Genomic DNA, 109840 nt, shown 5'->3' on the forward strand with positions numbered 1-109840 from the left:
AAAAGTTAGATTCTCAAAGATGAGAAGGAAAAATGGGCGGTGAAAAAAAGTGTAAAGGGAATTGCCATGGAATTTAAAAAGCAAAAATAAAATAAAAGTATTAATAATTATTAAAAGGCGAAAGAGGTACAAAAAAAGCCAGGGTACGGGCTGGCATGATCAGAAGGTGTAATACACCTCCTACCTTACTGTTTCCAAAACCATCATCCGAAAGCTGATAATACAGAATCGCAAAACATGTTATAAATTGCACAACAGTATTAAGAAAACAAAACCACAAATGCAAACCCATTCATAATGATGTCTGACTCACCCGCAACATCCATGTGTGAAGCTGCAGCAAGCAAATCAGCATCTGATGGCTCCTCTGTGGATGCTGAGCTGGAAGCAACCGCTGTTAATTTTAGAATAAGTATTAATAATTACAATATGTAAAAGAAACAAAAATACAATTATAAGCAAACAAGATGTAAGTTGTGTGCCTGGAGGTGCTGTTTTGGGAAGGTTTGGTCCCAACTTCTCAGAATCTCTTCTCTTAATGTATTTTTGCAGAACTTCCCTCTTTGTGCCAGGATGGACATCCTTCTTCTGCTTCATCCCAGCAGGCACAGTACATCAATGTGACGTCAGGAAGACGTTGGACTCCAACTAATCCAACGACAGTCAGACAACATCCTGTGCCTGCTGGGATCCACCTGATGAAGCTGAATCGAAAACAAAAAATTATCAACTCAAGCCCATAAACTACACATCCCTAAAGCCAGCAGCTTCTTTTAGATTAACATCTTACCCCTTTCTGTCCTTATCCTTGGCGTCATACAGATCCTTAAATATCAGGGTGGCAAAATTTCCAAACCCGACGAGGAGCTTGTCCTCCTGGCCCGTTGTCCCGGACCCCTCTCGAACTTGCCGCTCTTGTATGGCTGCCATGACATCCGGAAAAAGGCCTGCATACTGCAGCAACGCATCTTTGTTGCCCATTACTGCAGCTGTGGACAAGCCTAACAACATGAAATCTAGCCGGAGAACTTCCATGCTCATGTGTAGGATGTAAGAAGAGAATCCCTGACCGTTTGTATTGTTTTAGACGAATTTCGTTTTCATTTCATCGTTGTTGATTATTAAAACTGACATAATGTGAATAAAGGGACAAACGAACGTCTGAGAAAAACTCATTATACATATTTAAAATGGCAATATACATATACATATACATAGTGTTCAGTGTTTGCTTTAGTTGGGATCTTGACCCTTCAGTTATTATCTTTAGATTTTATGTGGCTGTGGTGACTGAATTATATCATACAGACAGACCACAGCAAAGGCAATCATGTGTGCCATTGATTGTGATTTGAGCTATTTGTAATAGAGTGACCTGAATGCCTGAGTTTAAGTTTCTTTACTGCATACATAAATTAAGTGAAAAAGAAAAGTAAGCAACCCAGAATTTCTGACATAGTATGACATGTTTTTAATAGTTAGTTCTACGTAAAAAAAAAAAAAAAAACTAATCTTTTGTTTGGACACACAGACATTAGGAATCAGCGTGAGCATCACAACAACGGTGACCATCAAAAAAGCATGTTGTAGCCAATAAAAACTCATCCATGGCTCCGATCATGCATCGCGGCATGAATAAATTATGAGCTGAACTGTCTTTTTAACTTTTTATTCTAACTATATTTTATTTTTGCTGTTTTTATGTTCATTTTTTGTATCTAGTTTTGTGATGTTCAGAGTTGGTCTGTTTATCTGAATATGTTGTTTGTCACCGTTGTTGAGATTCATACGTTGATTATTGAATCAAAGCTGTGACAATCAATAATGGAAGTTTTACTTTGAGAAAAGACTGTAAATGAGTTCAGTGATTCATGTCAAACAACGATTACATTAAAACATAATCATCAACACGCAATGATTTTTGCTTTTGGTTTGACAAACAAACTTTAAAAGTAAAAAGTTACAAGCCAAGATCCCAGCTAAAGCAAACACTGAACACTATAATGGTGATACACAAATTGTGATTTTTCTCGTTTGTGATTCTGCTTGTTAACATCAGGTGTCTTCAATAATGCTTAATCATAACTCAATTAACTTCTTAATTATCTCATTAATTTCAACTCTGCTTCAGTGTTACTTTTAACACTGCTTTAGTGTTTATATGAGTCCACACTCAAGAGTGTTAAATTAACACTGGGGATTTTGCTGTGTATATATATATATATATGTCGATGAAAATCATGAATGAAAATATACTCTTTATACCGAAATCTATTTTTTGCGGGTTAAACATCATCATATCTTTATGAAAGACTCCACATTTTTTCTCACGCCTAATTTGAAAAAGAAAGGAAGAAAAACTGTACATTTATTGGGTGTTGATGAGAATCATGAATGAAACTGTATATTTTATAATGAAATATATGCTTAATGTCATCACAACTTTACGAACGACTCAGTTTTACCCTATTTTTTATACAGATAAAAAGTGAGAAAGAGTAAAATATGTTTACTCACCTGATCCGCAAAACTGCAGGGTAGCGATAATGCAGAATCGGTGCAGGAAACTGGCAAAATCGAAGGAGATAAACAGGATTGCGATATCCGTGCCCCTCTACTCTATTAGCCCTCGGTCGGTGAATAAACATAGAAGTCTCAGCGTGGGAGGGGTTTTGACGTAAAATCACTCACCATCTATTCCAGGGATAGACAACTCCGGCCCTGGAGGGCCACTATCCTGCAGAGTTTAGCTCCAACCCTAATTAAACACACCTGAACAAGGCAATCAGTGTTTTCTGGATTGCTAGATAGCAGAAGTGGACACTCCAGGAGTCAGAAAGTAAAAGTCCTGCCATATGTTTATTCCACCCATGAACTCAGCAGCTGATTTCACCAGAGGAGGAACCAAGTCATTCCTTTCAAGTCACCAACAAGTCTCAAGTTAAATCTCAAGTTCTCAAAGAGTTAAAGTTAATGAGCTAATTAAGTGACTTATTAAATTATGATTGTACATTAGTGATGAACACCTGCTGTTATTGAGAATTACAGAGGATCAGGTGTCAATGTTTTATTGGTTAAAATGATTCCACCATCATAGAGATAAGTGTTTGATTTAGTTGTGCTCTTGACACTTGATTTGCTGTGCTAGATCTTTCTCTGTAGCTCTATAAGTGATGTTGTAGAAATGAGAGCTCAGTGGTGTACAATAAACATATGGGCTTATATTCAAAATAATGTATTTTTCATAAGTTTACATTTTGAATATTTGTCCCAGGGAAACAGCAGCACACAAAAAAAGATACTACAACATTTACAGAGAATAAACTTTAAATTTGTTTGTCACATACAAGAATTTAAGCTCCAGTGCTTTTTAGACACACACATATATCAAGAACCAGCATATGAATCTCTGCAATGGTGACAATCAACAAAATGCTTCATGCTGCAATACATGAAAAACTCCCATAATGCACTGCAGTATGAATAATTATTTGTCACCACTGTTGAGGATCATATGATAAATGATCATGACTAAATGCATAATCCTAAATTCGCCCCCCCCCCATTCCTCTTAATGTTGAACTATTATGATGATCATCATAAAATATCAGTGTTTTTTTTTTTTTTTTTAGAAAGATTGGATGACACACAATTTTCTCCAATTAAATTCGGATAAGACAGAGATACTAATTATTGGACCAAAAAACACTACACAGAATCTTGTAGATTACAATCTGCAACTAGACAGATGTACTGTTACTTCCTCTACAGTCAGAAATCTGGGTGTTGTATTAGACAGCAATTTGTCTTTTGTAAATCATATTTCCAATGTTACAAAAACTGCATTCTTCCATCTTAGAAACATTGCCAAGCTACGAAACATGTTATCTGTTTCTGATGCAGAAAAGCTAGTTCATGCATTCATGACCTCTAGACTGGACTATTGTGATGCACTTCTAGGTGGTTGTCCTGCTTCGTCAATAAACAAGCTACAGGTCGTCCAAAATGCAGCAGCTAGAGTCCTTATGAGGTCAAGAAAATATGATCATATTACCCCAATTTTACAGTCTCTGCACTGGCTATCTATTAAGTTCCGTATCAGTTACAAATTATCATTACTTACCTATAAGGCCCTAAATGGTTTAGCTCCTGCGTACCTAACTAGCCTTCTACCACGTTACAACCCATCACGCTCCCTAAGGTCACAAAACGCTGGACTTTTGGTAGTTCCTAGGATAGCAAAGTCCACTAAAGGAGGTAGAGCTTTCTCACATTTGGCTCCCAAACTCTGGAATAGCCTTCCTGATAATGTTCGGGGTTCAGACACACTCTCTCGGTTTAAATCTAGATTAAAAACACATCTCTTTCGCCAAGCATTCGAATAATGTTTCTTTTTAATTGTGAGTGTAGTTGCATCTGTTCAAAGTTGCATTTTTATTCATTAGCTTGGGTTAAACTAATTTTACTTTGTTGGATCAGCAGCTATGCTAATGATGTCTCTATGTGTTTCTATGTTTCGCCGTAACTAGGATTTAAACAAGCTCCAGTCTGGATCCAGAATACCTCAGAAGAGACGATGCTGACCCTCAGGGGACCCCAGATGATGCTACCTTGAATCAACAAACTGAACTAACAATTATTGCTAAATGTGTGACTGAATCATATAATAACTTAATAATATTGATAGTTCATCGTCTAGCTGACTACGTCTTGTATTATTATAAATTTTTTTTCTAAAATCCTGTCAAATGTGCACAAACTACTAGCTACTACTAAATATTGTAGAAACATAATTTTCTGTAAAGTTGCTTTGTAACGATTTATTTTGTAAAAAGCGCTATACAAATAAACTTGAATTGAATTTAACTTGAATAGAAAAAAAACATTTGAATCAAGATCACGCAATCATCAAAAGCATAAGCTACCTGCTAGTTTGTTCTTGCATTGCACAAAAGTTTGCAATGAAACAGTAATACATCTGCTTAGAAGCAAACTTATCAAAACTCAAGAGCCCAAAGGAAGCAAATACTGACCACAATTATGGTGACAAAGATATTTTTTATAGCTGTGTTTCTCTTTTCTTCAGTGATGTTGATTGTTAACAGTAGGTGTTCATCACTAATGGACAATCTTCATTTAATTAGTCACTTAATTATCTCATTAACTTTAACTCTTTGAGGACTTGGGATTTTACTTGAGACTTGTTGATGACTTGGAGGGAAATAGGCTTGTTTGAGATGCGCCTCGCCTCGCATGAAATGTAAGCGAGAGTAGGCGGCTGCAGCAAGAGGAGGAGTGAACAAAGCGCAGGCAAGCCGGACAGATCTCTCTTCTCGTAGTGGATCTGACACCTTTGAGATCAAAGATGGCTATCGCAGGATTAACGCTAGTGCACAGCTGCTAAAAAACTGGATGTAATTCAAGTTCTGTTCTGCTTTTATATGAAAATAAATGAAATGAACAAGACACCCATTTAATTACATACCAAAGACGTGTTCATCAATATTTAGTTCTTTAATACAGACATATGTGTTTTTATTTTTGTATTATTTTTTTTATAAAAATTAAATTGCATAACAAAAAGAGATCGCACTTTCAGATAGTTTGGTAATATTCACATATAACATATACACATAAAACATTATATTAGAGTTTTAAAATCAAACATTTTAAAAGAGAACAATACATCACAGTTGTTTAAACTAATGAGCATTAAGATGTGTCCTCAGCAAGTCGTTTCCCATCGTGCTTTTGATCAGCGCAGTCGGTGGAGAGCAACTGCGCCCGACTGCAGAATCCGACACGTGCGCCTTGCGCTCGCGAGAGATTTTGGGCATACGTCAGCATGACATCAAAGCAAGGCTGACGTCACTCAAGGTGCGTTCCGTTCGACCGTAAGGCCGGTGACACACTGGCTGCGTGGCGTGAGCGCCGCGTGTCTGAAGCGTCCCAGAAGCGTGGCGGATTCTGTGTCTTTACACACCAGAAGCATGCCTGACGCGGCGCTGGCGCACTGCTGCTGTAGAGGGAGACCGTTGACAGACCAGGCTCATGTCTTCATGACAACAATTTTTTTTACACACCTACACCTACGCCTACTGATAAAGGACACCGTCAAAAGTATTGACGGTGAAATAGATTATGTTTGACAGGTGCAATATTTGAAAATCGATAATTATTTATTTATTTTTTTAAATTACATTTATATCTGAATTTATGTCAACCTATAGACTTTCAAATATCAAAATATCAGGAATTCATATGTATTTGTGTACAAAATGACATTTAAACACATTTTCCTATTATATTTTGCCTGGAAAAGCTTCCAACACGCGCGCGTGTCGCGGTAAAAATAGGCGTCGGCTCTATTTCTAGCAAGCAAGCATTTTCCGCAAGGCTCGAGACGCGCATCTCACGCAGGCGGTCTGTAAGCTCTAACCTGTTAACATGGGAGCCGAATTAAAAACCGACACATCCAGTGTGTCGCTGGCCTAAGTGTACTGCGAAGTGGACTTCACAGGGTATTCCGCCATCTTAAGTGAGATTCCAATCCGAAAGGAGCGAACATGTTCAGTTCGAAGGGCACTGAGCACGGCACAGGGAATAAGGGAACATCGATACATCACTTCAGAGGAAGTGGAGCGCGATTATCCCCCAACTGTCATTGTGCGCAGCATGTCATCACCAGTCAGAACGGCGGTCTTCGCTGTCTTCATTCATATTCATTACGGATTGTAAAAAGGTATGATCTGCCATTTTTCTTTATTTTACTTTATTTACCTCAGTGTTTACTATACGGCTGTGCGCAGGAAGAAGGCGCACGAGACCGCTATGCAATTATATGACCATTTATTAAAACACATATAGGCTATACAGTTAACCAAATAAAAGTTATTTTCACATTTGCATGACAGCAGGGCTTAAATTCTGTTAATACTCAAGTAATAGCAGCAATTGTCAATTGAAGTGTATAATAAACATACGTTTTTCATTATATAGTAGCTACTCAATGATTTTTTATTGTATAGTGTACATATTTTAAATGTGATTGATTGTAAATAAAAATTAAAATATGAATGTAGTCATATATTTATATCATAATCTGTGCGACCCCATCGGTGACTTTCTTTGATTACTGTATTGAAGACTGTAGTATGCACTGATTACTGTTACGGTTCTAAATCACCTTAGAGTACTATTTACACAAATAATGTCCAGTAACTAGGAAAGGATTAAAGAAGTCAGAGTCATGTGTCCAATTAACTAAATGTATTAATGAAAAAATGAATTATTTCCTCACAATGTTAACACAATGTAAATGACACAAAAACAGCGTAGGCCTACGTGAAATAACCAAAACAATAAACAATAAAACAATTTTCTTCAAATCAAAAGATACAATAATGTTGATATAAGGCAGTGAAATGTGTTATTGAGAATACTCAGTCCCAACAAGTCCCAGGTTTCCAGAGAATGTCCACTTAAGGAAAGGAAGGCACAGATATCTTCAGACGTCGATCCTCAGACGTGATGTCATCACATTTGGAACTTGAACAGACGGTATGTTAGTAGGGATCTTTGTTTGATACTGATAGGGTTAATATGATGTGGTGATAACAGTGAGGCCTGTAGCTTCGTGTGCTGCGATATTCAGTGTGTGTGTTGGGTTTGTGTGATTACAGTCCGCTGGACAAACGTGTGGTTCTATAATGAAACAAATAAACTCAATTAGTCTCTGTTACATTTTGTACAACAAAGTGCTGTGTCATTATCACTTCACATGATTAAACGCGAGAGACATCGAAAACATATGATAAAAGCATAATATAACAGCTGTTCTTTTATAACTGAAGAAATATCTTATTGATGCATCTAGCAGCATATCAAACGATGATTATTAAACTGAATAATATGATATAAACACTTACGTTCTGCAATGACGCACGCGCTGATATTCACCATATAATTCCAGCAACTTCTGAAGCGATCACACAACATCGGCCGCCCAACACATCTGAAATGCCAAACTGCTCACCAGCTGAGAGCTATCTTATCAATCTATAGCTTGATGGCTTTAATCCAACTTGCCGCATGAATTTACAATACTAACACGGACCGCATTTCTCCTTTTTCTCCATTGCCGTATATCTGATCTCGCGTTATTTTCACCAAACTCACGAGACTTCCGATTAAACTCCGCCCACTCAACAGGTGCAACACTTGAACAGAATACTAAACGACTATAATATTAAAATAAATGTAACTTGACCATGACCTTTTGCACAGCCGCCCCCAAATTTGGTATGCAAATTTGCCATTAGTAGGGTCTATAAGGAACTTTCTGTGTCTGGGGGTAAGGAAGGCAATTCAATCAACTTAGCTACTGGTCTTGTGTATGTTTGATCTTTCACTTTGACCACTGCTGTTCTGACTCTCCCATCTGAACTAGGAATGACAGCAGAGACAGTACCAACTTTCCAGAGCGCTCTTGGGATCTGCTCATCAACAATGAGTACTACAGTACCAACTGCGATATTCTCTTTCTCCCTGTACCATTTCTGCCTTGACTGCAATGTGGGTAGGAAGTCGTGAATAAAATGCTTCCAAAAATGATCACTCAGAACCTGACTATGTCTCCATCTTTTTCTACTGAGTAATTCATGGTCTGAATAGACAACTTGGGGCAAGGAGGAGTCAGGCCGCCCCATCAGCAAAGAATTTGGCGTTACTGGGTCTGGATCTGCTATGTCGCTAGAGACATAACCCAAGGGTCTAGAATTAAGAATGCCCTCCACCTCGATCAAGATGGTTCTCAATACCTCCTCGGTAACTGTCTGAGCACCTAAGGTGATTCTTTAGGCTGTCTTTACAGACCTCACTTCTCTTTCCCATGAGCCGCCGAAATGAGGCGCACTGGGTGGATTAAACTTGAATCTGATTTGTTCCTTTGCTAGATGGTCTCTAATGCTTGTCTGCATATGGGAGAAAGTGTCCTCCAGCTCTTTACATCCACCTCGAAAATTTGTTCCCTGATCAGAGAGAATCTCATAGGGTTTCCCTCTTCTGGCAATGAAACGCCTGAGAGACAGCAGGAATGAATCTCCATCCATGTGATCCAACAGATCAAGATGTACAGCTCGAGTAGTGAGGCACTTGTATATGACACCCCACCTTTTCTCAGTACGGCGGCCAACCTTCACTAACAGTGGTCCAAAACAATCTACTCCGGTGGAGTAAAAAGGGGGTCTACATAACCTCAGACTTGATGTGGGTAAGTCTGACATTCTGGGAATCTTTGGTTTGCCTCTCCATTTATTACAATCAAGACAGTGGTGCTGATGTCTTTTAATTGCCTCTCTTCCTTGCAAAATCCAAAACTTACGCCGCAGCTCAGCATACACCCTGCCAGCTCCCGGGTGGTGCAGTTGATCATCATAATGCTTTATTAGAAGTTTAACTACTGGATGATCTTGTGACAGAACAATAGGGTGTAGAACTGCATCACTCAATCCATGGGTGTCGCTGTTGGACAGTGTTTTCTCTACTTCCTGTTGGCCTTCTGTAGCTAATCATAGCTCCATGTAGCTGTTTTTATTTTATATTTTTTCTCTATAATCTTTCTTACTATCACTGTCTGTTTGTTTGTTTTTTTAATTGTAAAATATAACTTAATTCACACCATATTTCTGATATTACCGATCAATCTTATCAGATTAACTTTGATCGTTCACTCTTCCGTGACTGCAGCACACCTGCAAAGCGTTAGCACTCGTTAGCTTGTCATTAGCGTTTTCTTTTCTCCTCTCTCACGCTGCAGTTTTCCACAAGTTCATCAAACAACCGCAGTAAGAATATTTCATCAAGCACGGTGAGTAATGGCTTCTCCTACAATTGTTATTTGCACCTCTTGCCACATGTACAGTTTATCTATCTCTGTCGCTGATGAGGGATTCACATGTGATAAATGCAGGGAAACAGTTAGGCTGACAGAGAAGATTTCAGAATTAGAGACACGCATCCAAACTTTAATTGAGGACAGTAAGAATGTTAGGGCTCTAGATACGGCTTTGGATGCGTCTAGCTCAGGGGTTCCTGTACATTGTCCGGTTCCAGCAGAGCCCCTGCAGCAGGGCAACTGGGTGACGGTGAGGCAGCGTAGTCGTGGGTCAAAACACCGCTCTTCTGTTCCGATCAAAACATTAAACAGGTTCTCCCCACTCAGTGATGCACCCACTGAGAAACCTGATGAAAGTGCTCTAGTTATTGGCGATTCTATTGTACGGAACGTGAATATAGAGACACCAGCCACCATAGTCAAATGTTTACCGGGAGCCAGAGCGCCTGACATCTTGGCAAATTTAAAAGTGCTGGCTAATGCTAAACGTAAATACAGTAAGATTGTTATTCATGCCGGCGCTAATGATGTTCGACTTCGCCAGTCGGAGATCACTAAAAATAACTTTAAAGAGGTGTGTGAACTTGCAAGCACAATGTCAGACACTGTAATATGCTCTGGTCCCCACCCTGCTTACCGTGGTGATGAGATGCATAGCAGATTGTCATCACTCAATGGCTGGATGTCTAAGTGGTGCCCACAGAATAACATAGGTTATATAGACAATTGGACGAGCTTTTGGGGCAGACCTGACCTGTTTAAAAGAGATGGTCTTCATCCCTCCTGGGGTGGCGCCACTCTTCTGTCTAGAAATATGGCAAATAGTCTTAGTGTTTATACTTGACTAACTGGGGCCCAGGTCAGGAAGCAGACAGACTGGCTAAACCGACCGTCTGCTAGCTGCCTCCCGTCACAGAGGTCAGTTAATTCTCAGCACATAGAGACTCTTTCACCTAGATATCACACTATAGAGACTGTGTCTGTTCCACGAACTAGAAAATACAAAAAATGTCCAAACCAAGTTAAGGTTAACAATTTAATTGAGGTTCAACAAATAAAAAACAAATGCAATATGGATAAACAAATGATAAAGATTGGCTTATTGAATATCAGATCCATTTCTACGAAAACACTTTTTGTAAATAATATGATAACTGATCATAATATAGATGTGCTCTGCTTGACAGAAACCTGGCTAAAACCTGATGATTACATTATTTTAAATGAGTCCACCCCCCAAGATTATTGTTATAAACACGAGCCGCGTCTAAAAGGCAAAGGGGGAGGTGTTGCTTCAATTTATAATAACGTTTTCAGGATTTCTCAGAGGGCAGGCTTCAAGTATAACTCGTTTGAAGTAATGGTGCTTCATATAACATTATCCAGAGAAACCAATGTTAATGATAAATCCCCTGTTATGTTTGTACTGGCTACTGTATACAGGCCACCAGGGCACCATACAGACTTTATTAAAGAGTTTGGTGATTTTACATCCGAGTTAGTTCTGGCTGCAGATAAAGTCTTAATAGTTGGTGATTTTAATATCCATGTCGATAATGAAAAAGATGCATTGGGATCAGCATTTATAGACATTCTGAACTCTATTGGTGTTAGACAACACGTTTCAGGACCTACTCATTGTCGAAATCATACTCTAGATTTAATACTGTCACATGGAATTGATGTTGATAGTGTTGAAATTATTCAGCCAAGTGATGATATCTCAGATCATTATTTAGTTCTGTGTAAACTTCATATAGCCAAAATTGTAAATTCTACTTCTTGTTACAAGTATCGAAGAACCATCACTTCTACCACAAAAGACAGCTTTTTAAGTTATCTTCCTGATGTATCCGAATTCCTTAGCATATCCAAAACCTCAGAACAACTTGATGATGTAACAGAAACTATGGACTCTCTCTTTTCTAGCACTTTAAATACAGTTGCTCCTTTACGCTTAAGAAAGGTTAAGGAAAACAGTTTGACACCATGGTATAATGAGCATACTCGCACCCTAAAGAGAGCAGCCCGAAAAATGGAGCGCAGCTGGAGGAAAACAAAACTAGAGGTATTTCGTATTGCTTGGCGGGAAAGTAGCATATCCTACCGAAAAGCATTAAAAACTGCAAGATCTGATTACTTTTCTTCTCTTTTAGAAGAAAACAAACATAACCCCAGGTATTTATTCAATACAGTGGCTAAATTAACGAAAAATAAAGCCTCAACAAGTGTTGACATTTCCCAACACCACAGCAGTAATGACTTTATGAACTACTTTACTTCTAAAATCGATACTATTAGAGATAAAATTGCAACCATTCAGCCGTCAGCTACAGTTTCGCATCAGACAGTGCACTATAGACCCCCTGAGGAACAGTTCCACTCATTCTCTACTATAGGAGAGGAAGAATTGTATAAACTTGTTAAATCATCTAAACTTACAACATGTATGTTAGACCCTATACCATCTAAGCTCTTAAAAGAGGTGCTTCCAGAAGTCATAGGTCCTCTTCTGACTATTATTAATTCCTCATTGTTATTAGGACATGTCCCCAAAACCTTCAAACTGGCTGTTATTAAGCCTCTCATAAAAAAGCCACAACTTGACCCCAGAGAACTAGTTAATTATAGACCAATCTCGAATCTCCCTTTTCTGTCCAAGATACTAGAAAAGGTGGTATCCTCACAATTATATTCCTTCTTAGAGAAAAATGGTATATGTGAGGATTTCCAGTCAGGATTTAGACCGTATCATAGTACTGAGACTGCTCTCCTTAGAGTTACAAATGATCTGCTCTTATCATCTGATCGTGGGTGTATCTCTCTATTAGTTTTATTGGATCTTAGTGCTGCGTTTGACACAATTGACCACAACATTCTTTTGCATAGACTTGAACACTTTGTTGGCATCAGTGGAAGTGCATTAGCATGGTTTAAATCGTACTTATATGACCGCCATCAGTTCGTAGCAGTGAATGAAGATGTATCATATCGATCACAAGTGCAGTATGGAGTACCTCAAGGCTCAGTTCTAGGGCCGCTACTCTTCACGCTTTATATGTTACCCTTGGGAGATATCATCAGGAAACATGGTGTTAGCTTTCACTGTTATGCTGATGATACGCAGCTCTATATTTCCTCACAGCCCGGTGAAACACACCAATTTGAAAAACTAATGGAATGCATAGTCGATATAAAAAATTGGATGACGAGTAATTTCTTACTGCTAAATTCAGAAAAAACAGAGGTGTTAATCATAGGGCCTAAAAACTCTACTTGTAATAACCTAGAACACTGTCTAAGACTTGATGGTTGCTCTGTCAATTCTTCGTCATCAGTTAGGAACCTAGGTGTGCTACTTGATCGCAATCTTTCCTTAGAAAGCCACGTTTCTAGCATTTGTAAAACTGCATTTTTCCATCTCAAAAATATATCTAAATTACGGCCTATGCTCTCAATGTCAAATGCAGAAATGTTAATCCATGCATTTATGACTTCAAGGTTAGACTACTGTAATGCTTTATTGGGTGGTTGTTCTGCACGCTTGGTAAACAAACTACAGCTAGTCCAAAATGCAGCAGCAAGAGTTCTTACTAGAACCAGGAAGTATGACCATATTAGCCCGGTCCTGTCCACACTGCACTGGCTCCCTATCAAACATCGTATAGATTTTAAAATATTGCTTATTACTTATAAAGCCCTGAATGGTTTAGCACCTCAGTATTTGAATGAGCTCCTTTTACATTATACTCCTCTACGTCCGCTACGTTCTCAAAACTCAGGCAATTTAATAATACCTAGAATATCAAAATCAACTGCGGGCGGCAGATCCTTTTCCTATTTGGCGCCTAAACTCTGGAATAACCTACCTAACATTGTTCGGGAGGCAGACACACTCTTGCAGTTTAAATCTAGATTAAAGACCCATCTCTTTAACCTGGCATACACATAACATACTAATATGCTTTTAATATCCAAATCCGTTAAAGGATTTTTAGGCTGCATTAATTAGGTAAACTGGAACCGGAACACTTCACATAACACCGTACTTTCTACATCATTAGAAGAATGGCATCTACGCTAATATTTGTCTGTTTCTCTCTTGTTCCGAGGTCACCGTGGCCACCAGATCCAGTCTGTGTCCAGATCAGAGGGTCACTGCAGTCACCCGGATCCAGTACGTATCCAGACCAGATGGTGGATCAGCACCTAGAAAGGACCTCTACTGCCCTGAAAGACAGCGGAGACCAGGACAACTAGAGCCCCAGATACAGATCCCCTGTAAAGACCTTGTCTCAGAGGAGCACCAGGACAAGACCACAGGAAACAGATGATTCTTCTGCACAATCTGACTTTGCTGCAGCCTGGAATTGAACTACTGGTTTCGTCTGGTCAGAGGAGAACTGGCCCCCCAACTGAGCCTGGTTTCTCCCAAGGTTTTTTTCTCCATTCTGTCACCGATGGAGTTTCGGTTCCTTGCCGCTGTCGCCTCTGGCTTGCTTAGTTGGGGTCACTTCATCTACAGCGATATCGTTGACTTGATTGCAAATTAAAACAGACACTATTTCAACTGAACAGAGATGACATCAATGAATTCAATGATGAACTGCCTTTAACTATCATTTTGCATTATTGAGACACTGTTTTCCAAATGAATGTTGTTCAGTGCTTTGGCGCAATGTATTTTGTTTAAAGCACTATATAAATAAAGGTGATTGATTGATTGATTGATGGCACCTACGAAGTCGTCCTCCTACTCTAATCAAGTCTTGTTCTTTGTCATATTCAGGAGCAAGCTTAATGAGTCTGCTATGTACAGAAATGTCTTTTCCTCCCTTGAGTAAAGCAAATTCGTCAGGAAAGTCTTGCATCTGACATTGTCTAAGGATAGACAATTCTGCCTTCTGAAACGCATCTGCACTGAGTGAATCAGTGTTATCAGCCGCCCCATGAAGGAATCGTGCTGTAGCCTCTAGTAACTCAGGATAGCTACTAAATTGACTGGGATCAGGTTCAACTTGCAGTTTATGTTCATTCAATGAGCCGCAAAACACAGATTTCTTAAGTTCCTGAACTTCTTCAGGGGCCTGTCCTTCTGGTGCCTTAGGCCAACAACTGCTTGACTGCATTAAGAAGGCTGGTCCTTGTTTCCATCGTGTTTCTTTAGCTAGTTGAACCAGTGATAACCCACGCGTGATATCATCAGCAGGATTGGCTGCTGAATCAACATAGCGCCAAGCTCCAGGGTCAGACAACTCTTGGATTTCGGTGACTCGAACTCCTACAAACACTCGGTATCTGCAAGAATCAGACTGCAGCCAAGAAAGAACTGTAGTGGAGTCAGACCAATAGACGAATTTGGAGATATCTAAGGTCAGCTCTTTCTTCAAGACGTCTCCTAGTTGTGCTCCTGTCAATGCAGCACAAAGCTCTAAACGAGCAATGGAGATTTGTTTCCGTGGAGCGACTCTTGACCTTGCTGCCATGAAGGCAACATGCATATTACCCTGATTGTCTTCAGAGCACAAGTATGCTACAGAGCCGTATGCTTTTTCAGAAGCATCACAAAACACATGAACACTGCGGCTCTTGACAGGATACTGAAGGCTGGAACTGTAGCATCTTGGTAGGTGGATCTGAGACAATTGTGGGAGCTCTCTCTCCCACTGATGCCAAATGTCTAGTAGGCCCGATGGTAAATTAGGATCATCCCATCCTCGTTTTTTATCCCACAACAACTGCACAACAATTTTGGCTCTCGTGGTATACGGAATGAGATATCCAAGGGGATCGTAAAGCTTGGCTAAAGTGCGATAGATGCTCCGCATTGTAATTTCACCTTCATCTTTCTGGTACGATTTGTATACCAATGTGTCTGATCTACATTGCCATATCAATCCAAGAGCATTCTCCTGAGGGTTGGTCATTTCTTGACTTAGCCAAATCTCCCCACTCTTTGACTTTAACTCAGCAGGAAGGTGGTGAATAACTTCAGGGATGTTACTGGCCCATTGCCTCAATTCGAATCCACCGTTCATAAGATGGCACTGCAATCGGTTTACCAGCTCTACAGCTTGAGCTTCAGTAGAGACACTCTTAAGACAATTGTCAACATAGAAGCTACGCTCCACCGTTTGACGTACTTCATCAGTACCTTCGAGATCCACCTTGGCATGGGACTGAAGTGCATAAGTAGCACAACAAGGGCTACACGTAGTGCCAAATGGCAGAACTTGCCACTGATACACGATGGCCGGTTCAGATGTATTCCCATGACGCCACAGAAAGCGAAGGAAGGGTTTATCTTCATCAAGGAGACGGATTTGATGGAACATACCCTTCACATCACTACAGATTGCCACAGAATGTTCTCGAAAGCGGAGGAGAACTCCCAACAAGCTGGCACTTAAGGTAGGACCGGACAAAAGATGTTCATTCAAAGACTGACCCTGGTACTCAAAAGAACAATTGAAAACAATACGGTTCTTTGCATTGTGATGAACCATATGATGTGGTATGTACCATGACTGGGAACTCCGATCACATTCTGCAGCTGTCAACGGTGTGACGTAACCTGCCTGCAGCAGTTTCTGAATTTCTGATTCATAAGAGGCAGCCATACTAGGTTCTCTAGATAACTTTCGCTCTGTGCTGCGTAGCAGGGCCATGACAGCCTCCTTGGGTGCGTTCAGAGGTGGAGGCAACTTTTTCCAGAGTAGAGGCGTGGCGTACCTTTTTACCCCATTCACATCAATCCTGGTGGTTTTCTCCTCTAGGAGGCGAATAGCTTCTGCATCCTGTCGTGATCGACTGACAACTTTCTCCGATTGATAAGGAAGAGTATCCAGTTGCCAAAGCTTTTCGACTTGACGGAATAGCTCAGCTTCAGAAGAAACACAAGAAATGAATAAACATTCTTGAGCCTGCAAGTGAGGTTTAATAAGCCTTGAGGGACCTTGCAATGTCCAGCCGAGCTTTGTATGAACCGCCGCTGGACCTCCAGGAGTACCTAATCTCACTGGCTCAACAGGGGTTATCAAGTGAGGATAATCTGAGCCGATAAGTACCAAGGGCTGCGCTTCATGGATGTCGTGCAAAGGTAAGTCACGGAGATGGTGATATCTTCTTTGCAAGTCAGAGATGGGGTAAGTATGCTGAACCAGGGCTAGCTCTTTTGCGGTGAATGCACCCTTGACTGGGTAAGATCTGTCAGGGTGTGAAACAGGGGCTATGAAGAAAGATACTGATCTTCCATGAATGGTATGGACATCCTGCCTCACTGTACGCAGAGCCAGATCTTCAATTTCACCCTGAAGGTCTAGACGTCGAGCAGCTTCATTCAACAAAATAGTTCTCTCAGATCCGTCATCTAGCACAGCATAGGTTTCTAATGACTTATCCCCATTCCTAATGATTACTCGAATTAACTTCAGTAGCACTTGCCTGCTACTCGTAGGTCGATCCAAGTATAGGGCCTGAGAAGTAGGGCTTACTGAACTTTCCTCCGATGTCCGGTTATTACTTTTACTCATCACATCAGCGTTGGCATTGACTTCATGAAGAACATCAAGATGCCTCCTTTCACACCGTTTGCATTTCGCCTTTAACGTACATTTAGAGGAAGAATGCCCTCGTCCGCAACGCCAACATCTATGTCCTGTTCTGATCCAACTTTCAATTTGCTCTTTAGTTAAGAGTTTGAAATTAGAGCACTGATTCATGTAGTGTTGAATTGTGTTACAGAACGGACAATACTTTTTCAGCTTCTCCTGTGGTCTTTCTGAGTCCATGCATTCAGTCTTTGGTAGCTCTACTGATCCTACTTTCTGCTCTTTACCATGTAGGACAGTAGTTGGCTTTCGGGGAACAAAACCAGTTCGCTTGTCTTTGTGGACACTGTGTTTCGCATGCTCAAAATAGGACCCATACTGTGTTCCTTCTACCTGCACGCGAACCTCATATTCCAGCCATCCTGCGAAATCAATCAGAGTTGGAATAGGTGTCTGAAGGGGGTTAATGAATCTCTTGAAGTTAGCTCTTAGGTCATACGGCAACTTAGCTAAGAGACGAGAAACGTGTGAGCCACATTTCAGTTCAGTCCAACCTGTGCTACCTAACTGATTTAACATTCCAACCAGTGCTCGGACACGAAGGGCAAATGCCTTAAAAGACTTCACATCCCCGCTCCTGATATTGGGCCCATCCATCAGATTAGTAATCCTTTGCAGTGCCAATTGATGTGGCTGCCCATAGTGCCTCTGAATGGAGTAGGACTGTGACTATATGAGTCAGCGACAAGTAAAGCGTCTTCCAGCTTAAGGTGGTCCATAAGTATTTGGAACTTAAACGACTCAGAAGCGTCTTCAGGAAGAACATTGTTTAATGCAAGCTTAAGACGGGAAAACTCTCGGGGATCATCCCGACCGAAATCGGGAATTGTAGGAGTCGACCCTCGATATTGCATTGGGGGTGAATGCACAGGACGAGGAAGCTCAGAATATCCAAGCGATTGGTGAGAATGATCCGATGTACGTAACAGTCTATTATTTCGACTGTACTCTTGCCTCCAATCATTTGGAGAATGATCGAAACGATCTGTGAAGACATCCTTCTGCAGACGCTCTCTGTCATTTAAGCGGCGATGGTAAGGATCCGTTGCTGGATGATGATAAACATCATGAGGAGGTATAGTGGACCGCAACACTGGTGGGTCATCTAGATATTGCTGACGAATATCAGATGAATGAGGTGACCGTAGAGGAACATTAGCATCATAATAGTGATCATACCGTGGCAAGTCATTCTTACTACTATGTGGATCATTATACGAAGGGGTCGACATACCTGAATTAGGCGGACTATCACTAAGCCGACCTGCTCTCTGTAGACTGTCTGTAAGCTCTTCAATGAGCTCTTGCTCACGACTGCGAACTGTAAGGAGGGATTCATCTCTAGGTGGCACCAAAGGAGTATGTTCTGTCTGGCTAGAGTTTCCTTCACCCTTAACTGACTCCTGCATACTAATAGACTTTGGTGTAGATGACACCACTGCTCCTTCATTCAAAAGCTGTTGATCAGATAATGAAACCTGGGAAGCTAACACAGAAGAGTTAACAATCATATCAGATAAGCGTTGCATGTCTTGCCTCATTCGCCTATTTTCCTCTCTCAATTCACGCATACAACTGAGCATATCAGACTGCTCATCTGCAAATGCAAGCTGTTTCTGCGGATAGCTAACATCATAATCACGCAAATGTGTTGGCCGTCTTATTACTCTACGTGGGCGTACAACCTCTGGCTCTATAACTCCCTCACTAGTTCTGGACATCATTGCTAAAGTGGTTATAGAATCCGGCTCGAAGGACCATTACATGTATTGAAGACTGTAGTATGCACTGATTACTGTTACGGTTCTAAATCACCTTAGAGTACTATTTACACAAATAATGTCCAGTAACTAGGAAAGGATTAAAGAAGTCAGAGTCATGTGTCCAATTAACTAAATGTATTAATGAAAAAATGAATTATTTCCTCACAATGTTAACACAATGTAAATGACACAAAAACAGCGTAGGCCTACGTGAAATAACCAAAACAATAAACAATAAAACAATGTTCTTTAAATCAAAAGATACAATAATGTTGATATAAGGCAGTGAAATGTGTTATTGAGAATACTCAGTCCCAACAAGTCCCAGGTTTCCAGAGAATGTCCACTTAAGAACAGACGGTATGTTAGTAGGGATCTTTGTTTGATACTGATAGGGTTAATATGATGTGGTGATAACAGTGAGGCCTGTAGCTTCGTGTGCTGCGATATTCAGTGTGTGTGTTGGGTTTGTGTGATTACAGTCCGCTGGACAAACGTGTGGTTCTATAATGAAACAAATAAACTCAATTAGTCTCTGTTACATTTTGTACAACAAAGTGCTGTGTCATTATCACTTCACATGATTAAACGCGAGAGACATCGAAAACATATGATAAAAGCATAATATAACAGCTGTTCTTTTATAACTGAAGAAATATCTTATTGATGCATCTAGCAGCATATCAAACGATGATTATTAAACTGAATAATATGATATAAACACTTACGTTCTGCAATGACGCACGCGCTGATATTCACCATATAATTCCAGCAACTTCTGAAGCGATCACACAACATCGGCCGCCCAACACATCTGAAATGCCAAACTGCTCACCAGCTGAGAGCTATCTTATCAATCTATAGCTTGATGGCTTTAATCCAACTTGCCGCATGAATTTACAATACTAACACGGACCGCATTTCTCCTTTTTCTCCATTGCCGTATATCTGATCTCGCGTTATTTTCACCAAACTCACGAGACTTCCGATTAAACTCCGCCCACTCAACAGGTGCAACACTTGAACAGAATACTAAACGACTATAATATTAAAATAAATGTAACTTGACCATGACCTTTGGCACAATTACGTTTGCAGGGCGTTCCAAATGAGCGGTTATTGTCAGTGAAGTCCACTTCAACTGATATACCGTGCTCAGGGAGTAGGGAGCAGTGAACACTGCGTAGGGACCCTGTCGAGTGGAACGCACCTTCAGACACATTTCTAACCGCCATGCATCTCGCGCTGATCACCGGTGATCGGTTCTGCGCAGATTTTGCTCATCTCAAACAAGCCTATAAGGGCTTGGGCGCCGCATTGCATTCTGGGACGTGGCAGTCCTGCTGGCAGCCTCCCGAATGTAAACATACAGCAAGTCGAACGAGAAGAAGCAGAGTTGGGAGAAAGAGAAAAGATGGTAAAATCGCAAAAAGGTTGTGGGATTTAAAGGGATACACAAAATAGGGATGTCAGGGACCGGTATGTGCACAAAATTGGCAACATTAATGGTTTGAAATTTCCCAACAAAGAGTGGAGCACAGACGATTACTTGCTCCCGCACTTTTGCATTACAGATACCTCGGCTACATTGTTTGTTTTATGAGCGCCTACACTTCAGAACAGTTCCGAAGCTACAAGTCATTGGAGTCTCATGTGCAGTTCACAAATGGATATGTTCAGGAGTTGCAGATCATAAAACTGGCAAACAGTATACTTTACAGTAATCTGGACAAAAGTAAGCTGCGCTACACCTTGCTGCTAGTTTGGTAAACGTTAGTGCTAACAACCATTCACACATGTAATTACTTTTAACAAAAGTGTAGTTAGAAGCTGTAAACCCTCCCATTTTTATCCAGGATTCTCAAGTATTTGAGCACTTTTCCCGCTGTCTTCCCGTTTGAGTATTTCCTGTAAAATATCCCGTCAAGCCCTTCGATCGGACCTGTCAGTCTCTGTACTGTTGTCCTGTTGCTACCCCTTGCCCTTCCAGCGAAACATGTTTTCAAAGCATCGTTTGCTTATTTGAGAGCAACCTTAAGGCCAATTTATACTTCTGCGTGATGTTGTGCTTTTTAAGATCGCTTGGTTGTTGTGGGAGCACGATTTCACGCCAATCTGTAACTAAAGTCACGTTAGACCTAGCTTCACAAATCGCTTAATGTTAGTTAATGCAGCAGTTTTGTAGTACGACTTTTTGCTGTCAGCAGAGGGATGGCAACAAAAAGATGAATGTTGAAATTTCCCGTATTTTGGATGAGTAACCCCAGAAATTTCCCTTATTTTCAATGTTGACTTAAGCTATATAAATTAATATTGAGATGTTATGGTCTCCGTGGTCGCGCCTCCAAGCAGGAAAGCAGTGTAAAGTTAATCCATTCTCATTTTGTTTTCCGCATGGCGATTATGTGTTGCGCTATTACACCCCAAAATACAGCAATGGTTTACCATGGTTGAAATAGATTTTTAATTAATCAAATTAAGACGCATGGATGAGAGGGAGTATGTCTAAACACTGCACAGTAGCCCGAGTAGCAGTAAAGGAGGCTGTCAATGTGGTGGCCACGCCAAGTAATTACGTCACGACGCCCAAGCCCTATTAACTTGATTCCTCCTCTGGTGAAATCAGCTGCTGAGTTCATCGATGGAATAAACATATGGCAGGACTTTTGCTTTCTGACTCCTAGATAGATAAAGGCAGGTGAGTTTTTATGAGGGCTGAAGCTAAACTCTGCAGGATAGTGGACCTCCAGGACTGGAGTTGCCTATCCCTGCTGTAGATGCTGTTGGGGCTATTCGCAATGTAACCATAAACTGTACTGTGACTTGAACTGTAAAAAAAAATGTTCAATATGCCTCTACGATCTTGTGGCCTCAAGATAGTAACTTGTGGCCTCAAAATAGTGAAGTGTCTGACACATGGACCCTTTGTTATTAAACTGGACTCTGTACTGTAGTGCACTGTACACAGATAAATCTCCAGTGTTAATTTAACACTCTGAGTGTGGACTCATATAAACTCTGAAGAAGTGTTAAAAGTAACACTGAAGCAGAGTTGAAGTTAATGAGATAACAATCGTCACCTGCATGCCAAATAGTTGTTGTGCGATTGGATGCACACTTGGATGCATTTTGTCAGCGTTTGTTGCCCGCGAGGTATCCATGGTAGTCACGTGACTGCAAAGTATTAATTTGCTTATTTACGTTAATCACAACAACAAAGTTGTCAGTCGTCTATCATCTGAGGAGATTTACATTACAGAGATTAACCAAGTGTTGTATTATGTATCATTGTAATTACTTGGTTTTGTTTAACTCAGAAACATATGCTATAAAATATGAAGAATTATAAAGGACTATGGATATGCAGTCTACACAGCAAAATCCCCAGTGTTAATTTAACACTCTTGAGTGTGGACTCATATAAACACTAAAGCAGTGTTAAAAGTAACACTGAAGCAGAGTTGAAGTTAATGAGATAATTAAGAAGTTAATTGAGTTATGATTGACCATTATTGAAGACACCTGATGTTAACAAGCAGAATCACAAACGAGAAAATCACAATTTGTGTGTCACCATTATAGTGGTCAATGTTTGCTTTAGCTGGGATCTTGACCTTTCAGTTATTATATTTAGATTTTATGTGGCTGTGGTGACTGAATTATATCATACAGACAGACCACAGCAAAGGCAATCATGTGTGCCATTGATTGTGATTTGAGTTATTTGTTATAGAGTGACCTGAATGCCGGAGTTTAAGTTTCTTTACTGTATACATAAATTAAGTGAAAAGGGAAAGTAAGCAACCCAGCATTTCTGACATAGTATGACATGTTTTTAATAGTTAGTTCTACGTAAAGAAAGTAATCTTTTGTTTGGACACACAGACATCAGGAATCAGCGTGAGCATCACAACAATGGTGACCATCAAAAAAGCATGTTGTAGCCAATAAAAACTCATCCATGGCTCCCATCATGCATTGCGGCATGAATAAATTATGAGCTGAACTGTCTCTTTAACTTTTTATTCTAACTATGTTTTATTTTTGCTGTTTTTATGTTCATTTTTTTGTATCTAGTTTTGTGATGTCCAGAGTTGGTCTGTTTATCTGAATATGTTGTTTGTCACCGTTGTTCAGATTCATACGTTGATTATTGTTATCTGTGTGTGCCTAAAATTAGAATTCTTTAATAAAAAAAATCAGAATCACTTGCAAGAGATACCTACAAAATGTATAGAAAATACAGAATTTTTCATTGTGGAATCAAAGCTGTGACAATCAATAATGGAAGTTTTACTTTGAGAAGAGACTGTAAATGAGTTCAGTGATTCATGTCAAACAACGATTACATTAAAACATAATCATCAACACGCGATGATTTTTGCTCTTGGTTTCACAAACAAACTTTAAAAGTAAAAAGTTACAAGCCAAGATCCCAACTAAAGCAAACACTGACCACTATAATGGTGACACACAAATTGTGATTTTTTTCTCGTTTGTGATTCTGCTTGTTAACATCAGGTGTCTTCAATAATGCTTAATCATAACTCAATTAACTTCTTAATTATCTCATTAACTTCAACTCTGCTTCAGTGTTACTTTTAACACTGCTTCAGTGTTTATATGAGTCCACACTCAGAGTGTTAAATTAACACTGGGGATTTTGCTGTGTACAATATTTACATTACTGTATTAACAGAATTGAATTGATTGTGATGAACAGTATTAGTAAATAAATAGAAGCAGAACTGCAGCAAACTATATTACACTGAATATAAAAACAGAGAATATTGCAAAGAATGTGAAGTATTACAGTGCACTACAGTACAGGATCCAGTTTAATAACAAAGGGTCCATGTTTCAGTCCCTTCACTATATTTGAGGCCAAGAGATAGTTATGATTTTTTTTTTTTTTTTTTTTTTTTTTTTTTTTTTTTTGAAAAAGTGGGACCAGAGGGACTCCTTAGTTAGCTTCTCAGCTTAAGTGAATTTTTTTAAAAAAAATTTACATTATTTGTTGAACCATGGTATTAATAAAAAATACACAATAGTAAGAGCTGAACAACTTAATTATCCAATTTGGAAAAAGTGCTAATTTGGAATTCCACACATTAAAAAAAAAAGTTGCGTCAACTTAAAAAAAATAAGGCAACTTATTGCAAGCGCTTTTTTGAGTAAACTTAACAAATGGGGACTAAAGTCCACCAAACTTAAAATAATAATTTAATATCACAAGTTAACCTAAAATGTAAAACCTAAAAAATATCAGAACAAAATATTTTTTGTTTACTGAACACAAGGCCTATTATCGATAAGCATACACAATTTTAAAGTGAAAAAAAGAATTTCTTTCTTATTGAGAATTAACAGAGGTTTAAATGTTGATATTTGATTCATTTGAAGTCACCATTGTGGTGGAAAGTGTTTGGTTTAGTTGGGATCTTGGTCCAGTTACTAATTGTGTTAGCTTGTCTCTTTCTCGCTCTTTTCTTCAGTGATTCTGCTCGTCAAAAGCAATAGTTCATCAGTGTCTGAAATTACTCATTAGTTTTGTTCTATCTGTCAGGTGGACTGTATTGCTAAAGATACAGAAAGCGACTTTCTCAAAAACAACAAATATTACCCAGAATACATTGTTTGTTTGATAACTGTTGTAATGGAAAAATAGAATGTTGCAGTCAGAATACGGCCAGTGACAGACAGGCACCCAAACACATGCACGCACGCGCACACACAGGGTAACATCCCTTAACAACCGACCAACTAGAACACAAAAGACAGGAACTAATAGGGCAGATAACTAGTGGCAGACAGGTGAGGAAAATAAGGTGATTAACTAATAATAAGAACAGGAACAGCCAGATATGGACACAGAGGGAGGAACTAAAACCAACAGTCCACAGGGTTGTGACACTAACAGACAAGCCAATGCTATATTGTGCACTTGTGTCACAGAATAACACATGCACTTTCACACACACCCTCACTCTCACACATCCGCGTATCTACCACTCTTCTCATTTCGCTGCACTAGTGTGTCCTGCCTGTTTGCTGTGAGTACTGTGTAGGTGATTATTGATTTATTTTTTTTGATTTATTGATTATTGATATATAACTAAATGGTTTGTTGTTACATTACTTTAAAAAAAATTATAAAATAAAAATATGTTTTAAAATATTACCAAAAAGCCAAGACTGTTAAACTTCTTATGATTGTTCACACTACAAAGTGGATTTTGTAGAAATGAGTTTTTTTGTCATCATAAATAATATACATTTTCTGTTGGTATTGGAATTATCACAGCAATATCAAAAATTATCACAGCAAGTCAATAATTTTTTTGTCTATGGAATATTGTTAACGTATAGCATTTAATACTATGTATGGTTGTGATGAAAAACTATTGTGAAGTAAGAACCATTACCAAAGCTTGTCAGGTTTTTCTTTTCAGCAGTCAGTTGTGTTAAAAGCCAGAAGCTTTTTTGTAAAAATGCTGACATGAACTAGGCTTTCTGTCGCACTGTGCAACTGCCTTTCTTTTAACACAATAGTCCACACTGACTCTGAGCAAATGTTACACTTTCTGCATGTACTTTGTATGTCTGCACTTTTTTTCCAGCACCGCACCCAAGAGCTTCAGTAACTTCACTTCCTTAAAAGCTGAAAGTCATTGATTTTGTTTGTCAATAATTAAAAAACAAAAAAAATCACATGATGAAAAGCAGATGGCAACCAGTTGTCAACCACAAAAAAGACCTATAAAGGAGCATACAGTTATTGTAAGATGTGAGAAAGAGACAGAATTTTAAGTTCTTGTTCTGCAGGTTTGTGATTCTTCATGAAATGTGAAAAATCAATGCTGTTTGGGATGATTGACATTAAACTTCGAGGGGAAGTATTTATGGATGCACTGTTCTTTTAAAAATGTTACATTTGTGTGCATGTGCACACTAATTTTGAAATGATAACTGCTAAAGTGTACTGACTTGAACTGTTTTTTTTTTATTATTATTATGCAAGGCTATGGGGTCTCAATACTTTCCAGCACGATCAGTGCTTTTCCAAAAGAAGTCGAGTGGAGTTACGTACCGTGTGCCTGCTTTGATCTACATACCTCAGTCCAGCTGTTTCTTGGCCTTCTGTGAGGAAAGACTGACTCCGGCAGATGCTCAAGCACATCTGCTGGTCATGCGCAAAGGCACTTTTTATAAAAACTATGTGGAAGTAAGATTGCTTCTAATTTATGTTGACATTATTATAACTAATAAACCTATATAATATTTTTTCTCAATCAAAAAAAAAAAAAAATAATAATTTGTCTTGAATATGTTGTCCGTTTCTTCTCAGTGGAAGGACATGGAGGTGTTGAGTACAGCTCGACTGGAGGGCTACCGCTCAATGAACCCTTGCCCTGTTTATGATGAGTTTACTGGCACAGTCTTCTTGTTTTTCATTGCTGTTCTGGGTCACACCTCAGAGTCTTACCAGTTAATTACTGGAAAGAATGTGACACGTCTTTGCTATGTGTCCAGCAGTGACCAAGGGGACACCTGGAGCTCTGTTACAGACCTTACCAGGATTCTCATAGGGGACACCATTAAAGGTAAAGTATGATAGATCATGTACCATATAACAAGCATCCATTGAAACAATGTTAAATCATTGGCATTGCATCAACATCACTTTTTCACCCATAATTAACATTGACATTTTTTTAATGTAATCAAAAAATTTACCGTTATGGCACTGAAACAACGTTACAATGTGATGTTGGTAAGAAATCATGTTTGCAAGCTCAGAAAATGAAACACAACTACAACTGACTTAAAGCCACACAGCCTGAAATCAACTGCAAATAAAAGACAATACATATCCTAAGATCTCAGCAAAGAAGGATTAAACAGCTCCTCAAATAGCATTAAGAATGCACTGCAACATGGAGCTTTACGTTGATTATCACCATTGTTGAGATTCATATTTTGATTGGCACCATAATATAACTATTTTTTTTTTAAATAGTTTCTGTTGTGACGTTTAATGTTTTTGGATAGAGTTGGAGCAAATTCACTACAATAATTCAGTGCATTATATGCTGGGTCTTATAAACAATAAAAAAAAATCTGTGCTAATTACTCTCTGGGAAATCTGAGTCTTTCACTCTGTTTTTTTTTTTTTATATATATATATCAAACATGTCTTATAAACAGTCACAGAAACATAAATTCTGAAAAGTCATGGGTCAAGAGCCCAGCTTAAAAAAACACTAATCACCACAATGGTTGCTTCAAATGAAAATAAAATATCAACATCTAAACGTCAGTCAATTGTCAAAAATAATTTCTTCAATCTGGATAATAATAAGTGAAGCTGTGCTGCTGTATGTGGAGATGGTTAATCCTCTTCTGCTGAGATCTTGAGAGATTTAATGTCTTTTTTTTTTTAGGCTGTGTGGCTTTAAGTCAGCTGTAGTTGTTTTTGTTTCATTTTCTAAGTACAAGCATGATTTTGAACCATCACATTGTAACACTGATTTAATTGCATTACCATAGTTTTTTATTACATTTCCACCTTTTTTCAGGATTAATCATGGGTGCGAACATGACAGGGTTTTTCTCACATATTGATTTATTTGTGGCAGGGCACCACAAAATCAGAACTGACTGCCACAAATAGATTTTCCAAAAGGCTTTGACTTCATTGAATAAACATGAGCACTGCATGCTTCAAAATCAAAGTCGTCTTTTTATATCTCTGTATTTCAGAAGGAAACCGATTGTGTTTAGATTTCATTTTAATTTCATCTTGCTTGATAAGGTAGTGTTTGTGAGCTCAGTGCTGCTTTTCAGCCGTTACCAGAGAAACTTCTATCTCTCCTGCTCTTAAAGTGCCTCCTGCTGGCAGAAAAGGCATTTGCATATATATATGTATACATGGGGGCGGGGGAGTGCCTTCACAAATAGAGTAAGGCTATGGGAAACACTGTATGATGATGATTCAGTGCAGTTAAAATTGAAGCATTAACTTGTGTTTAAACATTGTTTCAATGGTTATTTACTGTCAGAGATTCCTGTTTGTATATGTGAAGGTTACAGTACGTGTGCATTTTAAAACTAATGTTAAAATAGTCTGTTATATCCCAGATTAAAGGATATAGTCCACCCAAAAATTAACAACATAATTTACTTATCCGTTGTTCCAAACCCATTATGACTTTCTTTCTTCTGTGGAACACAAATTTATAATTCAATAAATATCTGGTTGGGTAAGCTCAACACAACCAATGTACATAGTGGCTTGTTTCATATAGAATTTTAATTTTTGGGTAACACAGATGAAGACTGAAAATGAAATCAAATGATCAAATAAAATTCAGATTGATCTATATAGAAAGTTTATCCTTCTTCCCTAATTAATGTTTTTCAGTTGCTTTGACACAATCTTTTTTGTTTAAAGTGTTACATAAATAACGGTGTCTTGACTTGACCTATCATATCATAAACCATGTGACCACGTGTCACAGATTTTAAAATGATTTCTAAACCACTGTGGGGATTTTTTTGTTCATTGCAGAGTGGGCCACTTTTGCTGTGGGTCCAGGTCACGGAACCCAATTAAAATCTGGAAGGCTAATAATCCCTGCTTATGCCTACCATATTGACTGCAGAAATTGCTTTGGCAGGAAGTGCAAGACTTCATCACACTCATTTTGTTTTTATAGTGACACGCATGGAAAAGCATGGCATTTTGGAGAAGCATTGTCCACTCCAGAGAGTGTGGAGTGTCAAATGGTGTCAGTAGATGAGGAAAATGGAGTCAACTTTTTGTACTGCAATGCACGGAGTGTGTCAGGTTGCCGTGTGCAAGCTGTCAGCTTTGATAATGGGGCTGTTTTTCACAATGGTCAGCTGGTATATAAACTAGTGGAGCCAAAGAATGGGTGCCATGGCAGTGTAATTGGATTTCCAGCACCAATCTATGAGCTTGGGAAATCCCAACACTTTCTGAGACAGTTGAGGTCCATCTACACCCCACTTGGAGTCAGCATATCACCATCAAACTTCCTTCCACCAACATGGGTGGTATATACTCACCCCACATGCTCAAAAGCTCGTCGTGACCTCGGTGTTTACCTCAGTCTTCTGCCTCGAGATCCAGATAGCTGGTCAGGACCTTGGATCATATATGCAGGCCCTAGTGCATATTCAGACTTGGCCTATGTTGATACGTTTACTGATGCCCCAGCAGTCCCTGTCTTTGCCTGCCTTTTTGAGAACGGCAAAAAGACAGCTTATGATGAGATTTCCTTCTGCATCTTCACAATGTATGAGCTAATTGACCACCTTCCCCACATCAACCAAAACAAAAGGGGGCCCAGAAAGATGAAAGGATTATCGGAGTGCTGCTTTGTCTGCTGATTATATGTGTAGCAGGACTGGAGATGTTTCAGAAGAATTGAAAAATTGGCTTCCTTTCAAGTAAATGCTTAATTCACCCCACAATTACAATTAGCCCATAAATTGCTCACCCTCAAGTCATCCTAGGTATATATGACTCTTCTTTCAGACAATTCCAGTCAGAGGTTTTGGCAGGTGTTGCAGTGCATCAGTCCAAAAGAAGTAAAATAAAAGTGCCCATCCATAAAAAAAAGTGTAACACATCACTCCAGGGGGGTGAACAAAGGCCTCCTGTAGTGAATCAATTAGTTTTTTAAAGAAAAATAGCTATATTCATAAAGTAATAATCACTTTAATGTAGCTTTAATATAGCTTGCGCATTTCTAAATTTCTAAAATGTCTAAATCGCTTTATAGCACAATTTTCCGCGGCCTTGACCCCCCGCAGTATGCTATCTGAACCAATCAGAATGCAACCCGCCTAGCGCGAGAACAGAACAGACTGGGCATATGCCTAACTCCAGGTTCACACACTGTCTGTGATGAGCCTTTTTTCCAAGCCCATGTTAATGGATCAGAGCGTTCACACTGCACGTGGTAAAAAGCGAGAAATAAAAACGTGCAAAAAAATAAATATCTAGCACATGAGCATAGAGAGAGTTGTGAGTGCACAGGACGCAGTTTAAGTGAGAAAATGATTATCCACATGTAAAACTATGTGAAGCACATTTGGCTGAGGACAGCTTCCTCAATCTCAATCAGTTTAATGCTGGATTCGCACAAAGATTATTCTGGAAAGATGGAGCAGTTCCCTCTTTGTCTGGAGAAGGCATTGTTCATGGACCACAACCGGTAAGTGTATTTTATTATTTAAATTGGTGCGTTTAACAGTTTATGCAACTTATTACGCAAAGGGAAAAGCTGTTTAGCTTTGTTAACTAAATGGTAGGGCTGTGCAAAAAATCGAATGTGATTTTCATGTGCAAAACATCACTAAAAGCACTCCTGTGATTACAAGTACATCTCCAGCACGTGCGTTCAGGTCAGGGTTGCCAGGTTTTCAAAACAAATCCTGCCCACTTGCTTCTCAAAATGCGTTTGCAGGAGGGCAGTGTGCGCTCAGCTGCTGTCGAATCACAACACAGGAACCGCTGGCCCAATCAGAACTAGTTACGTATTTCTGAAGGAGGGGCTTCATAGAACAAGGAAGACATTAGCCCGTTCTTATGACAGTGAAAACAGCGGTATACAGATAGGTGAATTGTGTGAAAAATACTGTTTTTTTACATACGAAACATGAACAGATTTTTATATTGCACACTGTAACCACAATCAAAGCTTCAAAAAAACATGAAAAAGTGGGACCTTTAAGTACGCACTCTCTCTCCGGGCGAGAGCAGCGTGTATCTGAACAAGCACATCTGGTTTTGTGACAGAACAAAAGAAATCTGCGTGCGAACAAAGAGATTCGCACTCGTGCATTATTTTAATGTGCTTTCACATTACAATAACGCACTCTCACTCCTGCTTCTGCACCGCTGACACATACTGTATACAAACTGCAGACGGAGTGAACCTGTATAATGTATGACAAATCTATTTCAACCCATGACGCACCGATACAATTAATTAGCTCTATGAACAATGCATGGCAAAAAAGAAAAAAAAGGTCCCTGGACATGGGATTTATTTATATTTTTTTGTCAAGTCTATGAATTTTGTTATACCTTTACTATAGTGATTATTTTGATTTATGCCTGTTCTAGAGACGTTACAACTTTTTGACAAAGCTCTAATTGGTTTTATTTTGGAAATATGTTTCAAATTCCTCCTGAACTCATTTATGACTGTAAACCATATCTGTGTGTGTCAAAACCATGATTAAAATCGCGATAGGTTTTGTCTATATCGCACAGCCCTAGTTCATTCAGTAAAGACAGTTAATAATCTAGATTCTGAGTACTAAGTTATAACCTTCCAATAGCGGGGTCAGTTAATTTTTTTACAGTGGGCCGCGCAAACATATGTGTTTGGTTGTGTGGGCTGCTAGCTGAAAAAGGTTGGGAATCACTGGTCTGAAAGAAGAAAATCATATACTTTACTATACATATACCTAGAATGACTTGAGGGTAAGTAATTTATGGGCTAATATTCATTTTTGGGTGAACTAACTCTTAAATGACTGTGAATTTCTTCTGAATCTATTTTTATTTGAATCAGTTTCTATCATAATCCATCTGCATATCTATCTATTGTATCTGTCTTCTGCATTTTTGTTCATTAAATGTAATCTCCATCAAAGTCACAAATATAAACAAATACAATATACTTAATTTTAATATTTCATGTTTTTATTAAAAACATAATATGAAACATTCACAGTGCTTTTGAGAAAGTAAGTGAACTTTACCTTGCTGTTGAATGATCCAAAAACTGTTATTTTGTTTTGTGTGATGGGTTATATATTATCTATCATGTTATTGCTAATTTTAATTATTGTGATATTTTATCCATAAATGTACTTTATCACAATATTTAAAATATTAAATAAACAACATGAAAATTATTCTAGGACTATTCTAGCGCTTGCAACCTCATCAGAGGACGACACGTAATATAACGCGGCCTGAAACATACGTCATCATCTCACACACGAGTGACTGCAGCTCATTACAGGTTTGTGAAGTTTAATAATTGTTGTTTTTGTTGAGGAAAATAAAAGCACTTACAAAAAGGTAAAAGGAGAACACATTAAATTCGCTATACAGGTTATGGTCAAAAGTCTCAGTGAAGATGACTGGCATTCACGTTTAAATGTGTTTACAGTTTTATCTATTCTAAAATGTTTAACTTTTACAGACTTTTAAATTAAATCCCTTACAACAGGGATAGGCAACTCCGGTCCTGGAGGGGAGTTTAGCTCCAACCCTAATTAAACACACCTGAACAAGGCAATCAGTGTTTTCGGGATTACTAGATAGATACAGGCAGGTGAGTTTTTATGAGGGCTGAAGCTAAACTCTGCAGGATAGTGGCCCTCTAGGACCGGAGTTGCCTATCCCTGCCTTACACTGTCAGAAATAGGGATACAGTAGGAGTCCATTTCTGTCCCCCAAGGTACAATCTAAACTAACGTACCCCATAGGGATTATTATTTGACCTCAAGGTACATGTATGCAACTTTTTGAGGGTCAAAAAGATACATATATGTTCCCAAACATTAACAGGTACATATATGTACCGTTTCTTTTAAAGGTTAAGGTACAATTTGTAGAGCCAGCCCTGATTGGCTGCTTGAATCTCAATTTAAAAGAACGTTTCTTCTGTTCCTTTCTTTTGGCGGAGACGAAGTCATAGCGCGGTTACACATGGTTCTTACCAGATTTGGGTAGTCCAGGGGCCAAAGAGTAGAAGTCCTGCCATATTTTTGCTCCACCCATGAACTCAGCAGATGATTTCATCAGAGGAGGAACCAAGTCATCCAAGTCACAAACAAGTCTTGAAACAAATCCCAAGTCCTTAAAGAGTAAAAGTTAAAGAGATAATTAAGTGACTAATTAAATGAAGACGCATTAGTGATGAACACCTGCTGTTTACAAAGTCAATAGAATGTAAAAATGAAATCAATTGAAAGGAAAAAAAAAAACTTTGCCAGCATAATTGTGGTGAATAATTGCTTCAGTTGAGCTCTTGAGCCTTTAAGCAGTTTTTATAAATTTGATTCTCAACAATTGCATTATTGTTTTGCAGCAAACATTTGTGCAATGCTAATACAGCATTTGATCTAGTAGTTAACTTGTGCTTTTGATTATTGTATGATCTTTTTGAATAAGTTTCTTGATTATATGTTTAAAGAGAAGAGTTTGTGGCTTAGTTGTTAGAGAGGTGTATTCACTGCTCTGCGTGTGCACTTTGGATGAGTTAAATGATGAGTATGAATTCTGAGTACAGGTCACCATACTTAACTGTGTCATTTTCACACAAAAAAAGAGAGAAATCTCATTATGCAAATGCCATCATATAACTACAGAGAGAAATCTAGCAGAACAAGTCAAGGTTCAAGAGCACAACTAAACCAAACACTGATCTCCATGATGGTGGCATCATTTTATCCAATAAAACATTAACATCTGATCCTCTGCAATTCTCAATAACAGCAGGTGTTCATCACTAATGCACAATCATCATTTAATTAGTCACATAATTAGCTCATTAACTTTAACTCTTTGAGGACTTGGGATTCAGATTGAGTTTTGACTTGGAAGGAATGATTTGGTTCCTCTGGTGAAACCGGCTGCCAACTACTCTTTGGCCCCTGGACTTCCCACCTCTGTACAAAACTCTATTAAGTCTCTTAAAGGGGGGGGGGTGAAATGCTCGTTTTCACTCAATATCCTGTTAATCTTGAGTACCTATATAGTACTGCATCCTTCATAACTCCAAAAAGTCTTTAGTTTTATTATATTCATAAGAGAAAGATAGTCTGTACCCGATTTTTCCCTGAAAAACGAGCGTCTGGAGGCATGACGTGTGGGCGGAGCTAAAGAATCACAAGCGCCAGTAGGCTTTTGAGTTGAGAGCGTTTGGAAGCTGTGACAGCTGTGAAGGCTGAAACTGAACGAGAGCAGCAGCAGCAACGAATCGCTCCGAGCGGGGCTCGAACCCGGGTCTCCGGCATGGGAGGGGACGCACTAACAAGGAGGCAGAGATATTTTACGAAGTTTTACTCACCGCATGCGGTTCCAACACACGATCGTGACCCTTTTTCATTGGGACTGCATTATCCTTAAGAAATAAACAATGTGCAAATCCGAACTGGGCCTTGTTTGTAAAACAAGCATCTTCGAAATGCAGGGAACAAACACAAACACTTGCACAACTCCGTTGATGCTCTGTAAAAATAAACTCCATCCACTGGTCCCTTAATGCTGTTTCTCTTTTGGTAATCTGTGCAGGGTTGTCTTGCCCTGGCAACTAAAAACACACTTCTTTTGTGACATTTGGCGACGCTCTCGCTCTGATCAGTGAAGTCTGTTGTGCTCTCAGTGCTCTGCTATACGGGAGCGCGCGCTCTTCCGACAGACGTGCCTCAGGACCCATATAAGGAAATTCCACTCCATCTAACGTCACACAGAGCCATACTCGAAAAAAACTTTCCAAAACTTGTGACAAACCGGAAGGAGTATTTTTGGAACAGAAATACGTACAACTCCTTCAAACGTACAACTTAATTTTTGAAACTTTGTCCATGTTTAGCATGGGAATCCAACTCTTTAACAGTGTAAAAAACTCAGTATGCATGAAATAGCATTTCACCCCCCCTTTAAGATACAAATCACAAGGGTACAAATTTGTACCCTATGCCAAGGGTACAGCCCCAGTGACAAGCTATTGTACCCCTAAAGGTACAATTATGTCCTTTATTTTCTGAGAGTGTACCCTCAAGGGTACAGCTTTTGTACCCTTGGCATAGGGTACATAAAACATCAACATCTGATCCTCTATAATTCTTAATAACAGCAGGTGTTAATCATTAATGCACAATCATCATTAATTAGTCACTTAATTATCTCATTAACTTTAACTCTTTGAGAACTTGGGATTTGACTTAAGACTCGTTTGTGACTTGGAAGGAATTAAAAAAGAACAAAAATATGGCGGGACTTTTACTCTATGGACCCTGGACTACCCACCTCTGGTTCTTACAGGGCTTTCAACCAAGGAGTTCCTTGTTTCAAGGCAAGGAGAGATTTCATGTATTTTATTTCAGCTGATTTCATCTAAGTCTGTGTCTGAAGTCAGTTGTAGTAGTTCTTGTGTTTCTCTTTTCTACAGTGGTTCTGTAATAATCAGTTAATACAAAGACTTTCCAAACAGTTTGGGCTTCTATGGTGTCAATTGGTCACACACAGACATCAATAATCAGCATATGAACCTCAACAATGGTGACCATTAAAAAAATGCTGCAGAGCATGCTGGGAGCCATGGATGAGTTCTGTACTACAATAGTACCCAGCATGCATTGCAGCATGTTTTTTTGTCACCATCGTAGAGGTTCATATTCTGATTATTGATGTTTGTGTTTGACCAGTTACTGGCATAGAAGAAAAATGTATGTGTACAAAATGTTTATGAAATTTTTATATTAACTGAATATCACATAACCACTGGCTCTTAGTGTCTTTTTACTACGTCCATTTCTACTAATTACACATCTATTTCATCAGAGATTGGACTCTGTACGGATCAATAATTATCATCACTTATAGAAAGTATAACAACCTACACCTAGGTACAGGTTAACACCTGATGGCATTTCTTCTGGGCTTTTGAGTTACAACAAATGTGTTTCAGAAACACACGGTTATAACAGCCAGAGAAAAGAATAAGACAGAAATCAAGGGTCAAGAGCCCAACTAAAGCAAACACTGATCTCTAACATGGTTACTTCAAATGAAACAATAAATCAACATCTAAACCTTAGTTCATTCTCAATAAGATCTTCTGTAGACGTCTGACAGAAATAAAGTCAGTCTGGTTATTAATAAGTGGAGCTGGTGATGCTGTTTGTGGGTTGTTTAATCAGATCTTGAGAGATTTCATGTATTTTATTTCAGTTGATTTCATCTAAGGCTGTGTCTGAAGTCAGTTGTAGTAGTTCTTGTGTTTCTCTTTTCTTCAGTGATTCTGTTTGTTAGCAGCAGCTGTTCATCACTAATTCACAATTATCACAGTTAATCACTTAATTACTTAACTGCAATGTATATCTTCTTCCAGTGAACTCAACTGAATTAAGTTCAGAGTACTCACAACTGTTAGTTTTTTCAACTTAAATGGTTTAAGGCAATCGGTTTCCTCAAATGGTTTGAGTTAACATAACTTGTCAGGTTTGAGTGAGGCTGTGTCTGAAGTCAGCTGTTGTTACTTTCTCTCTTTTCTTCATTAATTCTGTTTGTTAACAGTAGCTGTTCATCACTAAAGCTCAATTATCACTCAATTAATCACTTAATCACTTAATTGCAATGTATGTCTTCTTCCAGTGAACTCAACTGAATTAAGTTCAGAGTACTCATAACTGTTAGTTTTTTCAACTTAAACGGTTTAAGGCAATCGGTTTCCTCAAACGGTTTAAGTTAACATAACTTAAGGATATCTGTTTACTCAGACCGTTTGAGTTAAGTTAACTTGTCGGGTTTTACAGTGTAATGTAACTTTGATTTATCTTTGTATTTACTGTACTGGCAGGGTAGCATAGTGAGATAGGAATGCTATGTGTTTACTTATGTTTACGTTAGTTCATTGACAGATTGGTGGTACAGCTAATGGTCAGGAGAATCTTTTTTTCAGTAAATGTAGGCCTGTCAGTGATGCGTAATGTTATCTCTGCAGTGTTAGGTACAGCTGCCAGGGCTGAAGCACTGGCATTAGGTCACGGCAGGAATGTTTCTTCTAGCAGTAGTTGAAGAACACCTAATAATTTGTTGTACTGTATGTTTATGTCCAGTGCACTACGAAAGTATTTGATGTTTTAAGAAAACATTCAAGTACATCTATAGTATTGTAACTACATTGCTATTCCTGTTACAGGTGTATTTGTGGAAATTGTGGCCAAATGCCTACAGAGGTTGAGAATATATGCTGCAGGGAGATACCACAAGTACAGTACTCTTCCTAAATTGTTTAAATGTGTTCTCGCTTCAAAATGCATGAAACATTCACCGAGCAGACTATGGTTTAAGGGGAATGGAAGGGGAAGTTGTGTTTTGATTCATATCAATCACAACTTTCTATTGTAAAATAAGCGACTGCAGTGCAAAGCATAAAGTTCACTATGGGTAACTGATCAACTGTAGTGCAATCTTTAATAACCACATAACATACCATTCAGCATGAAATACCAAATAATGAATAGACAAAAAACTGTTTTGACTTATATTTATTGACAGAAATACTGTTTTACTGTATTCCACAGAGGTGTGCAATAAGTTATATATATATATATATATATATATATATAAATGCAGTTACAGCTAAAATAATTGTCAAAAAACTAACAGCAATAAATAAATGAAATTATGACATTAAATAACAAATTTTCACAACAATAAATGGTTGAATTTTCTAAGCCGTTACAGGTTTTTGGCATACAGAAGTTTCGTCAGCTGGTGTTGGGGCATTTTGGGCAGGAGAATCAGGGTTGTGCTGACTTCCTGTGTATGCAACAAATAAGGGCAGAGTTCCCTAATGCTCAGGGACCATATGTAGGGTTCAGACCTGCCTTTGATTAAACCTACACAGCAAAATCCCCAGTGTTAATTTAACACTCCCCAGTGTTAATTTAACACTCTTGAGTGTGGACTCATATAAACACTGAAGCAGTGTTAAAAGTAACACTGAAGCAGAGTTGAAGTTAATGAGATAATTAAGAAGTTAATTGAGTTATGATTAAGCATTATTGAAGACACCTGATGTTAACAAGCAGAATCACAAACGAGAAAAATCACAATTTGTGTATCACCATTATAGTGTTCAGTGTTTGCTTTAGCTGGGATCTTAGCTTGTAACTTTTTACTTTTAAAGTTTGTTTGTCAAACCAAGAGCAAAAATCATTGCATGTTGATGATTATGTTTTAATGTAATCGTTGTTTGACATGAATCACTCAACTCCTTTACAGTCTTTTCTCAAAGTAAAACTTCCATTATTGATTGTCACAGCTTTGATTCCACAATTAAAAAAATCTGTGTTTTCTATACATTTTGTAGGTATCCCTTGCAAGTGATTCAGATTTTTTTTTTATTAAAGAATTCTAATTTTAGGCACACACAGATAACAATAATCAACGTATGAATCTCAACAATGGTGACAAACAACATATTCAGATAAACAGACCAACTCTGAACATCACAAAACTAGATACAAAAAATGAACATAAAAACAGCAAAAATAAAATAAAGTTAGAATAAAAAGTTAAAAAGACAGTTCAGCTCATAATTTATTCATGCCGCAATGCATGATGGGAGCCATGGATGAGTTTTTATTGGCTACAACATGCTTTTTTGATGGTCACCGTTGTTGTGATGCTCACGCTGATTCCTGATGTCTGTGTGTCCAAACAAAAGATTAGTTTTTTACGTAGAACTAACTATTAAAAACATGTCATACTATGTCAGAAATTCTGGGTTGCTTACTTTTCTTTTACACTTAATTTATGTATGCAGTAAAGAAACTTAAACTCAGGCATTCAGGTCACTCTATAACAAATAGCTCAAATCACAATCAATAGCACACATGATTGCCTTTGCTGTGGTCTGTCCGTATGACATAATTCAGTCACCACAGCCACATAAAATCTAAATATAATAACTGAAGGGTCAAGATCCCAACTAAAGCAAACATTGAACACTATAATGGTGATACACAAATTGTGATTTTCTCGTTTGGTGATTCTGCTTGTTAACATCAGGTGTCTTCAATAATGGTCAATCATAACTCAATTAACTTCTTAATTATCTCATTAACTTCAACTCTGCTTCAGTGTTACTTTTAACACTGCTTTAGTGTTTATATGAGTCCACACTCAATAGTGTTAAATTAACACTGGGGATTTTGCTGTGTAGACACATAGCTGTCTATCACTTCCTGTTTGTCTGGTTTGTCAAACTGGGACGTGAGATCCTCAGGTATGGAGATCTTCAGGATATCGTCTATATTAGGGATTAGGTCCACAAAAACGTTAAAAAGATAAATTCCAACAGGTTTCAATATTTGTGGTTATTTTCAGTTTACTCTGAAGTTGTGTTGCTCATTTAGTGTTGTGGCTAAATGGTTTTGGATATAAAATGGTCTATAAGGTGTCTTGTTTGTAAATAAATAAATAAATAAAGTATACAATTTATGTTCAGCTTCTAATATTGTGTCGTTACACTCATTGAAGGTTGGTTCTACTTTCACTGGCTTTGGAGAGCATTGTCCTTTCCTGTATTTTGGGAAAACCACCTTAAATAGTGGCTCTCCAGCTGCTGTCATGGCTTGGGAATGCCCAGCATTCTCATTAAAATGTAAGGCTGCCAGGTAGAGTCTATAGAGAAGAAATAATGGTTAAACATTACTTAGGTCACACTTGCGTGTTTTAAAATGTGAATACACTTTATACTGAGTTACCTGCATAACATTCCAAGGAAAGAAAATATAACATTATTTGGCGCAAAGCGCAGAATTCCGCTACGGAATGCCTCCAGTGATGAGGTCTGATGGTGAGGGCATCATCTTTCAGAATTCTCTTGTTTCTGAGGATCTTCTCTAATCGAGAGAAGGCAGTTGTTCCTGGTGGGAAAGTGGAAATTATTAAAATTTATATTTAAGAACAATTAAGAAAAAAAACTTGCATGATTAAATTTAAGTAAAAGAAATAATATATGTCTGTTGTATGCACATATAAACATGAGCTATATTGACACTGCTAATAGGGTAAACACACTTGCTCTCAACCACTTGCTCTTGTCTGTTGTAGTGCACTGTGGGAAAACAGGATCATCATGTGTGTGCATGTCTTGGATATGATTAAGAACTGGCATCCACTTTGCCACTCGCTCTGGCCCTGATGAAGAAGAAGCTGCTGTCCAATATATGTGTTTTTTATACTGCGATACCACTTCTGCAGTTTTTCACTTTCAGTTCTGAGCAATCCCCAGCAGTTTATTTGATACTCCTAATAATATAAACAAACCAACTTTAATTCGACCATGCAGAAAGATACAGTTTGTTTATTGAACTAAGAATAAAATAAAGTAAATTTCTGGTCAAAAGGTATGATTTTGTATCATAATGTTTTATAATAACATTTTAAAGTTTTAAACTGTTAAAAAAATTACCAGTCTGTGAGACTATGACAGTCATTAGGCACATAAACAACTACACAGTAAAAAAATCCCTGTGCCTTTTTTTCTGTACATTTAATTTGTTACATTGCATATGCATTACTTCTTGCATAAGTCTGAAATGTTAGAGACACCTGAACTAGTTGCAGATCAATAATAGTGCTGGTCTTTAGGTCATTCAGCCAAGTTTAGAGATAAATCAATTGTGATTACTACAAAAAAAAAAAAAAAAAAAAAAATTCAAACAAAATGAAAACAAATTCAGAAACATTCACAATAAAAGCTTCCAACAATTACCACCCCCAAAAAAGATAAAATTTATCAACCAAGGAACAGACACACACACAGGCTTCAACAAAACATAAACCAAAACAAAGCAACAGTGTCTCCGGATGACATGCTGGGAAGCTGAGAGCTCATTCAGTCTATATGGGAAACAGTGGGTTTGATGGCAGACAAACACGCATCCGTAATGTGAACACCCACACCAGTCGTGCTGACTCGGTCTCAAACCTCAACTGCAAATGGGCCACCCTAGCCAAATCCTAGCCACAGAGTTTTATTCAAAATGCATTCTGGGAAACAACTAAATGTAACACAGGAAGCAAGGGGTGGGACTCGTGATGCCATGGTACCTCACACACGAATGTATACCTTTGCTCACTGCCCAATGATAGGACAAGCAATGAACAATCAGCCAACCAAATGCAAGCAGGAAGGGCTTCACTCGTCCCGCTACACTAAGATTATAAAGTGAAAGTGAAGTGACATTCAGCCAAGTATGGTGACCCATACTCAGAATTTGTGCTCTGCATTTAACCCATCCAAAATGCACACACACAGAGCAGTGAACACACACACACACACACACACACACAGAGCAGTGGGCAGCCATTTATGCTGCGGCACCCGGGGGTTCGATGCCTTGCTCATGGGCACCTAAGTCATGCTATTGAAGGTGGAGAGAGAGCTGATCATGCAATATCCCCACCCACAATTCCTGCCGGCCCGAGACTAGAACTCACAACCCTTCGATTGGGAGTCCAACCCTCTAACCATTAGGCCACGACTTGCCTAAAGTATTTATGTATAAGTAGTATTTTGTATTTCAAGTACATGTATTAGAAATACTGCTCATCCCTGCCTAGGAGAGGGGGTCATTCTGACTTTGCTACGACAATCTGGTGCTTCTGAATCAGCTGCTGGAAGTATGTTCTGTTTAATTATTTGCTGTTGACTGTTCAAATGCGGAGTCTTGTGCATCGTGTGTGTGTGAGAGAGAGAGAAAGAGAGAGAGATGGTCACACAATAACTAAGGACATTATTAACAGTCTTTACATTTTTATTTTGAAAGATCACAATTATGGAAAGATGCGTTGCATGTCTGACGAGTGCTTGCGGTGATCGACCAATCACAATGCACTTGGTCAGTTGGCCAATCAGAGGACCTACAATAATGTACAATATTATAAAAATAATGTGTTTTTTGAACATTAGTCTTAGTGTTTATACTTGACTAACTGGGGCCCAGGTCAGGAAGCAGACAAACTGGCTAAACCGACCGTCTGCTAGCTGCCTCCCGTCACAGAGGTCAGTTAATTCTCAGCACATAGAGACTCTTTCACCTAGATATCACACTATAGAGACTGTGTCTGTTCCCCGAACTAGAAAATACAAAAAACGTCCAAACCAAGTTAAGGTTAACAATTTAATTGAGGTTCAACAAATAAAAAACAAATGCAATATGGATAAACAAATGATAAAAATTGGCTTATTGAATATCAGATCCATTTCTACGAAAACACTTTTTGTAAATAATATGATAACTGATCATAATATAGATGTGCTCTGCTTGACAGAAACCTGGCTAAAACCTGATGATTACATTATTTTAAATGAGTCCACCCCCCAAGATTATTGTTATAAACACGAGCCGCATCTAAAAGGCAAAGGGGGAGGAGTTGCTTCAATTTATAATAACGTTTTCAGGATTTCTCAGAGGGCAGGCTTCAAGTATAACTCGTTTGAAGTAATGGTGCTTCATATAACATTATCCAGAGAAACCAATGTTAATGATAAATCCCCTGTTATGTTTGTACTGGCTACTGTATACAGGCCACCAGGGCACCATACAGACTTTATTAAAGAGTTTGGTGATTTTACATCCGAGTTAGTTCTGGCTGCAGATAAAGTCTTAATAGTTGGTGATTTTAATATCCATGTCGATAATGAAAAAGATGCATTGGGATCAGCATTTATAGACATTCTGAACTCTATTGGTGTTAGACAACATGTTTCAGGACCTACTCATTGTCGAAATCATACTCTAGATTTAATACTGTCACATGGAATTGATGTTGATAGTGTTGAAATTATTCAGCCAAGTGATGATATCTCAGGTCATTATTTAGTTCTGTGTAAACTTCATATAGCCAAAATTGTAAATTCTACTTCTTGTTACAAGTATCGAAGAACCATCACTTCTACCACAAAAGACAGCTTTTTAAGTTATCTTCCTGATGTATCCGAATTCCTTAGCATATCCAAAACCTCAGAACAACTTGATGATGTAACAGAAACTAAGGACTCTCTCTTTTCTAGCACTTTAAATACAGTTGCTCCTTTACGCTTAAGGAAGGTTAAGGAAAACAGTTTGACACCATGGTATAATGAGCATACTCGCACCCTAAAGAGAGCAGCCCGAAAAATGGAGTGCAGCTGGAGGAAAACAAAACTAGAGGTATTTCGTATTGCTTCGCGGGAAAGTAGCATATCCTACATAAAAGCATTAAAAACTGCTAGATCTGATTACTTTTCTTCTCTTTTAGAAGAAAACAAACATAACCCCAGGTATTTATTCAATACAGTGGCTAAATTAACGAAAAATAAAGCCTCAACAAGTGTTGACATTTCCCAACACCACAGCAGTAATGACTTTATGAACTACTTTACTTCTAAAATCTATACTATTAGAGATAAAATTGCAACCATTCAGCCGTCAGCTACAGTTTAGCATCAGACAGTGCACTATAGACCCCCTGAGGAACAGTTCCACTCATTCTCTACTATAGGAGAGGAAGAATTGTATAAACTTGTTAAATCATCTAAACTTACAACATGTATGTTAGACCCTATACCATCTAAGCTCTTAAAAGAGGTGCTTCCAGAAGTCATAGGTCCTCTTCTGACTATTATTAATTCCTCATTGTCATTAGGATATGTCCCCAAAACCTTCAAGCTGGCTGTTATTAAGCCTCTCATAAAAAAGCCACAACTTGACCCCAGAGAACTAGTTAATTATAGACCAATCTCGAATCTCCCTTTTCTGTCCAAGATACTAGAAAAGGTGGTATCCTCACAATTATATTCCTTCTTAGAGAAAAATGGTTTATGTGAGGATTTCCAGTCAGGATTTAGACCGTATCATAGTACTGAAACTGCTCTCCTTAGAGTTACAAATGATCTGCTCTTATCATCTGATCGTGGGTGTATCTCTCTATTAGTTTTATTGGATCTTAGTGCTGCGTTTGACACAATTGACCACAACATTCTTTTGCATAGACTTGAACACTTTGTTGGCATCAGTGGAAGTGCATTAGCATGGTTTAAATCGTACTTATATGACCGCCATCAGTTCGTAGCAGTGAATGAAGATGTATCATATCGATCACAAGTGCAGTATGGAGTACCTCAAGGCTCAGTTCTAGGGCCGCTACTCTTCACTCTTTATATGTTACCCTTGGGAGATATCATCAGGAAACATGGTGTTAGCTTTCACTGTTATGCTGATGATACTCAGCTCTATATTTCCTCGCAGCCCGGTGAAACACACCAATTTGAAAAACTAATGGAATGCATAGTCGATATAAAAAATTGGATGACGAGTAATTTCTTACTGCTAAATTCAGAAAAAACAGAGGTGTTAATCATAGGGCCTAAAAACTCTACTTGTAATAACCTAGAACACTGTCTAAGACTTGATGGTTGCTCTGTCAATTCTTCGTCATCAGTTAGGAACCTAGGTGTGCTACTTGATCGCAATCTTTCCTTAGAAAGCCACGTTTCTAGCATTTGTAAAACTGCATTTTTCCATCTCAAAAATATATCTAAATTACGGCCTATGCTCTCAATGTCAAATGCAGAAATGTTAATCCATGCATTTATGACTTCAAGGTTAGACTATTGTAATGCTTTATTGGGTGGTTGTTCTGCACGCTTGGTAAACAAACTACAGCTAGTCCAAAATGCAGCAGCAAGAGTTCTTACTAGAACCAGGAAGTATGACCATATTAGCCCGGTCCTGTCCACACTGCACTGGCTCCCTATCAAACATCGTATAGATTTTAAAATATTGCTTATTACTTATAAAGCCCTGAATGGTTTAGCACCTCAGTATTTGAATGAGCTCCTTTTACATTATACTCCTCTACGTCCGCTACGTTCTCAAAACTCAGGCAATTTGATAATACCTAGAATATCAAAATCAACTGCGGGCGGCAGATCCTTTTCCTATTTGGCGCCTAAACTCTGGAATAACCTACCTAACATTGTTCGGGAGGCAGACACACTCTTGCAGTTTAAATCTAGATTAAAGACCCATCTCTTTAACCTGGCATACACATAACATACTAATATGCTTTTAATATCCAAATCCGTTAAAGGATTTTTAGGCTGCATTAATTAGGTAAACTGGAACCGGAACACTTCACATAACACCGTACTTTCTACATCATTAGAAGAATGGCATCTACGCTAATATTTGTCTGTTTCTCTCTTGTTCCGAGGTCACCAGATCCAGTCTGTGTCCAGATCAGAGGGTCACTGCAGTCACCCGGATCCAGTACGTATCCAGACCAGATGGTGGATCAGCACCTAGAAAGGACCTCTACTGCCCTGAAAGACAGAGGAGACCAGGACAACTAGAGCCCAGATACAGATCCCCTGTAAAGACCTTGTCTCAGAGGACCACCAGGACAAGACCACAGGAAACAGATGATTCTTCTGCACAATCTGACTTTGCTGCAGCCTGGAATTGAACTACTGGTTTCGTCTGGTCAGAGGAGAACTGACCCCAACTGAGCCTGGTTTCTCCCAAGGTTTTTTTCTCCATTCTGTCACCGATGGAGTTTCGGTTCCTTGCCGCTGTCGCCTCTGGCTTGCTTAGTTGGGGACACTTCATCTACAGCGATATCATTGACTTGATTGCAAATTAAAACAGACACTATTTCAACTGAACAGAGATGACATAACTGAATTCAATGATGAACTGCCTTTAACTATCATAACTATCATTTTGCATTATTGAGACACTGTTTTCCAAATGAATGTTGTTCAGTGCTTTGGCGCAATGTATTTTGTTTAAAGCACTATATAAATAAAGGTGATTGATTGATTGATAAAACATGAAAACATATTATGTAAATTTAAATAAATAAAATAAATAAATTTATGCATTTAGCAGACACTTTTATCCAAAGTGACTTACAGTGCATTCAGGCTAACAATTTTTACCTATCATGTGTTCCCGGGGAATCGAACCCCCAACCTTGCGCTAGCTTGCTAATGCAATGCTCTACCACTTGAGCTACAGAAACACTATTAATATAACACTATACTATGTAACTCCAAACACACAAAATAATGATCTTTAAAAAGCATCACATGACCCCTCATCAGCAGTGGTGGAGGACAGAGTGAAGAGGAGAGTGATGCCAGCTGTTCGCAGCTATCTGAGGTGTCAAGTTTTGACTTGAGTCATTTCCTTAGTTCACAGTTATCAGTGCTGTGAAGAATTACTGTTTAAAGCTGTAATCAATTAATATAGAGAAATAATTTTGTATCACAGGTCAATGTTTTTGCACCATGCATTTATAAAAGGCAACACACCAACCACCTTCCCAAAATGTATACTGAGAATCATTTATAAATATGTGGTAAACAAAAGAGAAGCTTGAAGGTCTGTGGCTTGAAATAGTAATTTGTTACAGTTTTGTTCTATAAAATAAAATTTAATACTGCTATTTTTACACATGGAGATATTTTTAATGTAGAAATAGTAGTATTTCTAATCAAATAATGTCAATAGTTTCCTTGCTGGTAAAAATAAATAAATAAATAATAATAATAATAACACTGACTGGGTGATTTGATCACTTGCACAGGCATGCGTCAAGCGAATTACAGAATGTCTGATGAAGGGTTCAAAAGGACTGACTTTGGCTGGGGTGCTTTTATAGTTTTATGTAACTTGCATATCATATGCATCTTGTCAGCTGGCCATGTCTTGTACTGCTACCAAAAAGTTTAACATGATTTCTGTTCAAAACTTTAAGCATGAAAACACTGAGTAGAATAGATAGACAGGTAATTAAATAAAAAATAATAAAATAGACATTGAAAATATACATGCACTGGTATACCGACCATAAATCAAACCAAAATAATATAATTGGGCATTGGGGTTAAAATGAATGCATCTCCGAGGAGAACTTTCTAAGAAAAGTTTAGATCAGTGGTAACCAACCTTTTTAAGCCCAAGATCCCTGACCTCTTTCTTTATAAAAGACAATATCTATCTATTGAATAATTCATAAAAAAGGAAGCCCAGATTGTAGTTCGAATTTGAGGGCTTTTAATTAGTATTTTAAAGGGGTCATATGACGTTGCTAAAAAAAACATTATGTTGTGTATTTGGTGTAATGAAATCTGTTTATGTGGTTTAAGGTTAAAAAAACACAATTTTCCACATACTGTACATTATTCTTGCTCCTCTGTGCCCCACCTTTCTGAAAGGCATTGATTTTTAAAAAATTAATCATTCTGAAAAGTGAGGCATGCTCTGATTGGTCAGCTATCCAGTGCGTTGTGATTGGCCGAATACCTCAAGTGTGTAAAACCCACTTTAAACAAGGCAGTTGTTGCATCCAGTGGGGACATAGTTACTGATTATAATGACTTGTCTTTTTACGTGTTGTGTTGCATAAATCCTCAGTGGACCACAATCAAGTAATCAGTCCCATAGTATAAATATCGCTGACTTACCTCTACCCATTGACGGTTAATCAGCATCCCTCCTCAACCCCATCTCCTCACTTCGAGTTCACTTTATAATTAGATGGAGAAGGGGGGGGTACTGTAGTTTTGGGCAATTCCCGAGCTTGGAGCCCTTCCTCGGACAGCACGCCAAATACGCATACCATACCTCAGCTAATTGTATGTAAGCGTGAACTCGTGAAATGACGGCAGCAACAATACTACAGCGAGAATCAAAGTTACACCTTTTTTGTGTGAACATTTAGGAAGTGTTATGCAAATCTACCCACATCATGATGTAAAGATGTGGGGGGGGGGGGGCATTTTAGGAGTCTTAATTTTATAAAGAATATCTCTTTGGGTTTGAGACTTTTAATTATTGTATAATTCAAGATTATCTGCATAAAACAAAAACAGCAGATGGGCTGCATGAGACACAGATTCACTCCATGACAGCCACTTCATCAGCTTCCTATCACACCCGTACTGGCTGGCCACCGGAGGAAACAATGGGCTCACTGCTCCCTGGGACCTTAGAGAAGATGGTTTGGTGGCCAATGAGAGGAACAGGAAGAGCCGCAAAAACAGACCTAAAGCCAGAGCGAAGATAGTGTCCCAAGTTCAAGCAAGTGACACAAACCAGAAATGACAGATGAGTGGTGAGGAAGCAGAAGCTAGCAGTGCTTCCTCTTATTCAGACTCAAACTGTGCCAAAACTATCTTTTAATCATGGGGATAAGGTGAACTGGGTTTGACCAGCTGTGATGAAGGCAAAGCCAAGTCTGCTGGTAGCAGACCAAAGTTTAAGCCCATCTGTGTATACAATGAATGGACTATAATGTTTGGGAATCTAATCGATCTGTATAAAGTGTTATTAAAGATATGTAAACTTCATGCAGAATCTACATCTTAAATTATGCCTCGCTCATCTTTTGATCTGATTTTGGCATTTTTAGTTTGACTAGATAGTTGCATGTCAATAAGCTTTTCTGACCAGATTTAGTTTGAGGTGAACTGAAGAGTTGGTTAAAACATGTTAGATTTTGCATGACCATTGCTGCATATAAAAATCATCAAACGTAAAACATACCGAAAGCATGATGAAACCGCACACTCCTTTTAAACTGGGCGGACCATATTTGTATCACAAGCTCAGAGCAGTTGCATTTACTCGTGGCTCAGCCAGGCATCAAGATGAGTAGCTATTATCATTCAGGAACAATTAGCAGTGTGTCTGAAATCCTAGTATTCCTAAAATTATTTTCACTTTGAATTTGTCATGTATGCCAGATTCTTTACTGTCCCATAAGACCATGGGAGAGAGTTTATAAATGGCTGTAAAAGCGACAGAATTGATGCTTTAGGGCCTCAATGTGGAATATCCAGATGGTCCAGACATGGGTAAAGCATAAATATTGTGGAAAGGCAATGGTACAAATTCATAAGGGCCAATGCAAAGTAGAAACGAGCTATAGAGTCTGGACCATTATGAATTTTTGGAGCAAGCTATCAGTTTTCCTTATGTGTAAAATTTGTTCTGTTCTAATTTTCATAGAAAGTTACCGTAAGGTCCTTCTGCTGATGAGTCCATGGCACTCCAAATAACTGTTTGCAGAAAAATCATGAAATTTGGCACACTTGTTGTAGATTATAAATACACCTTTTATATTATACAGGTGCTGTTTATATAATTAGAATATCATCAAAGAGTTTATTTATTTCAATAATTCCATTAAAAAAGTAAAACTTGTATATTAATTCATTACACACAGACTGATATATTTCAAATTTTCTTTTTTTCTTTTAATTTTGATGATTATAACTGACTTATAACACTTCGTCTGTGTGTAGTGGTTCTTGAAGCACTGGCTCCAGCTGCAGTCCACTCTTTGTGAATCTCCCCCACATTTTTGAATGGGTTTTGTTTCACAATCCTCTCCAGGGTGCAGTTATCCCTATTGCTTGTACAATTTTTTTCCTACCACATCTTTTCCTTTCCTTCGCCTCTCTATTAATGTGCTTGGACACAGAGCTCTGTGAACAGCCAGCCTCTTTTGCAATGATCTTTTGTGTCTTGTCCTCCTTGTGCAAGGTGTCAAAGGTCATCTTTTGGACAACTGTAAGTTCAGCAGTCTTCCCCATGATTGTGTAGCCTACAGAACAAGACTGAGAGACCATTTAAAGGCTTTTCAGGTGTTTTGAGTTAATTAGCTGATTAGAGTGTGGCACCAGGTGTCTTCAATATTGAACCTTTTCACAATATTCTAATTTTCTGAGATACTGAATTTGTGATTTTCCTTAGTTGTCAGTTATAATCATACAAATTAAAAGCTATAAACTTTTGAAATATATCAGTGAAAGTGATGTGACATTCAGCCAAGTATGGTTACCTACACTCAGAATTCGTGCTCTGCATTTAACCCATCCAAAGTGTTGTAACACAGCAGTGAACACACACACACTGTGAGCATACACCCCGGAGCAGTGGGCATCATTTAAGCCATGGCGGGATTCAGTGACTTGCTCAAGGGCACGTCAGTCATGGTATTACCGGCCCGAGACTTGAACCCACATCCCCATCTGTGTGTATTTAATGAATATAATATATAAGATTCACTTTTTGAATGGAATTAGTGAAATAAATCAACTTTTTGATGATATTCTAATTATATGACCAGGTCCTGTAAATATACCCAATTATATATATAGTCTCCATCTCAAATGCTTTAGACCCACCAATCACTCAAATGTGCATGTACTAGACTTTAATTTAGATAAGAATTTTATGGGGGAAATAAAAAACAATACTAATAAATAATAATAATTACTGACAGTTCATCTGATCTTTGCCAAATTTCGCTTAACTCATCTATGACTATGCTAGCAAAAAGCTGTGTAAATTAATGTTGATGCACAAAACTGTTCTCTTTTGGTCTGTCCATAGATAGGACAATGATTAGGGGAGGCCTATATGACCAAAATACAAAGAGAATAATTCAGAGCTTTAAAGAGCTTAAAACAAAGAGCTTGTTTTCAACCTGCAATACTCCCAGAAAATTATCTTCAAAGTACAGCCTAAACATTTGAACTTTTTAGCCACAAAACTTTGGAAAAGCACCATGAAAACTAGTAGTCTAAATCAGTCTTTAATATAACTTACAGTCTCACTTGCCTCTAGTAAAACAAAAAACAACAATTGGATAGAAGTAAAATGTTGACCTGGCTCCAGTTTGAACTCAGAAAGAGTCGTGGAGTGAAACTGAAAACACTAAGGCAAGGAGAAGCAAATGTTGCCAACGTTTGAATTCACACAGCATACTTTGATTCTGGTTGGATATACATTGTGCAGCATCTGTTGGGACATGCTGTATACTGTTGGACAGGTACAACAACACTGAAAGAAAATTCCAAAGATGACAAAAAAAAAAAAAGCTGGATGTTACAAGTTTATGAATTAGCTTAATTCCAGTTGAGGAGATTTAAGCTCTTCAGATCTTGGCCAGGCAATTCTCTAGATTGTGAATATCAGCATCTCCGTCTTCTCCTTTGCTTCCAAGAGCGCTGCACTCGATGAACTCCACCCGATTGGGCAGCTGGGTGAACTCGAAATCTTTGCCTTTCTTCCCCAGGTACACCGAGCCCCCAACAGCCCCGTCCTGAGAGGAGAGGGCCGCAGAACGTGTCACTCTCAGAGTATTCCTGTGGAGAAGACACAAACCTACTGTCAGTCCATTACAAGAAACAGCAACACACATGACATCTTACTAAAGGTTTCACAGAAAGGCATCTTGTGCATGTGAAGCATCTGCACATTTACAAAGCCAACGCCAAAGTGAGGTCTCTCTCCTCCAGAAAACACTTCAAACATCTGGATTCTAGTCCTGCCATTATTTACAAGATGTAGCCACTTCAACATGTTGCACATCTGCACAATCCCCACCTTGATTTACAATAACAATGTCACAGTTATCATAGATATAAGAGTGTTAATAGCTGGTCATGAAGCCTCAGGAGGCTGAGAGACAGGAACTAAACCGTGTATTTCAGGAAGAGGGTGTACAGAGGTGCTGCAATCATGTAGAGTATCACACACAAAGAACGTGACTCCAAAAGTAACATGATGTCATATAAATGAGCACAATATTGGCACTTTAACTAGATTACTGAAACAGAAATAAGTGAATACTCACAACTCCTTCTCCAGCTGCTGCTGAATTAATTTGGCTGATTTAGCCATAGAGATATCTACAATACAAAACACACATGTATTACAGATACATGAAATCCCTCTATTACCATATTTTTGGAAAGCAAAATACATCTGCAAATATGTATTAAATTTTTTTTTTATAAAGCAATCATCAGTGGTGTCCGACATTGATTCACTACGCAAACATATTAAAGCAAGTCAATGTGTATTAAATGAATATTATCAAAGCTGATGATATTCTGTCGACTACATAATAAAAGCACCTTGTAAAATATATTTTAAAATAGGTTTTAAATGTTTAGTTGTGAATGTTATGTTCATCAATAACCTTGTTTGTTGCAGGCTACCACAAGTGTGGGGGCATTTTTCGCCACTATGTTGTCTGTGAGGATGGAGTAGAGAAACTCAGCCACATCTCTGACGTCCTTCTGGAAGACGCTGCTGTCCACCACAAACACGATGGCTCTGCAACACCAAAATCCTTGAAAAGACATACTCAACCAAGTGCTTCCTGAAGCAGTCCAGGAAACTGTCTTTTTTTTTTTATCCAGCAGCTAGAAATTTTGATCAATTACTGAACATCTATTTGCACAGGTGTGAATGCTGACTAAATGAAGATCATTTCAGAGCAGAGCAAGAAGACAGTCATGCAGCTCCATGTGAAACAATGACAGGTTTCGGATCAAGCAGAGGTTTATGGGGCATTTTCAGGAACACTGAATTGAGACGAGTGAAATTAATCTGATTTGGTTTCTATATGCACCCCATAGTCCAATCAAATTACAAAACACAGCTGCACTTGCCATGGAAGTCTAACAATTTGCAGTTATATTAATATATGATAAAATCCGGGTTCCTCCAGGCTTCACACAAGTACATTTAAGACTAATTTATTCATTTAAGAATAAGTTCAGAAAATGTAAAGAACAAATTGAACACTGTTCATCAAAACTGATTTGATCTAGTTCTCCAGTGCAAATGTCTTAAATCACATTTACTTGAAGCAAAATTACAAAACCCTGAAATAAGTATAAAACAAGAAAAAGAAGTTAGCCAATGGATTAAATATGAACTTTTTATTCATATTATGATGAAAAAGTGTAATGTTTTCATACCCTATTCATATTTCATATCTTCATTTTGCATCTCAATTCAAGTAAAGTAACTTGATTTAAGCATGTTTAGATCTTTGCACTGGAAGAAAAGGTAAAAATTATTTTTTAAGACCTACAGAAAGTGGGTTATCAGTACATTACAAACCTGCTGTAATGTGCAGTATTCAGTTAAAAACTGGTTTAAAAAAAGGACTTTTCCTGGAACCTAATTGGATTGCTTTATTTTTATTTTTCCTATGACTAAATCATTTATAATAAACACTGTAACATTCCATTACAAATTCTGATCTCATGGTGAATTGAAAGCACTTAAACTGTGGGAAAGGTTTATTGTAATGCTATTAATTATGTTGTGCATTGAATTGACTGCTTGCATGAACTGTGAGCTCTGATGCTGCTTCAAACCTTTTGAAAAATCTTAGTTGACAAAATGAGTTAGCCACTAATGTGCAGCAGTGGCTGGAGAAACATGACCAAAAGCTCATCGCTAATCGATTGCTGTCTGCTTTAGAAGTCCAAAGGAAAACATCTGCCTGTTCTTATATTACAATAAGATCATGTGAATGTTCCTGGAGCGAGCAGGACCAGAGGATCCCACTGTTTCCATGCAACTAATACTAGTATCGTCATTCAGTGTGAACAGGCCTTCATGCAGAAAAGCTCATATTCATCTTCATAACTCACTGAGCCACGGCCTTGTACTTCTCCACAATCTGAACTCTTAAACTTTCATGACCAGGAACATCGATAAGAGTCCAGCTGCTGCCCTGCAATATTAAAAACAGTCTCCCATTAAACTCTCAGTGTGTTACTCTGCATGTTTAAAACCAGCTTCTGTGCCTCATCACATAATGGATTCATAAGAAGTGATATTAAATGACTTACTCTTTCATTTTTGCTCTTGTATGTGCTGCTGTTCTCGGTGATGGACGTCTGTGTTCTTACAAACTTCCCGAGTAATAACTGGAAAAACACTGCACATCATTGCCAGTCTAATGACTGTATTGTGGAAGAGCAGGAATGTTTACGCTGTATGATCTTTTTATGAAAGTGGAGTAACTCACCCGAGTGAACAGAAGAGTTTTCCCAGAGTCACAGAGTCCCAGCAGCAGCACAGCGTTCCTGGCTTTACTGGAGCCCCAGAAATTCCCAAAGAACACTGACATGCCAGAAAAAGAACGAGTGAAATGTCAGAAAAAAGAAAGAAAAAAAGGTCAACGTGCAATGTCAGACAATCTTGACATAACGGTGATCACCTACAATGCTCAGTGCAGCAACTTTTTTTAAGATGCAATAGGAGTAGAATTAAAAGTAATACTTTAACGTCTTAAGTGCCACCAGTGGGCCTATTTGTGCTCTTTTTTTCATTAGTAATACTCATAACTTGCATATCATTTGAAAACTTAAAAGCTCGAAATTCATCCCGTGAAAGCCATGAAATCCGACATTGCTTTACCATGGAAATGGTACGGTCATATATTTCGGCAGTCTCCTTCCCCTCACTGGGTGGAGTCAGGTGTCATATTGCAAAATGTATTATGGTCTTTTAGAATCAAAACATTTCATAATCTTGACAAAATACATATCGTCTCAAGATTCCGTATTTTGATGTCACCTGGTGGCTGCTTGTAGTATAACACCCTAAATAAAATCTCCCAGGAAACGCAATTTTTTTTAAAGATCAACTTCAAATTTGGATTATAACTTATTTAGAAATAAGGCTTTCATTTTATAGCACAACTTAAGGGGATAAACAACACTTCTCATGGTTAATCTCGACAACTGGTAAACTACTTTTTTTTCACCCAATCACAGCATTGAGCATTTACTCTGAAGTCTTACAGAAAACACGCCCTCAGTTTACAACTGAGGGATAAATCAAGTAAATGACAGTTTCTGATGTAAAACTACTACTATCATTATAAATGCACCATCTGAATCATTTGTTTTTTATTTATTTACTTATTTATTTTTTAAAGCAGATCATTACCCATTTTAAAGCGGAGAAATGTTACAAAATGTTAGAAAAAAAAAAAAAACATGGCAAGGGAAATTTAATGTAACTTATGCATTTAGCAGTTGCTTTTATTCAAATCGAATTCCAGTTAATTTAGGCTAACATTTTTAACCTAACAATTCATAAAAATAAAAAAAATTGTTGACAAGATTTAAAATGTGTATTAGACAAATCATATTGATATGTCAGGGTTGACAGGGTGGCAATTACAGTACTATTAAAAGTACAAGACTCCTTGTTCACACAAAAATGTCATTCTTTTAATATTTTTGTAAAACATCTGTGTTTAAGATATGTGCACAGTCTCGATGCTGCAAACATAAACAACAATAATAATAATAATACTCTTGCAAACTTCTAATAATGTCTGGTATTATTAATGTCTGCTCTGGATTGAAGCTGCTGCTTCTTCTTCTTCTTACCGATAGTGAGAATCACGAGCGCTAGAGCCACTAATATCCCGATGATGAGAACGCCTTCTTCACTCTGAATATCCCTCATGAAACTCTCCATGAACTGCTCCTCGGAGAAATCCTCTACATCCACGTGAATCTTCTCCTCCTCCATGTTTGCCCACACACGGAAACGAGCGGAACACAGCGGAAGTGAATGACACGTGTACTGCTTCCGCCATCCGCGAGAACTCCACGTACTACCGCGGTGACGGCTGACCTCATGAATATTAATAAGTACACGTTGCTGTTACTGGCCAATCATGAGGTACGGAGATATTGTTAATATTAATGAGCGTATCTTTTCATAGCAGGATTCACCTGAACACAGGGGCGAAAAAAAGTATATAAAAGTTACAAATTAGAATTAAAATGGACGTAACATAATTTATCATATTTTACATAGTGTATCTCCCAATTTAATGTCTGTTAAACTCAGGTCTGTTAGACGCCGCCGTCACATGACAGGTGTTACTTTTCTCAGGGTTTACCAGATTGAACCAATCGCAGTTGACTATAATTATCGATTGATTCGACAAATCCTTTAATAATTTAATGAGATTGCCAGAGCATATGTGTTAGACTTTAATGTTCACAGTTTAATCGTTCAGGTGTCTTTATTTATGCAAGGTCGTCAGGTTTGACTCGGCTCTATGCCTGCTGACGGAGCGCGCCGCGCGTGTCCGGCTCCCCGGGTAGGAAACAGCGACGGTTGCTGACGGAGCGCGCCGCGCGTGTCCGGTTCTCCGAGAGGAAACGGCGTCGGTTGCCGTCGTGTGAGCCGAAGATGGCGGTGTCCAACGCGGCATCGGTGTGTCGTTACTGGACGCGGTTTGACTTGCAGCAGCTGCAGGTCAGTGACTCTCTGGTCACATTCGAGTGTGTCTGTTGCACAGTGGCTGTGCTCTTATCGGTCCGCTTCGGTGATCGATTACCGCTGCGATGTAAACATTGCACGAAGCAGTCATGGACAGCGCAGAACAGACGTCAACTTTAATTTAATGCAAGACACGGATGTGCTTGTTAACATTATAGCTTGTTTTTATATAATCTTGACTAAAGATCCTGACTTCGCTGTGTCAAATCACAGAAATGTTTATGCTAGTGTTAGCTAGTTATTATGAGCTAAAACTAGCCCGTCTAGTTAGCCTCAGTGTTTCAAGGAGCGGTATTTATTATTTGTTCACAGTCACGAGATGACAACATTGCTTTCACTGAGTTAAGTTTGCAACGACTTAAGAAATGTTTTGTGTTCTTACTGACACTATCATTTGTATATATCCTTTTATAATTTTCTTTTGTTGTTGTTTATTATGCCACGTAAAAATCACTTGGGTAAACCTCAAGTTTTAAATGTTCTATATAACTAAAGGAAATAAAGAACGTAAGAAAGTTGTCAATAAAACATTTAAACAAACTCGTCACAACTTTTCATTGTCTACCTGGTTGTTGGAAAAAAAATGCAACTTTAGTTCAACCTGTGAATAGATTAAGCAAAGAGTATTAAAGATTTAAGATCTGAGTTTAGACTGACTTGTGTGATAAGTGTTTATACCTCTGATCTGTGATAGAGTTATAGAGGCCCGTGGTTTATACATCTGTGAATAGAGACAGTCAGACTGACACCTGAGAGAGCACAAACAGAAGTTATTTAACAAACACACACTATCCTCCGATCTGCTGCGAGATGAATTGTTTTGCAGTTTGAACAGGAGAATAAAACAAGTGGGAGCTTTAATATAGCCACATGATTATAATAAACCCCTGATTATTTTAACCTAACTTAAAAATAGATGGACTTTGCAACTCTGCAATTGCAATTTTTATGTTTATTTCTTTCTATAAGAGGCAAGAAACACCATGTCTCCTCCAAAAATTGGATTAAAGAATAAACCACAGTACAAAGACAAATTTTACGAAATATTACATAAAATTGTATGCATCGATTATCAGCACAAAGACCCCAGGAAAAGTCAGTTTTATAATGCCATGAAAAGTCTTCAATGCTATAAGAAGGGTAGTGATTGTTCTTACTTTAAGAGGTTTTAAATTTGAGTATGAGAAAGCTTATAATTTGTTTTAATAGCATAATTACATTGTCAGTGTAAAAACTATAAAACAGCATTGTGTTTGTTGTTGTTTTGTACATCTTCTGAATTTAAGCTGAATCATGTGCCAGCTGGAAGTGTGACCTGAGCATGAGCTGATGTGCTGTGTGTGTGTGTGTGTGTGTGTGTGTGTGTGTGTGTGTGTTTCAGAGGGAGCTGGACAGCACCGCCACACTGCTGGCCAGCCGACAGGACGACAGCGAGCAGTCACGGAAGAAACTCATCGACCAGAGCCGGGACTTCAAGAAGAACACGCCTGAGGTGTGTGTGTGTGTGTGTGTGAAGTACACCTGAAGCTTTTGGAGTGTCAGGTCATGGTTCTTCCTGTCTGACGAACAGTGTTTGTGCTCTCCGTGTGACTGATGTAGGATCTGAGGAAGCTCGTGGCTCCGCTGCTGAAGAGTTTTCAGGCCGAGGTGAGTTTTCTCCTGAGCCATGAAAGAAGTGAACCAGCAGATGATTGACTTATTTGAGTACCGCAGAAGAAGACACAGTCATCATGAGTAGATCTGTTTGAGGGACAGTCAGGTGCTGTTAGTGTGTGTTGGTGTGGATGATATTTGCTCCTCTTTGTCTCTTCTAGATCGATGCGTTGAGTAAGAGGAGTAAAGAGTCCGAGACGGCCTTTCTGAACGTCTATAAACGACTGATTGATGTGCCAGGTGAGTCTGTGTCACCGTCCTATCACCTCTACACCGAGTTCTGCTTCATGTTTGTGACCGCACCACCAGGTCAAGGAAAACAAGAGGAAAATCGCACAAAAAAAACACTAATTAGGCCTAACTGTTGTAGACTGACCTGATCTCATGAAAGTGCGTAGTAGAGCACGGTTTTCTGTTTTTGGCATAATTTTTATAGCAGAAATGGACTTTGGCGTGCAGAAAATATTTTTTAATGAGATCTGGCTACTAAAGGAGAAACCAGAGAGAAAGGTAGATCTATAATTAATGGCATGGCTGGTTCAGTGGACAGAAATGCGGGACACGTATAATAACGGATTACATGTGTGGGGCAAATCTCAGCCTCCCGGTTTTCATCTAAAATATCTTAAATTGTGTTCTGAAGAGGAACAGAGCATTTATGGGTTTGAAACGACATGGGAAAGTGATTAATGGAGTAACCCTTTAACAACCGTATTCCTAAAATTCAATGATTTAATTCTCAATTTGAAAGTTTAATCTCGCATCATAATGAGTTTAACCTCAAGATGGTTTTCATTGTGTGTTATTTGTTGGCTCTAATCCTCTTCTGAAGTGGGCACCACTGACTTCCACAGTGTTTAGTTTTTCCCACTATGGCGTCAGTGGTCCCTATCAACTTTTCAGATACCAACATTTTACAAAATATCTTCTTTTGTGTTCAACAGAAGAAAGAAACTTGTACAGGTTTAGGATAAATAAATGATGACAGAAAATTCATTCTGGAAGTGAACTAATCCTTCAAGTTTGAACCGTACTTGTGATATGGCTTTATGTGATTATTAATCTTCAAAAAGATCTGATTTCATTAAATAAATATGAGCAATGTACATTCAAAGTAAAAATGCAGCAGTGTTGTGCGTTCTGGCTCACAATCAGTGAATACTGCACACGTATGATCCACTGATGAATTATGATGTTTAGTGTTTATATTTAATCTGTTGTAGATGGTGGCAAGATTCATATTTGATCTCCCTTGTTTGTTTAAATGAGCTGCTGGAAGTAGTATATAGCATGGACATTTCAAAATAAGAGTCCCAATGTGTTTTAGGTTAAAACAAAACTCTGTCTGTGTCTGTGTCTGTGTCTGTGTGTGTGTGTGTGTGTGTGTGTGTGTGTGCGTGTGCGTGTGTGTGCAGATCCGGTGCCGGCGTTGGAGTTGTCGCAGCAGCTGCATCTGAAGGTCCAGAGGATGCATGATATAGATACAGAGAACCAGAAGCTGCGCGAGACGCTTGAGGAATACAACAAAGAGTTTGCTGAGGTCAAGAACCAAGGTAAGACACACACACACACACTCGTAACACTGGAAACATCCTGTCATCTTTTCTCCAGACGCAGCAGATGTGAAGTTAGGCTGAGACCGCTCATGAAAATATTGGTATTGTACTCGATCTGGAAAAAAGTGCATTGCATTACTGAATATGCGACACTGTGCAAATCTGGGGCTTCAGTATCATTCTGTCGAGCAGCTGTCAGTACACAAGAATCAGCTCCAGTACTGCAATGCACACAGTTTTCTGTTTGAGCTGGTTATGTAGTCACATAAACAACACATCATAGCAGCGCAAACCCGGCTGTTTAAACACTAGGGTCTATATGTGTGTGTGTGTGTGTGTGTGTGTGTGTTCACTGAACCGTGTCTTGTGTCTGTAGAGGTGACCATTAAAACACTGAAGGAGAAGATCAGAGAGTATGAGCAGAGCATGAGGAACCAGGCAGAGAATCTGGCCCTGGAGAAACACCAACAGATTCATAAAGACTATGCTGAGAAAGAGAGGTCAGTACCCATCATCTCTCATCTGTAGAAAAACAGCAGGTCTTGTGGTATTGTAAAGTGTCCTAATATCGTGTTGGAGTCCCCTACAACAAGTTTAAATGCATCTGAGGTCAGAAAACATGGTCATTTTCTCAGAATATACATTTAATATTAGAGTCATTGATTTCAGAGCAAACCCCGCCCTTCCTCAAGCTTGCTCTGCTCTGATTGGTCAGCTGGACAAGCCTTGGTGGATACGTTAGCCGAGTGCTATCAAGACTAACTGATGACAAAATACAGTTTGTCTACAGTAATGTTTGAAGAATGGCAGACAAAAGACGCTGTGTCTTAACTTTTAAATCAGAACATAAATAACTCTTCTCTTCTCTCTCACATTAACCCTTTAACTGCCGCTGGAGCACTGTGTGCTACACTGTATTCTTTAATTATTAAACAAAGTCATTAGAACAACATCAGTCTTCATTAATCAACACATTCTGAGGAAATAGCGTATTATCAGAAGTATATGCACGGTTTTGATTAACAACAAGCAGATTGTTTTCACTGAAGGAGAACTACGTTATAATCTGCAAATGAGGTATAAAAAACAACAACAACCTATGACCTGTTCTTTTATAAAATCCACAGTTTAGTCACTTTCACTGCCATTAAAGCTTTAGACCTGACATTGACTTGCATTAAAAGATGAACTAGTTCTGTTCTGCCAATTCAGATTTTTCAGTTTTAGCAGGTTGTTGTAATAATTCATTTGTAATGCTGAATGTCTTTAAATATTACATTTCCAACCCTGATCAAACTCACGGAGCAGTTGTTTAATAGTATTTCACAGTCCTCAGAGATGGACCGGTCTAAAGCAGTTATCAGTCTCGGTCAGTAAAGTGTCTCATCTGCTCTAACAGGAAGTTGCAGGAGTCACATGAGTCTTTGGTTGGTAAACTACAGGAAGCTGAACTGAGATCCCAGACCCTGCAGACAGGTACTAGCTGCTCTCACGTCTGTTTTCATTCATATGTTATATATGTTATATTATAATACTGATCATTATATGTTGTTGTGTGTGTTTGCAGCACTAGAGCGAACTCAGACAGAGCTTTTTGACCTGAAAGCCAAGTATGATGAAGAGTCGACTGCAAAGTATGAGGATCATCGTTCACGTTCATTTATCAGTCAAACTCTTTCATCTTCAACTAGCTTCTGATTATCCACTTATATCGTACACTGCCCTTCAGAGATTTACTTCATGTTTTATTAATACTTTTATTTAGCAAGAACACTTTAAAGTGATTTAAAAGGTTATGGTGAAGGCATTTACCTTGTTTCAAATACATACTTTCCTTTCTATTCATCCAATAATAAAGAACAAAGCATTCAGTTTCACAAAGATAGTCAGCAGTGCAACTGTTTTCAACCTCGATAAGAAATATTTATGGAGCGCCAAATCAGCATATCAGAAAAAAATTGGGAAAGCATGGATGAAATAATGAACGCAGTTGAAGTTAACCATGTAGATAACTTTTGTTCTCCCAGTCAAAGTGCTTGGGTTGTTAATGCTGTTCACCAATGGTTAAATAGTGCACAATATAGTTAAGATGAATGTGACGTGCAGATCTGCAGCTGATTGGCCACTTCTAAATAACTTCTAATAATGAAGGAGAAGAACAGAGTCCAGATCACATCCAGTACAAAGAGACTTTCACAGATGAATGCGTCAAATTATTTCCTTCCAAAAGAGTTGCATCGAGGTCATGGTGGTCATGTGTTAACAGATGTGCTAAGAGTGTGTGCTACATTAGTACAGTGTGAACGCATGCTCACATGATGAGTGTTAAAAGAGAGATAATGCTGACTTTATTCTGTTCTCAGGGCCGATGAGATTGACATGGTGATGACTGATCTGGAGCGAGCCAATCAGGTACAGATTCAATCCCTGTCATGATTCTGCATCTTTATTCTGAAAATAATACAGGATTTGTTCGAATGTTCAAAAGATTGTTGAAGGCGTTAGTTAGTTGTCATCATGAACCAAAGATGAACCAGAGTTGTGTGTGTTTTGAACGCTGTGAGGCTGAGTGAATGCTGTTGGAGGATGTTGTAGTTGGTCTCTGATGATGATGATGATGATGATGATGTTTCTCCTGCAGAGAGCCGAAGCTGCTGAGAGGGAGGTGGACGCTCTGAGAGAGCAGCTGTCTTCAGTCAACAGATCAACTCATGCTCCCACACGGAGAGACTCCACGCCGTACACGGTACAGAGCGAGCTGCTGGTCTGATAAACCTCTCGTATTATCACACAAACACTGCTGCTAACATGGAACCACAGTTTAGAGTCCTCAAAGTAAACTTGACAACCGTCAAAAACAGCTAATAATAATAATGATAGTAATACTTGCTTAACTAATGTGGACAACATCTAATTGTGGACAGTTAGTAATAAAATAAGAGTTAAGAAAGAAATGACAAACAATGCAACAATTCAGTCCAGTAGAAGAAATAAACGTGTCCCTGGATCACAGAAGCAGTCTGAAGTCTCTGAGAACAGACAACTATACATTGTGTGTCAAAATGATCAATTATCTGTTATGCCAAAGATCATTAGGATATTAAATAAAGATCATGATCCATGAAGATATTCTGTACATTTCCTACCATAAATATATCAAAACTTCATTTTTGATTAGTAATATGCATTGTTAAGAACATCATTTGGACAACTCTGAAGGTGATTTTCTCTTGATTTAGATTTGTTTGCTCCCTCAGATTCCAGATTTTCTAACAGTTGTATCTCAGACAAATATTTTCCTCCTAACAACCCATACATTAATGCAAAGCTAATTTATTCAGCTTATAAATCTTGATGTACAAATCTCAATTTTGAAAAATTGACTCCATTCAATTCGATTTCGATTCACAAGCTCTTGATTCAATTCGATTCTCGTTTTTGTTTTTGGACTACATTCCTTGAATACACTTTTAATACAAATAATGTTGATATTCCTAAAACATTAACAGTAAACAACAGTTTACAAATGGTGAATTTTAAAAAGAAATTAAGATCCACAGACCTGTATTTTAAACCTCTTCTTTTTAAGACAAACCCACTGTTTACAACAAGGAGACTCGCCAGCCGGCTATTTGTACATCATTTTGAGTTTATCTGGCAGGTTAAGCTCAACAAACCAAATATAATACTGTGTGTCTGTGTGTCTCTGTGTCTGTGTCTCTGTGTCTGTGTCTCTGTGTCTGTGTCTCTGTGTGTGGTTGTGTTTGTGTGTGTGTGTGTGTGTGTTTGTGTGTCTCTCTGTACGTGTGTGTGTGTGTGTGTGTGCGTGTCTCTCTGTGTGTGTGCGTGTCTCTCTGTGTGTGTGCGTGTCTCTCTGTGTGTGTGTGTGTGTCTCTGTGTGTGTGCGCGTGTGTGTCTGTGTCTGTGTCTGTGTGTGTGTGTGTGTGTCTCTCTCTGTGCATGTGTGTGTGTGTGTGTGTGTGTGTGTGTGTCTCTGTGTGTGTGTGTGTGTGTGTGTCTCTGTGTGTGTGTGTGTGTGTCTCTGTGTGTGTGTGTATCTGTGTGTCTCTGTGTGTGTTTGTGTCTCTCTGTGTGTGTATGTGTGTGTGTGTCTCTCTGTGTGTGTATGTGTGTGTGTGTGTGTGTCTCTGTGTGTGTGTGTCTCTGTGTGTGTGTGTCTCTGTGTGTGTGTGTCTCTCTCTGTGTGTGTGTGTCTCTCTCTGTGTGTCTCTCTCTGTGTGTCTCTCTCTGTGTGTCTCTCTCTGTGTGTGTGTCTCTGTGTGTGTGTGTGTGTGTGTGTGTGTGTGTGTCTCTGTGTGTGTGTGTCTCTGTGTGTGTGTGTCTCTGTGTGTGTGTGTCTCTCTGTGTGTCTCTCTCTGTGTGTCTCTCTCTGTGTGTGTCTGTCTCTGTGTCTGTGTCTCTGTGTCTGTGTCTCTGTGTGTGTGTTTGCGTGTCTGTGTCTCTGTGTGTGTGTCTCTCTGTGTGTGTGTGTGTGTGTATAGCAGGATGAGGGTGCTGATCTGGTGCCGCGCTCGAGTCTGGAGGCGGAGCTCAGTGCGAAGGAGCGTGAGATGCTCCAGCTGGTGGAGGATGTCCAAAGACTGCAGGCCAGCCTCTCCACGCTCAGAGAGAGCTCATCTGCTCAGATCAGTCAGCTACAGCAGCAGCTCGAGAGCCAGACCGCCACGCTCCAGGTGCACCTCCTCACTCAGACCACTGACACGATAGAGTCCACACATGAGCAGGGGTCTACTGTTATCAGACCATATGAATATCTAAATATGTGCTGCACAACAGAAACGGAGAGAACAGCAAGCATTTGTTTAGATAAAAAGCATCTGCTCATAGCATGAGCTCTGCAGGTTAGCACACTTGTGAAGTCACGTGTATTCACATGGCACTTCATTCAGAATATATTTATCCTAACAATGGCAGTACGAAGGTGTTTAGCAGCCAGAACAAACTTCTCTGGAAAGTTCACTTTGGAAAGCTGTAAAATGGTTTCTAGTAGTCATGCTGGGCTTCTGCGCTGGCTAACAGTCACAGAGATGATGCACAGTGACAGAAAGGTTGCTGTCCTGCTCTAAACCGCTCTATTTCTGGGGATTGATTAAAAGACTGTGCAGCTCCACGTCTGAATGCCATTGCTGTTGTACTGCACAGTATTTGTCTTCATCACGCTCTTTTCATCTGTCCAGCATCTGGAGGAGAAGCTGCAGACACAGGCAGACTACGAGGAGGTTAAGAAAGAGCTCAGGTAAGAGATGCTCCCGCATGTTAACATCGAGGTGCGTTGAACATCGTGCTGTTTTATTTCATCATGGCTCTGTTTTATATGACAGCATCCTGAAGTCGATGGAGTTTGGGCCATGTGAGCGCTCCACGCCGCAGGTAAGCAGTAGTTGTGTGTTGGTTTGAGTGTAGTTCCTCGTGTTGATGTGACGTGACTGTGTCTCTCAGGACTCCTCTAAACCGTTAGAAGTGTTGCTGCTGGAGAAGAACCGCAGCCTGCAGTCTGAGAGCGCGTCTCTGCGCATCGCCAACACTGAGCTCAGCAGTGAGTGTGCTCATAACATACACCAGGAACACCTTACGATCAGCACATCAGTCTGACATCAGCTGCTAGCAGCGCTTCTCAACATGTGCAGCAAGTAGTGATGTATCCATTCAGGATCAACTTCTAAAGCCTTCATTTAAATAAGTGAAGAAATAAGAAATAAGTGATGTTTCTGTCATTGACATCACATTAACAGATGTCATTATTTAAATTGCTATAACATTGATATCATTTATTAATTTATTGTCATGCAATACTAATGATAAAATTACAAACATTTAGGATGTAGATTTTTCTGTGATGATCGATTCTGTCGATGCAGTATCGGTGTCACAAATATCAATACTTCTTTACATTTCATTCCAAACTTCAGGTTTCTTTCACTTTGAAACACACATGAAGTTATTTCAAGCTGAGATATCTCTGCCCCTGATATATCTGTTCACCCAGAGAGAGCTGATGGAGATCATCTGCTCGTGAATAAAGGCCAAGCTTCATTATTATCAGGAGTTTATGATTCAGTTATGACTGATGATGATATGATTTGCATCTGTATGGGAACTTCAAGCTTCCATACAGATCCCTTTATATGAAGAACAGATTTAATTAAAGCTTTGCATGTGAACGTTGATCAATGCAGATACGTGAAGCACATCAGATCTGGTGAACAGAAGCTCAGGTGTTAGTTCTTGAGGTTAAGCAGCTGTTGATCATGTTGTGGTCTGCTGTATGTGTGACGGTTTTTATTTAATCCTTCAATTCTATTAATCCACATTTAAAGGGATAGTTCACACATAAAGTACAATTTTAGAGCGTGTGATTTGTCTGAGTACTTACTGCTGTGTGTGTGTTTGTCTCTCTGTGTCTCTCTCTCTGTGTGTGTCTCTGTGTGTGTGTGTGTGTGTCTCTCTCTCTGTGTGTGTGTGTGTGTGTGTGTCTCTCTGTGTCTCTCTCTCTGTGTGTGTGTGTGTATGTGTCTCTCTCTGTGTCTCTCTCTGTTTCTCTCTGTGTGTCTCTCTGTGTGTGTGTGTGTGTGTGTGTGTGTGTGTGTGTGTGTGTGTCTCAGGCCGCTGTGCGTCTCTCCAGCTGGAGTTCTCTGCAGCGGTGAAGACCAGCGCTGAACAGAAGGAGCTGATCCTCAGACTGGAGCAGGATCTGAGCACCATCCAGACGATGTCCCGACCCGACGCTGAGGTCAGACCAGCACCGGCTTCACAACCATGACCAACACTCTCACATTTATCAGTTCTCTTTTGGGAATCATGACATAAACTCATGATAATTATCCAGATTAATTTAAGAAAGTAACATCATTTTACCCAGCCCAAAGAATTTGATTTGGCAGTAAATGTGGAAATGATAGATACGTCAGTATTCACAGGTTTGGGCTCAGTAAGATATTTAGCTTTGGTCTTGAAGATATTAAAGGATTCATGACATGATAAATCAAGTTTTTCTTGATCTGTTGACATAAAAGAGGTCATCATGCAAGTTTCATAGATTAAAACGTCCTCCTTAGTACAATTTTTTTTTATTATAATCTACACACACATTTTTGTGTGTGTGTGTGTGTGTGTGTATATATTAGTATTTTTCGGACTGTAAGTCGCACCTGAGTATAAGTCGCATCAGTCCAAAAATACGTCATGATGAGGAAAAAAACATATAAATCAAACTGGACTATAAGTCACATTTATTTAGAACCGAGAGAGAACATTACCGTCTCCAGTCGCGAGAGGGCGCTCTGTCTTCAGTGTAGACTACAGGAGAACTGAGCAGCACAGAGCTCCCTCTCACGACTGGAGACGGTGATGTCTTCTCTTGGTTTATGTCAAATAAATTTTGATATATAAAAAGCTAGGTTAATATTATGAATGAATCTCTAGGAACATTAAAAATAAAAAATAAAAAAATAAAAACTTGTGACAGTAAAGTCATTCACAGTTTTTCAAAAGATTTCTATTTCAAGATGTTCCTTTGATATTTCCACAGAAATATTGAGCAGCACAACTGTGTTCAGCACTGATAATAATCTTCATGTTTCTTGAGCAGTAAATCATCATATTATTCTGATATCTGAAGATCATGTGACACTGAAGACTGGAGGAATGATGCTGAAAATACAGCGGAGCATCACAGAAATATATTACACTTTAACAGATACTCACACAGAAAACAGATGATTTATATTATAATATTACTGTTTTTTACTGTAATTTTGAGCAAATTAAAGAGACTTTTAAAAGCATAAAAAAAATACTAGTGACTTCAGACTTTTTAATTGAAGTGTACTAAGTGATATAACCAAAATCACGACTTCCTGCTGAAGTCCTGACCAGCGAGCAGGTTATTATTCTCTGAAGAATGAAGTCAAACACTGAAAAGACATCTAGTAACTTGATCTGAGTGTGAAGCATGCTAATACACACTCTGTAGGAGGAGTGAAGGACTGTGTGTGGATCTGATCTGTGTGGGACTACAGTGTTCAGCAGGAGACACACGGACCGACCACATCACAGTTACACACATCACAGTAATGTGTGATTCTCTGTCTAGGGTGCAGACAGCAGCACAGTGATCGTCCCTGAGCCCATTAAAGAGGCCACTGCTCTGTTCACAGGTAAACTAAAGATCTCATGAGAGACGCATGATACAGACGAGTCATGAGAAGCTGCTACAGCTGTGTGTGTGTGTGTGTGTGTGTGTGTGTGTGTGCGGCTCTCCTCACACAGATCTTCCTCCGGCTCAGATGGACTCTATGCTCTCCATCGTCTCCAGTCAGAGGGAGAGGTTTCGCTCTCGTAACCAGGAGCTGGAGGCCGTGAGTGCACTTCACAGTAATGAGTCCTGCTCAGAGGAACACGGCTGAATGTGTTGTTTGTGTCCGTCAGGCCAACAGCTCCCTACAGCAGACCTTACAGAGTCTCCAGAGCCAGCTGGACAGCCTGCGGGCCGACAACATCAAGCTCTACGAGAAGATCAAGTTTCTGCAGAGCTACCCAAACAGAGTAAGTCACGCTGACCGTCCACATCGTATCACTAAACTGAAATTAACCCCTCAGAGAAACACACAATGGGTCACAACGTGGTTTCAACGTGGTGACATTGAGCAAAAAAAGACAATATTGTGTCTAAAATGCAGCTCATTTAATATTAACCTGTTCATTGAACTGTTGTTTAAAATCAATGTCACATTTTCGGTCATCCTGATATATGAAGAGCAAAAAAACACTCTGGCTTTTATGATATTGCTCCACTGTACCATATAGAAATATAAGACCAAACATCATACAGAGACAAAACTCACATCATGAGTCATTCTAACCGCTTTCTACTTGGCTCTCAAGACGTGTGTTTGTGAGTTTTTATTTTTTTTGCCAAGTAAATCATAGATGAATGCTGATGGTCTGAATATGTGCAGTAAGATCTTAAACATCAGTGATGTTCAGGGCGGGAAGGAGACTGTAGGTCCTAATACAGGAGATGTGTGTGTGTGTGTGTGTGTTAGGCTGGAGACAGTGATGATACAGTGATGCGTTACTCCTCTCAGTACGAGGAGAGACTCGACCCCTTCGCCTCCTTCAGCAAAAAGGTGAAGATGTGAACATAATCAGATGTCATTTGGAATAGTTTGCTGGTGTTGTTGGTTCAGTAGTGATGTGTTTATGTGTTTTCTCTTCAGGAGCGTCAGCGGAGATATCAGAGCCTCAGCCCGTGGGACAAGGCCACGCTCAGTCTGGTGTGTGAGCCGCGCTGTGTTCATCTTCACACACACACACACACACACACACACACACGTCAATCAGTGTTCTTTCAGTTAAAGTGTGCTCCACCTCATCCAGGATTAGGAGGAGTTTATTTCTTCAGATTTGGAGTAATGAAGCTTTGCATCAGAAGTCCTGGTTTCCATCCAATGCTGTGAATTTAACACAAAATTGTAATATTGCACAAACAGATTCGTCACTTCCTGATAAACTGTCAGTATACGTCACTAAGAATAATAGGAGAAGCTACTGAATATAATCATTTTCATGTGTAATAAATGACATATTAAATGAGTTACTAATAAGAACGAACAGATGAAACAAAATGAATGTGGTTATTGTTTTCGGAGGTGGATGCTGCTGTCTGGGAACGCAGTCGTTTATCAGTTATCTGGTTAATTAAGGATTTACCGTCCCATAGCATCACTTTTTTGATGCACTTGGGGGCAGTATTTTCGCAAAATGCAAGCGTAAAAACCTCAGTGTTTATATCACTAGATTCTGATGCAATACTACAGAATGCACATAAAAGCTCGGTGATGGAAACATTGTCCGTGTCTCAGCACTGGATGCTCTGCAGTGAATGGGTGCCGTCAGAACGAGAGTCCAAACAGCTGATAAAAAAAATCACAATAATCCACAGGTAATATCCTAATGATGTCATAATCGTAAAAATGTCATGATGGATTTATTTCTTACAAACTTACAGCCTTTGGCTTCTCAGGTCATAACTGTTTAACTGGAGTGCTGTGGATGTTTTTATCAGCTGTTTGGACTCTTATTCTGACGGCACCCATTCACTGCAGAGCATCCATTGATGAGACACTGATGCAGTGCTGCATTTCTCCAGATCTGATGAAGAGACAGACTCATCCTGAGGGGGAGTGTACTGTGTTAAGGTTATGCATCCCCCAGTGACTCCTGATGTTTGTCGTGTCCCTCCCCATCACTGTCTGTGCTGATGCTGTGTGTGTGTGTGTGTGTGTGTGTGTGTGTCAGGGTCGTGTGATCCTGTCCAATAAGACGGCCAGAACTGTGGCGTTCTTCTACACGCTGATGCTGCACTGCCTCGTCTTCCTGGTGAGGGACTTGAGCCTCAGGTTAAACCCTGCTTCATGTTGACCTGTCCTGATCCGCTGAGCTGTTGTGTGTGTGTGTGTGTGTGTGTGTGTGTGAGATCAGGTGCTGTATAAAGTCGCCTGGAGTGAGAGTATCGGTCGGGACTGTGCTGCATTCTGTGCTAAGAAGTGAGTGTTTTTCCTCTGAAACTCTGGTTGTGTTCCCATGCACCATGAGTGTTTCTGATTCACACTTCCTCTCCTCTTTCGTCCCACAGGTACTCGGACCACCTGCACCGCTTCCACGAGGATGGAGACACCTGGCAGTAGCAGCTTCTGTCCACATCAATCATATAGTGTAGATTGTCATTGAGTTACTGGGACGGGGACCAGGTTAGTTAGGGAATATTCTGGGTTAAACATCACATTGACGGGAGGTTTAGAGGCTTGATGCTGCTCATTTACACGATCAGATGTTCTGCAGATCATGCACATTTTCTTTATTACTGTTCAATGAAATCAGTCCGCTCTAACATCTGTGACACACATGATTCTAATGCTCTACAGAGAGAGAGATCAGTGCTAATGCGTTATTTAACCTTGTGCCAGATACTGACACTATACTCGAATCTCTTTATTTTGTATATTTAACTGTTGGGACTTTAGGTATATTCTCTTGAAATTAAATTGAAGCTTTTAGGCGACGTGTGTTTTTCTTTATTATGAGATGAAGGGATTTATAAACTATAAGAAGTTTGTGTTCGGGAAGATATTTTCAGCATCATTCCTCCAGTCTTCAGTGTCACATGATCTTCAGAAATCAGATTAATATGATGATTTACTGCTCAAGAAACATGATTTAATATCAGTTCAGAAGAACAGCATTTATTTCAAATAGAAGTCTTTTGTTAAATCACTGTGAAGTGCAACCTTGCTAAATAAAAGTAAAGTTTTCTTTCCCAACAAAACACACTGACTCAAACAGTGCTGTACACGAGGCAGTAATTGGAGATATTTCACATGTTCTTTACTCGTACAGAGGACTTTAAATACATGACGTGTGTGAGATGGTGTGGAGAACTGCTCTCTGAAAGCACCATCTGATCAGCCTGATTATTAATAAATGAAGGGCTTCTGTAGATCCCTGTACGGAGAACATCTCTGGACACACTGGTGATGCTTCATCGTTGCAGGTTTTCATCGTGGAAGCAGAAGTTAAAGGCTCGTTTTGTAATGAATAATAGGTGAGAAACAAAGCCGTCTCCTCCAGCGGGTGTTGTGTGCTTGAATAATTCATCTGACGGCTCTTAATGAGTCCAGACTCTCAGCAGTTCATTCTGCTCCACATGAGTGTGAGAGCTTTACCAGAGCCAGATCTGAACATGAGATCTTCTCCAGATGCTTTCTGTGCAGTCTGACTGTGTTATTTGTCTGCGAGAGACGGTGTGTTTCAGAAGCACTTCATTAGTGAAGCTGCAGCATCAGTGCGGCTCCTGGTTTCAGCTGACCCCGTGACCTCTGCTCCTGCGTTTCCCAGCATGCTGTCAGCACCGAGCCGTCGATGCATCATCACTTCGGCCTGCCTGATTTCCTGTGACATCGTCTGTTTGAGCTCTCAGCCCATGTGACCGGACTCGGCCAATCAGAGCGTCCGATGCGCTGATGCGAGAGAGCTGCTTGCGTGTTTAATCTGAGCTGCGTACTTCTTCATATCTGTATTTGTTTGTGACTCCCTGAGCCTGCAGCATGCTTGATGTCAAATCCACTGATGATGATTAGTGTATTCATGTACCACAGTATTCACCAGCTACTTTAGAGAATCAGTGTATTAACAAGAACACTGAGCTCAGTCAGAATCATGTTTAAACACATGCATTCGCTGTTTAACGTGCTCTGAATCAATCTGAATGCACTGACTGCTGCTGTGCTTCATGCTCGCCTCAGTCCACACGTTCAGAAGGGTTTGTCTTTCTGCCATGATCCACAGCGCTTCTGTTATTTGACTTGGCTGCCTGGTTTCTGAAATGAATCTCCCAGAAGGCATTTCTCCTGAGAATGAGTACAGTACAGGCTGGAGGATGGACAGACACTGCTCGAGTATTGTTTAAAGCAAGTAGCAGATGTGTGTTTGAGACGCTGAGGACGTTCCCATGAAACGGTGTTTGATGAGAATAGCACGTGTCTAGAGTAAGACTCTTCATGAGTGTGGATCCGCTCTCCTCCCACAGTCCTTTGCACCTTATGCTTCTGAACCAACTTAAAATATATTAAACATACTGAAGACTAGCTTGTATATCTGTGGAATGAAGAGCTTTTAGAATGTAATATATATATAGAGAGAGAGAAATGAAAAAAGTCAGTGCTCAAAAAATGCTGGGAAATCTATTCACATGTTTATATGAGAAAACAAAATTGAATTTCAAAACCCAAATTTGAATTTCTACTTCGAGAACCTTGATAGAAATTTGGTGGAGTGAAAAATACAATATTTATCTTTCAAATGTAGTACAGTAAAAAAAATAATACTGAAGTAAAGTACAGATACTCAAAAAGTGTCAGTGCTCAAGTGAATGTACTTCATCACGGTGCACCTGAAATCCAGCACAGACTGTAACGTGTATGTGTGATATCTGAATATCTAATCGGTTTAGACAGAAGCATGCATGATACTTCAGCTGTTTTCACATCTAGCTCATTTGAGCACTCCAACAACCAAAAAAAAAGGTCATTTCAAGTGTACTATATGTGAAAATGCTCTTAAAGCATTTAGATTAGGGTGGCCATATTTTAGTTTTCCAAAAAGAGAACAGCGGCTGGGGCGGGGTGGGGGGCTCTTGCTGATATATAAACAGGAGCAATGGCTGTACATAAACTGTGTATGCAGTATAGTATGCAGTACACACAAGCTACTACACCAAAGCATCTCCATGAACACACAGCAGCGGTGTGTATTTCCTCTCATGTGATCCGATCCCAGCCAGATTTCATCTTGATGGAGGAGGAGGAGGATGCTCTGTATCACCTTCACTCAGTGCTGACCGATGACTTCATGACGTGGCCCATTTAAGGACCAATCGGAAATCGCGCCGCGCTCCCTTTAAGAGCAGCTGCATTGCCTGGAGAATAGATGCGCGCGCGTCATGTATCAGTCTCTGTCCTGCTCACTTATGGACCATACAGCGATGCGATGCGCTGGACTCCTCCACACACCTCTGTCGATGGATCTGGAGTAACAGCTCTGGCATCAGATGCAGTGACGCATTTATCGGAGGTGAGATGAATTAGGGGCGCGCGCTCGCGTCCTGAATGAACGGCCCTTCGCTCTCATTCATTACGCGCCGCTTTACCTACATGTACGCGTTCGCATGTGTTTATCTGTGTTTAAGACCTTCGCATGTGCGGGGACTGATGATTAAAGCATAATATGGGTCAAGTCGCTGGTTCAGTGATGGTCATCATCAGTGTTTTCTATCGATGCAAGCGCGCGCGCGCGTGTGTGTGTTATTGATTCAGGCCTCGTGCACCGGCTTCATTCACAGAGATTCACAGCATCATGTACCACCCACCCAATAACAGAGAAGCTGAAATAATCAAATGACGCACGCATGTGTGCACACATGCATAAACCCCCAGCAGCTTTCTGTACACACACGCACGCGCGCGCGCGCAGGGGCCCGAGCATAAAACCATTACAAACGAGCACGCTTCAACAGCATCGAGATATTGGGTTCATGGATATTAATGTGCAATGGAAATGTGTACATGAGATGCTGTAACTGGTTACTTTCCCCCCTCCATTTTTAGTTTATGCAGTTCACTTAAAAAATTGGGTTGACAATAAATTATAACAAACATGCTTCTAATAAACGAGTCTCTCAAATAATATGAGCACAGAGTAAAACAGCATGATACAAGAATTATACAAATATATAATGGTGAATGAAATCGTTCAATTCCTAATTGTCTTAATGTTCATTCAGAGAAAGTAAATCAGTGAACACACTTGGGACAGAACTACAGTATGTGGAAAAGTGAATGTGAGTTAAAACATTGAAAATTAAAATAATGTGATTCAAAATGTGAAGCACAACACCTCAATAGATTTAAAAAATCAACCTGTCTATATATTGGAGAAAGGTTAGTTATAGTATATCTTCACTCTCTTTTACATTTGTGTGTATTTTTTCATCTGTGCTGCAAATATGAGTAAGTGTGTGTGTATAATGATATTTTATGTATAACTTATATTAAATTATCTGTAATTCACTAATATCGCCACCCTGGGCAAAACAGACTCTGTCGTCGTAGTTTTTCACAAAAATATAACCTTTAGTTAAAAGTAAAATTATAAAAAAATAAATGAACATGGAACCAATGAACAAAATTCTTTAAAATATGTGTGACACGTTCTAATGAGTAGAAATGTAACTGAAATAAATTCTGTTTATAACACGTGTAAGCAGGCCGTCACACTTCACCAGGCTCTACATCAGGACACAGTAACAGTGTTGATGAGTTCACAATCAAGTGGAGCTGGAAGAAGCCCGTTTTAATTAAAGCTTAGATTTTTGTCAATATTTCGAAGGAGATAAACACCAGAAGCATGTTTTGCTCATATCTTTCCAAGCGTGCCAGTGTTTGTGGAGGTCACTGTGTTGTACTGATCTGGTGTAACACTCTTGTCTTAATGTCACGTGTTCAGTGAAAGGCTCTGATTTGATTTATTATTTCCAGACAGATGCTGGTCTGTGTGTCTCTGCACTCCGTGTCATTCTCTACATTAAAATAAGTCCTCTGTCCAGAGAGAAGAGACTGCTGTGTGTCTGAAAAGTGATTAATTGTGCAAAGTTAGTTTTCTTGTATTTGACAGTAATCTCACTGTGCACTCTTCGCTCTGTCTGTCGCTGTTTTAGGGCACTTGTGTCCTTCTCCTGACGGTGCTGTGGCAGAGCGCTTGTGGTCTGCTTAACGTGGTTAATCTTGCAGTAGTTTCAGTCTCCTGACGTTTTGTGTTCTGCTTCTCTTGTTTGTTTATGCCACAACATTTACAACATATATGTTGAGTAAGTGTTGCATGCACCTCATGTAGAAATGGGTGTTTTGTATATTGTTTAAAAAGACAATGTATTTTCTTTAAAAATCTAAGATGATAAATTGTGTTTTTGATCAGTGCAGCTATGGCAGTCATATATTTAAATGTAATGGATCTTATGTTCATGTTATTATGCTTAGGCTTTGTTCACTGAATTAGTTAATGTAATGAAATGTGATTCTCTTGTTGTGGTGACTGATGGTCATTTTTAATGTTTATTGTAAATGTAAGTTTGCATTTCAAAACCACAAATTGGCTTTCATACAAATTCCCACCATGCATATATTAGACGTGCATGTGTGTGTTTATGCCTTTTTTCATAACTATCATGCTCACATTTGATTGCACAATAATGATGAAATGTTCTTTAAGACACACACATAATCTATTCTAAATAAATTCGGACATCTGCTGTAGTGTTTGTTATAGTCTTAACTAGTAGGTGGCGATGTTCCCAGACTTACCTTCAGAGCAGGGTTTCATTGCAGTGCACCAAACTATTGCCATTTTTCTAAAACAGTCTTTTGAAAATCTTTTATTAAATTTGGGCTGAATATCAGCAGAGCGAAGGTTTGTTAAGATTTGGGAAATTTTGTAGAATGGGAGTTGAAAAAAAAACTAATGTAAAAGAGTAGTATGGAAATTTAGCAAAGCCTTCTCAATTGTAAGTTTTGAGCAAAATACAATCAGTATGAGGAAATGAGGAATACTAATTTGCAAACTTGCAGTTTGTTTGGGCTGCTTAAATCTAATACTTGATGAGACTGATTTTCTCAGAAGCAACCCCCCCCCCCCCCCCCACTCAACCCCACCAACTTGTGTTTTTTGGAGGTTGCTTTCCAAATCGACTGACTTGGCTGAGACGTTTGTGAGGCAATGCCAGTCTGAATGACACTTTGGCCACATTTACACTGCAGTTCTTGATGGCTAATTTGGATTTGTTTTTGACTATATTCAATTATTTGGACAACAAGGATATTTTCTCTCAAAAGTGACCCATACTGACAGATTGCCAGGTCTGTGAAACAAAACTAGCCCAATTGTTATTTAAAACTATCCTATTAAATATTACTATTAAAAAAAAATTCCCCACTGACAAGTGTGCCCCTCCATCGAGGGGGGGGGGGGGGGGTTACTTTAATATGTGGACTGAAAAACAATCAACAGTGTAAAAGTAACCCATTTCTGTAGTAAAACCGCAGAATTGGCAACACTGTGCTTTGGCAAAAGTGTCCACATGAGTTGATTTTCTGTTGGAAATATCCAACAGAAAAACACATATCTGAGTCATATCAGATTTATTTCCAAACATGGAAATAAATGCATGAGTCCTGAAACCGTTCTTAGAATTAGGGATGCACCCATCATGATTTTTCATGGACGATTCCGATACCAATTTTTTACAAACAAACTGGCCAATTCCGATACCGATTTCTGATCTTTTTAATTTATTTTTTATCTTTAAGCAACAAACAAGAAAGAAGGAAAGTGTGCATAAACAAGATGTTTATTTGGTATTTAATAGGCCAAACTGGCTTTTGGCTATTGAAAACAATTACCATAACCATCTGAAATTAACAGCTACATTACAGACATCAGCATTTAGCTTTTGTTTTTGAATTGGGTTGAAACTACAGAGAACTGGCCTTAAATTAAAAGATTAACTGTAACATGTGAAATTAAAGGCAATAACTGCATAGTTCTACAAACAACACAATCAACACACATTCAATAAGATGCTTCTTGATCAGCATTCAGTATTTTAGTTTTTAAATTTGGTTTTAAATAAAAAAAAGGTAATGACCAGTGTCTTTATTTACAGACTAAATAAAAGTATGCTATATAAATAGATTATTCCAAAATGATAAAATCAAATAATGTTGGTGTGAATAAAATAAAGATGCAAAGTGTTTTCATTCATCCAATAAAAAAAAAAAAAAATAGGGTAATGATTCACATCTATATTTTTTTCACTTGAGGCAATGAAAATAAATATTCTCTCAAGTAAAAAAATATAGATGTGAATCATTACCCTAAATTTTTTAATTGGATGAATGAAACACTTTTTCTCAGTGTGCTACAGCAGGTGACTTTTAAATCAAATTAAGTCGATGTAATTTTAAGGTAAAATAAAAATAATCAACTGTCGTTTACTTCTGGCTTTTCAAACGTGTACGCAAGTTCCACTTTACAAAGAAAAAAAAAAAAAGTTTCATCACAGTTTAGTCCGTTTTGTTTCTCATCCAACTCGTGAGAAGTTGATCTGAACACACGGTCTACTCGTGTTCAGGGCTCGGACCGGCACAGTATACGCTCGCGCAGCTTTAGTGCGCAGAAAAGGGACTCTTATTTGTGCGGCAGTACACCAACGGCTGATCGCTTCCTGCTATCTGTGCCTCAGACATGTAGCTCTGCATTTCCAATGCTGAACGGCTGCCCGTGTCCTGCGCACAGATTTCCAAATACTTCCACACAAATCACATAGCGAACGATTAAGGAAGACCAAAAACCGGTTCCGATTTATGGCCGGTCAACCGGTGCATCCCTACTTAGAATAACGGAATCCACACACTTTTTTTCTTGATTCCATGTTCATGGGTCATATCCAGTATGTGCCACATGGGATGAATAAAAAGGGTCAATTGATCCATTTTGCTTCACCCTTTAGATTTTGCTTACTGACCTGTCTCTCTCTCTCTCTCTCTCTCTCTCTCTCTCTGTGTGTCAGTGGTTTGCCAGGGCATTGGCATGGCCTAGTAATGAATGGTGACGGGGCTCCCAGCAGCCCGGAGCACTCCTCCTGCACGCTGCCCGACTGGAAGGAGTTCTGTGAGCTTCACGCTCGAGCTTCCGCCGCTGATTTTGCCTACAAGTTCCGGCGATTCATCAGCGAGAACCCATGCTACGACTCACCTGGTGCTGATGCCAATTTCTCGCAACACTTTGCTCAACACTTTCTGACCTGCTTCTCCACCGCCCTCGACCAAGTCCAAGGTCCCGGGTCTCTGGGAGACTCCTCCGCTCTGAAGTACAGCATCGTGCCCTTTGTGGGCATACAGAGCTGCACGCTGCCCCTCAGCCACGACCTCTACCATCGGCGGAAAGACGTGGGGGCCTCAAGCGAATCACTGGATAGCATGGACAGTGGAGGGGGCGGAGCCAGTGGACAGGAACAGCAGACCCCCACCCATAAGATGTCAACTGTGAGCCAATCCAGGAGTTCGGAGGATGTGTCATTGGGACGACGTAAGGCTCGTTTCAAGAAGGGCTTTTCGCTCCGAAACATGAGTCTGAGCGTGGTGGACGGGGTGAAGGAGATCTGGCACCGCAGGGCCTCTCCAGAACCAGACCCCTTGGGGAGCTCCAGGAGGACCAATGGACCCGAGGCCATGGGGTCCGAACACTGGAGCCAGAAGCTGCGGCTCCCGCGGGGCTCTCAGGGCCATAAAGCAGAGCTGTTGGAGATCCAGAGGGAGGGTGCGCTCAGATACATGGTGGCTGATGACAATAACTGTGTGGGGGCGGCGCAGTGGCAGAAATGCAGGCTGCTGTTGAGGAAGACCGCTGCACAAGTGGACGCAGGAGAGAAGTTCCAGCTGGAGTTCTACGTTCCACCAAAGGTAGAACTGCACTCTGATTAAACTCTTATGACAGTCTGTGGGTTATGGGAAGAAAAACTGATTATTCTTAAACAGCAGAGCCCTTCAGCCCTGCTCCTGGAGACCCACTGTCCTATAGAGTTAGGCTCCAACCCTTATCAACACCAGGTAATCAAGGTGTTCAGGATGAACTGAAAAGGTTGGAACTAGACATAGGTCTGGGACACACCAGACAATTTTCAAATCTTAATCCATTTTTAAACTAGACCACAGATATTATGACCGTTTTAACCGATTTTAAACATTTTAATCCTCTTAATGCACACACTAGATGATTCGCCCCGACCACAACGCCACACACTTGTTGATTTTTGGAATAATTTCACAGTGACTTACGTGACTTAAAGGGGTAATCGGATGCCCATGTTCCACAAGCTGTTATGATTCTTTAGTGTCTTAGTGAAAAGTCTGTAACATATTTTGGTTAAAATTTCTGAACGGTAGTGTTAAAAACTCTTGTTTTACCCTGTCAAAAAACGCTCTTTTCAGAGCAGGTGTGTAGGAGCTAAAGTCTGCAGGATGGTAGCTCTCCAGGAGCAAGTTTGAAAACCGCTGGTTTGGATGAAGCGGTCTATAACAGGTGAAAAAGAACAGAGGTGGGCAATGACCTAGAGTACAGTGGTTCCCAATCCTGGTCCTGGAGAACCCCAAACACTGAAATAAGAGAGCCATTCAAAATGTGCAGTGTTGGGGGTTCTCCAGGACCAAAATTGGGAACCATTGGCTTAGTAAAAGTAACATGCTAACAACAAAAATATATATATATTAGTGAGAGTCTAAGTGTGCGGAGGTGGCAGTTATAGTGTTCCTGTGGTGGATGAAGAGCTGTTGGTTGATAAGTACCGTATTTTCCGGACTATAAGTCACACTTTTTTTGATAGTTTGGCTGGTCCTTCGACAAATAGTCAGGTGCGACTTATTTATCAAAATTAATTTGACATGAACCGAGAGAAATGAACCAAGAGAAAAGAACCAAGAGAAAACATTACCGTCTCCAGCCGCCAGAGGGCGCTCTATGCTGCTCAGTGCTCCTGTAGTCTACACTGAACACATACGGTAATGGTAATGGACGGTAATGTTTTCTCTTGGTTCTTTGGTCTAAATAAATGCGACTTATAGTCCAAACTTATATATGTTTTTATCCTCATCATGGCGTATTTTTTGACTGATGCGACTTAAACTCAGGTGCGATTTATAGTCCGAAAAATACGGTAGTCTGATGGCTTGAAAATAAAAGCTGTTTGCCAGTCTAGCTGTCTGTGTTTGGATGCAACGGTACGGTAATGACACAGCCAGGTGGAGTGTGTGTCTCACTCAAACAGCGTGCTCGGTAAAAAAAGCTGTAAAGCCAGTGATGAGCTCAGCTGTTTTCACCACTTCCTGAAGAGCTTTACATCTGGAATAAGAGTTTCTGCCCTATCATACAGCAATTCAGCCTGTGATGCTGTGGTTCTTCTCTAGTGCTCAAAACTTGTTCACTTTCTGCATTCAAGTTGATGATAGATGCGAGAACCATCAAGGTTTGTGCATGTGGTTTCTTCTCCTTTATGAATGCTGCTCACAAACGTTCTCACGTGTTTGACACATTCAGATAAGAGAGGACAAGATTTTGACTTAAACTATGGTTTGTTTGTCATGTAAAGCAATCATATTAATTCAGAAGGCTCTGAATAATGCTCAAGAATCATATTAACTACTTTAATGGTTCTTTTATCTTCTTTTAGGAGCTTGACCGTCACACTCTAAGCATTCCTGTAAAAAATAGCCTAAACACATTAAAAGTAAATGGCATGATGTTCTTGAACCCTTTGGAGTATATGCATGGTTTTGGTCTCCTTTGAAAGGTGACACGTACTTTGTTTCCGGTACGATACCGATGCTTTTAAAGGCCAGTATCATTGATACCGATACGATATCTCGGAACTAAACTTTTAAATCATGGGTAATGATAACCACTTGATTTTACGTTTAAAACACATTTTAACATTCAATACGGCTTAACTTATTAGTTGTTGTTTTCTTTTCTTTTTTTTACAAATGGTTCAAATGTGATTTTTGTTTACACGTGATTCAAATCTACAAATACTAGAATTGAACTATGGTCACTTTAGTAAAACCATGGTTCATTTTCATAAGGGACTGACACTGGAAGGCTGATGCATGTATAAAATGCAACCTTTTTACTTTGACAGTGTCTGATTTCTGTTAACATTACAGAATAGAACATGATCAGTATTATCTTAACATTCAATTTATGTAATTGCACAATTAACCATGTAGGCTACAATTTAAATTTCTTTATTAACAACTCAAAAATATGTTGTTTTTTTCTTTCTTTCCTCTGATAAGCATTGTTTAGGGCTATTTACATGTTGGAAAAAAATAGATTTTGGGAAGCTGATCTTTTAGCATCGTACACAAACACTGAGAACCACTGGTTTAGGTTTAGGTTTAGGAATTGGTTGGTTTTTAGTCTACTCTCATGTCGCCAGACCTCTGACTAAAAGACAAGGCTGAGACCTCCACTTTCCCATGAAGAAGCCGTCTGATTGGACAGCCGTATTTGTTTGGTGTGTGTTTAAGTCTGGAACTTCCTGAGATGCAGGAGTTTTTCCTTTGATGTGCTGATTGACTGATAAACTGATAAAAAATAAAACCTTCTGTGGTCTCTCTGCCAGAAGTATTGTTAGTGGAACTGCTTTTCCAGCGAACAGGACCTCAAAATGTGATATTTGCCAGTCTACTTTTCATCATTTGTCATTTGGTGTTTGACTCCACTCGAGGACAAACGTTGTGGTTCATGAGTAGTTATTTGAGTAGATTGAGTTAGTCTAGTGTAGCTTCACACATGAAGTGATTTCACTAGGAACAGATGAACCGGACATATGTTCGTAGCAATGTTTTCCTCATTAAAAATGAGTCAGATCCGGCCTCTTAAAAAATCCTGTTCCGCATTTTGGTTTAGCTTCAGAAAGGTTTAGAGAGATTTTGGGAAGCCTATCTCAGAGCGATTTGGGTCCCTCAAGACAGTGCTAATGACTTCCTTTTCCGGAACAAACTAAAGACAGGGTAAAAATATCCACGCTAACAACAACAAAAACATCCGAGCTAAGCTCCAGTCTGTCTTCATGTGTCCCCACAGCGCTCAGAAACGAATAAAGCACATTATAATGACCGTAAGTGAGATCCCCTGAACAAATAATGCAGGCGAAAGCACATGAGAGACTTCAGCTTCAGTCATCAGTTTCACTCTGATGTTTTCAGAGCAACATCCCCTTTCCTTTTAAACAAGACTATAGACCGAGTTACGGTCCAGTGTACATACACACTGTCTTCTGCTGATCATGTGCATCTGTTTTTATGACTTGCAATTATATTTATTATGTAAATTGTGCTGATTCCAAACTGTTGGTCTGTACTGTATGTATGTATAAGCCTCTTCAGACAGCATGACAGTAGCACATTGTGTTCTCTTTTGCCAACAAAAACACACAAAATTATGCCAAAATGCCCATTTGTGCCAAGTAAGCAGTCTTACATTAGTTAAGAAGTCCTATATGAGCTGTGAGGAAATGGGATGTGTGTCAGGTTTTAAAGAGACAGCGCTGCTTCTGAAGTGAACCCTGCTGCAGTCTGTTACTGATGGAAATCAGTGAGAAACAAATCTCTTACTGCTCGATTCACTTTTGTTGCTTGAAACAAGCTATGAGATATTACATTTAGTCAATTTATTCAATGCATAATTGCATTATAATAACTCCATTATATTTCTCAAAGCCTGTTAGTTGTTTAAAATAATGTCTTTTAGTAAGACTGTAATTTTGAATGGCCAATATTGCAATTAATAGAGACATTAGCAGTATTGGTATCAATGATACCGGCCATCATTAATAAATAAAAAGATGCCATTAAACACATAATTCAAATATATAATCTTTGTCATTTCTTCAGTCATTTAGAGATTCAGTGTCAAACTATAACAATGTAGGATGCTATTAATAGCGATGTAAATACAGAAAAAAAATGTGTTTAATTAAAAGATTAATATACTGTCAGCATATATATATATATATATATATATATATATATATATATATATATATATACACACACACACAATATTTGCATGCTAATCGTTTTGTATTCTGTCAGTTGTATTTTTATTTATTATGCAATTAACAAAAGCAAAAAAGACCTTTAACACTGGCTTGCGCTATTTTTTTTTTTTTTTTGCTAATCTGTTTTCTATTTTGTTTTCTTTAAATATATATATATATATATATATATATATATATATATATATATATATATATATATTTATTTATTAAGCCCTTGCTGAGTGTACTGTGTTAATCTAACTGAGACTTGTTATAGCACTTATATATCATTGCTGTTTTGTTGTTTTTGATTTGCTTCCACTGTCATCTGTAAGTAGATAAAAGCGTCTGCTAAATGAATGAATGTAAATACACAGTCCTTATTGTTGAGCGCTGCAGAGCCACACAGCACTCAGTCAATTTGGTGTTGTATATGATGCATACGTGAATGGCATTGACTTGTGTTTGTAGTCATCTAAACCCAAAGTGAGCATCCCTCTGTCTGCGATCGTGGAGGTGAGGACCACCATGCCTCTAGAGATGCCCGACAAAGACAACACCTTCGTGCTCAAGGTATTAGATATGTATGCTCACACATCTGACTTGTCTTTGAGTTAGCGATGTTAGCGAGTGGCTGTGGATCAGAGCTGTCAGTTCAGACTGGTGTTGTGTGGTCCATCGCAGGTAGAGAATGGAGCCGAATACATTCTGGAGACCATCGACTCTCTGCAGAAGAACTCGTGGGTGGCAGACATCCAGGACTGCATTGACCCCGGGTGAGACTCGTCTGCTGAGGAAACACGGTCACAACACATCAGCAGCATCATGGAACACCTGTGTGTGTGTGTGTGTGTGTGTGTGTTTCAGGGACAGCGGGGATGACATCGAGCTGGCGTCGTGTGCTCACAGTCAGCCGCACAGAGACGTCTCTCTCTCGCTGGTGTCCTCCTGCAGCTGTGAGCTCCTGTGTGACGGTACGGAGCTGCTCCGATGCCTGCAGTCTTCTGTGTGTGTGTGTGTGTGTGTCCTAACGCTGTGGATGTGCTCAGGGTCACATCGGGGGTCTGAGCGGCTGTGCTCTGTGGCTGCTGATCAGGAGCCGCCCGTCACCCAGCACCCCTCACACGTCCCGCTGGAGCACTTCCTGCGGTCGCCAGAGCCCCAGGACACCAGCACATCATCAGGTACATCAGAACTCAATTACGTTCATGTTAAAGAGCAAAGACTTCAGAGTTTTGGATCGGAAACTTCTGGTTTCGTGATTTTTACTCATTATTATCCCATCTACACATCTACACACACACACACACACACACCATTCACCCTGCTCCTGTTGTTTAGGAAGCCCAGGTGAGACTCCAGGGGAAGCGGACGGAGACCCCAGTTTGGCGGGTTACCCATGGTTCCACGGGACGCTGTCTCGGGTGCGGGCGGCCCAGCTGGTCCTCGCCGGCGGGGCACAGAGTCACGGTCTGTTTGTGATCCGTCAGAGCGAGACGCGTCCCGGAGAATACGTCCTCACCTTCAACTTCCAGGGCAAAGCCAAGGTGAGCGCGCTCCTGGCGTCTGAGCAGACCTCGTCCTGCAGGAGACGTGCTGCTCTTCAGGACTGTCCTGAACCAGACTCACATAGATGCAGTGTACTGGAGAATATCCATACATATTTGTAGAAATAGACAAAAAAACATTGTATGGGTAAAAATTATAGATTTTTCTTTCATGCCAAAGATCATTAGGATATTAAGTAAAGATCTTGTTCCATGAAGATATTTAGTAATCTCCTACTGTAAATATATCAAAACTTCATTTCTGATTAGTAATATGCATTGCTAAGAACTTAATTTGAACAACTTCAAAGATGATTTTCTCAATATTTAGATTTTTCTGCTCCCTCAGATTCCAGATTTATAATAGTTGTATCTCAGACAAATATTGTCCTCCGAACAAACCACACATCAATGTATAAATCTCAATTTGGAAAAATGGACCCTTATGACGTGTTTTGTGGTCCAGGGTCTCATATGTAAATATGTGTATGTATTTATATGCGTGTTTGTGTACTGTATATGTTTCTCCTCGCACTGCAAAAAATAATTTTTCCGTACTTCACATTGTTGTCTTGTTTCAGATTACAAATATCTATGACTTTTTTTTTTTTTTCAGTTTGATAGTTTTTGCTCAAAACAATAAAAGAAATCTGCCCATGGAGTAAGAAACTATTTTAATTTAAGGGGAAACAGGATTATTTTTCACGCCCCATTGGCAGATATGTTTTTCTTGTTTTAAGCAAAAACTAACAAAATTATGATTTTTTTTTATTTTTTTTGTAAATGCGTCTTGATTCGAGAATGTTTATATATTTATACTATGAAACAAGAAAATCTCTTTTTCTAGTGTCATAATTGTTTACATTATATAAGAATGATATAAATATGAAGACATAGAGCCCATATTAGTCCAGATGTATGTGTAATATCAGTGAATGAGGAGGCAGTCAGCAGGAGGATGATGATGATGATGATGATGATGTGTGTTTGGCAGCACCTGCGGTTGTCTGTGAACGACAGCGGTCAGTGTCACGTTCATCACCTGTGGTTCCAGACGGTCACAGACATGTTACGACACTTTCACGAGCATCCCATCCCACTCGAGTCCAGCGGCTCCACCGACATCACGCTGCGCTCCTACGTTCAGGTCCAGCGCTCGGCCTCAGGTACACACACACACGCACAAACACACACACACACACACACACACTCACACACACACGCACGCACACACACGCACACACACACTCGCACACACACGCACTCACACACACGCACACACACACGCGCACACACACGCACACACACACACGCACTCACACGCACGCACAAACACCCACACACACGCTCACACACACGCACACACACGCACACACACGCACGCACACACACGCACGCACAAACACCCACACACACGCTCACATACACGCACGCACACACACACGCGCACACACACGCACACACACACACGCACAAACACCCACACACACGCTCACACACACGCGCACACACACGCACTCACACACACGCACACACACGCACACACACGCACGCACACACACGCACGCACAAACACCCACACACACGCACGCACACACACACACACACACGCACTCACACGCACGCACAAACACCCACACACACGCTCACACACACGCACGCACACACACACGCACACACACACACACACACACCTGTGAGGACTCGTGAGAGCACATTATCATCTGGTTATATCGCTGAGCTCCAGGGACTGTCCAAGCTGAACAGGAGTCTGGTCCACATTGCAGCTTATTCTGGTCAAAGAACGGCCATTTAGACGAGAAGCCTGGCATAAAGTGACTTTTTAGAGTTCGATGCATTTAAACCAGAAGTCATCTGATTTTAAGCTCAGTTTCTGAACCCGGTGGCACAGAGTTGCTCTTGTTTTAATCAGAAACTCAGAAAACAAGACTTCTTAAATGAACTCATGTTGCTTCTCAAGTAAAAGCATCTTGATTTAAGATATCTTTAGGCTTTTGCACTGGAAAACAAGACGTGAATATTGAGGAACACATCACTTTTTTTACAGTGAGGTCAGATGGTACAGTAAAAGTTACTTCCTTGTTCTTGTGTTTATTTACTTTTGCTAATACGAGACATTAACATTTAGAGACCATATTCACGTATCATTCAATTTAATTTATTGCTTAAATATCCTTTATCTGGTCTTAAATAGTCTTAATTTTAAAACCGTTAGAAGTGTCATTTAATAATTTCCCTATAGAATAAAGCTCGATGTTTTGAGAGAGCTTCATTCCTGTGTTCCTTATACTAAACATATTACATAATAACAGTTCTGGATGAAAACCACCTCGTAGACCACTAGATCCAGATCCAGAGTCCAGAGAATAACTTGACTATTTTGTCTAATGTAGTTAGTTGTGTTTTTGGTGGATGTGATTGTGGAGTGCATGAGTGAGATGTGTTCCTCAGGTGTGTGCGTGAGTCTCTGTCTGAAGCGTGATGTGACCTGTGTGTGTACAGGTGTGTTCCTCAGGTGTGTGTGTGTGTGTTTGTGTTTGAGTCTCTCTCTCTGAAGTGTGATGTGACCTGTGGTCTGCACAGGTGTGTTCCTCAGGTGTGTGTGTGTGTGTGTGTGTGTGTGTGAGTCTCTCTCTCTGAAGCGTGATGTGACCTGTGGTCTGCACAGGTGTGGCGTCTCCTCCCCCCGTCCCAGCTGCCCCGCGGGACGCCTCTGTCTGTTGGGCCGAGTCGACGCAGGTAAGTCATCAGCTGTCGGACGCAGTGCTGTCGTCGAGCTCGTCCTCGTCTCCGATGGCTCAGCCGGCCGCAGGAGCACTGATGGGCCGCAGCAGCAGCGCAGAGAGACTCCTGGAGCCCGGGGCCGGAGCCGGAGCCGGAGCCGGGGCCGAGGACTACCACGACAGCGAGGGCACGCGCCGGACTCGAGCCGTGGAGAACCAGTACTCCTTCTACTGATGTCCTGAGGATCTGCTCCAGTCACACCTCTAACTAACTGCAGATCTGTCCCTTGTGCTGTCTGCTTTCATTTACCACAGGGGTTTCTGAAAGAGTCTCTTCTATCCCTTTTTTTTTAAATGTATCAAAGTTTCCATAAAAATATTGTGCAGCACAACTGTTCAACATTGATGATAATCAGAAATGTTTCTTGAGCAGTAAATGATCATATTATTCTGATTTCTGAAGATCATGTGACACTGAAGACTGGAGGAATGATGCTGAAAATACAGCGGAGCATCACAGAAATACATTACACTTTAACACAGATTCACACAGAAAACAGCTGATTTACAATAAAATAATATTTCATTATATTAGTGTTTTTGATCAAATATATTCAGCCTTTAGTGAGCAGAAGAGACTCTTTCACAAACCTCTATCTTATGGACAGTAGTTTTTCAAAGGTTTAGCAATTCATTCGTGTTATTTTGAACCTGGGCTTTCTTGACGTATTCAGTTTGAAAACCGTTTCTACTTGTATTTTTTTTCCAGTTTTACTGTATTTTTTCATTTACCAAACGCAGCCTTGGTAAGACATCTTTCAGAAAACATGAACAATATTATTTATTCCAAACTCTTTACCAGTAGTGTAGTCCCACCACATGATCTGAGAGCCGCTGTGTTCGACCCTCAGTCCGTCAGACGCTCAGTGTTCATGTCTTCTTCAGGTGTTTCAGTGACAGGAAACACCTCACATCATCGTACAGCTGAGCAGGAAGTCTTCAGTCTTCATCAGGACTCATGCGTCTGCACCTGATTCAGTGAGATCTGCGTGGTTTGAGGACGACATCAGTTCTTCACTCGGCTCTTCAGCTGTGTTCCTGAGGCGTGTGGCTAGCAACGTTACCTTTATGCTACTCATATTGTAATTATGTTCACCTGTTTGGCCACACATTACTGTAATATTAGTCATTTAGGACATTGATGTACTGTTTCTGTTGAGTTATACATGTGATATTAATTTTTTTTATCTGTAATTTTCCAATGGTGGCCAAAAGCGCAAAAGAAGACCAATGTTGTAACGGCTGTGATGACTTGGACATCTGTGTACTTCTGTGTGATGTTTTTCTTCTGAACATCACCTGATCTTCATCAACGTGACGAGTGTCTTATTTAAAGAGACAGGTCACCCAAAAATGAAAACTGATGTTTACTCCTCCTCAAGTTGTTCCAAACCTGTGTGAGTTTCTTTCTTCTGTTAAACACAAGAAGAAGACGTTTTGAGGAATGCTGGGAACCAAACCATTGACTTCCATAGTGTTTTCACAGAGGAAAGAAACTCACACGGGTTTGGAACAACTTTAAAGGAAATGATTTTAAACATCAGAATCACTGTAGACCCCTACAACTAGTGTGAACTTGATTTACATTGGAACATAAAAAGGCAGACGAGGATCAGATTTCAGGAGGTTCTCTCCCATCTCCACAGGAAGTGATGTCAAACCCTCTGATTGGCTGCTTCCTGTCCAGCCCTGATTGAGTTGATTCAGATTTCTGTTGTGTTTCCTGCTGCCTGTGAATGTGTGTCTGTTTGAGTACATGCTCCGCACGGCCCCATGGGTCATCACCGACCCTCACAACAGCAGTTTCGGTTCCTCATGGCTTTGGTTTGTGTGCTGTCAGGGCTTTCACTGATGTGTGATTAACTGTTATGAGTGACAGGACCCAAACGCCATGTGCTTTACTCTAGCTGGCTCATTTGTTGATAAATGTGAACTCGTTGTGTCCCAACAGCTCGGTGACACCCAATCCTCCAGCTGTATTGTGAGATATAAGTCAAGCTTCAGATTCAAGCCTTTGCTACGGGGACGTTTTGGATAAATTTGGCTAAATGAACAAACCCTCTCAATGCAGCAGCAGAGGTCGACCGATACTGAGTTAACTGTGGGATAATAAAGTGGAGAAACAGATCACCTCCTGAGCAACTGGATGTTGAAAAGACACCAAAATCTTGACATTTGATGTAAATTAAACGTCATACATACTTTCCTACATATACATTAAACAGTGTGGCACTAACTTCCTGTTTTATCCTAGCAACCGCTTCATCATGAAAATGTCTTGGAATTATTAAATTATAAATAAATAAATGTACTGAGAAACATCCGAGACAAATCAGAAAGTAACAGTTTACCGAACTCCAAATAACATAAACATTGAAAACCAAGCGCTTCGAATAAGTCCAGCAACATATCTTTTTTTTTTTTTTGATAACCTTTATTGTATGCATATCTTCTGTCAATTTTTAAAATTCCCCATGGTTTGAAAAATGGATAAATGTTTAAAATCTGTCTTTGTTTATCTGCATACCAACAGTTAACACACACTCACAGTTTGCACAGGTTAAATTGTGTAGAAACCATCTATTGGTCGACCTCTATGCTGGAGCACACTCATTCTTTTGTTTTGTTTATTTAAATGATTTAGTTTTTTGGTGAATTCTGTAATAAGGGTTCACTCAAGCATCAAAAGATTGAAGAAAAATATAGAATTTTTGTATAATTTTTAAGAAAGGAAAATAAAAACACATTTGTTATACTGTGAAGAAAACCTCGAGTAAGCCTGCTGGTCTAGTGGTGCGCTCGATCATGCTGTAATAGTTTCTGAGTCAGCTTGACCAAGCTTTGATGACTTTGACAAACTGTGAGGAGCTCGACAGACGGACACAGAGCTGACGCTGGATGATGGGGTCCTGCTCACACCTTTGAACCACCGTTTAATGGAGCGCCTTCCCAAGATTTATAGCATGCAAAAAAGTACCTCTGTCAATAGTGTAGAGAGAAATGAATCAAAACTCACGCCACAATCACTTTCAAACCAGTCAGCTTTCTGTTGGTTAACACAGATAACCTGTGTTCCTGTCTTCACTGCTAGAATTGCTTTGTTCTAAAATGTTCTCAGAACATTCCCATGGATTGTTCTAACAATGTTGTTAGCGGCTAGTTTTATTTTTGTTCCCAGAACGTTCTCTCAAAAGATAGGATAACGTTCTCTAAAACATTCTAAAAGTGTTTATTAATAACATTATTAGAACATTATCCCCTAACATTCTAAGTAAGATTAAAGCAGATGTTTAGATGTTGATGTCTGTTTCAAAGTAATAGTTTGGTTTGATGTCACCATAATGGTGGTAAGTGTTGGCTTTAGTTGTGCAATTTGACACTTGACTTGTCAGTGTTGATCTTTAGCTGCTGTAGTCTTTATTAAGCCCAAAACAGCAAGAGAACATGTGATTAGACGACACTGGTTGCTAGCTGATGATTAATGTGTCATCACATATGTGATTTGGTCACACAATCTAATGTAAGGTGTCAGTTGCATAATATTTATGAAAGTGACTCAATAGGTCAGCAACCTGAGACCCTGCTGAATTTAAAGCAGGCATCATGCAAAACTCATCTTTGGCACCCAGAATGCATTGCGGCATGAAGCATTTCACCGCTGTTGAGATTCTTACACTAATTCTTGAGGTCTCTGTGTGTGTAAGCACTCTGTGTACAAAGAGGTTCATTTACAATGTAACTTAAAAAGAACAGACTCAAATGATTATGATGTAAATATACAGGATCTTGTGAGTTTCAACACATCTGCTGTAGTCACTTATAAATTAATAACAGGATAGACTCCGGATAAAAGCAGTTGATTAGACCGTTACAAGAGAAAATTTATAATACCAGCAAATAACCAACTTCACCTGATGACATTTTTCTCTCACTGTTTTTGCTGTAGCAAATATAATTACAGCACCTTAATGAACAGTAACATTGAAAAGACACATACTGCCTAAGTACTGATCACCATAATGGTGATGTCGAACTAAACCATTATTTTCAATAAACCATCAACACCTCTGTTAATCTCAATAAGAACTTTTTTACATTTATGTCAGAAATAAATCTGGTTTATAATAAGTGAAGAAGGTAGTACTGTTTTTGGAGTATTTCCGCTAGAGTTTGACATCAAACAGAGGTTGGGTTTTCACTTTCAACTAACATCTGATTTCTGAGCAATGTCAGTCCACATCTAGTGTGATGGGAAGCTTTATAAGAATGTTAGAGAATAATGTTGTAACAATGTTATCAATAGACATTTTTAGAATGTTTTAGAGAATGTTATCCTTACTTTTAAAAGAACATTCTGGGAACTAAAATAAAACTTTCCACTGAAAACATTCCCAGAACATGAAAACATTCTAGGTGTGTTGAACACATTGTAAAATCTGTGTTGGGGAATATTTTCCCTCATATAGGTAGATTCCCTGGATTTCACCTGCAAAAATGAATTAAAACAAAAATAGTTTGAAGTTGTTTGGATCAATCTAGTTTTGTGGACTTGTTCTTGAGGTAGATTTTCATTTTTAACCAGTTTGATGGACCACCCTAAAGGACACCCTCTTTCTAACCAAGTCATGGGGACACAAAAGGACCCTTCAGACTGATTTACTGAGTTAGCCCAGTAAAGAATCTCTTCATCTCTTCCTGTGCACAGATGTTATTCTATATCCTAACATTAAGGTTTGTTTTAAAGGAATAATCTCATTCATCAGAAGTCCTCCATCCACGACAGACGTGTGCCAATTATCTTCATCATGGTTTAATAACTGAAAAATGACTGCTGTATTGTTATAGCTCCATTTGTAGTTTCCATAAATCTTTCCCTTGGTGTTTTATTTGGTCATTATTTGTTGTCTACTGCTGAGTTTTGTTTTTATATCAATCCTTTATGCTAATAGAGTTTTGAACATTTTGAGATTTTGTATCAAGTGATGACCTTCACATTAAACTTTATATTTCTGTGAATAAAGTGAATGAAGAACCACAACGAAAGGTTTTCATCATAAATGCAGTCTGGGGGATGAAGAGAGTTTATATGATTACACTGACTGGTTTATATAGTGAAGGAAAAGCTTCTTAAAGGGATAGCGCACACAAAAATCAACATTAGCACATGATTTAACTCACCCTCGAGCCTTCGATGTATATGACAGTCTTCTTTCAGATGAATATAATTAAAAACTAACCTGTCTCTTTCAAGCTTTATAATGGTATGGGTTTCCAGATGTTGAAGACCAAAAAAGTGCCTCCATCCATCATGAAAAGTGCTCCACACAAATCCAGGGGTTAATAAAGACCTCCTGAAGCGACTCAATGCGCTTGTGTAAGAAAAAGATCCAACTGGTTATATTCATCTGAAAGAAGACAGTCATATACACTTAGGATGGCTCCAGGGTGAGTAAATCATGGGATCATTTTCATTTCTGAGTGAACAGATGTTTTAGAAATATTTTTTATACTAATGTAAAACATTCACACCAATGTTTCCTACACAACCCACAGCCCAATGACAAAATATATTATACACAAATATATAATGTTCATTTATACATAGCCCTTTTGTTTTAATTAATGCCATTTTAAATGACGTCGAATAGGACTCGTGTTGCTCTGTCTCTCTTAGCCAATGAGAAGACGCGTAGATACAAAACATTATGGGCGTGTCTACAAATAACTCTCTTATTTTAACACTTGCATCAGTTCTATTAAGGATTACTATTGTCCTTATATTGGTGCTAATTATTGTCCAGCACACATCTGAAGCAGTCACGCCTGTTACTTTTCTCAGCGCTTTTTAGAATGGACAAATCATAGTCGTTTTTGATTAATAGATAATTATTTGTATTCATCCACTGATGCATAAAATCTCCGTTCGTATATTGAATACCAATTGTTCATTCGAATACATTTAAAAGAGTATACTCTCTAGTATATAAATCTCTGGAGTGAGGTTGAGGTTTTCTTTTACTGTCTATGGGTTTGAGCCTCTGAGCGTCGCATGTGGGTGACGTCATCAGCGCGGGCCACGCTCCTTCCTCCATGTGTTTCTCTTCGTTGTTGTGATCTTCAGTAACCGGTGGCAGGTTAATTTTGGGTGAATATCATCATGTCGTCGAGCTGTCGCAGACCCGAGCACATGGCCCCTCCAGAGGTGGTGAGTGAAGCCTCGGTTTGACTCTTGAACGTGTGCACATCTTACAAAACACACTTTCAGACCAGCGAGCTCGTGTGCGCGCATGACGGAGACAGATCCGTCACATATGATGAGTCTACTAACCCACCTAACATGTTGACCATTTAAAATAATACATTTATAATAATACATTTCCTAGCAGAAACAATGGTCGAGAACGAGTTAAACTGGTAGCTTCAAGTAAGGTGATCAGATGTCTGGGATTAATTCTGGGACATTTCCTAGTTCAGTGGTCAAAATATCACTGAAATCTCACTTGTGTTTATCTACGCATTTAAAAGCGGGGACAATATTTGTACAAATACATACAGATCCGTCCTCAGATTTGAGAGCGATCTTTTGATGCCAGAAATGTAACGTTTAACTGGAACATATTTAGACAGGAGCCCTTAAACCTCTTCATACTAAGAGTCATGATCTGAAGCCCCACTAGAAGGAGCCTGCGTCTCAGGTTCACTATATACATCCATCACTTCATTCTGTGGCACATCAGATATTGTTGAAGGCGGAAATACTCAATGCCACAGATGTATATACAGGAGGTATATTTCCAGCTCAGATTTGGAGCTAGATTGCAGGAGAGGGAAGATGATTCATATCTATAGTCTATAGCCTAATGAGAGCAGGTTAATGTGAGTTTATGACACTGAGAATCAGAGAGGCATGTTTTGTTTCAGCATCATATGTTCTTGGTTTTAGACCGCTGAAGATGGGTAATATCTTAAAATATAAAACCTGTCACCATTGATATATATAATACAACAAAGATTCTTAAATGTGTTTTTAAATGTGATCTACACATTGCATGTAAGAATAAAACTATCTTGGTGTGCCAGCTTTCTAAAGTGACTCCAAAGTCCAGGTGAAGACCCCATTAAATAGTGAATAGCTCAGTATTTAATATCGTCTTTCTTCATAATCGTTTATGCATTTCACCATAAAAAAAGCTGAGTTTTTTCTCTAACTCTGTGTGAGTTGACAAGGAATGAGCCGATATCTTAATTCCAGCCAATCATAATCTCCTGGTGCATTTCTACATGCTTCTGTCATGTGTGTAAATGCTGTTCTTTATTTACAGTTCTACAATGAACAAGAGGCCAAGAAATACTCCCAAAAGTAAGTACATTGACAGTCCAGTACTGCCGAGATTCTACATGCATCGTTTCACACGATATGTGTCTGTTTTAAACCATTAATGCTTCTTCCGCTGTAATGTGTGTGTGCTGCAGCTCTCGGATGATCGAGATCCAGACACAGATGTCCGAGCGGGCCGTGGAGCTGCTCAGTCTGCCCGAGGATCAGCCCTGTTACCTGCTGGACGTGGGGTGAGCGTGTGCTCTCTGCAGGAACATGTGTTACTCTGTCAGGCTCCTAAACCTCTGCTTGAACCCGCAGCTGCGGCTCTGGACTCAGTGGAGACTATCTGTCTGAAGCTGGACACTACTGGGTCGGTGTGGACATCAGCACAGCCATGCTGGGTGACGGACCACACACACTCTCACACACTCACACACACTCACTCACTCACACACTCTCACACACACACACACATCGCTGGCCAGAAAGAGCTTTTAAAACAGGAAACACTGTTTGTCATGCACTGGACAAATGTTCGTTTTTGGGGCTTTTTGTGGCATGACATTTCTGGTGAATAAGATCCACAGAATAACTAATAGATGTATGCACACTTTTTCAGTTGATTGATTACTTTAATTGCAGACATGCAATGTTAATTTGCATAAATACGCAAATAAAAAACAGTCTAATTAATTATGCATTCAGTTGCATACATGCATAGAACAAGAAATCAGAGTTCAGAATTCAGTTTGCTGGTATGTTACAGATTTGTTCTCTTTTTATCATTCTGTAAAACATACTGCAGACATAGAGAAAAACTAATATTTTTATACATTTGTAGGATTATAATGTTGTAAAATCAGGGAAATGATATATGAACGCACCCCTTTATAAAACCCGTCTGAATATAGACAGGAATGAAAGTGTAAAGTCTGCTGAAGTAGAGAATAAACTCAGCGTCTTTAAAGATACAGACACAAATAGATAAAGAGCACTTGGGTGATATTTTCCACTAGTCTTGGGAAAAAAAATTCCCAAATAGCCTGAGATCTCAGACTGGACCAGTGCGTGACAAAAGTAAAGTGTTTGACTGTAATCTTTTCCGTGAGCGTGTGAAACTGACAGTAATCGGTGTGTGTGGTCAGAAGCTAATGCTAGCGGTGTTACCTGTGCTGTTCAGATGTGGCCCTGCAGCGGGACGTGGAGGGAGATCTCCTGCTGGGGGACATGGGCGAGGGTCTGCCCTTCAGGCCGGGGATGTTCGACGGCTGTGTCAGGTACGAGCTCCTGAGACGCTGTCAGTGTGAGACGAGTGTGTGTGTGTCTCATGTGTGCTGTCTCTCTCAGTATTTCAGCGCTGCAGTGGTTGTGTAACGCAGATAAGAAAACACACAGTCCTCCGAAGAGACTGTACCGCTTCTTCAGCACGCTGTACTCCTCACTGGTGAGCTCCTGTCAGATCTGTGTGTCTCTCACAGCGATCGTTTCCTTCACACCTGTGTGTGTGTGTGTGTGTGTGTGTGTGTTGTAGGCCAGAGGAGCACGTGCTGTGTTCCAGATATACCCTGAAAACTCAGAGCAGGTCTGTATGGAACACCTCTCTCTGGTTATTAATAATCCTGATTCTGGGTTAAGAATGTGTGGTCAGGTTATTCTCCGCAGACTGTAGGACGTGTTTAAGTGAGGTGTTGTGGTTTCTCTGTCAGCTGGAGCTGATCACGGCTCAGGCCATGAAAGCTGGCTTCACCGGCGGGATGGTGGTCGACTTTCCCAACAGCAGCAAGGCCAAAAAGTGACTGTTCAGATCCATATTCCCAGAAAACATCTCTTTAATGTTAATGTGCTCGAGGATCATAACCAGTGACTTTTATTCACTGCAGGTTCTTCCTGTGTTTGTTTGCTGGTGTGTCAGGAGTCTTACCCAAGGTGTGTACAGCCTCAGTATGAACACACACACACACACACACACAGAGAGAGAGGGAGACACAGACACACACACACACACAGAGAGAGAGAGACACAGACACACACAGAGAGAGAGAGACACAGACACACACAGAGAGAGAGAGACACAGACACACACAGAGAGAGAGACACACACACACACACACACAGAGAGAGAGACACACACACACACACACAGAGAGAGAGAGAGACACACACACACAGAGAGAGACACACCACACACACAGAGAGAGACAGACACACACACACACACACACCCACACGAGTGAAGTCGGCCTGTTCCTGCTGATGCTGTGTGTGTTTTCAGGGTCTGGGTTCAGAGGCGGCTGACAGAGCTGTATCCGGTCAGGCTCAGTTCACAGCACAGAGGTAAACACTCCTCTATCAGTCTGTTATCTCACCCATAACCTCACGTTATATTTCACCAACACTGTTTGTGTTCCATGCTTATGGAAAGACTTCAGTGAATGTAATTAGATGTGAACCGCACATGTACAGCTCCATCACGATCAGGTTTATACGTCGAGTGTTACAGTGAACCGTGTTTCCTCACCGTCTGCTCTCCCTAAAGGTCCCGCTTCAAACACATGAAAGGAAAGTGTGTGAAGAAGAGTAAGGACTGGATCGTGGAAAAGAAGGAAAGACGCCGGCGCCAGGGGAAGTATGTTCACGCTTCTGTTAGTTCAGATGTGTGTCTGTATCAGCCGTGTGCAGCTCAACTCATTCTCTGATGAACACATGGCTCCTGTCTTCACTTGTGCTGTATCTGAGGCGTCTGTTTGTCTTCTCTCAGGGAAGTAAGAGCTGACACCAAGTACACGGCTCGTCACAGGAAACCTCGCTTCTGAGCGTCCGGTCTTCACTGTCCGGACAGCAGACTGTGAGCGGTTCAATCTACTGGATCCAGTCACCACTCTCATCTCTACTGAACTGTGTGCTCCGAGGAAATATACCACCGAATAATAAACCCTTGTGGAGAGGAGAGAGCCACGTGTGGGTTATGTCTGAATTAACAACAGCCGTAATAAACCAGGTTTCATCAGCTTTCAGGTGTGATTCTTACATAAATATGCTCATAGATCATGTGCTTTACTCATTGTAGTGTAAGTGTACAGTGAACCCGGAGCAGTGCATTATCCCAGCAAATGTTTTTCAAAAAACAGTGTGAATGCAAGAGATTTGGGTTGTTTATCAAGATTAAATGTTTTATGCATTCATTGAATTTGATTTTGAGTTTCGTATATTTTTCTGTGGTGCAAAAAAGCACATTTCCCATGATATTAACCATTAAAACAAGTTTTATTTTCATAAAGACAAGTGTAACGTGACAATCCACACACTGTTTGAATGAAGTATTGTGCCAGATAACAATAAATTATTTTTGAGTTTTAATCTGCGCTGTAAGCCTGAAGTGCTCTTTACTTTAAACGGTATTTTAAAGACAAGTTTTCTTCATTAGTTGTACACAAGTAGTGTATACTAACAGTGTGCAGCCTGTGTAGGGCGCCAGCAACCAAGACAACAACACCAGGAAGTACAGTTTCAGAGTTTGTAATGCTTTCCAACAGAATGGTTGTTTTGCAAAAATATGCATTTTAAGTAAATTTATATTTTCATGATATTACACCTGTGTGATTGCATTTACAAATAAAATGTAAAAAAAAAAAAAGGCAAGGAGGGTTACATTACATTAAAATGAAATAAAGCTAATATTACACTATGAAAAAGTCTTACATGCAATGGAAGTGTTACAAAAATGAATGTAACATTTTGCAAAAAAAAATAGTAATTATAAATGTTAGAGGAGAATGGTGACAAATATACAAATATCTGACAAATACAGAAGTTTGAAGACAAATTCTTTTCAGATCTGTAAAGTCAACCAAATATTCTTTGAAATGAACAGAAACGCTATTCATAAAATTAAGCAAGTTTATACATTACTAGGTAAAACTATTATGAATAATTTTGATAAGAGATTTGTCAAAGAAGACAGAAATCTTCCGATTCTCTATCATTAAACCTTGTTATTCCAGAAACGTCCACAAACAGGTTCAGAAACCTGAGATCTGATCCTATTCTTCATCTGATGTGCTACTGAAGACATTGTTTAACAAACAGACTAGTGTTGTCTACATCAGGAGGAGAGCATGAAAGATCTTTAGACTCAGTCTTGACTAAAGTTTGAAATATTCAAGGGGGGGCTAAAATATTTATTTAATTTTTTTTTTTTTTTTTTTCAGAAAACAGGACACAACAATCATCTGAAAGTGTATTCTCTAAAGGAGTATTCTTATCAAACCAATAATGAAAAAAAAGTTAATTATCTTTATATGATATATCTTTGTTATTCCAGATAAAATAACTATATGTGGAGAAAAATTGAAGCATTATATTAGTGACTACAGACCTGTGTTTTAGTCTCTGTCATATAGTGTTAAATGTTATATAGTTGAGCCATCCACTATAACATGCAGTATATCTCTTAACATTGATCTATGCCTTTTTAAAAGACGTCTCTCTGTACTAGTGCAAAATCAGAGACACATAAAGCCTCGCACATTTCACAGAGGACATTTGCTTTATATAAACTTATATAGGTTTGATGTGTAAAAATAAATGCTGTTTATAGTGAATGCCACTTTTTGCAATAAGTATTATAAAAAGTTCATCTCCTGTGTAAAAATAACTTTCCTGGATATATATGTATATATATGGTATATATATAAATGGTAAATGGACTGCATTTATATAGCGCTTTCAACAGACCACATGGCCATCCAAAGCGCTTTACAATTTGCCTCACATTCACCCATTCACACACACATTCACACACCGACTGCGGTGTCTGCCATACAAGGCGCCATCCAGCTCGTCGGGAGCAGCTGGGGTTAGGTGTCTTGCTCAAGGACACCTCGACACTCGGTCAGGTGGAGCCGGGGATTGAACCACCAACCTTCCGGTTTGTAGACAACCTACATGGCGGCAGTGGCTCAGTATATATATATATATATATATATATATATATATATATATATATATATATATATATATATATATAAATTATACAGTGGGGATCGAAAGTTTGGGCACCCCTTGCAGAATCTGTGAAAATATGAGTAATTTTAAAAAAATAAGAGAGATCATACTAAATGCAGGTTATTTTTTATTTAGTACTGTCCTGCACTGTAAAACCTGACAAGTAAACTTAACTCAAACCGTTTGAGTAAACAGATTGCCTTGATTTAAACCCTGTAAGTTCTAAAACTTTGCATTCAAATAATTAAGTGATTAACTAAGTGCTGATTGAGAATTAGTGATGAACAGCTGCTGTTAACAAACAGAATCACTGAAGAAAAGAGAAACACAAGAACTACTACAACTGACTTCAGACACAGACTTAGATGAAATCAACTGAAATAAAATACATGAAATCTCTCAAGATCTGATTAAACAACCCCTCAAACAGCATCACCAGCTCCACTTATTAATAACCAGACTGACTTTATTTCTGTCAGACGTCTACAGAAGATCTTATTGAGAATGAACTAAGGTTTAGATGTTGATTTATTGTTTCATTTGAAGTAACCATGTTAGAGATCAGTGTTTGCTTTAGTTGGGCTCTTGACCCTTGATTTCTGTCTTAGTCTTTTCTCTGGCTGTTTTAACCGTGTGTTTCAAAAACACATTTGTTGTAACTCAAAAGCCCAGAAGAAATGCCATCAGGTGTTAACCTGTATCTAGGTGTAGGTTGTTATACTTTATATCGGTGATGATAATCATCAAATATTGAACTGTACAGAGTCTAATCTCTGATGAAATTAGTGTTGTGTAATTTGATTAATTATAGTAAAAGTGATTCTAAGAGCCAGTGGTTCTGTAATAATCAGTTAATACAAAGACTTTCCAAACAGTGTGGTCTTCTACAGTGTCAGTTAGTCACACACAGACATCAATAATCAGAATATGAACCTCAACAATGGTGACCATAAAAAAAAAAAAAAAAGCTGCAGAGCATGCTGGGAGCCATGGATGAGTTTTGTACTACAATAGTACCCAGCATGCATTGCAGCATGTTTTTTTGTCACCATTGTTGAGGTTCATATTCTGATTATTGATGTCTGTGTCTGACCAACTACTGGGATGGAATGCAAATGTATGTGTACAAAATGTTTATGAAGTCATTTTTATATTAACTGTTTATCACAGACTCTTAGTGTCACTTGTATTAGATCCACTTCTACTAATTACACATTTGTTTCCTCAGAGATTAGACTCTGTACAGATCAATATTTGTGAATAATAATGAATAATTATCATCACCTATATGAAGCATAACATCCTACACCTAGATACAGGTTAACACCTGATGGCATTTCTTCTGGGCTTTCGAGTTACAACAAATGTGTTTTAGAAACACACGGTTAAAACAGCCAGAGAAAAGACTAAGACAGAAGTCAAGGGTCAAGAGCCCAACTAAAGCAAACACTGATCTCTAACATGGTTACTTCAAATGAAACAATAAATCAACATCTAAACCTTAGTTCATTCTCAATAAGATCTTCTGTAGTCGTCTGACAGAAATAAAGTCAGTCTGGTTATTAATAAGTGGAGCTGGTGAGGCTGTTTGTGGGGTTGTTTAATCAGATCTTGAGAGATTTCATGTATTTTATTTCAGTTGATTTCATCTAAGTCTGTGTCTGAAGTCAGTTGTAGTAGTTCTTGTGTTTCTCTTTTCTTCAGTGATTCTGTTTGTTAACAGCAGCTGTTCATCACTAATTCTCAATCAGCACTTAGTTAATCACTTAATCACTTAATTGCAATGTATATCTTCTTTCAGTGAACTCAACTGAATTAAGTTCAGAGTACTCCTAACTGTTAGTTTTTTCAACTTAAATGGTTTAAGGCAATCAGTTTCCTCAAATGGTTTGAGTTAACATAACTTGTCAGGTTTGAGTAAGTCTGTGTCTGAAGTCGGCTGTAGTTCCTTTCTCTCTTTTCTTCAGTAATTATGTTTGTTAACAGCAGGTGTTCATCACTAAAGCTCAATTAATCACTTAATCACTTAATTGCAATGTATATCTTCTTTCAGGGAACTCAACTGAATTAAGTTCAGAGTACTCATAACTGTTAGTTTTTTCAACTTAAACGGTTTAAGGCAATCGGTTTCCTCAAACGGTTTGAGTTAACATAACTTAAGGATATCTGTTTACTCAAACCGTTTGAGTTAAGTTTACTTGTCGGGTATTACAGTCAAGGCAATCAGTTTACTCAAACGATTTGAGTTAAGTTAACTTGTCGGGTTTTACAGTGTGAGTAAGATATTGTACATAAAAGATATTAACATTTAGTCCACAAGACAAAAGAATTGCTGAAATTATTAAAATAACCCCACTCAAAAGTTTGGGAACCCTTGGTTCTTAGTACTGTGTTCTGTTACCTGATGATCCTCGACTGTCTTTCTGTTTTGTGATGGTTGTGCATGAGTCCCTTGTTTGTTCTGAACAGTTAAACTGAGCAGAGTCCTTCAGAAAAATCTTTAAGCTCCTGCAGATTCTTCAGTTTTCCAGCATCTTTGCATATTTGAACCTTTTCCAGCAGTGACTGTATGATTTTGAGATACATCTTATCACACTGAGGACATTTGAGGGACTCAAACACAACCATTTAAAAAGATTCAAACATTCACTGATGCTCCAGAAGGAAACAAGATGCATTAAGAGCTGGGGGGTGAAAACTGAAAACCAAGGGTTCCCAAACTTTTGAATGGGGTTATTTTAATAATTTTAGCATTTTTTTTTTTTTGTCTTGTGGACTAAATGTTAATATCTTTTATGTACAATATCTTACTCAGGACAGTACTAAATAAAATATAACATGCATTTAGTATGATCTCTCTTATTTTTTGAAAATGACTCATATTTTCACAGATTCTGCAAGGGGTGCCCAAACTTTCGATCCCCACTGTATACTGTGCAAATACATATACTGATGCTACTGGACACAACTTCAGTGATGTTCCTGGACTTATTGAGTGTTTCGGGTCTTTCAACATCATACACCCTCATCCAGGCGACCCAGCTGTGTGTCCAGTTGGCAAATCTAGCTACCCTTCCTCCATGGATCTCCTCTCTTTAGCCATAGCCATCTTGAGGCTTTTTCTGCTGCTTCACTGGTGTTGCGGATGGCTCTTCTCCTCCTCACCCCATTTACACCTAACAAGCTGAAGGCTCTGGCCAGGGATCGGGCTATAAAGCCCCTGCATCCTATACCTCTATTGGGAGACACCTAGCACTCCATCCGGCTTGTTTGCACTCACTGACCAGTCCCTCGTACTTGACGAGCTTCCTCTCAAAGGCCTCTTCCAAAGTGGTCTTCCCAGGGGACTGTAAGCTCCAACAGAACTACTTGTTTAGTGGACTCCGACAAGAGTACGATGTCGGGTCTTAAGGTGGTGATCACAACATGGTTGGGGAACTTGAGTTGCTGCTCCAAGTCCACCAACAGTTGCCAGTCCCTCACAGTGGCCAAGATACCTGCAGATGTTTTTGCGGCTAGTTTTGGCAGCTCTCCAGCTCTGACAAAGGCAATGGCTTGCTTGAAGGGTCGGGAGCGCTTGGCCCACTTGACTCCTGTAGCAATGGCTTCCGCAATGGCCTTCAGTACCTGGTCATGCCTCCACCTGTATCGTCCCTCTCCCAGTGCCTTTGAGCAGCAACTCAAAATGTGCTCTAGGGTTCCACGCTTAGAGCACAGTGAACATGCTGGAGACTCCACTTTGCCCCATATGTAAAGGTTTGATGGACTCGGAAGCACATCATATACCGCTTGAATGAGAAAACTGATCCGCTGTGGCTCTGCCTTCACCAGCTCCGCCCATGTCACTTTCCTTTTGATTGCATTCTCCCATCATGTCCAGGCACCCTGTTGCCTCATTCCTACTGTCCTGCAGGTTCTCTCTTCCTTAGCCACTGCTCTCACCTCCTCCTAGACTAGGCAGCTCTTATTCTTCCCTTTGATGGTGTCGGAATGCTGTGATTGTCGGAATTTTTTCACCAGCTACGCTGAACCGGAAATTATCATCCACCTTTCCTCTTCATGGCCAGGGAGAACAGAACTACAGAGATGTTGCATCCCGTGACGATTCCAATCTCGACTTTGTGCCAGCCTGATGTCACTGCTCCTGAAGAAGTTATCATCCTGAAATTGTTGTAGTAATCAACGATGAGGTCTCTGACTCTGCACAGGACATGATGTTTTGTGAGGGTGAGCTGAACTAGCTTGTGTGGTATTGAGCCATATGCGTTAGCCAGATCAAGCCACAGCACTGTCAGATTGCCCTTGTTCTCTCTAGCCTCTCTGATTAGCTGTGTTACCACTCCTGTGTGTTCCAAACACCCAGACATTCCTGCAATTCCACCCTTCTGGACTGATGTGTCGATAAACTTATTCTTTGATAGGAAGGTGCTCAGTCTGTTGGAGACTGCACTGAAGAAGATCTTAGCTTCAATACACAACAGGGAGATAATGCGGAACTGGTCTATCTTCTTGGAGTTCTCCTCCTTTGAAATCCAGACCCCTTCCGCAACTCTCCACTGTTCAGGGATCCTGCCCCTCCTCCAGATAACATGCAGGATTTTCCACAGGAACAGCAGGAGTTTTGGACAGTTCTTGTACACTTTTTAAGAAGTGCCGCTTGGTCCTGGAGCGGAATAACTTATCGAACCTCCTTCAGCTGTAGCTCTGACATGTTGAATTGCACACTTGGCCAAGGAGGGTCTATCAGAGTGCTGCACTCCCCCAAATCTTGTTCTCTTACTGGGTTGCTGTATGTTTCCTTCAGGTGGTGATCAATCTCCTCCTGAGAGCAGACCAGCTTGCCGCTACACTTCTGTCCTAGCAGCTCCTTAGTGAACATAAAGGGGTTGGCAATAAATGCGGCTCTCTTTCGGGCTCTTTCACGACGGCGCCTCCGATGCCACTTTGCCCGATGGTGGATCCTGATCTTCTTTCGCAGGATGCTCATCAAATGTGCCAGGCCAATGCGATCCTCCTTTCCTGCCTGCCTGTATTGTCGCTTCAGGGTTGTCATCTCCTGTCTGATGTTATGGATTCTCACCTCGCGTTGGTTATTTGAGTGAGATCCTCTGGAGCCTCCTTTTTTCACTTCTTCACCGAACCATGTCATGGCTTGCAGTTTTCTGTCAACTTCTCCCCTTATGGTGGTCTCCAGGATTTGATCGACATCATTATCAAACTGGTTCCACAATGAGTTCATGTTAGATGCAGGCCACTTGATCTGCCTCCTCTCAGACTTAATGCTAGAGGGAGTCATTTGCAACACTTGGAGGTTCTGGGCACTGTGGGGTGACTCCGGGTCTGGCTCCTCCTGCATCTCACCAGGTTGGACACCTTTGCGCTGTGTTGGTCCTGTCCCCACCAGACACTTCATCCTCCATTGGTGGATCTTTAGGCCTTGCTTATTTCCTGCAGATTTTGCCACATATACACTGCTTTTTCGTAGCCGTTTGTCCATTGCCTTGTTCTGATACCGTTATATCAGTCCAGTTGGGGTGCTCATCCTCCCCCCCTCTCAGGCACCCCTGGGGGTATTTTTCCATTAGGTTCATCATAGCTTGTTGTGGGAGTCCCCCTCACAGAAGACACAAAATTAGGTTGCCAGCATATTCTGCCCCAATTGCCGTCTTTCCGAGCTGTCACCGACTCTCCGGTTGTCACCATGCTTTTCATGGTTGTCACTGATTGAATCAGATTAAAGCTGTGCAAATACTTCTACTGATGCTACTGGACACATCTTCAGTGATGTTCCTGGACTCGGGTCTTTCAACATCATACACCCTCATCCAGGCAACCCAGCTGTGGTTGATCAGACCAGCTTGTGTCCAGTTGGCAAATCTAGTTACCCTTCCTCCATGGATTTCCTCTCTTTAGCCATAGCCATCTTGAGGCTTTCTCTGCTGCTTCACTGGCATGTGCTCAAAGAGTGAACTGCAATCAAGATCATGTGTGCATTCTCTCTCTCTCTCTCTCTCTCTCTCCATACCTTTAAACTAATTTTAGCAACTTGTGTTTAGTTGTGTTTCAATTACTTACTTAGCCAGCCTTTTTTGACATTTCAGACAACTGAACTAAAAATGTTCCAGTGATGTCTGTGAAGGGATGTTCACTGGACAACCTCACACATCTGTGCTGCCATGTGCTCAATCCACTCATCAGCTATATATATGCAGAAATATTATGTTTACCATGTATTATTACATACATGTACTTTATAGATATATGTAATCCCCAATAACTCCGTTCTACTCTGTTTGTTTGTGTCTGGAAACAGCTCTCTTCACATGCTGTGTGGCATCAGTTTGTGATATCGGAGCATTGTAATGAGTATAAGTACGAATACAGGATCCCAGTATCTGTATTGGTGCATCCCAAGATTTCTACATCCTGGTGACCAGGAAGATGGCTGTGTAATGTGAGCAGGGGTCCTACTCAGCTTTGGCCATGAGGCATGCATCTTGTGCCTGAGCTTCTTTCCCCTTCTACTGTTATCAAGCTGAGGGAGAAACCTCCTGACTGCTGATGCCTTTAATCTCTTATGCTGTAGATGGTCTTCTGTCCTCTTTCGAGGCTTGTGAGCTGATCTTCTTTAGTGCCTAGGATTTTGACAACATGTCCACCACTCCCTTGGAGAAAGGCTCTCAAAGTGTTTTCAACTGGGGTTCAGGCCCAACTAGAACAGAGGTCTCCAACCCTGCTCCTGGAGATTTCAGCTCCAGCTCAATCAAACACACATGAATCAGCTAATCAAGGGGTTCAGGGTTACTGTATAATTACAGACAGATGTGTTGGAACAAGAAGTCTTCTCGGTTCCTAAAATCTGTACCCGACCCGAATCACTTCTTACCCAAACTCAGAAGTGATTCTGATAAAAGTTTTTAAAGAAAAACCCAACACTGTAAAACCCGACAAGTTAACTTAACTCAAATCGTTTGAGTAAACAGATATCCTTAAGTTATGTTAACTCAAACCATTTGAGGAAACCGATTGCCTTAAACCATTTAAGTTGAAAAAACTAACAGTTATGAGTACTCTGAACTTAATTCAGTTGAGTTCCCTGAAAGAAGATATACATTGCAATTAAGTGATTAAGTGATTAATTGAGCTTTAGTGATGAACACCTGCTGTTAACAAACAGAATTACTGAAGAAAAGAGAGAAAGGAACAACAGCTGACTTCAGACACAGCCTCACTCAAACCTGACAAGTTATGTTAACTCAAACCGTTTGAGGAAACTGATTGCCTTAAACCATTTAAGTTCAAAAAACTAACAGTTACGAGTACTCTGAACTTAATTCAGTTGAGTTCATTGAAAGAAGATATACAGTGCAATTAAGTAATTAAACGATTAACTAAGTGCTGATTGAGAATTAGTGATGAACAGCTGCTGCTAACAAACAGAATCACTGAAGAAAAGAGAAACACAAGAACTACTACAACTGACTTCAGACACAGACTTAGATGAAATCAACTGAAATAAAATACATGAAATCTCTCAAGATCTGATTAAACAACCCACAAACAGCATCAGCAGCTCCACTTATTAATAACCAGACTGACTTTATTTCTGTCAGACGTCTACAGAAGATCTTATTGAGAATGAACTAAGGTTTAGATGTTGATTTATTGTTTCATTTGAAGTAACCATGTTAGAGATCAGTGTTTGCTTTAGTTGGGCTCTTGACCCTTGACTTCTGTCTTAGTCTTTTCTCTGGCTGTTATAACTGTGTGTTTCTGAAACACATTTGTTGTAATTCAAAAGCCCAGAAGAAAAGCCATCAGGTGTTAACCTGTACCTAGGTGTAGGTTGTTATACTTCATATAGGTGATGATAATTATTCATTATTATTCACAAATATTGATCTGTACAGAGTCTAATCTCTGAGGAAACAAATGTGTAATTAGTAGAAGTGGATCTAATACAAGTGACACTAAGAGTCTGTGATAATCAGTTAATATAAAAATGGCTTCATAAACATTTTGTACACATACATTTGTATTCCATCCCAGTAGTTGGTCAGACACAGACATCAATAATCAGAATATGAACCTCAACAATGGTGACAAAAAAACATGCTGCAATGCATGCTGGGTAACTATTGTAGTACAAAACTCATCCATGGCTCCCAGCATGCTCTGCAGCATTTTTTTTTTTTTTTTTTATGGTCACCATTGTTGAGGGTCATATTCTGATTATTGTTGTCTGTGTGTGACACCGTAGAAGACCACACTGTTTGGAAAGTCTTTGTATTAACTGATTATTACAGAACCACTGGCTCTTAGAATCACTTTCACTATAACCAATCAAATTACACAACACCTATTTCATCAGAGATTAGACTCCTAGCAGTTCAATAATTGATGATTATCATCACCGATATAAAGTATAACAACCTACACTTAGGTACAGGTTAACACATGATGGCTTTTCTTCTGGGCTTTTGAGTTACAACAAACATGTTTCAGAAACACACGGTTATAACAGCCAGAGAAAAGACTAAGACAGAAGTCAAGGGTCAAGAACCCAACTAAAGCAAACACTGATCTCTAACATGGTTACTTCAAATGAAACAATAAATCAACATCTAAACCTTAGTTCATTCTCAATAAGATCTTCTGTAGACGTCTGACAGAAATAAAGTCAGTCTGGTTATTAATAAGTGGAGCTGGTGATGCTGTTTGTGGGTTGTTTAATCAGATCTTGAGAGATTTCATGTATTTTATTTCAGTTGATTTCATCTAAGTCTGTGTCTGAAGTCAGTTGTAGTAGTTCTTGTGTTTCTCTTTTCTTCAGTGATTCTGTTTGTTAACAGCAGCTGTTCATCACTAATTCTCAATCAGCACTTAGTTAATCACTTAATTATTTGAATGCAAAGTTTTAAAACTTACAGGGTTTAAATCAAGGCAATCTGTTTACTCAAACGGTTTGAGTTAAGTTTACTTGTCAGGTTTTACAGTGAACCCAAGACAGAGCTGAGTCAGATATGACTGCATTTATTTTCAAACCAGACAGCATTAGAATAGATTGCACAGCCTGCAGTCAGTAATGAAAAATCCCAGTGTACTGCTGACTGATTTTTCAGTCTCTCCATGACTTTGATTTATTTAACATTTATTATTCCTTTATTATTGCCTGCCTGATAGAAACAAGCTATTTTTGAGTTTGGCTCTTAATTGTAACAGTGGATTGGAATAATAAACGTGATCGCTTAAAAATCGATAGCCTGATAAATCATGGATTCACTAGTGTTGTCTGCTCTGCAATGCTATTTACCTCATCTCCGGCGAAGGGATGCTGCACACAGAAGAGAAAAGCCCTGTCCTGCATGAACATGCTGCGTTTTGAAGCGAGTGGCTTTGATGGATCTCTATAAGAAGTATTTCTGTGTGTGAGGTTACAAATGTATGTTCCTTTCTCAAAAATGCACCTAACTTCAACGCACAAGTACAGGGGATCAGGTCCATGTGGAAAAAGCCCACTCATTTAAAATCGCCTGACACATGAGGCAATTAATATCGAACCCCAGCCATAGCCGAAACTCTCATTTTTGGAAAGTTTTGGACTCCAAATCTGCTTGGGTCTTGGGTCGGACCTCAGGTTTTCGGATCCGAGTGGACCCATGAAGATCTGTAGTTGGAGCAGGACTGGACCTGAAGTGTGCAGGACGGTTGCTCTCCACGAGCAGGGATGGAGATCCTGTCCGATGAGATGTCTATTCAGGACATTTGCCGAGCTGAAGATTAATCTTCTCAGAATACCTTCGCTAGGTCTTGCAATTAGGAAATCTCCTCTTTAGCACCACATGTGTTATCTGTGCAAGTGCATTCAAGCTACACAGCTTTTGGCTGCTTGTATGCCTAGGACACGCTCATTTGTGTGATTTCGACTATGTTATATAGCACTAAAGCCGTGTTTGCATGCATATTCATGGAAATGTGCTATGTGGAGAAGCAGCTGATCGTATATGTGTTTTCTTCAGCTGAGAGCAATGAATAAATTGTAAACATGAGTACACATCAAGTGTGTCTATCGTTGTTTGGTTCCTGCTGTGGCTGGCATTTGTGCATCTACTTTGTCATCATTAATTATTGATTGGTTTTATTGTTTGATATGGTTCTGTGTGTCATTGTGCATGGCTGCTCAGAACAATGCTTGTTTTATGTGAGTTTATCTTGGCTCCCTCCCAGCTGACTGATGCGCTGATCCCATGTTCTCATCAGCCTCTCGCTCTAGTGGTTTCCAGCAGATCCACTGCATGCTTTGAGTGTCCGTGTGGGTATTTGGTTTATAAACTATCTTTGACAAGCGGCTGTTCTTGCTTACATTGCGACTCTTCCCTCACTTCTTAATCAAGTGGTTGCTGAAATAGAGCAGGGTTTTATATAATTCATATAGTGTGAGATATACGCGTACCCAACTTGAAATCTCTGGTGACCTAACATATG

General features: G+C 39.5%; 6 protein-coding genes and 1 pseudogene across 9 annotated transcripts in view; 4 read left to right on the top strand and 3 right to left on the bottom strand.

Annotated features, from left to right (window-relative positions):
* LOC113058973 (uncharacterized) overlaps nt 1-397 on the bottom strand; it is a 2324-nt gene extending 1927 nt beyond the window's left edge. Inside the window, exons 1-2 of the mRNA XM_026227215.1 lie at nt 314-397; nt 185-214 (exon numbers count right to left, since the gene is read on the bottom strand). The gene's annotated coding sequence lies outside the window, so the exon portion shown is untranslated. The remainder of the gene's footprint in view (nt 1-184; nt 215-313) is intronic.
* A 24736-nt stretch (nt 398-25133) lies between these two features.
* On the top strand, nt 25134-29919 carry neu4 (sialidase 4). Of its 3 annotated transcripts, none has more exons than XM_026227218.1 (4): nt 25134-25336; nt 26290-26493; nt 26617-26872; nt 28840-29919. In XM_026227218.1, exons 2-4 carry the CDS (start codon nt 26293-26295, stop codon nt 29682-29684), a joined length of 1302 nt encoding a protein of 433 aa, XP_026083003.1. In that variant the 5' UTR covers nt 25134-25336; nt 26290-26292; the 3' UTR covers nt 29685-29919. The 3 variants fall into 3 exon arrangements, with proteins under 3 accessions (XP_026083003.1, XP_026083002.1, XP_026083001.1); XM_026227217.1 differs by having other exon boundaries at nt 25134-25332; XM_026227216.1 differs by having other exon boundaries at nt 25134-25321.
* Nucleotides 29920-50699: 20780 nt separating this feature from the next.
* LOC113058220 (signal recognition particle receptor subunit beta) lies at nt 50700-55551 on the bottom strand. Its single transcript, XM_026225913.1, has 7 exons — nt 55337-55551; nt 53962-54056; nt 53783-53860; nt 53582-53664; nt 52111-52247; nt 51763-51817; nt 50700-51271 (listed from the first exon to the last, which is right to left on the bottom strand). Exons 1-7 carry the CDS (start codon nt 55479-55481, stop codon nt 51061-51063), a joined length of 804 nt encoding a protein of 267 aa, XP_026081698.1. The 5' UTR covers nt 55482-55551; the 3' UTR covers nt 50700-51060.
* A 467-nt stretch (nt 55552-56018) lies between these two features.
* On the top strand, nt 56019-70535 carry cux1b (cut-like homeobox 1b). Of its 2 annotated transcripts, none has more exons than XM_026225911.1 (23): nt 56019-56219; nt 57625-57735; nt 57843-57890; nt 58058-58136; nt 59312-59449; nt 59829-59952; nt 60852-60928; nt 61020-61086; nt 61816-61864; nt 62094-62198; nt 63958-64146; nt 64651-64709; nt 64795-64843; nt 64913-65009; nt 66076-66203; nt 67566-67629; nt 67742-67830; nt 67901-68017; nt 68518-68601; nt 68692-68748; nt 69773-69853; nt 69956-70020; nt 70110-70535. In XM_026225911.1, the coding sequence occupies exons 1-23, from the start codon at nt 56154-56156 to the stop codon at nt 70159-70161; spliced, it is 1995 nt and encodes a 664-aa protein (XP_026081696.1). In that variant the 5' UTR covers nt 56019-56153; the 3' UTR covers nt 70162-70535. The 2 variants fall into 2 exon arrangements, with proteins under 2 accessions (XP_026081696.1, XP_026081695.1); XM_026225910.1 differs by having other exon boundaries at nt 56022-56219; nt 63955-64146.
* Nucleotides 70536-72437: 1902 nt separating this feature from the next.
* LOC113058219 (SH2B adapter protein 2-like) lies at nt 72438-87373 on the top strand. The gene is made up of 9 exons (XM_026225912.1): nt 72438-73102; nt 77652-78543; nt 83151-83252; nt 83364-83455; nt 83547-83653; nt 83729-83863; nt 84021-84226; nt 85221-85392; nt 86916-87373. Exons 2-9 carry the CDS (start codon nt 77683-77685, stop codon nt 87203-87205), a joined length of 1965 nt encoding a protein of 654 aa, XP_026081697.1. The 5' UTR covers nt 72438-73102; nt 77652-77682; the 3' UTR covers nt 87206-87373.
* Nucleotides 87374-93070: 5697 nt separating this feature from the next.
* bud23 (BUD23 rRNA methyltransferase and ribosome maturation factor) lies at nt 93071-97708 on the top strand. Its single transcript, XM_026225914.1, has 12 exons — nt 93071-93235; nt 94353-94390; nt 94504-94599; nt 94670-94752; nt 95532-95628; nt 95699-95795; nt 95883-95933; nt 96058-96143; nt 96232-96277; nt 96624-96685; nt 96888-96977; nt 97110-97708. Exons 1-12 carry the CDS (start codon nt 93188-93190, stop codon nt 97162-97164), a joined length of 849 nt encoding a protein of 282 aa, XP_026081699.1. The 5' UTR covers nt 93071-93187; the 3' UTR covers nt 97165-97708.
* Nucleotides 97709-102418: 4710 nt separating this feature from the next.
* Nucleotides 102419-104852, bottom strand: LOC113058892 (uncharacterized; annotated as a pseudogene).
* Between the last annotated feature and the right edge of the window lie 4988 nt (nt 104853-109840).

Source organism: Carassius auratus, chromosome 40, assembly GCF_003368295.1.
Source record: "Carassius auratus strain Wakin chromosome 40, ASM336829v1, whole genome shotgun sequence".
Classification (NCBI taxonomy): domain Eukaryota; kingdom Metazoa; phylum Chordata; class Actinopteri; order Cypriniformes; family Cyprinidae; genus Carassius; species Carassius auratus.

Coding starts and splice junctions, on each gene's coding strand:
- neu4 (XM_026227216.1), top strand. CDS start 25,232: ATGCACTTTCACACACACCCTCACTCTCACACATCCGCGTATCTACCA. Junction 25,322..26,289: donor GTGTGTCCTGCCTGTTTGCT/GTGAGTACTGTG, acceptor TTATTATGCAAG/GCTATGGGGTCTCAATACTT. Junction 26,494..26,616: donor TTTATAAAAACTATGTGGAA/GTAAGATTGCTT, acceptor GTTTCTTCTCAG/TGGAAGGACATGGAGGTGTT.
- cux1b (XM_026225910.1), top strand. CDS start 56,154: ATGGCGGTGTCCAACGCGGCATCGGTGTGTCGTTACTGGACGCGGTTT. Junction 62,199..63,954: donor GAGACTCCACGCCGTACACG/GTACAGAGCGAG, acceptor GTGTGTGTATAG/CAGGATGAGGGTGCTGATCT. Junction 69,854..69,955: donor TGCACTGCCTCGTCTTCCTG/GTGAGGGACTTG, acceptor GTGTGAGATCAG/GTGCTGTATAAAGTCGCCTG.
- LOC113058220 (XM_026225913.1), bottom strand. CDS start 55,481: ATGGAGGAGGAGAAGATTCACGTGGATGTAGAGGATTTCTCCGAGGAG. Junction 54,057..55,336: donor GCTCGTGATTCTCACTATCG/GTAAGAAGAAGA, acceptor CTGGCATGTCAG/TGTTCTTTGGGAATTTCTGG. Junction 52,248..53,581: donor AAGTACAAGGCCGTGGCTCA/GTGAGTTATGAA, acceptor TTGGTGTTGCAG/AGCCATCGTGTTTGTGGTGG.
- LOC113058219 (XM_026225912.1), top strand. CDS start 77,683: ATGAATGGTGACGGGGCTCCCAGCAGCCCGGAGCACTCCTCCTGCACG. Junction 83,253..83,363: donor ACAACACCTTCGTGCTCAAG/GTATTAGATATG, acceptor GGTCCATCGCAG/GTAGAGAATGGAGCCGAATA. Junction 85,393..86,915: donor GGTCCAGCGCTCGGCCTCAG/GTACACACACAC, acceptor TGGTCTGCACAG/GTGTGGCGTCTCCTCCCCCC.
- bud23 (XM_026225914.1), top strand. CDS start 93,188: ATGTCGTCGAGCTGTCGCAGACCCGAGCACATGGCCCCTCCAGAGGTG. Junction 94,600..94,669: donor TGTTACCTGCTGGACGTGGG/GTGAGCGTGTGC, acceptor TTGAACCCGCAG/CTGCGGCTCTGGACTCAGTG. Junction 95,796..95,882: donor GCACGCTGTACTCCTCACTG/GTGAGCTCCTGT, acceptor TGTGTGTTGTAG/GCCAGAGGAGCACGTGCTGT.